Genomic DNA, 131,009 nt, shown 5'->3' on the forward strand with positions numbered 1-131,009 from the left:
TCTCATAATGTTTATTAATTTTGAATGTCCTTTTTTGGCGACAATATGCTACCATCCACATTTTATTGACAAACTCACGTCAATCATCAGACAATAGATACATTCAGCTGTGTGGACGTTGAGCTTGTTTTGCAGATTATCATTATCATTATTATTATTATTATGTTATTATTATTATTATCCCCCCCCCCCCCCGGATGTGTGTGATGTGATGTTCAGTCCCCTGACTGGCTGCTCATCCCCGTGACGCGCCGCCTCCTGGGACGAGACGCAGCCTCCTGCTGGACCCACGCGCAGCCTGCGTTGCGCGCAGCCACTGACGCGCCTTCTGTTCCGTTCGCACGAGGAAAACATCGCGTCTCGCAGCCGTCACATGGGGGCCGAGGAGGAGAAGAAGAGCCCACCGCGCCCAGACACCATCCTCGTCCCTGGCGATGATTTGATTGGCCTCTGATCGCAAACTCGAATCGCACACACACAAACAACAACAACAACCCATTTCGGGGATCTTTTGGCACAGGAGCGCGCGCCGCCGATGATGATCAGCAAAGTGAAAAACGCCATGTCCACCCTGGTGGGGGGGATGATGCCGCACGGACACCACCAGCACCAGCACCAGCACCACCACCAGCAGCAGCATCATCCGGGCGGCGGCCAGAGCTGCGGGGCGGACTCGCTGCCGCCGCGCTTCCCCTACGGCCGGCCGGATTTCTTGGACCTCACCCCGGAGCTCCTGCAGTACTCCACGGAGCACGCGTCGCGCCCGGTGCTCGCGCTCAAGAGGGACAGCAGGCTCCCCTGGAGGACGGGCTACGCAGAGTGAGTGGGCGAGGGGCGAATTCACTGAAACATATTCATATATATATATATATATATATATATATATATATATATATATATATATATATATATATATATATATATATATATATATATATATATATATTCATATTTCATATTCACACCACCAGATGTTATTGTTGAACCCCCCCCCACTCCTCCCTCCCCAGTGAGCTGCAGCCTCAGCAGCTCTCAGTGCACACTGCTGCATCAGCCAAACGATTGGCCTCCCCCCCCCCCCTTGTTGTATAGCCTCTTCCACACTGCTCCTTCCCCCTGTGCTCCTGTAAATTATGTAAATGTATGTTTGTGCTGTGTAATGAAACAGAGAGGCCCCCTGTGATGACACTGCGACGATCCGCGTTCAGAGATCTTCGAATGCGTGGCTCCACCTCGGGTTCAGTTGAAATGCAGCAGTGCAGGATGTGCAAGGCCATGCAAAAGTGAAAGCAGGAAATGTCTGCCGACGAGCACCTCTGTGTTTTCTCCAAGCTGCCTCGACGTCTTCCTCAAATCCTCGAGGTGTCTCTGTTTTTGTCAATCTCGTCTTGTTCTTCGCTTAACAGGTTCTGAGGTTACCCACGCCTGACACAAAGCGCCGGCCATTCACGTTTTGCGAGCAGTCGTGGTGCACGACTCCACTCCTCCTCCTCTACTAGTTGTTGTTTTTTGTTTTTTTACTGCAGGTGCTTTTCACAGTCCAGTACACCTGCAGTGCTCTCACAGGTAGAAACAATGCAGCAGCGTTTCATTCGCACTGTTGGCCAGATTGTGCTGTTCAGGCGATTTCCCGCTGAGGGGAAAACACTTTCAGACATTCCTCTCTCCCGCAGGGGGGGGGGGGGGGGGGTTAAGAGGGAGTGAACAGCTTCAGTCGTACAGCATGAGGGCTATACCAACCCCTGGCTGCCCTCCAGGACCCTGTATGGAGACGGGAAAAAAAACAGGCTGACTCATATCAGGGTGCGATGAGATCCAGTGACGACGAGCATCTCATATACAAATGAATGAGAGAGGTCAAATGAGGATGCCCCCCCCCCCCCCCCCCCCCCCCAACAAAAAAAAGGAGGGAGTTAATTTTGTGGGAATGTCCACCGTCATCAGCGCTGTCCTTGGGATTCTGCAGCGCTTTGGTGCAAGTCACCGAAACTCTTATTGCGGCATTTAGCGGTTGTGTTTGCAAAACAACGCAATCGGCCCATCTGTTCACGCCGTCGGCTGTCTGTGATCTGTCATTTGATATGGAGGCAGACCTCCGGGGCAGGCCCAGCGTGACCTAATCATGAAAAGACTTAAGCAAACGGGTATTCCACTTCCAAGAATCATTTTAATAAACATTTTTGCTGTAATATCTTCTCTTGCTTCTAGGCCAAATTCGCACAATATTGCCGTATTCATACAATCTACGATATCATACATTGTTGCTTGGCGTAATAACTCCATGTGATGTTCTCGATACAGTAATGAACAGATGTCCGGCGGGCTAAAAGAGAAGCGTGCGAAGAGCCCTGCGCGTGCCTGCAGCAAATTAACAGGTAGAGGAAATGGATGCGTCACTTTTTGGCCTAAAATATTTAATGCAGGAAAAACCGGGACACGCGATTATGTTGTTCGTGCCAAACGTTACACTTCAAATGAAGTCACGACATCAGGCGAATATCCCCGACACGTTGTTCATTCAGGGTTTCGTTGCCGTGCGTTTAAATGGCAATAATTCATCCGGATTTTGTTCGTGTGACACGATCCTTCTTCAGGCTCTCATCGTTCACACACTCTAATCAACACCTCTGTGTCCAGATCGTAAACTGATGCTGATGCACGGCTCACACGTTACAGCAGGTCCGTGCTTCTAGGTAACAGTTAAGCGACTGCTTTTTTTTTCTCGTCGAGCAACTTCCTCTCCCTGAGAAGGAATCCAGAATGCGACCGCGCTAATTCGTCACGCCAAGCATGAAGAGTTCACTCTTCAGACTGAAGTGGACTTCACGTGGCGGGGGCCCGCGGTGTTTGTCTATCTGCCACACCTCCCAACTGAGGGAGTCTCATTACTTCTCATATTTAATTTGTCACACTCCCCTCAAACAGTCCACCGTTGTACTGTACGAAATGTGTTCGTACCATGAGCAGAGGAATGAGAGGCACACCTGCACAACAGGCCAGAGCATTGAAAACAGCTTCAGGATTTTGATTTGAAACGCTACACTGACCAGTATTTCTGCCAAAAGCATCACAGACACAGAGCTGTTACATGAATACATAACTCTGAGGGGCATGACTGAGCACCACTGATCGGCTTCCCACTGAGCCACATATTTAATGTAAACTACAGCTACAACTATTTAAAGAATGTGTCTTTTTTTTCCCCCCCTGAGAATCTTATGACACAGCAGAGTTCTTCGAATTTGCACTGACAGACATTGCCATTCAAATTCTTGTGAAATCATGAAAATTCACTGGAACTCCTCAACTTCTGCTTTTGAGCTTCCCCCGCCTGACGTACAGCAACCGGGTTGAAATGGAGTAACGCGGTTTCACAGAACAGGACAAAGTTTGGTCGAAAGTCACAAGTGATGGGGACATGTGACCGAAACGCAGAAATGCGAGCGAGAGTGAAGTCACAGGAAAACTCGAGCTCCTGGTTTTGAATCACATTCTCACAAAACACGCACACACACACACACACACACAAACACACACACAGACGACATTAGGTTCAATTATGGCTCATTGGGCTCATGTGATTGCTTTCCAAACACAGAGTGGCCGCTGATTCTTTACTTTGGGAGAGGTGAAAGAGGACATTACTCACTTTCATATTCAACCTTCAACATATACCAGGGGTTTTTCATTTTGCTCGTATTTGTAACAGGCTTGTTTAGAACAAGCTAGTCATGAAATCATCTTGAAATTAGTCGTTTTATGAGACAATGACTTTAAAGTAGGTATTCTAATACAGATTTTTTTTTTTCAGATAGCCAAAGATACTATAGGCCTCCGATGGCTTACAGAGCACATGCATCCAATAACAGGAAGGATGTGCTCTGCAACTGTTGCCAGCTTTTTTGTGTAAAGCTCGTACCTTCGGCGCAGCAGCCAGCCTTCACAGATGTGCGTGACCCCAACAATTCTTGAATTCTTCCCCCCGTCATTAGTCCTCGTGCAGGGAGCGCCCTGCAGGACACCGTGGTGCCTGTCCACTGCTTTCGGCTGATTAGAAGCCGAAAGGGCTTTTTATAATCCAGATTTGGGCAGCAGATGCAATTCATGCCTCGTATTTCTGATGTTTCAAAGCGGCCGGCTCTCTGCAACGATCGTAATCAGCGGAGCTATTTGGAGAGCGAGGGGTCAAAGGTCTTATTTTGACGAGATCTTTTACCTCGGTTCCCTCTCGTTTCGTTTGTACAGTTTGCCCCGTGCACTGCCAAGCTCCCTTTCATTTTTTTCTCTCTCTCCCCCTCCCTTAACGATCCCAGCAATAATACTGATGAATTACCGATCCCTTATCTGCAGACGTTCACTGAAAGAAATCTTAATGGCGATACTCGGATTTCTCATCATGTGCAATCACTATTACGGTGTGTTTTTCCGCAGCTAATGTGGTATTTATTCATAATCGAAAATGTTATATAATATGTCAGCGTGCGATCCAAACTGCGGCCTGGCCGAGTCCGTCTCATGTGGCAGCTCACAGGACTCTGCCAGTGGATGTTTGAATGTTAACAAATTGCATAATCTTTGCTACGCTGCTTACCTTTTTCTTTTCTTTTTTTTATTACTGGTCCAGGCGGCGGTTATTTTCCATTAACTTCAGAACAGTATGACATATCAATTAGCAGATTCATGACACTGGCGTGTGCGTTGCAGTATCAATCAAAGAGAACGTCAAATCTGCTTTAGATTTGGTTTGATACAAGACTTATCATTGCACGGTAATGCGAGTTAAAGCCGCTCTGTGACCCCATGCAATATGAAAGATGTTCCTTGCAGTGACAAACAAAATCTGCAGTGGCCCATAGCTCTGCGGTGCATTTCAGCATCTTTCAGCTCATTGTTGTGTCGCTCCGCAGTAACAGGCAGCTGTTTGTAGTGAAACGTCTTTATTAAACTCAAGTGTATGAACACACAGTAATTTTGCAGCTACAGAGTCAGACATTTCCCTCGGGAGTTGGTGCAGAGTAAAATGAACAGGGCTAAAGGGAATGGATAATGGACTTTAAAATCGCCAGGTGGCCAGAAACACAACTTCAAATGGAGGCTAATGGTGTTTTATGTCTGCTGGGTGAGGCAAGAAGCAGCAGTTTGCTGCTGATAAAATGTCATTGTTGAGCAGAACTCTTTCCATTGTTCCCAAGAGGCCAAAAAAATTAATTTAGCGCGCTTTAATAAGCGCAATGTTGTGAATAATCAGCACTATATGGCCATACAATGAATGCAATCCATCACTTAAATCCATCAAGGATTATATTGCAACTCCACCAATCTGCAAAATGTCATGGTGTATGGAATGACAATAGATGGCTGCCTCGAAATTTTGGGAAAATGTGTGACAAGAAGATCAAGTAAACAAATTATCGAAGTGGAACATGTGAGAACACTGGTGGGGTCAAACTAAATCGTGAAACCTGCCTACAGATTTCAGGGTGTAACTGGGTGATTGTTTTTTTGATTGTTTTATTTCTATTTTATTACTCCTTGCCTCAATTCAATTCAGTTTTATTTGTATCGCGCCAGATCACAACATACGTCGTCCCAAGGCACCTTACAAAGTAAGGTCGAGACCTCACAATATCACTGTTCTTCATTGGTATTCACGCGGTGGAGTCTGCTGCAGCATGCGCCAGAAAAAAGATGCTGCTGCTTAGTGCATTACTCTGAAACCATTATCCTCCACAGGCATCAGCTCATAATAAAAACACTTAATTCTGCCTGCAAGTTCCCTCCGGGACGCGACAGCATCCTGCCCCACTTTCTACCTCCCTCTTCGTCCCTCTCTCTCTCTCTCTTTCCATCTTTCCGCCTGCTGATATCATGTTTTCATTTGATTAGATTGGACTGCGTGCAAAAACCGTAGATCACCCGACCTCCGGGCTCACCTTTCTTCTCCCCCCCCCCATTCTGTCTCCACCAGGGTGATCAACGCGGGGAAGAGCATGCTGAACGAGGACCAGGCCTCGTGCGAGAAGCTGTTCGTGAAGAAGCCGAGCGGCAAACACAGGAACTCCGCTCTGCATGAGGATAACGGGGTGAGCGAAGGGGCGGGACCTTCGAATATCAACACAGGAGTTGATGAATTAGGGGTGAAATGTCTGGCCGAAGGCTGGCGGCCCTTAATGTATTATCAGCGAAAAAAGGTTTATGAATATTATAGTGTACCATAAGTCCTGAAGGTGAATGTCACTGAAGGGAATGTTAAATTCGAATGTTGCTGAAATGCGATGGGAGCCTCAGCAGCGCATTGATATGAAACATCCTCGCACACATCTGTGAATGCACTGTTATCTGATACCGCACAGTGATGTTGTCATATCCCATTTGTATTGATGGATTCACCATGTAATTCACCTCCAGCCCTTGTGGTACTGTACTTATCTTCTCTGCACTGTCTACACTTCCATTCAAACGTCTCTGGTATATTCATCTCTTGTCTTCACTCTCAGTTGAGTAGTAAAGACGACTTATAATCTCATTTGACAGCTTTAATTTGGCCTTCTGCCTAACTTGTCAGATCGGGCTCAGTATTATAATTTTTTCTATCGCGGTACAACGAAGTTTTATCATAATGCACAAAACACCAATTTCACCAAATAGCAGAGAGATAATGTAAGTGACTACCTGACTGAACAAAGTGGAGCCTTTCACAGCTGATGAGCCAGAAATGTCCCCGTAGGAGATGGTGGGGACCAAAAACAAAGCCAAAAGAGAGTGAATGTCAGACTTATTGTTATTAATTTATCAGGTGGCAATTGCAATTTGCAACAGGCTCAACAAATCAACTTCAAACATGATAATACATCAACGTGTTTTCCCCAAATGCTCAAAAACCTAAAAAAAATCAGTCTGGCCTTTTTTGCAGGTTTAAATTGCCAGATCTGGCTACAAATGAGTTTTCCCCATCTCTCTAAATCAGAATTGTGCATAAACTTTGTCAGTGCTTCATTTTCTTAACACAATAAAACACACAAAAGGGTTTACACTGTGAGTTTACCCAGTATAACTGTTTTTTTTCTTCTTTTCTTTCATTGACTTTGACTGGTTCCGTAAAACACAGGCCAATATCGCAATTCTGTATTTTTTCTAAATATATTTGCTCATCAGGTCAGTATGTCTGTTTTGAGACCTACTGCCTCTTAAAGACCTAGACACACACACACACACACGCGCGCACACACACACACACAGTCTCACACATACCAGCCCTACACTTACTGTAAACTAATTACATCATCCCTTGCTGCACCCCTCCCCCACTTCTAGCATCAGCGGGCTAAGCAGATGTCTCGTGCCTGTTTCGTCTGTTTGTTATTCAGTCGCGCCAACGCGGCTTGTAAACATGCCCGCGAAACACCGAGGTGGTCCTGCCTCTCCCCGTCCCGCAGCATCATAGTAGAGCAGCGAAAGAAATGCTCCTGTTTCTCAAACAATGCAGATTCTTTATTGTTTGATATTTGTTTTAAAAGGACAAAAGGTTTTTACATCTTGCCAGATTTCCCACAATATTATAATCTAGATTCACCGCAGCTGTGATTCAGTAATACCTGAAATGGAGGAAACATATTGCTTAGCATTTAAAATGTCACCAGCTGCCGCCCCACAAACCCTGTAAACCCTCACAAATCTGTGCCGTCTGCTCGGAGATATAATCTCATGGGAGAATTTACCGGAGGATTATTATTGTTGAACTGTTTTAATATTTCATCACAACAGCTCCCTTCATTTGATACACTTATATGCCTTTGCAGGACGGCACAGGAATTCCTCTCCACTTCTGGGGGGTGTTTGATGGACACGCAGGTTCCGGGGCCGCCATCATGGCGTCCAAACTTCTCCACCGCCTCATCAGAGACCGTCTGGGGGAAGTCTGCCACCTGCTGGAGAACCCCACCTGCGCGCCTCCCATCTGCCTGGCCAAGAACGGCAGCCCGTACCAGGCGGATGCGAAGAAGGGAGCGTCGCAGGAACCGGACGACCCCGACGCTGTCAGCGACCCCACAGTGCGCTATCACATGGAGAAGGTCGTCAGCCTGGAGAGTCTGGTGATGGGAGTCATCGAGACGGCCTTCAAACAGATGGTGAGCAGATGATGACTAGCAAAATATAATAAATAACAATTGTTGTTTTGCTCATTGTTGTCTTAAACAACAGTTTGACTGAAGATTTTGACATAATTTTGTCTTAAAAAAAGACCATAAACCTGCTTTTACTGTCCCAGCTGCTCCGTTATGATATGTTCAGGACCAAAGGTCACCAAAAGGGGGGCAAGAGAACAGCTGTTTTAACCTGTGCGGCTAAAGGGATGAGACAGTCGGTCGGTCATTTGGTAGATTGATCCACTATCTTTTTGGTCCAGACTTTTATATGTCAATAACTATTGGATGGACTGCCATAAAGTTTGGTACAGACCGTCATGGTGCATGTTAGTCTGACTTTTTGCCCCCTTCAGCCACCAGAAGGCAAAAACAATTACGTGAATAAAGTGATATGCATCGACATATATGGGACCAAATACTGTTTGCACATTACACCTGTAACTGAAAGTTTTCAAGTCAATGTGAATAAATCATACAACTGTTAATGTTGTTAAGTTTGCTCAGTTGCGATTCGCACCAAAGGAGAAAAAAAAACTATAACAAGTTGGTGAACACAACTTTCTGTCATTGCTTTTTTTTATTATTTATGGAAGTGTTGTAAGCCAACCCTGATTTGTCTGTTTTGAGATACTTCACAGTTTTGGTTCCTTGTTCCTGTCCATTTTCACTACTGTTTCATCTGAAATATGAATATATATATATAGAGAGAGAAAACAATAAGCTGTTTAGTCTGAAGAGGGGCAAAGTGATTTTGTGGCCCTTACTTTGTTTATTTTTTCTCACTTTCTTTCAGGATGAACTGATCGAAAAGGAAAAGACGTCCTACGCCATATCTGGTGGGTGTTGTGCCTTAGCTGCCATTCATTTAATGGGGAAACTCTACGTAGCCAATGCCGGAGACAGCAGGTGAGTGAAAACGGCAAAATAATAATTGACTCAAATCACATTGAAATTGATTAACAGCCACATTAACGTTCATCCATAATTACTAAAGATAGCAAATGTAATTCTGTCTCCTCTGTGCATGAAACTTAACACTCATGGGAAATCTTTTCCCACAAAGTGGCTTCTCTCGTGCCCCCTGGGGTTCCTTTTGCACACTGCAGCATCATGTGACCCAACCCTCTTCCTCATAAAGCTAACTCATATGAACGTTTTGCGTAAAATGTGTAAAAAATAAAATAAGGCAATAATAACGTGGTTCTGTTGTCTCACTGCTGTGTCCCCCTCCCTCCTTCTCTCTGCAGGGCCATAATCATACGGAATAATGAAGTGGTTCCCATGACTAATGAGTTCACGCCGGAGTCAGAGAGGCAGCGGCTTCAGTATCTGGTATTCTTTATCTTTTTATGTAACAAATGTATTTTAACCGACACAGACACAAATCACCAGCATGGTTATCTGTTTCATTTTTGTGAGTATGAGTCGAAACAGTATCGAGTTGAGTTGGGGATGATAAGTAAAACAATGTGAGTCACGAAGTGGGTGGATGGTGTTTGCTGCTATAACAGGGAGATGATTTGTGCCTTCGGTGCACAGCACATATCACTGCAGGACTTCTATAACACGTGTAATCGGAGAGTTTTTCCCGTTTTAAAAAGTACTGGGACGTGACAGACATTCAGCCTTGAGTTAAGCTTTTTACCCATTGTGTGTGCGTGTGTGTGTGTGTGTGTGTGTGTGTGTGCGTGTGTGTGTGTGTGTCACTCCAGGGCTTCCTGAGGCCTGAGCTGCTGGGTAATGAGTTCACTCACATTGAGTTCCCTCGTAGGATCCAGCACAGTGAGCTGGGCAAAAAGATGCTGTACAGAGACCACACCATGACTGGCTGGTAAACCTGGAGATCCTTTTCAAAAAAAACCCACCTAAATATTAAATGTTTTCCACCGACACTTCAGTTGTTTTTCAGGACAGTTTGGTTGTTGAGTATTAAGTAGAAAATACAAGACCTCAATTGATCATCAAAATTGTTGCTGATTTAATTTCCTGTTGATTGACTAATTGAAAATAATGGACTGATGGTGTCGGCATTAGTCCAAACATACATCTGAGAGTTGTTGTTTTGTCCTAGGGCTTATAAGACAATCGTCGAAGATGACCTGAAATTCCCCCTGATATATGGAGAGGGGAAAAAGGTAAGACACGTGAAAACACTAAGTGTATGTAACAGTGTAGTTATGAAGTTGACTAACTAATGTAATGACTAAACAGCAACATAAGTACATAATGTAATATAGTGTTGCGTCATTGCAAAGCACAAATTCTGTATTTTCTTTATTGGTATTAACTTAATAATCCCTCCCAAGTAGATTTTCCTCAAAGTGACGTTCATCGGGAACAAAAGTCTTCAGTGTTGAAGTGTGTGTGTGTGTGTGTGTGTGTGTGTGTGTGTGTGTGTGTGTGTGTGTGTGTGTGTGTGTGTGTGTGTGTGTTGTTGTCCGCAGGCTCGTGTCATGGCGACGATTGGAGTGACCCGCGGGCTGGGCGATCATGAGCTGAAGGTTTACAACTCCAACATTTACATCAAGCCCTTTCTCTCATGCGTCCCTGAGGTGAGTGTGAGGAGGGAGACGCAGCTCTCGACTTTAGTCCCCTCACAGCCTGTAGGACGAATAGCCGACGAGGCACCAGGATTCACAAAATGGAACTCTGTGAACGCTCAAAGCTCCGCCTCCTATTATAGTCTGTGGCCTTGTTAAAGGCTCATAGAGGAAGTAAAAGAAAAAATGCAAAAAAGTTTTGCATTTTCTTACCTGTCTAGGAGTGACTTATTATTTTTCACAATTTGAAGATATTCCACAAAAGCGACGAGGAACCAGCATCCTCAACAAAGCATAGCAACGTGTTGTCAACATGTATTTACAAGTGCATGAAAGGGCGACTTTAGCAAGATGAAAAAACAGTTGCAGCAGCGGTTAGTAGGTGCATGAAGAAACATACTGCCAATAACAGAAGTTGCATTCTCCATCCTTCAAAAATGACGTCCTGCGCTATTCGCTACTCACACAAACCTCGCTTTTAAAAACAGAAGGATAAACAGACAGCTGAGACTTGGCACAAAGAAGAAAAAAAAAATTGGTGTTTCAGTCGCTGATCAAATAGTGCAAAGGTCAATACGGAAGGTCCACGGTTGGCATCCAAAAGGAAAACAAGATTTGGCTTTGCCAAAAAAGAAAAGAAGCCTGATGAATATTGGCAGCACTTTCTTTGGCACGCTTCTTGGGCTTGGCCTAAAAGCAAATAAACACAGATTCAAACCAGCGACACTGACCAGGGTTGTGCTCAGCTCAGTGTAAAATATCATCAGACCTTTATTTCTCGAAACTCTTCTTGAACCATATCAAGCCTGTTGTGGAAGAAGTGGCTCAGCTACAGATAATGGAGGTTCTGTCTCTTACGTAAACATTTGCTAATCTTGCCGCACTAATAAACACACAAATAGAAAAGGCCTTATCCTGACAGCAGGATGAATGAAAGATCAATAATGTGTTTGTCAACCACAGGTGAAAGTTTATAACCTGGATGAGAACAAGCACGGCCCAGACGACGTCTTGGTCATGGGCACAGACGGACTGTGGGACGTGACCACGGACAGGGAAGCGGCAGATGCCGTGTCAGCCTACTTATCCTGCTGTGACCCCTCTGATCCCATGAGGTACGCAATCTGCCAAATAATCCTTTTACATGAGGCTTTTGTTTTATCGCGCCATAGTGCTGTATTCTGCCAGTGTGCTGTGTGAACACGGAACATTACATGAAAACTGCAGTAAAAAAAAAACAAAAAAACATGTACTGTAGCGTCAGAGGTGAACTGTTGTACTCAGTTTGTCCACTAGGTGGTGACAAATATCATCCATAAGCATGTAGTTCGCCCAACAACTATAACAGCTCCACAATTTAATTGACTCAGATACAACTGCTCTGCCATAAAGTCTAATTTGACAATGTGGTGTTCATTATATTGTTGTCATCATCGGTTTAAATACCAGCATCCCGTCATGGATGCTTTAGAGGAAGAGTTGTCAAAGTTGTTCGATAAACACTTTTTTTATAGATGTTTAATCTGCTTACATTATAGTTTATTATAAACAAATGATTACATATTTATATTGTACTTAAAATGTTACCCTTTATTTCTTTCCACCCTCAACAATTGTGGGAAGAAACAAAGAACATTTACCAGTAGTTATATGGTTAGATTCAGTTTTGTCGTACTTAAACTTTATTTATTGTATTTCCATTTTATGATACTTAATACGTCTACTTCACTATATTTCATTTTGAAATATTATAGTTTTTCTTTTAGTACAACTATTTGATAGCTTTATTTACTATATGAAAAAACAGATGATGAGCCTCTAAAATACCAAAAATGTCTGTAACCATTTTTAATAAAGCGGCAACTAATCATGGATCCTTGTAAAGTTTCATATCAATATGATATGATTCTCGTATTTTGCACAACTTGAAATTAGCTATTAAATGAACAATGGACAATGACATACTCGTACTCACTTGATCTGAAGGTCAAGGTCAAGGTCATGAAGCAAATCTGTGTTTTGCATGTGTGTGTGTGTGTGTGTGTGTTGGTTGTCTCTAAATGATAGTGTGTCTCATAGTGGTTGTGATGACTGTTCTGGACAGGTACACACTGGCCGCCCAGGACCTGCTGATGAGGTCCCGAGGAGTGCTGAAGGAGCGTGGCTGGAGGCTACCCAACGAGAAACTGGGCTCAGGCGACGACATCACCGTGTTTGTCATCCCGCTGGCCGGCCAAGAGTCGGAGACATGACGTGGTGATGCCGTGGCGGCCGCTGTGACAGAGCCGACTCTTTGGCCGAGTCCTTCTGCATCGTCCCTGCGAGCTCCCTCAACCCCCGGACCGACGGGGCAGCGGGAGATAAACACACGTTCGCTGAGCTGACCTCTTCTTCTCATTCAACACCTCTCGTATCGTACCGTCGACACGGTGTTGACCTACGAAACAAAACTGAACTGAGCCTTTATCAGATTAGATAAAGGTTCAGTTCTGTGCCGCACCTTCATCCACCACCAGACTGGACCCCGTCTCCGCCGCTTTCACGTCAACGTGACCACACGACCCCGTCTCTTTGGTCTCAGTCATGTAACAGAAGATTTTTTGAAGTCCGTCTCCTCGACCCGCTGTTTGTTACAGTTGCCAGTGAGAATTAAGCCCTCGTTTGATTGTTTTTGTTTCATATGTTCAAGGCTGGACATTGTTCATTTTTCTGGTCACGGCCCTAAATGTGACTCTGTTTAGTTAAATACAATTTTAAAAAGTCACAATCATACTATGTAAAGGAGATTGCCGGAAGGAAACCAAAGAGATGCCGCTACCAGGCATAAGAATGGAAATCTGTAAAAAAAAAAAAAAAATACATCCATAAAAGATAAACAGTTAAAAAAAAAAAAAAGATTTATGTCTGTACATTAAAGTAGCATGGGGGACGTAAAAAACCCCCCAGAGGAATGGACCTTTAACGGCACTGGACCGGAACAGAATGATTTGAGTCCCCGTTGCCGCGTTTCCTCCGTGTCAGCGATGAAGAATGATGAAGATGAAGAATTGCACATGCTCTGTGGTCGCCTGTCGATTTGTACTATCTCTCTACTGAATGTGTTCATAGATGATTCCTTTACTTTTTTATTGTATGTCATCACCATGAGGAGGACAGATGGTTTCACTTGAGTCCAGTGGGGGGGCGGAAAAAGATGAAGAATTGGAATGTTTTCATTTCATTTTGCTTCATGTTTTCCTTGTTTAAGCAGAGAATTTTTCTAATATAAGTAGAAGCAATCAGGTCGTGTAGGAGGCGCTCACGAGGTAGTCCAGAGTAAGTGAGGGGCCCATGGAGCCGTAGCCCCAAAACTTAAAAAATTAATATATTCAATATAAGGGCTAGAAACAATAGATATAGTTTAATTATAGTCTAGATTTGCACCTTTTCAATCGTAGTGAAAATAACTGTCTGTTAGACATTTTTACACAAGAAATTTTATGGCATTAGGCATTTTGGTTTCACCTGAGCCTGTTTGTTTTTTTGTGCAAGCATGTCATAAATCCTTAACCGACCAATCAGCATGCATTTATTATTATTATTATTGCTAGCAGAATGCTAGCGCGATACCGGAGAAACCGCCCCCCTTCCCGTAGGAAAAACAAAAGGACGTTTCATTTGGAATTCTGATGCATGATCAATAATACAATTTGCCCACATTTGAATAAAAATGTGGGCAATTTTGTGGAGAAGTGCAAATGATTATTTTAAGCCGTTAGGCTCCATTCACCCACAATGAATTGAGGACGACCTCGTGACTGCCCTCTAGGGGAACTGTAGCCAATTTTTGATACAGTGGCTTCAACATGAAGTGGACAGGCTCTCTGCTTTAATCCTCTCGGGAGAAAGGAACATAAACGTGTTGATATAGTAATATGTGATTAACGTTACACTCATGCCTTATTAATGACTGAGGGAAACTCAAAAGTTATTTTGTTTTTTTCTTCAGATGCACTAAATTTGATCCTTGCAGAAGAACATTTCATTAACCGTACATTTACTGTATACCTCTTTTGTACCATTTTTTTGGTTATGTCATGTTGTGATTTAGATTATCCATATATATATTTTTAAAGACACCTTTTGTTGTACGCACTATCAGCGTTCTTATTTTAATTTTTTTTATGTTTCTATCCATTGCGAGTTTGTTTTAGAAAGATGGTCCATCCCAGTGTTCGAGCTACCAAACTGTGAGGTAGAGGAATAGTATATGTACCAGTTTAGAAATAAATCAGATTTTTTTTTCCCATTTGCTTTGAAATGTTTTCATTTACACTCACATGTCGCTGACTATATTTACACGATTTGACTAAAAGGAGCGTTTACACCCTGAATGCACTTTTCCACTTTACTGACTCCTGGCTCAAAAATTACTTTTAACCATTATGAGTTAGTATTGAAAAAAAGGTTATCTAAAGACATAATTAATGTAGAAATGTAAAAGTTTTCTCACATAGGAGAGAACAACTTTGTAACGATTCCCAGGCCCTTATATTCGTCATCTTCATAAATCAAAGAAGTTCTGAGATACGTACAGTGATATCGTTATGTAAAGATACAAAAACTGAAAATCTTTCATTTAGAATTGTGCTTATGTAAAAGCAATTATGTCTTACCAGCAAATCTCAAGTATTGAAAGGACTCAGCCTTTTATTATGTTATTGTTTGCTCCAGTAATTATTATTATAATCGACGCATTAACATAGAAGCAGTAATTTAATGTATCTGCTGGGGTGGAGCTAATATTAATTGCTTTATGTTCTGTTTAAGGCCCCTGCTGACCACCGACACAGGCATCTTCACTGTGGGGGAGGTATCAGACATGCCACATGTTAAATTTGTTCTTAAACAAAACTTTATTCTTCTATGTGGTTTACATAATGTATTACAATTATTTTTTTATTGTTTCATTTACATTTACAACTTGTCACAGCAAAGAGGATTATCTATGCAAAAAGAATTTTCATATATTAAAATCACCTGTAGGAGAGTATGAGGCCTCTGGTTTATGGTGATGCATTATATTTCATAACATGCGCCTTTATTTTGAAAGTAGCCCCAATTCTTTGTTTGTAGATTAACCACAATCAAATGTGGTAGAATAGGAGTCAAAAGTAGGTTTAAACATTTCCCTACACAGTGAAGTAGAAGTGACATTTTTTTCATAAATTATTATTCAGTCAATAAATTTAAATATAGGACTATCAATAGCAAAGTTTTTTTTATAAAAATAGTTTCAGGTTGTTATACAAGCTTAGATATCATCTGATCTGAGGTCAGGTCATGTGCATTTTTTTCATTATTGTTTAACAGCATCGTTATTTTGGGGGGCAGTATTGACAAGACATCATAACTCGTAACAACCTGCAGCCTGCAAAAAAGTGAAACAGTCCACAGATGAGATGACTGGCGGAGGCTTTCTGTTTTGTTTCGCAGTTTGTTTTTCACAGGGACACTGGTGAGAGTCACACCCATCGCTCCTGTTGCACGAGTCTTCTTGTACTACAGATGATGTCATCCCTGACCGGGGAGGGGGAGGAGGGACCCGGGTGACTCCGGTGCCCGCAGCAGCGCCATCGAGTTACACAGAGGTAACCACGACGACACCGGAAGTACAGGCACCAGCCTTCAGAATAAGATGAGCGTGAACTAAAAGTGACACTTTTCTGAGATTTGAGTCAAAATCTACACTGGTGTGACTGATTTTGAAAATCACATAATTCACAGTTGATTCCAAAACTAAAACAGTACTGAGTCACCATATATATATATATATATATATATATATATATATATATATATATATATATATATAAAGCTCTGCTGTGTGTTGTTTATTTTACGTCCAAGATGTGTTTGTGTGTAGAGTTTGCTTTTGTCAAATTTATTTATTCCTTAATTTTTTTAATTAGTCCCACAACACTGTTCTACTGCTGTAAATGTGTATCGATCCACTGCTGGAAATAGTTCCGAACAAATACACAATTTATTCCCTTGTTGAGTTTGTTTTTTTCTGTCTAAAAACTATATTTCCCAGCTGTTTTAGTCAAGCATGCAGTGCCTTATTATTCGTTTTTATCATTTTAATTTTGAAGAGATTTGTTGACTTGCAGAAAATGAAGAAAGAAAGAATAACAGCGGCTGTATCCCCTTTTATTCTGAAGGTCCCTAACAGATGTAGTATCCTGTGAGTGTTGCCTTCACGGTCGCTGGTGTCGGTGGGAGGATCTCGCTCCTCCTGCCCCGGTTTCCAGCAGCCTCGCTGTGAAATTAGCGAATACTGCAGCAAGAAGTGAGTGAGGGAGTGTGTGTGTGTTGGTTGGTGTGTTTGTGTGTGTTGAGCACAATCAAGCAAGCCGGGGATTAATATTCATAAAAACCTCTCATCTGGCTGCTCACAGGTAATTATGAACACAGAGGCTGCAGTTTGTCCTATTTCAGACTCATCATAGTTCCATTATACTTGGCTGAGAGAATAAGGTGGTGGCTTGTCCTCGTACTAACAATCGCCTTTTCTCCCCCTTCCCTGTTTATGATTACAGTTTCATCTGTGCAGATTATAATGAAGTACATCCAGTGTGCTTGTGGTTGGCAGGTTGTGTTGTTCTGTGTAAAACTGTTTCAAATTGTGTGGCTATAGTTTCAAAGTCAAAGCAGCAGATCAGAGCCTGTTGGTGTTGAACAGTCTGTCCAACGACCTCAATAAGCAACTCCGCATGGCAAATCTCTTAATGAGCCATTTCTATTCCTGGGAATATATATAGAGACTTCATCTCCTCCTTAACAAGGATCTCTGTTTCTCCTGAAGGGTTGTTTGTACGGCAAACAGTGATTTTTTTAGTTTTATTTTATTTTTACAAACACAACAGAGACGTGGAGGATGAAATGTAGAGATATTTGAGGCAGAAGCTTTGCTTGAAATACAAGTGAAAGAAATATGGGAACTTATAGTTTCGATTCACGACTTTTGATGTGATTTCAAGAGGAAGGCCTCGTTTTCATTTTCTGTGAAAGTTAAGTTGTGAACGTCATGTGTTCATCCTGAATATGTTCAGATTTATTGCAAAATCTAAATATATTTTGCATTCATATGCTAGAAATATATTATTGTTGTCAGCAAAACTAACAAAGCGCTGAAAATGAATGACAGTTTTTATCAATTTTATTAAGGGAAAATATTATCTGGTCACGGCTTTTGCTATTTGCTCATTTTCTCTGTTTTACATGATTATGCGTTCATGAATTATAAGATTATTATGATTATAAGATTATAGGTGCCTTTGGACTGTTGGTCGGACAAAGCAAAACAATAAAGAGAGAAAGAAAGACCATGTTGAAATGGACTGTGGGAATTAGTCATTCCCTATTATTTTCTGACACTTTATAGACTGAAAAAATTCATCAGAACAATCTAGTGGAGAGATTTTCTGTCTTCAAAACTGGGGCAGGTTGATGACTTCAAAAAATTACTATGGGTTTGTCAAAAATGCATAGATTCAAACTTAACGATAGAAAGCCTATAAAAAGCAGCAAATCGAATTAGCGAGATCCACTGTATGTGCAGAATAATTGCTCGGTAAAAAAATGGCCTGAATCATTCTCAATATTCTGTTCTAAGTGGCAGCAATACTGACGATTAATTGATATGTTGATTTTGGAGGGCAAAAATACCCAAAACAGAGAAGAGCAGCAGATTTGATGAGCTGCTGGACCCACTGAATGTTTGGAATCCTTGCTTGGATAATGACCCAAACGATTATCAATATGATTATCAATACTTGGCAGCAGTTCTGATGACTGAATAATTGTTTAAGGGATTTTTGGGGGGGTGCAGGAATTCCACAAATCACCTGTTTCCAGCTTCACTAACTTCTCTTTTATTTAGTCAAGTGAACACCTTCGGGTTTTTCTCCTGCAGGTGAGCTCGTCCTTCTCGAGTTATTTTTCACACAAAAGTTGGCCGCGAGGTGTCGGTTCCCTCAGAGCCACGCTGCGCGGTCTCCGCGAGCTTCTTATCTGGGAGCAGTTGACCTTTCCGGAGTCTTTGTCACTATGGTGAGGTCGCCAGGAAGTCAACGGAGGTTTCCAAATGCTAAGCTAAGCTGACTGGCTGTATCTTCCTACATACCTGAGAACGGTATCAATCTTCTCTCCCGACTCTCGGCGTGAACGCAAACGAGTTTTATTTGACCTTTTCTTTAACATCATAACTCCCATTTTATATGGAAATCTCTATATAAGATAAAAAACTGTTTTTTTTTTTTCTTTTCTGTCCTTTGCGTGGATAAATAGGTCGCTGTCCTCCAGAGGCCTTAAGATGATACCTGGTTTTGTTTCTTGGGCCGGCTCACTGGTGGGACGCTTGGTCCTCTCCATGGGTGTAGCAGTGGAAGCCATGACTCAGTGAGTCCGAGGAGCTGGTGTGTTTGTAACGTACGCCCAAAAGAATGTGACAAGCTGACCTGATCTGCTGCGTGTGTTCCCCCGCCGTTGTGTAAGACAGAGAGAGAGAGAGGGAGAGAGAGAGAGAGCTCAGCACTAAGATTTCAATTTCATGAGTCCCGAGTCCGTACATTGCATTCATTAACGCTGGATGGGAAACGGCCTGGAGCTCCCTTACGAGATCAGATCCCGGGGGTTTAGCCACCAACCGTCTGACTTTGCATGGGATCTGATGTCCGTCGCCTCCCGTCCGTCAGATTCAGTCAGACGAGATGTTTCTACATCCGGATTAAGGCGGTGTGTGTGTGTGTGTGTGTGTGTGTGTGTGTGTGTGTGTGTGTGTGTGTGTGTGTGTGTGTGTGTGTGTGTGTGTGTGTGTGTGTGTGTGTGTGTGTGTGTGTGTGTGTGTGTGTGTGTGTGTGTGTGTGTGTGTGTGTGTGTGTGGGGCAGCAGCCAGGGTCGCTGGCCGTCTGCTCTGCGTCTCAGACGCAGCCTCTGCCAGTTTGTGAACTTTGGCCCATTTCTCAGACTGACTCGCAGAGGTTCCCATGAGCTGAGGTCGACGTCTTGGATTCACTTGGTTTGCCTGACTCTAAAATGCAAAACAAAAAGAAAAGATTCAAGTTAGAAGAGGATAGAAAACAGAGAAAAGCGGCACCATTTGATGAGCGGGACACACTGAGTGTGTGGACATCTCGCTTGGAAAATGACCAAGATGCGTATCAGTGTTTATTAGCATTAGTTTTGTTTTTAGTTCATGTGATTTTTCGGGTTCAAAAAACCTCCAAAGTTCATCTGGTTCCACCTTCACAAATGTGGAAAAAAAAATGCTTTCTATTCAAGTCTGCTGTGACAGTGAACTGAATGTCCCCGGCGGCGAGAGAAGACAAGCGTTGTCATCACCTTGTGCTCAGGGGGGATAATAGCGACGGTCTTGTTTATGTATGCGCATGTGATTTCTGCTCCCCTCTGTGTGTTTACACTGAGGATGGTGTCGGCGGCAGTCTAAGAAACTTTGGCTCATTTCTCCGACAGACGTGCAGAAAGAACAACAACAACAACAACGACATCAACGGAGCCCGTTACTTTGGCTGTCTTGAGTTACAGATTTGGAGGAAAAACACCAATTTCTCATCAGAAACTCGTTCTGGCGGAGGTGCCAAAGAGGCCGGAGGGCCTCCGCGGAATATTAAAGCCATTTTTATTCTCTTTTTAAAAATAGCAGTTGTTTCCGCGGAGCGATTCCAGGCTGTAGGCTTGTAATTTCTGGGCGAATGTTGGACTAAAAGGTGAGAATTCAGCCTTGCTTTTATTGCTTTGCTCGCTGTGCAGACTCATCTGCCACCAGAGTTCGACTGGAACGGTCCCTCGACGACTCCTGCGTGTAGTTGTAGATCATAGAAGAGCCCGGCGCAGTATATCAAGGGAAGAGGTGCAGCCCCGGGAAGCCTGTTGGACGAGCAAAACAATCCTACTTGAACTCATTTCCTGTAAATGTGTCCGCCTGTTCCGCAGCACGACCGACCAGGAAGAAGGCCGACGTCATTAACGTTTGCAAGTCGTTCGCCGTCCATGTGGTTAGAAACTGTGAGGATGGAGAACGCGCCCTCCACCTCACCGCTCGTGGTCACGCTCCCGCTCGGCGCTAACTCCGCTCAGCTGGCTGCTTAGCCCCCGTTGGCCCCCTAAGCCTCGGGAAAAAAACCTCCTTAGAGAAAGAGAGAGGCCTGTGCGTTTCATTGACCCAGGGCATTGCTCAAATAGTTTGCCGGGAGCGGTGGCGCTCGGCTTCCACTGTGCAGTTCGACGGCTCGCCCACGTCGCGGCGTTGGATGGAGTATTTTTGTTGGTTTTCCAGTGTCCGAGAGCGCTTCGCTCCGCGCGCTGTCATGTGCGCTGCCGAGGCCTTCCGCGCTGTCCCCCTTTGGGACCAAAAGTCAAGTGCCCACTGGTCCTCTGCATGAATTGATTTTCAGTCATTGTTTGGTCATCAAATTGCCCAAGATTAGTGTGACAGTTGCCGCTGCAGTTCGCCCCGGATCAAAGGTTTGGCATCTTGAACTTACTTGCTTAGTCGAACCAACAGACGAAAACCCCTCAAAGAGGGTTGAATTTTGTGATGAGATGAAACAGAGGAAAGACAACAACTTCTTATAGTTCACAGTATGTAGATGACATGCAAAGTGTAGCCGGGTTCAAGCGGTTTTAGTTTCCCTTTCTGCTGGAGCACTCGACGGCCCCTGTGCAAATATTTTTGTGCCTCCTAAAGAAAAACAGGAATCTTTTTCCCAAATGTCGTGACTCAAAAAGAGGTCGAAAACCGCTGCGAGGAAGATTTTGAGGAGGGAAAAAAACAGAAACACCTAGATCACCACTGGAAATAATATTTAACTTCTGCCACTGCGTCCGGACGCATATTTGTTCTTTGACTTGTGTGAATAGTCAGCGCAGTAAATGAAGAATGAGCAGTGAACACAACGTTGACGGGGAAACCAGTCTCGTCGGGTCACGTGCGTTTCGTCGGCTTTGCTTCCAGTGTTCCTCTTTTGACGCGTCCCCCCTCCCCGCCTCACACTTACAGCGCGTCCTCCCTCGACCCTCGGCTTATGAAGATGTTCCAACAAATGTCTCTGTGGAGTCGCGGCGTTCCGGCGATTGGAGGAGATGTCGGCGGCCCTGAACTGAGCGGCGCGTGAGCGCCCGCCGACAGAGCGGTGTCGAAGCCCATTTCCCGCTTTTCGTCGCGGGTTTCCGCGAATCCGCTGCGTCCCTCAGTGGCACCTTTCAGCTTTCGTTCGGCGGCGAGCCGGGGGTCAAAGGTCAGCCGGCCGATGCTGGTTGGCTGTGGATGCGTGTTTCGGCTGAGTCAGAGTGAGGTCAGGCTCTGATATGAATGCGGGGGAAGGGTGACTGGTGACGATCGTGACGGACGGGTTCGATCGGGGCCGTGACAAAGTGGTTTGATGCTGGCAACCACCTCAACTTCCCGCTCAGTTGTTGCTGTCGCCTGTGTCATTTAGTGCCTGACTTGAGCATTAGTCATGGACAGCTGGAGACGTATTCGGCTTCACAGTTCCCTCAGCGGCTCGCAGTGTCACTGCCACCGACGACCAACTACGACTGTGTCGTGCAAAGGAGAAGGGGCCGTGTGCGTGCGTGCGTGCGTGCGTGCGTGCGTGCGTGCGTGCGTGCGTACGTGCTCGCATGTGTGTTGCGTCGCCTCCGGCAGATCGGGCCGTGTCCCGGCCCTGCCGAGGCCTGTCCAAACAGAGCGGCAGCCAAAAAGAGCTCCTCCCGAGGCTTCGCAGAGCAGGAAGTGGATTGTTTTGTTTCACAGGGTGAGCCTTCGGAGGCCGCGGTGCTGCTGTCTCCCACTCCCACTTGTTTGGCTCGGAGCCTGCACCGTCCAGTTCAGGCTCATCTCCGGTCCACTCCGGTCGATATTCACTTCAGTGTCAAACCCATTTGACGCAGCAGCCCTGCAACAAACTGTAACAAACTGTAGGTTATACTGAGAGGTGTTTTTTCAACTAAACACTTCTCTCGGCGAATACAGCCTCCAAAATGACATCTCTGTCAAACAGGACAAACCTTATGAAGGGAGCATATATGAGTTTCATCTACATGTACCTAATAATCGATTAGTTGTTTGGTCCATTTGAAGTCATTTAATGGTGAAAAATGCCGATCGTGTTTCCCAAAACCCCAACAGGATGTTTTGTTTTGTCCACACACCAAAGATATTCAGTTTACTGTCATGGAGGAGCAAAGAAACCAGAAAATATTCACATTTAAGAAGCTGAAATCATCGAATATTTCCTTTATTTTTTCATAAAAACTACTTGAACCTATTAATTGATTTGTCTAAATAGTTGGCGATTAATTTAGTGATCGATTACTAATCGATGAATCCATTAGCTGTCGCAGTGTGTCACAGCAATCCTTTATGTGGTCTAATATATTCTGAGTAGATATCAGACGGTTAAGAATTTACACATAGATCATAGGATGTACTTTTCTACTAGTATGTAGAAATAAAAAGTGGGATAGGAGTGAGCACTCAACCAGGACTTTGCTGCAGTGTCCTAAATTCAAATTCAGGTCTCTGGCACCTCTTACCAACACGTCTGCAGCTGTAACACACAACACGGCACCTCAAAGGAGTCGGGCTGTAGTGCAAAAGGAAGAGAATATAATTAAACCTTTTCTTCAAGGAGGGAAGAATAACCCAGATGTTAATGAAACTGTCAAACAAGCAAACACACCCTCAATTTCCAGTATGGACTACTGGTGGTGCCAAGTCTCACTACCCATGGAAATACAGCCGGGTAATAATTTCCTCTCTTGCCTGCGTCTTTGTCTTTCGAACTCTTTCCTGGCTTCTTTATTTGCTCACTTTGCAACTCAACCCATTTATATATATATATATATATATATATATATATATATATATATATATATATATATATATATATATTAAAATTAATTTGTTAAAAATAGTTCAGTTTTAATAAAAGTGTGCACTTTTTTTTTTTTTTTTTTACAAAGTGTGTATACATGTACACGATTATGAGCTTGGAGACATATTTCTGCGTTATTGTTGAGGTGCAGTAGGTTGAGTTTTTATCCGGACGCATTGTTTGCCACGGCGTAAAATGTAGACGCCTTTCGACTGAACGTACCCTGAATATTTTGGGAGTTTTGGACCGTCGAACGGATAAATATTGACATATTAAAAACTTTGGGCGCCACGAAACAGAGTAGCACTCGCCTTCCAGTCTTCGAGCGAAGCTAATTGGATGCAGTAGCTTCAGACGAAAATGAGCAGAGTTATATAATATAATATAAGTATATTTCATAAAACTATTTCAAAAAACATTTTATATGTAAACTCGGCTTTTTAATACAGTAAAAATAGCATAATCAGGTTAATCACTTGTTTAGATGTTGACAGGTATTAATGTCAGACGAACAAAATTCATTTTGCACATATTCCCCCAGCCCTGAATAGAATAAATATACATTTTTATAAGGCTATCTACACTAGATGAAGTTGGGGACACTAAACCACTTTTCTGTTCTGGTACCAAATCACTAATATTAATAACTCATCCGTGAGGATCTTTGTGGTTCGACGCATCCAGGTTTTTAAAAGAAATGGACAATGGGGAAGACAGATCTGATTTGAACTCAGTGTTTTTCTGTAAGGTGATTTCTCCCGTGACAAGTGGGTGCCCCTCGTGGAGACGATTGCCGCGAAGGCTTTTCTGTCAGAAAGTTGGATGAGTCGAGGAGCCAAGTGAGCGCACGCTCCCAGAGGGCAGCCGGCGCATCCGTCAGCAGCTCTGCTATCTCATCCTCACTCCGCCTGCTCGTTTCGGAAGGTTTGAGCTCCCGTTCCTTTAATGCAGATTCATTTTTGGGATTATCACGCTACCAGAGTAAGAACTGAGGAATCGTATATATATGCAGAGAGCAACGGCAGAGTGGCACAGTGGCACCAACCACTTCACTTCTGATTTTTCTCAGCAGTCTTTTCTCACCACGGGTTGCAACGAAACAGGGCGGAGTAGGAGCCCGATAGCACATTCCTTCATGTCCGAGCTCGTCTCAGCACCCCTCCTCTCCTCTCTCCTCTCCCTCACTCCACTATCTTCCTCCCCTTGCAGCTCTGTAGTCTAGACTTGGCACCAGGGACTCAAGGTCCGTGACGACGCGCCGATCAGAGCACACACACACACCCGTCGGTGTGACGCGAGGCGCCAGGGCGGGGCCCTTCTCCGGGGGCCACGCGGCGCGAGCGGAGAAGCGTTGTGGTACGCCACCGCGTTCCTGCATCTTTGTCCCGTGTCCCTGCAAGCTCTGCAAATGATTTCAATGTCTGCCTGGTGGAATACACGCGGATGACAACGTGCGACTATGTCGTCTGGCCTGTTTGTTCAGCGTGTCAAAGATGAAATCTTTCTTTTTTTCCCCTCCCCGTTCGAATGTGTATCTGTGATAAATCCTCGTCAAGACCTTCTCCTCGTCTCCCCGACAGAGATGGCCGCCATTCGGAAGAAGCTGGTGATTGTCGGGGACGGAGCTTGCGGAAAGACGTGCCTCCTCATCGTTTTCAGCAAAGACCAGTTTCCCGAGGTCTACGTCCCGACCGTGTTTGAGAACTACATCGCCGACATCGAGGTCGACGGAAAGCAGGTTTGTGCATCCGACACCAAAGTGAACGGTTCGCGAGTTCATCGAGGGGCAATAGAAAGTCCTCCCGTTCGTTTGACCAGCCAACATGGGGGACTAGAATAGAGAATCGATCTTTATGGTCATCGTGCCAGGACAACGAAACACAGTTTTAGCAGCTCACAAGGTCGACAATATGAATAGCAAAATATGAAATATCAGGATGAATACAAACTGAGGGGGTCCTATATACAAAAGTAATTGGAGGGGGAGTTATTGCACTTCCAGTTCTAAGGGTGGAGGTTTATTGCACTAGAGTCTTGGGATGGCGTATGGACTATACAATATAAAAATGAATCAATCGTGTAAAAAGGGCCATTGTACAACAGTGTTTTAATAACTACTTGTCTCCCTCCACGTTGGTTCTTTCAGAAGACACATTTCCATGTTTATTGTCCATGTGGACAACATAATCATTTATTCATTAATTCATTTTCATAAAAGACTCAGACTAAGGCTGCGTGTCACGGGGGGGGGGGGGATGCAAAGCACCGTTTATCTCCAACGTACCATCAGATTTAATTCAAATGGCCAGTTAACGTGACCGGTGGAAGTAGTGACACCAGTGATCACAAGTGGCGGACGCGTCGTGGACGCATTTCCACTTTTTCTTGACGCTTGAATGCATGATTTCAATATGTTACGTATCATTTTCACACTCTGAATTCAGCACAGGTGTGTGGTTATTGATATAATAGATAGCGAGAGTGATTCCTGACTCGGCTTGAGTTTTGAGGAGCTTCTCCCGAGGGGGGCGGGGGCGTGTGGCGCCTTCGGTGACGGGCCCGGCGAGTTTCCAGCGAGGGGGCTTTCGAGTCTGAACCGCAGACGGCTTGTTATGTCGAAGGGGTTTTTTGTTCCTCCTGAGCTTGACCACCGCTGCAGGATTACCACTTGGCAAAACAGGAAATGACTCTACTTCCCGGCTTCCTGCTCAGACAGAGGACAGGGATGTCTCCCGGCAGTCGGCCTCCTTCCCCGCCGAGCCCCCCTCTACCTCCTTCTACCCGCCGCCCCACAAATGCTTCTCATTTCCTGTCCTGGTCGCACTCGGATGGGGCGGGGGGGGTTAACTGTTGTGCTCTGGACAGGAAATATAAACTTAGGTTCTCAGGATGGACTTTGGTCCGGAAGGGGAGGATTTTGGTTAAGATCAGTCCCCCCCCCCCCCCCCCCCCCCCCCCCCCCCAGAGGATTGGCTGTGCCACAAGGATTAGACCGTTATACAACCCACTCGATTACCTCTGTGATCCCAGGCCGGGGATTTAAGTTTTTACCACCTTGAGGGTAAAAAAAACAACAACATTGTCATTCTCTCAAAACAGCAGTCCCCCCCCCCCCCCCCCCCCCGCCCTCTTTCTCTTCCTCCCCTAATTCTGCCGCTTCACAACGAGTCGAGTGGGAACACGACGGCCGCCGGCTGCTCATCCAGTCTCAGCAGCGTGCGGCCGCCTCCCAGCCTCTGCCTCCGCACACGTTCTATTCTGGGACTGTTGACTGACGCGCGTGCTCCTCTGTGGGCAAACCCGGACCTATTGTCATGCAGTCGTTCCAGTGATTCCAAACTTTTTCTCTTTCTCTCTGCCCTGCTGAACACACGTGAGTCAGCCTCGGCAGGCGGGGTGGGGGGGGGGGGGGGGGTAAAGATTGGCCGCTGGTGCCTGCACAGGGACAGACGGTATCCGGTTTGATGCTCGCTGATCTCCCACTTTCCCTAATTGAATTAATCAGTGGTGTGAAGGGATGAGGCCAGTCCCCGAGTTCATTTCCACCGCGCTGACAACATAACCGACTTACGGAGCCCTGATAAGGTCAGCGCTGCAGTGGTCGGCCCCGAGAAGCTCCCTCGCGCGCCGACTTCTTCTCGCGCGCGAGGGAGGCGACACAAATCGTGAGTTATGATCCAAATTCAAGGCATGTGAGGCAAAGAGTGCCGAGGTGAGGTGTTCAAAAATATTTCATTTAGGCCTTTGGGACATTTGCCAGCCTCGAGGCTCGTACAGTACGTCAGCTTCAAAAATAGTCCCCGAGTCTCGGCGGACAAGAGGAATGCTTGATCACCGAGGATGTTTTGACTGGTGAGACGATTGTTCGTCCGAAAAAGACGAGCAACGAAACATCACCTCTGGGTAGACGTAAAATTATTTTTAGCCCTTAAGACAGGATCCTATGATGCAAGGGTCCACTAAGATGACACAGATGAAGGAACCTCGGAGATAATAAGGAGTAAAAGGAGAATTCCAAAACGAAGAATTACGTTGCTTGTGTATTAATATACATGTATATTATATACTTTTTGTGTTCCTAGGTGGAGTTGGCCCTGTGGGATACCGCAGGCCAAGAGGACTACGACAGGTTGAGGCCTCTCTCCTACCCCGACACGGACGTCATCCTCATGTGCTTCTCCATCGACAGCCCCGACAGTTTAGGTAAGGAAGTGACCTACAGTAAAAAATGTTTTCCTTTGTGGAACCTTTATTTAAACCTCTCAATTGGATAAACCTAAGATGGGACCAGCACAGAAAGCTGTACACGTTTTACAGAATGACAAACTGAAAGGCTTTTGTTATATGAAACTCATAAGTTGATGGCAGGCCATCTCAGCTAGGCACGCTGTTTGTAAAAAAGAAAGCTTTAATGGACTCGATGGGAGGGAGGATTAGTGCAGCTAAAAACATCGTTGCCTCGAGCAGGCTGCAGAGCAATCCATCATGAGAAGAGTCCTGCACGGCGACTCTGAACTGCCTGTCCCAAGTATCTCTCTCTTGAGCATTTCAGTTTACTTCTCGTGTCTCTCCCGGGACAGAAAACATCCCGGAGAAGTGGACGCCCGAGGTGAAGCACTTCTGTCCCAATGTTCCCATCATCCTGGTGGGGAACAAGAAGGACCTGAGGAACGACGAGCACACACGGAGAGAGCTGGCTAAGATGAAGCAGGTACAAAAAGCCTGTACAGTATATACTTATAAGTATAGGCGCCTCTTCACAGACCTGAGAAAATGTGCTGCGTTGAAACATTTCTACGAGGTTCAATTTTGGAGCTTCCATCTGAATTATTAATGCTGAATTCACGACATTTGAATATGACTCAGGTTGTCCTTCAGTGCTATTTGTTCAAGGGCCACGGCAGACCTGCACATTCAAGCTGCTGCTCGTGTCGAAAGTTGCGTAACCGCTGGTCCAACGGTGGCAAGGTTACGCACATGCATCCATCAACCATAACTGACCACACGATCAAATGTTACACTGACTCTGTTAATACAGACGAGTATGTAATTGAAAGGAAAATTCTGAGAAACATGACGACAGCCCACTCGTCTAAAAAGAACGAGCGAATAATAGATCCATAATTTCAAAACTGCCCCCATTCACGTTACAATGTCAGAGATGTGAGCTTGCGTGCAGTGGATTCAGAAAGTTTTCAGACAGCTTCTCTTTATTAATTTTCTACGCATAATGTTGCCGCTTTAAGCTAAAACGTTAAGGCGCATCTATTCCCCTCATCAATCTCCACTACGACGCGCTCGATAATGACGGAGCGAAAAGCCCAACTATAGAAACTTTGGAATAATGAATTTAAAATGAAAAAAACAGAACTACCAGGATACACGTTCAAAACTGTTCATCGGCTCATTTGTGCAAATGTACGTCAAAGGTTTTTTTTCAGTTGTCGACATCGTCATTACTTTGGAAGGAAAAGTGACAAAAGAGGATAATGTTGGGAAAGAGTAACTGGAGGAGGGATCTCAAATACTGTAGATGTATTTGAAGAGTAAACAAAAATAACAGTAGTGAAATGGCAATATAGAAAAGCAGAATGTTAAAAAAACCAATGTGGATCAGCAAGGATGTAAAGCGAGAGAAAGAGAGAAGACTCATCGTTTTCCATAGGACATCATCCCTTTTTTTTTTTTTTTAAAGAGAGGTTTCAGTCTTACTACGATGGCGTTGCAGCTTGTTCGTTGACCGTGTCACGCCACCGCGGCCCGTCTGTCTGTCTCCAGCTCTTTCAGACGCCACCGTCAGCTTTTCCTTTCTGCAGAAACCAGGAACTGTTTGACAAAGAGTTGCACTTCGTCATCAGTTCAAGTGTTTTTAGTTTTTACAGGGTCACACACACACACACACACACACACACACACACACACACACAGTGTTGGCTCAACATGTTAAAGCTGTGATGTTGCTGGGGAGGTTCTTTAAGTCGTCTGCTTGAGTCCCTGAGACTTTTCACAAGTTTGATGATGTTATTATTATATATATATATGGTTTAAATAGGCTAAAAGTAACGGGTACATCAAATTCATCTTATTTAGTGAATATTAAATTATTGTGGTTGGAGAGGGACTGAACATTATGTTTAAGTCTCTAACTTTCAGTTATTTTCATTATCGAGTCATTAAATAATTGTTTTGTGTGTAAAATGTTTGAGTAATATGCCGTTCAGTTTGTCGGATGTCTTCTATTGATGTCCTCCTCCATTCTTCAAACAAATTAAGACTTCAACCTTTCAGTTAGGTCAAAAGAATAATAATTACATAATCCCTCCCACACTTCTTTAAATACCTACTGCTCTCACTGCTAATAATTCTCATACAGTCCCTAACCGTCTGCGATTTCTGCCCTCGCAGGAGCCGGTGAAGATAGAGGAAGGCCGGGACATGGCGAGCAGGATCAGCGCGTTCGGCTACCTAGAGTGCTCCGCCAAGACCAAGGACGGCGTGCGGGAGGTGTTCGAGATGGCCACCAGGGCGGCGCTGCAGGTCCGCAAGCGCAAGAAGCGAGGCGGCTGCGCGCTGCTGTGAGCTGTTCACGCCCGCGCGCCCTGAGACCAACCGACCAATAAGAGAAGAACGAAAAACACACGGAGAAAAAAAAAAGAACTGACCTTTTACCAAATGGCATCTTTGTACTGTATCACGCATTTAACGCTAAGACGCAGGCAGATGACGCAAACACAAACACACCCCAATACAGGAAAATGGACATTGTCTATATTACAACTGTTGTTAGAAATTGATGTTTAAAGTTCCATGTTGATTTGCTTTTTTTCCCCCCGGAATCTCTCATTACACATTACAATGTTTTTCCTACTTGTTCCCCCCCCCCCCCCTGCATTTGTATGTTAACCAGACGGTGATATAGATGCACATATTTGTATGCAATATTATTCTTCACAAGCTCAACAGCCTGTCTTTGTGAGTACGGTCTTGTCCAAACAGTCCATCATGATAAGAGAATGAAAGCTAACAATCTTTCTGACCATAAGAGCTAGTGCCTTTTTTTTTTTTTTTTTTTGCTCAAGTTTGTTTCACCACCGTCGACGTCTCGTGTTTTGTCAGCTCGCTAGCGTTCCGGCCGAGGGCCTCTCCATTGTGCCGTAGCTCATTTTCACACAGTGGTGTCATTGTGCAAACAAATGATCGCTTGTGTCATTTTTGTCAGAATTCCCCTCGACAATTTTTTGCCCCTCCAATCCCCGCTCACGTCGAGGATAGAGAAGGTGTCTGTCTGTGCTGTATGAGAATCACGTCTGATTTTTCACGTGCAACTTTTTTTGTGCAGCGTGGACGTAGATGGAGGGATGAGACTATGACTCAACTATGCACAATAGCTGTCGGGACCAACAGGGGAGACGACACGGGCTGAAACAGGGGATCACACGGAGGCCGAGGGAGTTCCAAGTGAAACCGCTCTCGGTGTGTGTGTGTGTGTGTGTGTGTGTGTGTGTGTGTGTGTGTGTGTGTGTGTGTGTGTGTGTGTGTGTGTGTGTGTGTGTGTGTGTGTGTGTGTGTGTGTGTGTGTGTGTGTGTGTGTGTGTGTGTGTGTGTGTGTGTGTGTGTGTGTGTGTGTGTTCGGTCATGGAAATGTCTTGTTGGAGCCGTCGGCCTGTTGCGTGCGGATGTTTCCAGTCGGGTGACATTCTTCACATGCTTTTGGAGGAGCTTAAGTTTGGTTTGAGGAGTGTGTTTCTCCCCCCCGGTGCCTTCTCTGTCCCGGTGTGCCTTTAGGTTTGTCCTCTCCCAGACCAGACAGAACCGATGCGCAGACTGACAAGGTCGAGAAAGAGTGACCTCTCTGACACCCGTGTGGTTAGTCTTGGACAACAGCAGAAGGGGTCATTAGTTTGAAGAAACATATGCTCTCACATCATAAAGTGTACGATTGTATCTATAGACGAGTCTCGTCTTGATCATCTTGACGGATAAGCGTGATTCCCCACACGGTGTTCGTGATGACAATGAATCTTTACAAAACCAGTGACCTTGCATTTTTCCCCGACATCACCGGGGAAACAAACATCTGTCCGCGGCCTCCAGAGATGCTCTTTGTTGTTCCAGAGCGGGTCATCGCTGCCAAGAAGTTTGTTTTCAGAATTCACCCGTGTGTCACTCGGCGATTTCAAGTTTTCTTCGCTCGCATGCAATAGTTGATTGAAAGGCCCATTGACTGTCCTCAGGCACTGACTCTTCGCTGCATTCCTTTTGTCTCCACCTCTGTTGCTCCGTTTTGTCTTCCGTTCACGTCCCTCGGTTTGCATGTTGCCGTCAGTAAAAAAAAAAAAAAAAACGGGGAGGGGAGGGTGGAGAAATGTGTCTGTGGGCAAAACCATATCTTTGATGTTGCATGAGACGTCCTTAAGATGCCGGGGTGGGCACCAAACCTACTGGCTGGCAAAGTCTGTATCTATTTATGATGTAATACAACTTTATACCCTCTACTGGCCGAGCACATGTGCGTCAACTGAGCGACCCTGTGGAGGAGCTACACCCCACGGCTCAGCTGAGGTGTAACGCAAATTCAAACTGTTTTTTATTTGGAGGAAGAAGAGTATAGGGGGGCATTGATTACACAAGCACCATATCAATGTCGTTACCTCAGATCTTTATAAGGCGGATGCTGTGTTTCAACTCTTATTGCACCATTGTGAACAACAAACAGCACACGCCATAAGGCAAGAATAAACAATCAAGACGCTTACGGCTAAAGATTTTTACCAATGAAGCCGCGAGTTATGCGTTGCCCCAGTTGCGGCGTGACGTTCATGGGTCTCAACAAGCTCGATGCAAAGGAATTCTTTGGTAATATGAGGTCGGCGGAGACGGTCAAATAACTCCTCGCAGCCGGGAGCACAGGACGAGGATGAAAGCGTTGGAGAGGGAGCAGAGGGTCTTGGTGTTGAACATATCACAGAGAGCATGTACTATACTGCTGTTAATATGTATGCGGATTATGTCGCGCCACTATATAAAAAATTGTTCTTCCAATGTCGTTGCATGCATTAGAGAAACATGGGTCTTTTACTGTGTGAGCACACACATACACTGACACACTAACACGAGCAGCACCGTCTTTGGGAACAGCTTCTGCTCAGTGTTGTGTAACTTTTCTTTCTCTCTCTCTGGACGTATTTGAAATGATAAAAGGATCCGGGTATTTAGGTCATTGTCATAATGCTTGGCAAACGGAAAAGTGTTGTGGTGAATGTTTTGATCTGAAGTGAACATTGTTAATAAACTATTTTTGAGACAAGACCGACTCGCCAAATAAAAGAGGCTCGCGTGTTTGGTGGCAACGAATCCTGAGAGATTTAATGGTCTGAGTTTTTGTAACCCCCCCGAAAATGAGCAAAAGACACTGAAGAGACAAAATCGAGAGTGAAAAGTCAAACGCCAAAGATTTGCTGGTTCACTTTGGCATGATCAAAAACAGAACGGTTTATTTCACCAAAATATGCAAATGTACTGTAAGAAAAGTTTCATAAAAAGTATAGATTCCTAAATTATAGATGTTTCCTTTGTGTTTAAAGCAGAAAGAGGAAATATGTAATACTTTTTGTACTTAAGCAGTCTCGGATTTCACTGCAGATAGTTTTGTTATCTGAAGGAGATTTTTTAATGCTCATTTTTCCAGTCTGGGTCCACATGCTGCTGCAGGGCGCTCTCCTCTGCTCCAGGACCTGAGGCGAATGCAGAAAGAAACAAAAGTTTAATTTCTCACCAGCCGATTCTTTATTAAATTTATTAGCCTGAATATATGTTTCTGTTCACATCCCATTATGACATATTACTATTTGAGCTGCGTCCACTTGTGACCCATGCTCACGGAGATTAAAGAGGCACTAACTTTCATCGTCCACGCTGATCTTCAGGGTTGCCAGTCGCAACACGACATCATCTTCGCCTTCCGCGTCATCGATGTCAAATCCCGCGTAGCCCTTCTCCTTCACACAGTAGCTGATGAACCTGCAGACGACAAACCACAAATGAAGTGAAAGATAAAGTCTGTAAAGTGTGCATAAAAAGGAAGTTATAAACTCTAAAGCTCAATGAAAACTAAAATAGAAAATCATCTCCTGATGAGAATAGTGTGAATATTGAACCGCTCCGGAGCAGCGACTTAAAAGATCTCGAAGGGTAAATTGTTTTTGACTGTTTCTCTTTTCCAGGGTCAAGGAATACCGTTTCGAAAATCACAACACCTTTTTGATGTAGGGCTCTAAAATCTGTAAGTCTGTAACTTCCTGTCTTCTAATGCTGTTAAAACATCATCCGTGGACAGCGGTGACTTACTTCTCCCAGGTGGAGTCCTTGTTGAGGATCACAGGGTTTCCCACGATGATCAACAGAGACCTGGCCCTCGTCACGGCCACGTTGAACCTCTGCAGATTAGATACGTGCATTTAGAGAGAGAAGAAACAAGAAATGCATCACTACTTTGATGATTAACACATAAAAAATCCGTCTTCAGCGTCTTTTTTTTTTAAACGGTACGGTGGGAATGTGACGGACCTTCTCATTTGACAGGAATCCAATGTTGAAATCTTTGTCCATCTTCACATAGTTGATGCTGCTGCGGACGGTAGAAATCATGATGATCTTCCTCTCTTGTCCCTGAAACTCCTCCACACACCCCACCTGACATGGCAAAGAAAGCTTGTTTTTCTCAGTTTTGTAAAATGGGTTTTTAAATAAATACACGAATCAACACAATCTGTAATAATTCTTTTAATTCCAATTAAATGATGCAGTGTCCTTGTATTTAAAGCAGCATTTCCTACCTTGAGCTCTTTGATGTCACTCCATCGACTCAGTGCCGAGAGGGACCTCAGGGCTTTTTGGATTTTCTCAACCTATTTAACCAAGTTAGAAATGAAGTCAAGTTGAGCTAAAACTCAAAACAAACCCTCTACGATACACACAAACGCCACACGACGCCTCACTTGTTTCCGGTAGGGGGCGATTATGCCGATGTCCTTTGCAGCGAGCGTGGGGAGACCCTTCTTTCCTTGCGTTTCCACCAGCTTGGTGAGGTAGCCGACCAGAACTTCAATCTCAGACACGTTGAAGAAGGACGGACTGTTGGCCTCCCTCTCGTCTTTCCCCATCACCCCGTGGAAGATCACAGGGAAGCCCTGTAGAGACGTCAGAGTGAGCAGTCGTCCTGAAACAAGTACTTTTCCACTTTATCCCCATGAGTTGTTTAATTAATTTATATATATATATATATATATATATACATATGTGGTTTCTGTCTTCTATTAATTTAGAGGAGTGTCGATGCCTTATGACACTAAAAAATAAAAAGGGACAAAAGTGTGATTTAGTATTTGCACTTTCATAAAGTCTGGGGGACATTCGAGAGACATATTGACAAAAAAAACTGGTCACAACTTGTGCAGAAATATCCTGACTTTCAGAATTTCCATGTCCTGCAATGCAACTAAACAGCCTCTTGAAGTAAACAGATTTTTGAAAATCCAAATAAACTAGTTGGTAATAAAAACTTATATTTATATTTACTCAGAATTATTTGTAGTGTATCAGGATGATAAAGGTTTTGAAATCTTTCATGACTTGATGAGGAATTTAAAAAAGCTAAATGTCTCAGGGCCATACCTTTTTCGGGAGGTGTTCCCAGTTGCAGTAGGTCTCGCGGTCCCCCTGGTCGGCAAACACCTGCAGTTTATTCTCATAGAACAGCTCGTTGGGGATTTTCAGAATGGCAGCGTGAGACCTGAGGTAGGAGTAAAAAAAGAACGAGTTTTATCTATCAAAACTAATTTTTTGTTCTTGACAAGCTACTCTGACCAGCATAACGGAAGCGAAAACTGAAAGACGCACCTGTAGTTCCGCAGCAGTTTGGTGACAAAGCGGGTGTCGTATTGTCCAGAGTCGGCGTTCGTCTGATATAAATCGTTGTGCCTCATCAGCCTCTCCAGCAGAGAGAGCCCTGAAGATCATTCACACATTGAGATAAAATCAGAGAGAAAAAAATAATAAGACTGAATCCACAGCAGTTGAATATATCTTAGAAATGAATCACTAAAACGTCCCATCATGCATATTAGCTCCGCTCATAGAGATAAGAAATACATCAAGACAAAGTAACGTAATCCTCCCTCGTCTCACCGAGTCCATTTTGCAACGCAAGACGAGATCGAACGATGGGTCCCAGCTGCTTGGGATCTCCCGCCAGCACCAACTGACCCTTCTCTGGGTGGAGCAGACCTGTGACACAAAGTGGATGTGTTGTTCATAGAGTTTAGGGCTACAACTGACGATTATTTTCATAATTTGATTAATCTGACGATCATTTTCTCGATTAATCGATTAGTTGTTTGGTCCACAAAATGGTGGAAAATGTCGATCGTGTTTCCCAGAACTCCAAGATGATATTTTGTTTTGTCCACGCACCAAAGATATTTAGTGTACTGACATAGAGGAGCAAAGAAACCAGAAAATATTCACTTTTTAGAAGCTGAAATCAGAGAATTTTAGATTTTTCCTTCATAAAAACTACTTGAAAAAAATGTACCCAGCCGAGGTAATGACCCTCTTTGCGATGAATAAACTCAGAACATACTATTGCTATCTACGAGCCCAAGTTCTGTCCTCCACATTCCTCACATTGCTGCTTTTGCCCCGCGTCCTTTTAATTTTAACTGATGAACGGCACCAGTGGTGGCAGCAACAAAAAGGTTGTGTCTCGTAAGATGTGCAGGTGAAATCAAGTCCTGCACAGCCGCTGTCGACAGACTCGACCACTCCTCCACCTCATTACGACCTTGTTTTGAAGGAGTCTGGTTTGTCATGCCGTGACACATATTTCTGGAGCCACTGTTGGAATGATCAGGAGAATTGCTGTTGTTTTTTTACTGTGGTGTTATACCTGTAAGTTCTGGCATCATTTAAAGTGTGAAAACTTTTCACATCATAGTGTACTGTTAAGGCCTTTATAATTTGTAGACATTAGATTCAGATGCAAAGACAGATTGTTCTTCAGATTTTATTACTATCAGACCTGGAATATCATATTATATTATCTGAGAACTTGTGCTTGACAGCTCAGTTAGTTTGTTTTTATCTTTAACATGTGCCTCTGTTTTTAACTTGTCCAAAAGGGAATAGGATGTAAGACTGTTTCTTCAAGCTTCATCATCAACACTTATTGTAGTGCACTGTTAATTCAGATTTTCTGAGTTTACCTGCAATTGCGATGATGCACTCCGGCTCCACTGCCTGGCCTCCTTCGTCCACAAACACATGGGTAAAATGGCCGACTGGGATTCCTCCAGACACAAGTCTGAAAGCAGAAAACGCAAATCACAGTGAAGAATGATACTAAAGCCCCAAAAGTCTTTTCAACCATGATAAACCGTCTCTCACCTTCCAGCTGTGATCATAGTTGTGACAATGATGGTGTGTTTCATCAGAATTTCTTTCTCTGGAAACACAAATCCATCTTGTGCCAGATCCAAGTTACAATATTTCTGAAAATGTCAAAAGATTCAACATCAATCTGCATTAAAGGTTGACTTCCAGCCATGTAAAATCTACACATTTGCCCCAAAAAGAGATTTAGTAAACAGGCAACACTTCCACAACACCATCTGTGACTGTACACACTCAATTAAACAACACCTGGATCAATAAAACAAACATAATCATTCAGATCAGCCTGGTAAACTCACTGATTATCATCATTGTGACTATGAGAGTGAACTTGAGCTTGAATTACTGTAACACGCAAATATAAGTGCCCCACTGATATTATCGGCCAACAGATATGAGCTTTTAAATGTGCTTTCACGTTTACATTTTAGGTAAAATGTTTTTTCTTAATTCAAGTTCTATTTATTTGCTTGTATTTGTCATTTTTATTTGTTTTTATGATAAAGGTCATGGTTAAACTAAACCATCAAGCCTCAATAACATGTCTTCGTCATAAAGGTTTGATAACGATATCTTACAAATCATTGACAGTTTTAAAAAAATTATATGTATGTACCATGTATTGGTATCGGGAATCTTGTACTCCCTAATATCGACATTGGCCTCCCAAAAATCCATATCGGTCGGGCTCTAATTGTGACTAAGAGGAAATCCAGCTGACATGCGGGTGAACTTGCTTGAGTTATTGTGCCACTCCAGTATCTTTGCTTTCGATTTCAGTTTTCATTCCATGACTCGAAAAAAAAACACTACAGGCCGTGTCGTGCACACATTACATGGATAAAGACTTTGTTTGTGAGACACAGTTACTGAAACAAAGAATATCAAAGGCTCAAATGTGCATGTACACAGTTCACCACTAATGAGACTGGGCTGGTTTGAGGCCAGATAACAGACGCATCCGACGCTCACCAGCAGCTGCTTAGGGACGCTCCTCGGGTCTCGGCTGCTGGCGTACATGCGGTAAACCTGGTGGGGATCCATGTGCACCATCAGTCTCTCGCAGAGCAAGTCACAGGCGCTGTTGGAAGGTGCACAGGCGAGGATGTGCGCTGATGGATCTGCCCTGCTAACCTGGCAATGCAAACAAAGTGAAAATTCATTACTCGTATATATTGACATATGAACAGTAGGAACATTAAAATTTTTGGGACCATATAATCATGCCTATTAAAAAACACATTAGAGCCGATGTTTAAACATCTAATCAGTCGACACATCCAGTTTCATGGAGGCAAATATGAAGCCCACAATATGCGATCGATCTTACAGAATACATTTATTAGATTTAGCCTCCGTTTTATGGATAAATAAATATCTCTTCTGCAGCTGCCTCCTCTTTTTTTTGGCGAACAGCTCCCCCTTCACAGCCCACAAATTATTGACTCATACATTTTTAAATAGGTTTGCCTGAATAAGCAATAAGTAAGAAGAAAAAAAACATGCATAGTTATAGAGGCTTTATCTTTTAAATCTACCTCTTCAGGGTGTGTTTTATTAAGATACAACCATGGCAACCAAAACAAACATCGCGACAAAGGTCGACAGATTTAAGACGGCGATTGGCATGTTGTTAAAATCTGATAGAAGAGTGAAGACAGGGTTCAGCCACTCACATGAGAGTGACTCAGATCTGCTGATTATTTTCTCGTGTGACCATTTAGTAAAATAAAAAATGGGCATCACATATCTTATTTTATCAAAGCCAAAACAAATATTGAATTTACTACTATTTATGAGCAGGCAAGAAAATATTACATCTGTAAATTAAATAGAAAACTTTTAAAATTATCCTAAGGACTTTTTTGGGGAGGTAATTTCAGTTCTTCATACCTGATTCATAGCTTCAACAAGAGTGACCGTCTTTCCGGTTCCAGGAGGCCCAAACACAAGATGAGGAGCTGGTTTCGATGATCCGGCCACAATGCACCGGACCGCAGCTTTTTGCTCTGCGTTGTTCTCCAGCTGCTGGTTAAACATCCTGTCGAGTATAATGACAATGGATTATTTATTCATTTAATTTTTTTACACCTTGCACACTGATTAAAGGTGAGAGATACACTTCCCTTAGGTGGTTAGGATTGTGTATTTGTGCATAACACTACATCCATGTGTTTTTTGATGTTGTATATGGTTGGTTTTTTTATGCATGTTGGAACCAGACCTGAGTTGAGGCATGGGGCGATCAGTCACCGCTGCACCAGATGGGAACAGCACGTCTTTCAGCTCGTGTTTCGTTGCCAAGTCCACCGCCCGATGCTGCAGCTTCAGGGAGAAGCGGTTGATAGTAAACTCCACATCAAACTTCATGTTGCTGATAAATGTCTGCAACAACCTGGAGGGGGAAAGAAATGGAAGAAAATGAGAGGAACATGTGGGTTTAGACGCTTTTTTTCTGGGTTTCAAGTAGACAAGTCTGTCGCCTTACCTCTTTGCGAAGCCCAGCTTCACACTGTCCAGCTCCACTCTGTGAACATATCCGTTGTACACAGTGATCGGCTCGACTGTGTCCTCAGATTTGGACACCCTCAGGCAGTCTCCTCGAAGTACAGACGGCCGATTCTCAGCGACACCAGGAACCTGTTGAAGAAAAACCAACGTTAATATTCTCCATCACTGGGGCTCACAGTTGGTCAGCGAGAGGCCAAATACAACAAATATAATATGTAGCTGTTGTACAAATATCAGCAGGATAAAAAAAATGTCAGTCAAAGGCACCATTAAAACAAGATAAAAGGTCTCATGCAAATGACTCATATGAAGATTTGTTCTTAAAGGGGCATGTGCAAGTGATTTCAGAGAATTTGTGGAATTCACTTATTGTCTCTTTCCCGTTTCTTCACAGCTGGAAAGCAAATTTAGTCGATAATTATCGTGGATAAATCTGAATACATTTGGATTCAATAAGTTCAATTTCAATATCTTTTTATGTACAATCCTGTTTACATTGTGATTATAATCGTTATTATTGAATTTCTTATGTTTATATGGCATGTTTACTTATTTATTATGGTTTTCTTACTGATGCTTCTCATTTCTGCTGCTGTGACATGGCACATTTCCACATTGTGGGACAAATAAAGAATTATCTTATCTAATCTTGAACATGGTACAGAATTTGATCTAATTAAAACCTAAAAATATAACAATCCTCAAGCTAAATTAATTTTCATCATCATCTTCATCCTGGCTTGCCAGTAAACTGAGTCTTTTTTTCTTCCTTTCTTTGTATTTTTACGTCAAATTTCATCACAGCAGTGTCAACGTGTCTCAGATGTCTTTGAGAGGATTCTGTCACTCAAGGTCTCTGTGCAGGCCACTGTCCAGTCTCATCATGTCATCACTTACTGTCTGTAATATTTTCTCATCTTAAAAATCTCAGAGATTGTCATCTGCTTCATCCCCTCGGATACTAGTCACGGGTCGCTTTTTCTTTAGAAAGATGTTTTTAGCCTCTCACAAACCCTTTAGCCAAAACTATTGTTTCTTTATTTCAGTCATAGCTCTGTTATGATGACATTGTCTTTATTATTCAGCTCCTCTCAATTCAACTACTGAACTTTGCTAAACTTGTCATGTTTCTGTTTGCTGATTTCTGCCAGCAGACTTGACGCAACGCAGTGGGAAATTCTTCTGTTTGCTTTTGTGAATGAAACTTTCCCACAAACGAAGCGGAACAGTAAGCCTTATATATTGCAATTTTAGGCTGGTTGAATATGTTTAAAGTTTGAAACATGCGATTTATTTCAAGTTTGAGCAAGTTTGTTGAGTTCAACGTGTGAACAAGCCCAGTGTAATCGAACAGAGATTCTCTTACTCTGAGTGCGAGTAGTTTTTTGTTGCTTTGGTCTGGAGTCATGGTTTGATCGCGGAGGTCATACTTCCTGATGTCCACCTCCATCTGTATCTCCTCCAGGTGAAGCAGGAGGTGGAGTCGGCGGCCGTAGTCCTTCATATTAAGGGTACACTTGAAGAGGCTCCTGGGCATAAGGCACAGACACAGACCGTGTGTTTGACAGGAGGTCAACTAACCGAACAAAGACAAGGTCAAACGTTAATCAGTTAGGTAATTCTCTCACTTCACTGATGGAAGTTTCTCTCTGGCAGTTGGAGAGAGGTACTCAGAGTCCTCCATCCTTTGTTTAGCCAGTTCCTTCAGGTAGCGAGGGTACTTGTAGTCTCCCAATTTAACTATCGTCTTTTGAGTCTGCACAACGCGACTGAAAAGAAGCACAAAACACAAACGCCATCATTAGAAGAACACAATTTCAGCAACTTCTCCGGGTCAGGTTTGTTGATCAATTTCAATTACAAGTGAAGACCTCCCAAATCAAATTTTGAACTAAAGCCTATAGTAGTGGGTTTCCTGCTGCTGAGGATAATTTAATCTGTTGCATTTATCTGCCACACTATGGGAGACGCCTTGTTGGTTTTTTTTCAAAATTACTAGTCATTGAAGTGAATTATAACCAGTTTCTTTATCAACTTACTTCTCAGGAGGCATGCCCTCCACTATCATGGTTTTGACCGACTTGTATGTGACCACCTGGAATGGTTTGTAAGGAGCCACAGGCCCCAGCTCCATGGCCAGAGGGGTCCGGGCAGCGGCCACCATCTCCCTCACAATGCAGAAGGGCTTAGATCCAGGCTGTTCTGGGCAGAACTCAAAGTACATTGTGGCCGGGAAATATCCGTAATGATTCAGCGTGTACCGAACCACGACCTCATAACTTTCTCCTGTAGAAAAGAAGCACGTGCTTTGAGTGTCAATTACTTCTTCAGTATGTACTTTTTTTCTTGTGAATGAAAGTGACAGAGCTGTTGTCTTTACCAGCGCAGAGGAAGAGTGGACAGACTCTGTTCACTCTCCTCTCGTCCACCAGGGTGAAACAGCGGATCCGGTGCAGGGCGGTGTAGTAGGTGAAGTGGATGCTTTCTGAGCCGTTGTTCACAATGTGGAACCTGACGACGAACAGCTCCCGTAGACGATCCACAGTCAGTTGAACGGCTCCATCGCTTGCCACAGGGTCCGAGGTGATTTCGATGCCCCCCTTGTCAGCCGTCAGCGATTTCCTGTGACAGGGGCATGAACAGGCTGTGGTGTTAACAACTGTAGGCCAACGTGGTGGGAAAATATTGGAAAGTCAGAGCATCCCAGTGGTTGACACACACATCGCATACCTTTCCCAGATTAAAAGTCTGTACATGTACTTTATCACTTCAGCCCCCACCACCTTACTTTTCCATTTTATCTCTAGACTGTCTAGTGTTAAAATTAAAGGAGCAGTAAACGATTTTAATCCAATACCCTCCTTTTGTAAAATTCAGCGAATATTTAAAATTAGGACACTACGACTCAGGGGTTTTGGCCTTGTGGTTGCCGTGTCCCTCTCCCATACCCAAGGCTGCGGGGTCAAGCACTGGCCAGTGCAGTAAAATCATCATCAACAACAAGAGAGAGAAACAAGCTAAAAGCTCTAAAGCTCTAAAAATCGCATACTGCCCCCTTTTTTACAAGACGGCCATAGAAATAGTCTTCAGAAAAAACATTGCTAAGTCATTTCTTATGGTGAAAATACCTGCTACTGGGGTAAGAATTACATTTGGATCATGTAAGAGGTTCTGAGATGTAAAGACCTTAGAGAACCCTTCTGGTTACGAAGTCCCGAGTCAGGTTCACAGTTGGAACAGCCACCCAGCAACAATGGAAACTTTAAAAAAATGTAAATTTCACCCGCATCCTGCCACAAGCATCATACGAGCGAGGTCGGGTCACCCTCTGCGGTTCGCGCACCTTGCAGTACAGAAAAAGGAGTGAAGGCATAGGAAGTGCATGAGTGGTAAATGATTAAGTTGAAGATCAGACGGGCAAATCAACTGAACATTTGTCTTAACTGTTCGTCTACAGCGGATGTTCCTGTGGAGCGAGACATCTTTACCCCACTAACACAATGAGCAGGACTCTCGACAATCCCATGCAAACGGCTTTTTAATCAATTATCTTTTTAATGAGTGATCTACCTTCTTTGCTTTAGGGCAAAAACTGTCAACTGATGACATTAACGATTTCTTGAAGAAAACCGACTTTGCAGTGTGAAGATGATTACTGGGAAACTATTATCCCAGACGACCTGGAACTGCCTGATTCTCAGAGAGAATTCTTTTTGCACGCATCCGTCCATTCATCCACTATCCGAGCTGCAACAATGAGTCCAGTCATAGATTAGTTGATGAAGAAAGTTAATGAGCAGCTGCTTTGATAGTTTATTAATCATGATGGAAGACATGAGCAAAAACATTTGATGTTTCCAACTCCTCAAATAGGGAATTATCTGCCGTGTCATTGCCTGATAAGATGGTAAATTGATTTTCTTTGGGTTTTTGGACCGTTGATCATACAAAACATCAGACATTTGAAGACATCAGGCTTGAGGAAACTATGATGATGGGCATTTTGTCAAGTTTTATAGACCAAATCCCAATCTAAAGTATTGAGAAAAATGTGAATAGAATTTTTTTAGGATGCAGCCCCTAATTTTCACCCATTTATCATTTGCATGGCTTCAGGACGACAAGTGCCTGTCCCAGCTGTCACCAGTCCATCACATTCACACTCACATTCACTCCTGCGGTCAGTTTCCGCCTGCACGTCCGAGGCCTGACCCGAGGAAACAGGAACGGGGAGAACATGCCAACTACAGAGGCCTGAATTGAACCTTGCTTGTAACAGAGCAAACAAACTAACGATGAACCCTGCATCTTAAAAAGCCACTGGCTAGCATGATGAAAGAACCCCTCCCACACCTCCGCCATCTGGCCGAAAGTGAAAGTGGAATTCCTCTGAGGTTATGGCTTCTTCCTCGGTGCAGTCAGGCCCGACAGCCAAACATTCATCCGAGCTAGAACCAGGCAGACAAACAGACCTCTGTGTTCACTCTTTATACGTAACTCTTGGTACAGAGTTCCTGTTTTGTTATTGTCACACAATTTTTTTATAATGAATAGTTTAAGCCAGCATGTACTTGCTAAAAACACAACAGTAGAGCTGCAAATAATTGTATCATCATTAATGCTTAATGCCAATAATCTAGCCAATGAACCCATTTTGTCTATTGAATGTCAGAAAATGTTGAACAATGGTTGTTAAAATTTGCCAAAGCCTCATGTGACAGTGTCAAATGTCTAGGTTGGTCCAAAGCACAAATACATCCAATTTACTTTCATTGAGGGCCGTAACTAACAATTATTTTCAAAATCTATTAAACTGTTGACTATTTTATTGATTAATCAATAAGTTGTTTGGTCCATAAAATGTCTTAAATGGTGAATCATGTTTCCCAAAACTCCAACATGATGTTGTGTTTTGTCCAAACACCTAAGATATTTTGTTTACTGTCAGAGGAGCAAAGAAACCACAAAATATTCACATTTAAGTAGCTGAAATTAGAGAAGACTTTTTTTACTACTTGAACCAATTAATCGATTATCAAAATAGTTGGCGATTAATTTAGTAATCGATTACTAATCAATTAACTGTTGCAGCTCTAATTTCATGTTTGACAGAGAAAAGCCTCAATTCCTCATATTTGAGAAACAGCAAATGTTTGACTTGTTTTTCCCCTCAGAAAATTTACTAAAATGATAATTCAATTATCAAAAAAGTTGCAGATTAATTTTTCTTTCAACGGACTCACCAATTAAGTAACCAATGCTGCGCAGCAGTGAAATGTATTTACCTGTTAACCTTTAACTTGTGAAGAATTTCTGTGGCCAACTTCTTCTTGGGGGTGAGCACAGGGGCCACGGGGGTCGAGGCGACGGAGGAGGGCGCCGCAGGGCTCTCGGCTGCGCTCTGAGGGGCCCGGGGCCTCCTCCACTGGTCACAGTACACTCGAACCTACAGTTAAAGGGGGGGGGGGGGGGGGGATATGACAAGATGCTTCCCCTTTCATATTTGTTGTTCTTGGCAGTTGCATGGCACAAAACATGCCCAGTCATATCTCCTCGCAGCATGAACGGGCAGCACTATAGATTAGAGCCCGATGCCGAGATCGGTATTAGGGAGTACAAGATTCAAGATTTAAGTTAGTATCAAACATTTATGTCAAAGAAATGTAAATTGAGGCTTGATATTTTAGTTTAACCATAAACTTTATCATAATAAAAACAATAACAATGACAAATACAACCAAATAAATAGACCTTGAATTAAGAAAAAAAACAACATGTATTTTACCTTATAATGTAAAAACATGAATGCAAATTTAAAAGTTCATATCAGCTGGCCGATTAAAATATCGGTCGGGCTCGTAACGTATCGGCCGACCGGACCCATACGTATCGGTCGGGCTCATCAAAGCATGTCCTACCTGAGGTCTGACATCGATGTGGATTTCCCCCCGTCTCGTGGAGACTCTGTCGAACCTCCGGAGAGCATAGACGACCTTGGAGAAGGTGGGGTCTTTAATTCCTTCTCTGGAAAATAAAATAAAACAAGACAGAGGGGGGGATGGGTGTTACACTCACACGAATACAGACATTGTATTTTCCTCTGCCGCTGCCGCCTTTACCTGCGCCTGAACTCCGAGTTGAAGATGTCTCGAAGTTGCAGTTTGCTCGTGAGGGATTTCCTCTCCCCGAGGAACTCAATGAAGTCCAGTCCGGACTCGAGCGAGTCCCTGAGCGAGGGCATGTTTTGACGCGTCGCTGCTGTACAGCCCACTGACAGGCAGGAAGTTCGCGAGTTGCGCGACGACTCGCGGCGCGTCGGGCGGCTTCCTGGCGTGTCTCTGCCCCGCCGACAAACGCGGACATGTCCTCGGCTTACCTCCCGTGACGCGCATGGTCCGCGGCACAGGGTGCGGGCGCTCGACCGGAGCGGCGCCGCGCGCGTCGACTTCCAACGCGTGTTCCTGGTCGAAAAACGTGAGACGGATCAGTTGTAGATCGACTGCTCGGCAGCTTTTGCGCACACGTGAAGGCGATGAACGCTTTTCAACGTTCCCCCGCCCGAGCAGGGAGCGTCTGTGAAAGTGTTCCACACGCGGAGAGCGAAAACAGCGCAGGGACAAGAAGGAGGATTACCTGGTCAAAGAAATCAGCTACAACACAAAGCCCTCTCTTATTTTATTTAACTCATATTAAGTTTGTATTTCTCATCTGGTCACACGAGAAACACACACAGGCCTCTTCGGCTGGCAGCTACTGCTTTTGTTGACACTCCCTGGACTGTAATTTTGCCATAACGGCAGGTTCACAAGAGCCGCTCCTCCGGCCATTTAAATAAACATTATAACGTTTTATAAAGTGCTGAAATACACACGGCTGCAAACAACGATTCATTATTAAATGGGTAATAGTGACAACTGATAAGATCATACCAAGTAAATAATGTAGGGCGATTAATCTGTCGATTATTTTCTCGACTATCCGATTCGTTGTTTGGTTCATACAATTTCACAAAATGGGGGAAAATGTCATTCGTGTTTCCCAAAACCAAAACATCATCAAAAGATGATGTTTTGATTTGTTCACACAGCAAATATATTTAGTTGACTGTCATAGAGGAGCAAAGAAACCAGAAAAATTCCCAATTAAGAAGCTAAAATGATAGAATTATGATTTTTTTCTCTCTCCTAAAAACTACTTTTTTATCAAAATAGTTGGCGATTAATTAAGTAGACGATTACTTATCGATTAACTGTTGCAGCTGTGAAATAATGTGAGTTAAAACATATCTGTTTAACTTTTTAAAATGTAGTAGTTCAAACTGATCTTCAGATTGTTCTTATCTGTTATTTGGTTTTTGGAGCAGTATTGTTTTTGTACTGCAGGGGGAGCTAACGGTTTGTGTGATGCCTGTCCTGAAAGGCTTATGGGCTATATGATGGAAACCCACACACACACACACACACACACTAAATTATGACAGTGAGAGTGGGTATGATATTGCATTGCTACATTTGTCCAATAATCGTCAATGTCAAGATCGTCAGCCTCATCAACAAGGCCCGGGACACCCCCCTTCCTTCCCAATGGACATTACAGGTTATATTAACGTAATCCATCACACTCACATTTAACCATCTGTGACCCCAATATTTATTGTAAACAGTGTGTATTTTATTTATTTTTATCTTATTTAATTTTATTCTATTCTATTTTGTTCTATATTCTTTTTCTAATTCTGTGTATATATGTTGACTGCTACATGCACCTTAATAACACCTCAAAAAAATTCCTGGTATGTAACCTGTTACCTACCTGGCAATAAAACTGATTATGATTCTGATTCCGATTCTGAAGAAAAGTAATGGTTCGATTCTCAAGTGACCTTAACCTGAAAAAAAGGTGGGGTTGGAGATAACTCATCTTATATTGTAATTATGGATTGTGGGAATCAAACTGAATGAAATACTCGTTGGAAACAGCCCGGGAGTCATTGTATCGATGATCTAATCTTAAAGGGACACGTTGAACCTGTTGTATTCCCTGCGAATATAATCCACAATTGTCGCTATTTCCTATTTCTCGACTGCGCGTTTATTGCCGTTTTATTTTGAAAACCGGATATGGCTGCTCCCGCGGCTCTCTCCTCCTCGCGTGTACCGTACAGGCTGGAGCGCAGGAGCACTCCGACATCCAGGGTCGGGGCTGAGGCTGCTGGCGAGTCCGGGGCCAGAAGAGGCGACTCCGACGACAAAACCCTTTTCTTTTTCTGGATAAGAGACTGAATTCCTCCGCGCCGTCGGGAGACAGGGACGTCGAGAACATGGCTGCTCTCTCAGCCTGGTTCTGGAACGAAAGGTTCTGGCTGCCGCACAACGTCACCTGGGCGGACCTGGCGGACCCGGCGCCCGGGCTGGAGTACCCCAAAGTCGGACACCTGTTCTCCGCCCTGCCGCTCGCCCTGGGGATCTTCGTCGTCAGGATTCTGTTCGAGAGGTTCGTATTTGGCCCCGAGCACGTCGGGATGTTTGTTCTTTTCTTCCTTTTCATTATAGTAAGTGAAGGGAAACTGCCCTTAAGAGGGGAAATGTCTCTAAAGGGACGTTTAGTTTGTCACAGCAGAGGGATGATGGAGAACAGGTCGACTGAGGTCTTGCAATGTTCTCTGATGACCAACAACTCCATTTCATTATAGTCAGTCTCGTTCTAGAAGAAAAGTCACTGTCCAACCAAACTGTTGTTTTCATCCTCTGCTGCTGGAGACAAACTGTTGACGCGAAACTAATATTCATTTAGCAAATAATTGCGAAACCATGCAAACCATACACACACACACACACACACACACACACACACACATATGTATATATATGTGTATATATATATAATTGTATGTATGTATGTGTATGTGTATATTATTGGGTAAGTCCAGGCAACTTTGTGTGTAACCTGTAACCTGTTTACTTAAGTGTCATCATCATCATCATCATCATCATCATCATCTGATGGTTGCATGTGGGTGTGTGCCACCGCCCTGCCAGACTGCTGCCACATCTGCTTCTTCTTCTTCTTCTTACTTTTGAGGATCATGACATTGATCCAGTCTTTAACCAACGATTCTTTTCATCATCGATCAATGTGTCGAATTGTTTTTTCTCGATTAATCGACTCGTTTAGCTCTTACGACGTCATTAAATAGTGAAAAGTGTCAATCGTTTTTTCCAAAACCTTCGAAATGATGCTTTGTTTTGTCCAAAGATATTTAGTTTACTGTCACAGAGGAGCAAACCAGAAAATATTTACATTTAAGTAGCTGAACTAATAGAATTATGATTTTTGTTTCTGTTAAAAACTACTTGAACCGGTTAATCGATTATCAAATAGTTGGCGATAAATTTAGTAGTCGATTACAAAGTCGATTTATGGATTAACTGTTGCAGTTCTAATCCAGTCCCGTGCGAATTTTGAGCTGTGCTTACACACACACACACACACACACACACACACACACACACAGAGGGTTTTTCCATTTTCATTCATTCGTCTACAGAGGTTGGGGGGGGGGGGTCGTGAAAGTTTATCTTATTGCCTATATTGACCTGCACCTTCCTCCTCAAATACAGATAAGGCAGCTCCCAGAGCTCACTACTCTTCTAATATTGATACAAAGAGGAAGCAGTGGAATTCCATGTTGGGCAATTTTCAATTTTCCCACTGCCAGAGGAAGGCGTGGCTGTCCCGCCATTAAAATCCTGCTTCCTCAGAATGATCTCGAAAAAAATGACATTTGTTTAGCTGTGGATGTTAAGTGGAGCGCTTCCTCCTTTCCGTAATGAGAATCTTTACTAAATCCTGAAAAACCCGTTGTCAACCAAGTTTCGCATAATGCACTGAGCACCCGTACAGAAGCACGAGAGGAGAGAGTGCTGCTAAAAACAAAGCCGCCTTATAAATATAGTTGTAAATGTATATATTTCACGTATATATTATTTCCTCTTGCGTACAATAAGCACACCCAGGATCAACCCTTTCATTACATGCATTACTATGTAATATGAATTCTTTCTTTTGTTTGCACACGGTGCTGAAGGTTGTTCAGAGGTCAGTCTGTACAGTATGTTTGGCCTCAGGATATAGAGTGTGAATGTTTTCCTACTGTTGTTATTGTCGTCGTGGTACCTGCTGCTCACTTGTCCCATGTCTGCTGCCCCGTCGTTCCAGGAGAGTCTCGTTGTTTGTGCTGGCATCTGTTGTGGTTGTGAGTATTAAATTAATTCATTAATCAATCAATTTAAAAAAATATATTTTTTCATTGCTGTCTTCTATGGTGTTTTTGTCTTTGAATGTATTGAAGTAGCTTGATGTGTTTAATTCACTGGATGAGCAGGAAACAGACATTTCACATCAGGTCGTTTTAGCTATAATGGCGCTTTCAATAGATATTTTAAAATAATAAAGTAAATCTTGATGCATAGAGATACAGCCAATTTTGAAATTACACAATGTGTTATAACCTTTTATCCATCTAGCTCACCCCTAATGTCATCAAGCCTGTTAGTACATGACGTGTTCATTGTGCAATTGTGTCTATTTCATCTTTGTAGGATTTACAGTGGCTCTGATTTGACACTACACATAAACATTTGTGATCATCGGTGATATATTTCATTAGCAGACAGGTTTTTTTTAACTGACATCTTTGTTTTTCTATCGTCATCCGACTACACACAGCTATAAAGAAGGTTATTGAGGGTCACATAAAAATAAAAAGAGCCCCAGAAATCACCATTAGCCAGTTGGCATTGTGTGTGTGACCTCCGCAAGCAAATGTTTTTTCTAAAGTTGTGTTACAAGAAACAGAAACAGAAACAGAAATCAGGCACTACGCCTCAATACATGACAATGAAAAACACTTGCGTTATTAAACGTTGCTGTAAATCTGAAGGGCTCAGTGTGTGATTGCGTTGGACTTGGTCAAGTGGCTGTAAATAAGGAGCGATCAGATACTAGAGGTGAGGTTGAGGGGAGCAGCCGAGGTGTCTGTCCCAGGCGCCAAAGCCGACTTCCTGTCCCTCTCCTCTCTAACGGGAGAGGCTCTCCTCGAGTTCACACCGAGTCCAGGGGGATGTGTTATCCGAGAGCGTTTACTCTCGTCACCGCCGGACGCCGCGGGCAGCCGACTGGCTCGTTCAATAATTTTTTAGCAGATAAAAGTGTGGCACCACAGCTTGAGTTCCCACTCCTCTTTCTATAGAGCTGTAACAAAGGGTGGGATGTTTGGCACACACACACACACACACACACACTGCACATAATATATCGCAAAAAGAAAAGCACACACTATGCATCTGCAGTAAGCGGGTCACACAAACCCACGTTGATGACTTTTCATGGGGGTGGGTCTTCTCTGAGACGCATCCTGCCACAATCTGGTTCCACAGTCTTCTTCTTTGTTTTTTTCCCCCCTGTTTTTCTATTCCTGTTTTTGTTCTTCAAAATGTTACTTAAAATGGAAATGCTGGAAATTCTCATTTTGCCACCGTTGTCGGACGGCTCTGCATGTACAATATGCTGTTGTTGTCGTGAAGAATACGCCAGTGAATTAAAAATTCGATTACTCACACCGATTCTTCACCTCTCAGCACTTTTATTTCAGCTGCTATTTCAGTATCTTTTAGTATTTTTTATCTCAACTGTCACTTCAACTTTATCTGTTTCAAGGTTTCACCTATTTGAAATGTCCCTTTATGGTCCTTTCTTCGAAGGCACAGAACCCGCTTGCGTATCTAGTCTTTTTGTTAGACAACTATTGTATGTGATAACAAGCCCTCGTGAATATTCCAGGCACTGTGGAGTTTTTTTCTTTTCTTGTGCCTCTCAAAGTCCGACACCTCGCCAGTCTCGGCCACTGCTTTCATTTGCCATTGTCCTCAAAAAGCAGCAGCCAACAGGCGTATCTGCAGGATTCCTCTTTGACCTTCAGGCACTTCCTCTCTCTGACTAATGTGAAGGCTGTCCTCGGCCCAACAAGTCCCCCTCTCCCTTTTTTAGACCAGTTGCTTCTTGTTGGTTCATAGTCACTGCTCTGCTGCTGGCTCTGACTGAGGATGGGAGCTGTTTCATGCGTGCAGGCCGAGGCCCTCTTAAGCCCTGTCATGAGTTGAACAGTGTTAAGACTACAAACGTGGACGTGTACGGGATTTAGAGCAGACTGACTTTGCCTTGTAATCTGTTGTTCTCCCCTGTTTTTTTTTTACTGTTTTCCTCTCGAAGGCATTCTGTCAAAAGCAGGGGAAGAGACGGTAAACCAAAATGCTTCTGTGGCACATTAAACATCCCTCCTATTCGGTGCTCTCTTTATGGCCCACATAGTCCGACATTGTTGTGTTGCTGTTTCGAAACCAACTGTGACTGAACAATTCAAATGAGAGAGCCACGGTTAAATGCAGCTCTGTGCTTGGCCTCAGACCAGGGCCCGGACACTGGGAGGTTTTCCCAGAGTCAAGGTTGTATGTACAGTAGTGGTATATATATATATATATATATATATATATATATATATATATGTATATATGTATACCTCTTGCGTCCATGTACACAGACGACGCTGTGCCTGTCCCGTGTTAACAGGCTCTGTGTAAGTTTGGAGTGGTCCAGTTCTGAGGAGGAACAGGGATGTTTTTGACGTTCGACATAAATAGATCAGCTTTTCCGTATCTCTAATTTTGAAGGCCTGTGCTCACAAGATTCCCTGGACTGCTTCCTCGCGTCTGTGCCACATCAGCTCGCCTTCTATACGACCCCCCGTGATTGAGTAACAGTTCAGCAGAGACGTTGTTAAGAGAGCAAATGCAGGCACTTTCACTCAGGGTGTGAGTGACAGGCCGACGAGCTGCATCATCTTCAGGACTTGTAACTTAACGCGACCAAAGTGCGGAACATTAATTGCTTCTCATGGGCTTCTGCTCGTCAAAAGACCCATGACAGGTGGATCGGTATGTGGATTGCCTCATGTAATGGTTAACATCATCATAATGCCACATATCCAGTCTAACGTCTCTGAAGAATCTGCTTTTATGTTTTTCATTTGCTCAGTAAAACCGCAGCTCTGGGCCAGTTTACTTTCGATGTTGTGAAGTTATTTCAGTACGTGAAGTGAAACTTGTCAGAGGTCATTGAAATTTATTTTTTTTAAATGCTGCAAAACTTTAAACTTCATGTGTATAATATTAAATACCTTCGAGATAAGTTACACAACTCAGCAGTTTTGATCTACATACCTGTCACTGCTTTAAACTAAATACAGATTCAGGTCCGGAAGAATCGAGTGATGAGAAGTAAATCAGGTTCCTGCAGGGAGACGATAAAGAAACAGGGAGGATCAGAAGTGAGAGTGGGTTTTTTTTCTTCTTTCTTTTGTCGGACAAAGGGCTTTTTTTTTATACTTTGCTCATAATGGAACACAATGACTCTGGCAATTTTGTGGTGTGAGTGTCAGATTCCCACCGCCAGGAACCCTCTCCTTGTACACAGCAGAGGACAATAGAGGTTTTATCGTGAAGAGGTTTTTATTCCTATCGTTCAATATGGATTCAAGAATTTTTTTCAAACTATTGACCTGATTATTTCAGGCTGGTAGTCTGAGATGAACGATTTTGAAACGCAGCCATTTTATCAGGCGACATCGCAAGTGTTTCTGCATCAACGAGTCACAAATTAAACTGGTGTTGAACTTAAACACACAGCAGCAAGTCCGCATAAAGATGAAAATCTTTCAGATGCCATGTTGTGGTCCGAAAGCAGTGTGAGCAGATGATACTGTTATATTTCAAATTGTTGGGGGGCATTAATCTCCTCCTGTCCTTTCAGTTCCCTTTCAGTCGTCTCCAATTAAGCACTTGAGGCATGAACATACTGCAGTTTGTGTTCCTGTTTAACACTGAGAGACAGAAAAGTTGTATTATTAAATGTGAGCAGAGCAGATGAGGGAATAGGTGGAATATTGACTTCTGTCACTTAAATTGCATCAGACTTCTGCTGTTTATTCACCAACAGGCCAAACGTTTGCCGCTCACTATTACTGAATACTTCAGATGATGGAGATGGATAAAAGAGAATGGCACAACTTTTGTGGGTGTTCAATTTTTGGTAACATGTCGGCGACAGACACTGACGGGGATGGATAAGTTGTGTGTTTGACCATTAATCGATCGATTTATTGATTTTTTATTTCGCCCTTGTGTTCAGCAGCATGACTTACTGGCTCCAAATCAACAATGCACTAAAACCCTGAGCTGCCTCGCATTAAACCAACTGGAGACCGACCTTGTGGACTCAGACCTAGGTTTGTCCAATGGAACTCTATTGCATTCACTTCAGTACCAGTATTAATCTGAACCGGAGGAAACACAAGTCACTGCAGCGACAAAACCCGCTGCTAGTGAAGTGTGAAGCTTTTTAAAGCTCCACGTGTTTGTTTCTCTTTTTCTCCTTTTTATTTGGACAGGAACGTTTTACTTTGCAACCCTTAAAAGGATAAGGCGTTATAGACGATGAATGGATGGATGATGATGATGATGATGATATAAGGACATTCAAGAGGGGATTTCTCACAAATAGTCATTCATGGCCACAATACATAACAAGCTCCACACAGCTGTACAATAACAGGAAATACAAGAGGCATAATAAAAGCATTATTTGTATATGTTTAGTTTCTGGATAATTAAAGCCAGATGTCATAAATGATACTAAAATCATGTATCAGATTAAACTCAGAGCTTCTGAAGTAATAATACAGAGCAAACAAACGCGAGGTCATAATGTTCCAATAATGAAGGAGACATGCCCGGGAGTCACTTGGGATTTTCAGAAGCAAAGAATTAGATTTGTGCTGCGTGCATGTGTGTGTGTGTGTGTGTGTGTGTGTGTGTGTGTGTGTGTGTGTGTGTGAATGTTGTTGTTGTCATCTGCGCACCTGTGTGCTAATTATAGGAACCACTGAAGCCAGTCAGATAGGGGAAGTCACAGGTGAGGGGTGGTCTGGGAAGCCACACAGTTTTTTCAGACATATCACAGCTGGGTACGAGTGTGAGAGTCAGCAATGGTCCGGTTCACATCCCAGAAAACTGCACGCTCACTCTACCACGGTTGCTGTCAAATAAACTCCCACCGACTGCTAACGCTAACGCCAACTGTCTGCGGACACACCTGCCGTCCTCTTGTGGATGCTAACGCTAAAGCTAACTGTCTGCGGACACACCTGCCGTCCTCCCGTGGATGCTAATGCTAACGCCAACTGTCTGCGGACACACCTGCCGTCCTCTCGTGGATGCTAACTGCTAACGCTAAAGCTAACTGTCTGCGGACATACCTGCCGTCCTCTTGTGGATGCTAACTGCCTCTGCGTGCCACTGGAAGTTTCCGGTTTCTTTGCCTCACATTTGCATATTCGACAGCGTTTGTTTTTTCTGTATTTGTGACGAACCAAGTCTAGCTTGTGGCCAGTTTGGATTTTAAATTTCAGAGAAGTGACACAGAAATCTCCTGCTCCAGGAGAGGAATGTTAAAACACGTCTATAGTGACAACAATTTGCTTGGATACAAGTCCCTATAGTCAATACCAGACATTTTAGAGGACGGGAACGGAAGAAAAACACTTATTTTGCTGTTAAATATGCAAATGTGGACAAAGAAAATGTCCAGTGCAACGCAGAGGCAGCGAATCCACGAGAGGACGGCAGGTGTGTCCGCGAGACAGTTAGCGTTAGCATTAGCAGTTCGTGGAAAGTTTTATGGCTGAATCTCGACGATGTTGCCGCTAGCCCTCTTCACGTGCACACTCTTCCATCGGTCGACCTATAGCGCGAGCAGCTGTGGTGGGCGGGGCCTGTGTTATTTGCATATCATAAATATTCATAGTCTCAGAATTCCTCAAAGAGCGAGAGAGAGTGGATGGTTTCCAGCCCCATCTTTTTAAAAACTTTTTTTGGGGGGGTAAACAATGTTTAACAAAATATTTGGCCTAGCAGATTATTTTTATATACTTTAAAACTTGACCGGACGGGTTTCTTTAAGCTTTCAGTCGGCACAGTCAATTTGTAAGTGACTCTATAAACGTAGTCAGTAATAAAGTGTTAAACTCAGACCTCATCATCTAGCACCAGCGCGAGTTGGAAATTCCTTTCAAGTTCCCTCCTGTGGCATTTGTTGTTGTTGCTAGATTGCCATTACACCCTGTAATTCATTTTTTATTATTACTGGTGAGAAACTCATGGCACATAATATGCGATCAACTTAAAAAAAATGTTCGTACATATAAATATTTGTGAAAGAACCCTGTTTGCGTTTTCCCATTTCTCGATGCACCACATCGTCCTAACGGTTCTGTAAGTTTGACATTTCAGAGCTCGTGTGCATGTTTAAAACAACACGTGTCACATCTCGACCCCCCGTTTACAGATTTATGGCCGGTCCCTGCGCCCGGAGTCTCCACCTTCAGCCAGGTGTTGGAAGAAGAGCTCAGCCCAATGCAGTGCTGGAGAAAGTTTATACATCCATCACGAAGGTTGGATTTCTTCTTTTTTTCCCCAGACAACTTGCCCTTTTTCAATTTATAGATGAAGATGAAGCATCATTTATTTACTGGAGTATAAATAATAGTTGATATTATGCTGCGTCCATGTCGACGTGGCAGGGAAAGTGGAGATGAGAAAGATTTCCATGATAACAAATTTACAAGCTACAATCATTAGACAACTCAAGATTACAGAGAGGTGATGTGAGGTTAAAACAAAAAGGGCTTCGACAAAAAAAAACCCTATGACCATTTTGGTGTGACTACATGAAACATGAAACGTTTTTATTTGGTTTTCCATCACTTCCCTATATTAAACACGTCAACATATATTAAATATATATTTCTGGTTGTAATTTGTACTTGAATGTTGACGTGATTTCTATTTGCAACCTCCATTATGATATGATTGACTTGGCATCAGCTTTCATTCACTCCACCCAAACAACTCCTGGCGGTATTTGGTGCCAAGTGTGTCAGTGATATTTTTTTATTATTGAGGTTTGTCACTAGGGCAAGTTACTATTATTTCATCATCAATTAATCTATACAAAAAAAAACTGGAAAAAAGGGGTTAAAATTCTCCTTCAAATTTCTCCCACCTCCTTGAGTGATGTGTTCAATTGTCTTTTTGGTCATGTATGGCAAATCCTAATATTTTGGAATATCTGGTATTTTTTTTTACCTATTTCATCCCTGTTGGTCTCCTTAATACAAACTCAAGTTGTCTGCTGTTTCTCTTCTGCATCGGCACAGAGTCCGGACTCCCGACATCTGCACGGCCTGTCCAAGCAGCTGGACTGGGAGGTGCGAAAGGTCGAGCGTTGGTTCAGGCACCGCAGGAACCAAGACAAACCCAGCACGCACACCAAGTTCTGTGAGAGCATGTAGGTCAACGCCCTCTGTGTGTGTTCACCTTGAACCATGAGTGTGGTATCCTAGTGTGATAATTTATATATATGTATACATGCTTTCAAAACGCCTTTCTTTGTGAGGACAGGACTGAGTGTCAGACAATCGGAATTAGAACATTTTGGCTTTTCCTTCAAAGTCTGATTTTTGTTTTGTTTTGATTTGGCTTTTCATCTAAAACAGACTTTGGATTAGTTCATTTCAGATTATGGGTTGTGACATCATTTTTGTATGATCAAAATTGATCTTTGATTTTGAAAGTTTATGTTAGTTTCTCGTGTCATCTGGGTCATGATTCCCTCTCTTGTACTTCTAGGTGGAGGTTTACATTTTATTCGGGCATTTTTACCTACGGCTTCTGGTTTCTGTGGCAGGTGGGTTCGGACTCGGATCGATCCTGGAAACTGTGATAAGTCACATTGTATTATAAGTTTTTCATACAATACAGCATAATCGATTGTTTGGTGAACTAAACGCATGTTTGTTTTCAGTCCCCTTGGATGTGGGATACACGGCATTGCTGGTACGGTTACCCCTACCAGGTATGATGTTACTTCTTCTCTCTGTCTGTATAATCTGTAATACAATCCAATAGACCAACGACTGTACAAGCTCAGAAATTACCTCAAGGTTGAACCAACAATATCAAAAACATGAGCATTTATTGTAAAACTGTTGTACTGACTTTGTCTATGAGACATTTCAGGCAAATTAAAATACCATATTAATATAAATGCCTTTTTTTGCATGTGTTAAATCCACATAACCTCTCATACTGGTATTCAGGTGCTCCTAAGGAACCATGTTGCTAAGCTACTATTACTGTTGCTACGCATACCACCGTCATATCATCCTTTAGGGTTTGGAGACATGAGGACATAAATACATGAGATAATAATACTGTTTATTACTCGTTATGTTTCCCTTTAATATCTTTGGTTGTGTCAGACCATGTCTGGTTAGAACTGATTTTTTTTTTTTTTGTCATTTACGGTTGGGTTTTTTTTGTGATTACATACTTTATGTATTTATTTCCTTTTTTTATTGATTTGCTTAATCCAATGTATTTATCTGTCTTTATTTTATATATATCAAAATTGTGACAGCAACAGCTGGTCAGGCAGAGATGAGCTGAAATTCGTCCTGCTCAGTATCGATCTTGATCGCAGTTTTATATATATATATATATATATATATATATATATATATATATATATATATATATATATAAAAAAGGTTAGGGTACTTTGTTCTTCTCCAGACTGTCCTGTGTCAAGTAATGGCAAAATGGTAAAAGATAAAACTAAAGAAACTATTAAAATGTGCTCATATTGTGCATTTATGTTAGAAACAAATTGGCCAATATTTTATAAAATATTGATATCAGTATGTGCCTCAAAGATCCAGCTTTGATTTGGACAATAATCACAATGTAAAGGTAGTTATGCTATACGCTATATATAACATGTTTGATCCATAATTAACCTTCAAAACCATTTGATCAATGCTAAAATCACTGAAGGCTGTGATCGCTAACTTGTATATTTGTAAAGCGCCAAATCACAACGTACATTATCTCAAGGCCCTTTACCTTGAAAGTTGGAGACCTTACACACACACACACACGCACACGCAACACACTACAGAACTTTTTGAGATGGTATGCGAATGTTACGACAGGACTGCGTTTTTCATAAATTTGTCACAAATGTGCCTGATGATCACATTTCCATCATTTCAACAGCTGAAGCTGAAGGTTCACATTCAAACTTGTTTCACAAAGTTGCTCATTGAGGAGGACAGATATTTAAACCCTGACACGCTACTACAACATGAAGGCAGCACATGACGTTCTGCTCTGTGGTCTAAAGTGAATGAGACAAGACACGTTGTCGGGCGCGACACAGTCGAGAGAAAAAAGCCCAGCGCCTGACGTCTTGTCACTATTGAAGTGACCCGGTTTGGACTGGGAGGTTTTGTGCTATGTTTTGATTCTCAACATCCTTTCACTCTCACCACTTCAAGGTGAACACGATTGTTCCCTGTATCTGACTCCCTGAACCCCCTTCTCTCCTCCAGGTCATGACCCCGGGTCTTTACCACTACTATGTGATAGAACTGGCCTTCTACTGGTCGCTCATGTTCTCCCAGTTCACCGACATAAGGAGGAAGGTGAGAGAATCCACACTGGCACCGGCCCTGTTCGGTTAAACCACACTGGACGCGCCACAGCTGCCACTCCCCGACAGATATTTGTTAATGTGCCACTTGTTGTCTCGTTTGGTAGCGGCAGAGAATGTGCGCCTGTGCATGACGCAAGGTTTTTCAAATTCATGCACATGAACGCACAGTGAATTAGGACTAAACTTTACTTTGTTGCGAGCCCTTACTGTTCTGTTAATTTCAGGACGGTCACATGGGCAGAAATGCTGCGGCGGCGGCGGCTCCTCCGTCTGTGAATGCCTTGTATTTCTCTGCACGAGGACACCCACGGTCATGTGACTGCAGGACGGAGCAGGCCCTGACTCTGTTAGAATTACTGAGATTCCACACAATGCCGGATTCTGTCACAGACACTTTGCCTTTAATGTTTTACATGTTTCGCACCACCAATATCTGGAGGGAAGTCGCCGAGCGCTACTTGTTTTTCAATTGACGGCTCGGTTTAGTTTTTATGTAATTATATGGTGGTAAGATGAGGCTGGAGAAACTACTGTTCAGTAGATGTGTGTGTGTGTGTGTGTGTGTGTGTGTGTGTGTGTGTGTGTGTGTGTGTGTGTAAAGCTAAAGCCTGTCCCGTGGGAACACTCACTCTAAACCAGACCAGACCATTAAAAGTGCAGAATGTATGTTGAAATTTACATTTCAATTTAAGACGAAATGTATTGTCGGGGGGGAGGCAATCAATATCTGGCAATCCATCCAACAGGTGAGCGTTCAGTGCTCATGCACAGTGTGCTCATCTCGTCATACCCTTTTTTTAATTTCAGGACTTCCTGATCATGTTCATCCATCACCTGGCTACGGTCGGCCTGATCAGCTTTTCCTACGTCAACAACATGGCGCGAGTAGGGAGCCTGGTGATGTGTGTCCACGACGCCTCTGATTTCCTGCTGGAGGTCAGTTAAACACAGTATTGAAAGCACCACACTGGCGGTTTTGGAAATTGTTAAGCTTTTTTTTTTTTTTTTTTACAGCTGGCCCTTTGTGGATCATAGGTTACAATAATTCCTGAGATTTTTATTTTTATTACCATTTTATCCTTTGAAACATACACTCCACCCAGCCGTAATACTCCATACCTTGTTTACAGTGGGTTTATCTAATGAAGTGGCCACTAACTGTCGTGTACGGTGTGAATAGAAATTAGAGCAGACGTTTTCAATTGAGCTCAACCGATATCGTTATTAGGGAGTACAAGCTTTCCAATACGATACATCGGATAAAAAGCTAAAAATTATATATATATATATTTATATATAATTTTTTACTTTTTATCCATCAATGATTCCTAAAACGACGTTATCAAACCTTTATGACAGGAAATGTAACTGAGGCTTGCTATTTGGATTTAACCATGAACTTTATCATAAATAACTATAAATAAAAAAAACACAAATACAACCAAATATATAGAACTTGAATTAAGAAAATATATTTTACTTAAAATATAAACATAATTGCATATTTTGTTTCTGCACTTCTGCCTTCAGATTTTATATCAGTAAACATAAGCGCTGATACAGACGTCTGTGAAAGGCTCATATCAGTCGGGCTCTAATTTTCAAGCACATTGAACAGTAATGATGACTAATATGCCGAAGACATAATACCAAGAGGAAAGATATGAAATAAAGAGGCGGGGAGGACTATAATTGTTCAGTGGCCTCTTTGCTCCACATCCGTTGGTTTCTGAAACAACAGAGATGAAGGGTGATCGTTATCACTTCCGCTTGGATGAAATCCAAAGAGATTATGAGAACGACTCCACACATTTCGATACCTCTGTGGAAGTAAAGTGTTTCACATTGCAGAACTTATCATAATAACTCATATCTGTTTTTTTCAACAGGCAGCCAAGCTGGCGAACTACGCCAAGTACCAGCGTCTGTGTGACTTCCTCTTCATTGTGTTCAGCGTGGCTTTCTTCATCACACGACTTGTTGTTTATCCAATATGGTGAGTACTCTTGTCTGTGACACCTGAAACCTCAGCATGAATAATGTAACCGCTCTGCAGCGCCTGCTGTCTGATATTCACCTCGGATATTCTCATGGTGGCTTCTCCTGGCAACGAAATATCTGCGTTTTTTATGAGGAAGTGATTAATCAGGGATCGTGTTTCAGCAGGAAGGTGATGGTGAAATCTCTAACGTCGTATTTACATTATTCTTATTCTGAGAATATGCAATTTCAATTTGTAATACTTACTGACATATATCTATCAATATAAATGTCTTAAATACCATTCTTTATCTTTAAAATATCATTCATATCATTCTGAAAACTGAATTTATATTAAAAAATTTCTCACTAGTCACACATCAGTGCTTTGATTTCCTGAGTTACTGTAATATCAGGCCATATCCTGTAAATTTGACTAGTAACAGTGGTGTGAAACACACACAGCCTGTACTCTCCACTCCTTGAAAACCACCATGCTCTGATGTTTTTAAAACAACCATGAAGTGATGCAATTACCACCAGCTTGTAAATCTGATGAGGATGCATTTCCAGGACGACTAACGGATTCATCATCGCTGTACTTCTGGTCCCGAGACCTGAGACACAGACCCGCGGGGAAGTTTAGGCTCGAGAGGGAAACCGCGTGGACGTCGACTGTTCCTTGACAGAGACCTGGATGTTGAAGCTCAGACAATAGGGAGCATATCATCGCCAGAAGTAACCCGAGCAGCTATATTCAGTGTCTTGGCGTGGACGGATGATAGAGCTAGTGTTGCCGCTGCGGCTACCTGGACTGAAATCCATACCTATGGGGGGGGGGCGTGACCTCATCCATGTCACTCGCCTCTCTGTTTGCCACTGACTGCTACAATGGGCCTCATTAGCGGAGTGGTTAATAGTATGCTTAAGATAGAAATCCTGTTGCTCCCTCTGGGATAAGGAGACTACAAGTAGAAAACATCTGGACCACTTTCGGAAAGTGGTCTCAGATTTTGGACCCCACCGTATACGAGCCTTCCACACGCGTGTACAACATCTCTTTTGTCTCCTTTGTTTTGCCCCCAGGGTCCTGAACTCCACTATGTTCGAGAGCTGGGCCATAGTCGGGCCGTTCCCGTCCTGGTGGCTCTTCAACTTCTTGCTGCTCGTCCTTCAGTTGCTGCACGTCATCTGGTCCTACCTCATATCCCGTATAGCTCTCAAAGCCGTGCTGCGCGGCAAGGTGGGTCACCAACACCGTTAGCCCAAAAAAAACAATGAGACGGAAAATGAACCACCAGCCAAATTGTGGTCATTTCTAAATTTAAAAAAATGAAGGACAGACATTCAAGCAATAGCTTCCTTGAAGATTTGCAGTAAATTCGATGTATTAAAGTTTTGGACACCTGGTCAAATATAGAAACTTTTAAAGGTCAGTCACGGAGAGACAAGTGAATGAAGAAATATGATTTGCTACAGAATTAACAGATGATATGTGATGACAAAGTCTCGATAGTGTCTTTGGTGCTTAGACTACATGGGGAGATATTAACATCGCAGCTATTTTTAGGCGGTGAATTTTGCCGTCACTAAACTCTTTTCTCAGAGTGTCCATGACTCTGTCTCATCTCTCTGCAGACGCAGTTTGTTTCCTCTCCCTCTGGAATGCGAGAGGGAGATCCTGTCTTTCTGTCTATCTTTGTCCAATGAGCCCTCCGCCACTGCGCTCCCGCTTCTCCCCGTCTGCTCTGTCCGCTTGACAACTTTACCTTCTCTTATTTTTGGGCTGTAAGTTTCTGTTTAACCTCTTTCTGTTTTCTGATTCCTTTTTGTACACATCTTCATTCCTGCTCTCCCGATTCCATTTCCATTAGGATTTTGCGTAGTTGTCGTGGGTTCAGTTGGACAGCTGTTGCAGCATATCGGACACTCAAGATCAATCCCCACTCAAATAGTGAGCAAGTAGCAACAGTGGAAAGAACTCAATAAATTAAAAGTTAATTCATGTAAGAAAATATATAAAATACCTCCACTTGTGACCCCTTGATATGAAGTAACTCCTCAACATAGGTTTGTCTACAGACCGTCAGCAGTTCAGTCACAGTGATTTTCCACGATTTCCTTTATTATTAAAATAATTTTTAGAGGCTTTAAAAGGTCAAACTAGACATAAACACTGATGAATATTGTCCCGTCTATTTTCAAGAAGCATGTTAAATGAATAAATAAATATCCTGTTGTACCTTTGAACATTTTTAAAGTGGCTCCAGACAAAGTATTAGATTCATTTTAAACTTGATGAAAAAGAACATGAGCTCTTGCCCTAATGACAGTTATGGACACTATATTCAACTTGGCTCATTTTAGATCGAAGTTCAATTGTCAACATTAGTTAGCTGATAAAAAAAAGGTATGAAAATCTGCATTTTGACACAGGGGTTGTACAAATTATCCTTGGCCAAACTGTAGGTATACCCGTAAAACAAAGAAACAGTTGAACGGAAAGCAATTTTAAGGACAGACATATAGTTTTCTGAATCTGTTTAAAATTTATTCTCATATCCTTATTTGTAGTTTTTGTGATTAAGTCCCCCAATTCATAATGGCGCTAAATACATCCTTCTAATTGTGCTCGTAATGTAAGAGATGGAGGTTGAAATACACAAAAAGCTATTTTAATGTACATGTCAGTATTAAATGAAGAAGACAGAGAACTATATGGTCTTGTCCTTCTCTTCTTGTCAAAAACAACAGTATTATATGGCATTATATATATATATATATATATATATATATATATATATTTCTAAACCTGTGTAGTTTTTTACTTAATTCTCCGAATAAAATCAGTGTTTCCCGTCTACTAGGTGTGTAACGACGTCCGCAGCGACATTGAGAGCAGCTCAGAAGAAGAGGCCTCCTCGCCCGCAGCAGGACACAAGACTTCAGCTCATTCTCCCAAGGGACAAAACGGCACCAACGGCCACTGTGCTGCTGCCGCCAAGGCCCAGGCGCAGAACCACTGCAGCTGGTGACAAGGAGCCTGGCGCCCCCTGCAGTTTATTCCCCTTGACTACATCCCTACGTGCTTTGTCTTTGTGTCCGTCCACTTGTCGTGTCTGCAGTCCACCATCACACATTTACACTGACAGCGAGTGAGTGGGCACAGTGAGCTGATGATGGATGTATAGACACCTGATGTGAAATGAGGTGAAATGACACGGAGATCAGTGGAAGCAAAGTGATTCTTCAAATGGTGGGATTTTGTTTTCTGCTGAGTTTGGTTGCCGGTCGGTTTCAACGTTCTCGCCCAGTTTTATCGGTTGGATGAACTTTGATTATTTTTGTTTTCAAAGGGTAAGCTTCCACTGGAACACATCTGGTTTTAACTTTCAGGCATATTGCATTTCTTTTTTCTAAATTAGACAAGTCACAGCAGCTGTTATATCTGAGTATCTAATTTGTGTGACCAGAGGTGCATGACACTTTTGCAGTTTTTTTTTGTGTATTTATCCTTTAGCCACATAGCTTGGCTACTTTGTTACTTGCGTTCTGTTTGAGTTTTTGGTTTTTTTACTTCTTCTGAGTCCAAATGTTTATGAAAACATTCAACTTCACTGCCTATAGAGGAAACCAGGTATGAGGACTGTACTAAATGTCTGTGACCCTGTTCTAACTCAGAGCCTTGTATAAATGTTTTTCCAAATGTACTCTGTTGAAAGACGTCTTTCTTATTGCCCGTGTGGTTGAAGGCATTTAATATTATATAATACAAACAATTACAGCCATCTTCACTCATGACAAGGGTTTGATACAGGCCAGTGTTGCAAATAATAGGCTTTTGATTCATTTTCTTTGTGTTTACATGAACAAAACATCTTCCTTGTGAGGACACGACACCCTCACAAATAGACCAACACATCCCGATCCGAATCAAAATCTTGGTGACTTAGGGATGGACAAAAAAAGGGGGAGGAATGGGGGAAATGTCCACATCTGTGCAAAAGAAAAGGGAGATCAGTCTCATCAGTCTTTGATGGTTCCAGGATCCTGGTTTTCCGCTGCCACTTTCAGCTGGTTTTGCCGCTGCACGTAGCGGTATCCTCGCATGACACACAGGTATCCGCCGTACACCGTCAGCAGCATCATCGAGGCGGAGAAGGTCCGATAGCCGATGTCGGCCAGACGCTTTCCAGTCACCATGACGGGGATCCTGACGGGACCAGGAGCATAATGTCAGAGCAGCAAAACACCTAACCCACGTTATTTACAATTGACCAATATACTTGCGACACCAGTTTTTATTGCGGTATCCGTCTCTTTTGATGTTATTGAAAATACATTGCTGGATGAGCCAAAATACATTTTGTCTGGTCACTTTATCCATTAATAACAGTCAATAGATTTTCCACCATTTTGTAAACCGTGTAATATTTCATTTATGAGAACCATGATAGAGCATTTTGTCCACATAACCCACCAGTAGTGCCCCACTTACATAATCTATTACATACTTTTTCTTACATTTTATACCAAATGTTGTACTTTTACTATATTATAGGGGAATGATCTTTAAAACAAAACATTTATCTACCAGTAGTTTTTCATGAAAGTCAGCTCCACTTCAACCAACTACAGCATCCCAGAGCCACTTACCCGTTTGATCATCAGTTATCATAATATCTAACAATATCATTGACACTGTATAAAACCCGGAAATGGTCCAGTCCGCATTCATTTAATGTATAATATTTTACTCAAATATACTGATTTGGCAAGTGAGTGAGAAATGTAAATCTGATTGATTTATGAGCAGCATTGACACACAAGTCAGAACTAGTGAACTAAACAATAAACGAGTGAATGAAAACATACTGAGTGTTCAGATCAGATGTGTGGTGGTAAAAACAAACAGACACATAAACGAACAATTTCTTTTGCACATTTAAATACAGATGAGGGTCTCGTCTTGTCTCTGGTGTCCAGGGCAAACACAAACACTTGCTTACCTTTTTCTAATTTCAACGGACGATAATAAAACGCGAGTCTGTCGCAGTCGCCGTCAATGTCACAGCAGCAACATGTGAAATTAGCATTCGAGCTAACTAACCTTCGCTTTCGTAAGGTACGGGAACTCGGAGGGGACTTCTCACAAACCCGTGCGTAAAGTTGCAGAGCGCCACCTGCTGACCCGGAGAAGACTAGCTTCATATATTTACAATTATTATTATTTATTTTTTGGTAAAATTAAAGAATCCTTTATGAATCCCACCATGGAAAAAAATTGCCGTGCTATAGCAGCAAAAGGAAAATACAAAAAGAAACATGAGTAAACTTAAAAGTATAAATGTAAATATGAACATATAAGATAAGATAAGATAAGATATACCTTTATTCGTCCCACAATGGGGAAATTTGGACATTACGGCAGCAAAGTGGACAGAAGAATATAGAAAGAAATTTATAAGGGTTAGTATGTACAAAATATAACAAAATAATAACATTAAATAAAAAAGGTATATAAATACTATATACAGAGCAGAGGATATACATAAACACAAGGAAACGCGCACACAAATATATACATATATATACAGTATGAACAGGATTATACAGGATTATACACAATTGTTCAAATAGGAAATTATACATGGTGGTGATATATGATGCAGGTTATTTGTGCTGCTAATAAAGCAGTTGGAAATTTAAGTTCGCCGATCTAGTTATTGGTAGTTCTTGATTGCAGTGTAAAATTAAAAGTACTGTCAACTCTGTATAAATTACTTTGATACGGAGGAAAACATAAAATTGTGGCGATTCTCGATGAAGTTCTGCAGAGTGCGCAAGCAGTATATATGTGCCTTACCTCTCTCTCACTACCTGCGGTCTGCTTTGTGGTTTAAAAATCCTTTTGATCATAGATAGAAACGTATATTCTATTCATACCATAGTGAAATGAAATATCCTGGATCATAACATCTCCTTTAGTCACAAGTGGCCGAAATAACACATAATGGTTCAATTCGACTGCTGATTATTGTTTCCACCCGGAAGCATTTGAGAGACGCGCAGTACAATGGCAACATGTTCGCCGGGCGGTGATTCTGTTGATGAAACTAATGATCCAGGAGCAGCTCCGTATGGCAACTTCATCAACTATTACACCTTCAACCCTCCGGAGAACCGCCTGAGCCTGATTCCAGCCACACTCCTCCAGGATCTAGGTTACGGCCGCGGACACGGGACCACACTGATGCTGGACGTGGGCTGTAATTCAGGGGTACGAGAGTCTCTGGATTTACAGTTCCGGTCTCTGAACTATGAGAACTACTATCCCAAGCTGGCAAATTACGGTGTAACAGCAGCACGTTTCACACAGCGCACTTTAAAAATATATACAATATCTATACAATTAAATGTAAAATATACGAATTGCAAAAAATATAGAGAATAAGAATAATAATTTAAAGAAGTTACTTGAAAATATTAACAGTAGAAATAGTGCAGTAGTACAATCAGTTACCAGTAGTTCTCCATGTACATTTGATGCCGTTTCATACAGACTTACCTGTGATGCATTTGGTACTCCGCCATAACACGTCATGTCATTTTATATTCCATAATGACATGTGGAATAAGCGACTTGTGAGCATCATTTAAATGTGAATGGTAAAACTTTAAGTGGCAGAGGCCGAGATATCCTGACTTTTACTCCTAACCTTGGGTCCTACATTTCCCACAATGCAACAGACAAGTCTTTCATTAAAGCCTGATGACATCGGTCTGTTTTTTTCCACACTTCCCTCAAAGCTGCAGAAGTCATACAACTTTTTTGTTTTTGTGTAATAGTAATGAGTACAAACAACTTCGTGTCAAATTGGTGGATTGTCCCTTTAAAATAAACATGGCTGTCCTCTTTGTTTCACTCTGTATGACAGGACCTGAGTGTAGCCTTTTATAAGCATGTGGTGGAGGAGCCCGTGTGTGAAGTGGACGTTCATCTCCTGGGCTTCGACCTGGACGAGGCTCTGATCGAGCGGGCTCAGCAGGCCAACCCTCTGCCCGGCAGCATCTCCTTCATCCCTCTGGACATCACTACGGACACCGAGCAGCTGCAGGATTACCTCACCGGACGTGGCTGCTCTCACTTCCACCTGAGTCTGTGCCTGGCCGTCACCATGTGGGTCCACTTAAACCAAGGAGACTCGGGCCTGCTGAAGCTCCTCTCTCGCCTGGCCTCCATCAGCCAGCACCTCCTGCTGGAGGCCCAGCCCTGGAAGTGCTACCGCTCGGCTGCCCGGCGGCTGAGGAAGCTGGGCCGCTCCGACTTTGACAACTTCAAGACGCTGAAGATTCGGGGGGACATGGCAGAACACGCCAGGGAGCATCTGGAGGGACACTGCGGCATGGAGCTCATCCAGAGTTACGGCAGCACCGTATGGGACCGAAAACTGCTGCTGTTCAGGAGGAGATGAGGACGGGAGGGAGAGTCAGGTTTTCATCTGCTGCACAGGAGCTGCAGGGAGATGATCAGGGAAGACAAAGCCACAGAGACAAATGTGGGGAATGGGAGAAAACAGGGTCTCATTATTCAAACATTACTTAGCATCAGTTTATCATAAAAACAACTTCACCGGTTCCAGCTTCAGAAATATGAAGATCTGTATTTATCTTTGTCTTAACAGAGTATTCATGTAATCTCTTGGATTTGACATACGAAATAAACTGAAGACGTCACATTAGGCTGTAGGAACTGGTGATACATTTTTTTGTCTGACCCACCAGCCCAAAACCCAAAGATTTTTTACTTCAGAAATAAAAAATAAAAATGCCATTAATCAGGTTGTCATTCATTAACACAAGCACTTAAATGTAATGTATCTGCCTCAACCCTGATGTATTTTATTAAAAGCTACTCTTCACTTAATGAATGTGCTATCACCCAAAACAAACTTGAGCACCACATTGTAATTTTCATCATTTTAATTACAGAATACTAAAAATAACATTACATAAAATGTCTTTTTAAAAGAAACCATTGAATATTACAAAGGTTGTAAATTTTGTAAAGTTAGGATATAAAATCTTTGAACAGTGGTGCATAATTGAAAAAGAAAAATAATTCTCATAAAATGTATATATTAACTGTTCTACTACATAAAAATGAGATGGACACAAATTGCAGACAGATGAGATGAGCAGACACCGCCATTACCGCAGTGATCTCTCCTTTCGAAGGAAGAAAGACTTGAGATGCACAGCACACCACAATCATCTTAAGTTCTCAAGTTATGTCTATGTTCAAAAAATTTTTAAAAAAATAAGGGGGGGGGGGAGGGCTGGGTGGTTGTTATCATTTACAGCTGAGGAAAACAAACGAGCTCAAGAAACTAAAAAAAGTGACTTGGTGACTGCTCCCAATATTCACACATCGCGATGGGTTAAAAACCCAGACTACACTGGCCTTGGTTCCATAAACACACACCGTTCTCCACAGGTTTAAGCTGTACAAAGAGTAGCATCATTTTGAGAGAAAACTCATACTGAAATCATTCCGCCAAGATGGGGAAACAAGGATCAGTTGTCCTTTCAGTCTGCTAATACAACCGCCGTTCCTAAAACCCTTCTGTACAACTGGTCAGTGAGATTCACCGAAAGCTACAATGGTCACATAATTCAGATCAGGAGGTCAACCTTAAAGAAATGGAATAGACTATACACAATAATGGGGGGGGGGGGGGGGGGGGGGGGTCGTGGAAGTGGGCATGCATGCATAATCCAACAGTGTGCTTGCTTTCTCCCTCTTCTCTGAGTTTGACGTCGCCCTGTGGCGCATCGTCGTGAGCCCTTGTTAAAAAGATGTTTTTAAGTCGTCGGCACAGAATCACTCAGGGAGAATTCACCAATCGAGGACATTCAGCGTCTGTTAGAGCCGTGGACGCCTCTCTACATGTACAGCACACTGGCCGGTCACGTCCACACAGAGGTATTTCATTCGTCTCCTGCCGTTCGAGAGACGCGCTGTGTCACATTTTTGGTAAACAGACACAGATTTTTCAGAGGGGGGGGGGGGGGGGGTCAACAGTTCATTAAGATATTTAAAAAATAAAATGTCCAAGATATGGTTTTAATCAAGAGTAACGCTGAGTGGCAGAATCACTGTTCCTTCTATGCAGTAGTAGTGGTTTCAGTGTGCATGAAGACCAGGTGAACAAATGCAGAAGGGGGGGGGGGGGGGGGTGGAAGGGAAGTAGACAATAACCCAGAGGACATCTCACAAGATGGAGGACGTCTCAGACACGAGGCGTTTGAGAGGAAATGAGGCGAGACACACCAGCAGAGCTACTTGGTTCGGCTGGTCTGTTGCTCAGACAGCTGTAGTTTCTTTTCTTTTCTTTTTTTCACCAGGGATCCAGGAGCTGCTGCTTATCATGTAAGCTAATAATGCTGTTTAGGTTCAGATGAGTTCCCCCTGAGTTAGTGCACACGTCAAGAGTCAGACGGGCCTCGCCCGCTTGTTCGTTAAGAAATCCACAAGAAGGAGCAATAAGGAAAATGATAAAATCAATTCAGCAATCCCGTATCAAGCTTACAGTTAGCTTTGGAGAGAAAGAGCCCGTTGTAGTTTTACAAATCTGTGACTGGGGAAGGGTTGAGTCAATGTTGTTAAGAGTGGAAGGGTGAGAAAAAGTTCAGGCGGAAATACGGCAGCTCCCACAAAGTGACGCAGCCGACTTCAGAGTCCTGCTCATTTCCTGAAAACTCTGAGAAGTATGCGTATTGTTTTGTGTTGTGAATGTCACGTGTGCTGTGTAGTGCCCAACCAGAGACTGCGCTGCGTTTGCTTGAGCATGATCATACTTTATGCTTTAATCTGAACAGCTGACATGATTCTCAAGTGGTCGTTGGTGCAGGTCTGCCCAGCAGGCGTGTGGTCGGGAGGGATGGGGGGTATCTGGTCGGTTGCTGGTGTTTGCAGGTTTGCACTGACTGTGCGTCAGTCAGACAGACAGACAAGTAGGTAGACAGGCAGGTGGGCTGTAACAGGAGTTGGGGGGGCGGATGCTAGATCAAAGGAGCAGTGTCCATCAGGCCTTTGTTTGGGTCCAGGCTGGCAAAGAAGCGGACGTCCCGGTCCTTGTCGGACTGCAGGGCCATCACGGTCTCCTCCAGCTCGTCAGAGTAGGCACAGCCCGGCTCCTTGAAATAAGCTGCAAAACAAGAACAAGACTCCTTTAGTAACAGTAAAAACTTACCAGCAAAAAGCTGTAGCGTAGGTGTGAGAGAAACAGGATCAGAGCAAAGTGCTAAAGCAAGAATATGTAACATTTGACAGATGAGGTAACACACCTCTTAATATGTGTAATAAAACACATTCAGTTCACTATAGTGTTACTGTGCCACAACAGCAGCTTATCATCGCTAATTGAAGCTCTTTGTGTGTTTTGGGGTAGTTCATTGATTTTGTGACTGTTCTCCACTTCTAACTCAAGCTTTTCAGACATCAACTTCTGAAAATGCCAGGAAAATTGGGTCCATTGGGGGCATTTTCCAGAGTCAGACACGTTCACAACAACAGGAACATTTCCAGATCATTCACGCGAGGGGTGGCGCCTGGAAATTTTAGAACGGCAACAGGAAAAGTTCCAGAAAATGTCTGGAGCAACGTTTGCGTTCTCACATACAGTCTCTCCGGAAAAGTTAAGGAAAATGTCTGGATGTCAGTGCATTTCTGAGAGCCGCTATACTATACACCACTTTCAGCATTTAGCATTATCATTAGCAGCTTCCTGTGACCACACAGCCTGCTGTTCTGATCCATATTTCTTCCTTAAAAAGGCATAGGTCAATATTTTGCAAATATGGAAACACCATTTCACTTTTTTTGCCCAGAGTTTAATGAGAAGTACCACTGCCATATCAGTGTTGAGGTATGGACCTAGAGCCAGGAGGTGAGCATCTTAGCTTAGCATAAAGACACGAAGCACAGGGAAACGGCTACCAGCACCTCTACAGCTCATTAATCGAGGTATAACCTAAATTTACATTTTAGATTTACTCATTTGACACAACTATCTTATATATCTTGATTATCTTAAAGTAACTGAACTAAGCTTCAGTGCAGTACGAGACCTTGAAGCAAGTGAACCTAGGATGTACTGTAAAGCAGACAGGTTGTGAGTTTTACAGAGAATCAGTGCATTTCTGAAGATGTAACTATCCCTTTAAAAAAAGGTGACAAAAGTCACTGGGTTCCTTTGCTTTGTACCTTTCTCCATGACACTCTGTCGTAGTGCCTTGGCCACCAGTACGCGGACGTTCGCCACTGGGTCTGATGAGAGGCTGAGGAGGCTGGGCAGGAGGTGCTGACTGAACTGCTCCATGGGCATACAGTCCTCCTCCACTATGGCCTGAAATATAAGGAAACAAAGAAGACAGTCACTCAAACAGGTTGGTGTGACGGCGCTTTGTTCACAGGTGCTACAAACTACGACAGATCGAGAATATCTCATCAGACAGAACGGTTGAGAAACAGGCTCCTGAACAAAAGAGTTTCCCCACAAGGCTATCGGCATATTACATAGCTGGAGTTACCCAACCTGACGACAGATAAGAATGTGACTAACGTCGTAACTGCATGAAGAGAAAGACAGTGTTCTGTCTGCACGAAGTGAGCATGAAGTATTACTCAACATGGAAATGTTCCAAGAAACAAAAATGTGATTCAAACTAGCAAATAATAATTTGTGATTTCATTTCTATTTGCCTAAAGAAATCTTAGAAAACCATCAGACTATAATCAGACAAGCACTCAAACAGCTACATACAGAACTGAAAAAACAGATACAGAGACGATACAGCAGCTGCTGCCCCACCATTTGGTGCAAAGCAATGTGAGATATGAACACAACAGACCTGGCAGATGAAGGCAAACGCCTGCCTCCCGACCCACTTGGGACAGTGGCAGAACCTGACGGTGAGCTCGTTGATGAAGTTCAGGCCCAGATCGTCAGCACCACATGCATACAGCTTCTGGAGGATCTCTACAACCTGAAAATATGGTAGGTGCCGTTAACAATGTACGTTTCTTAGACCTACACTATAAAAAAGAAAAAAAATGTGCATCAAGTCCAGGGTCTCACAGAGTATGAGAAAGCAATATGAGATACCGGCTGCAGAAGCTATAATGAAAACTTTACACTTTCATCTGCATATAAAAGAATAGTTCAACATTTTACAAAATATCCTTTCGACCTTAATGGTGAGATTTATTTGAGAAGATTGATTCATTTCAAATGAAAATATGAAACTTATGTCAGCAGCCTGCTAGCTCAGCTTAGCATAAAGACTGGAAACAAGGGGAATGACTATCTCTTTCCAAAAGGAACAAAACACTGCATTTCATTTATATAAATCCATACAGAAATTAACACATTAAACCAAAACTTTGTGGGTTTATGGTTAGTTTTGTTATAGATTATTTCTTGGAGGGAAGCAGTGGTCTCCTAATACAACACGAGTCAGAATGTGATAATGACCAAGTGTTTCTCATCAAGGAGAGAAAAAGGAGGGATAACTAAAATGTCCAACTATTCGTTAAACAAATGAGAACTTAGCACAAGTGACTGTAACTACTATCCAGTGTCTCTGAAGCCAAGCTAAAATGATCAGGCACAGCCATCTGTCAGGGCATTACTTTGTCTCATAACAACGCATACTGAACATCATCCATCTGTGTGACTCATTTCCCCTTTGTCTCAGATTTTTCCATTGTTTTTGCTGAGCCGACCATCTACAACAAGCTGCTAATGGTTTTTTTCCTTCACCAGATGTTCCCTACATCGGTAGAGGAAGAAAAAATATAAAACGTACCAGTTTGTAGGAGATCCACCTGACCTCTGAGACTTTGTCAGAGCAGAGTGTGAGTGCTATCTGTCTGAGGTAGTCATACACGTCATAGTGGCTGTACAACTCTATGATCAAGATCAGCTGCCTGGAAGGAGACGGGAAAACACAAGGGTTATACAAACCTTCTTTAAAATTGTAGAACATTATAGTAAATTACATTTCAAATGCGTAAATAAACTGTTTCATTTATACGGACAGTAACGCAACGACAGAATCATATCAAACCAACACACAATGTTACAGGAGACGAATTCAGCGCTGACATTCTGTCAATGAGCAGGACGCTCAAAATATACATTTCAAAATTCCTTCCCGACTGGGAGAGGAAAAATGGAGACGTACTCTGCCAGCTCGTATCTGAATCTCCAGTTGCGACTGTTGTCCGTCACCATGAACTCCTGCAGCTGGTACAGATATTCTCTTCTCTTTTCTGCGTGCAGCAGCTGCAACAAGGAGACGCACATGTAGCAGCTTAGTTATCTGCTGCCTTACGTCAATTGTACAGCAACTGATCAAAACTGGTTCAGTCCCTTTAGTCATCATATTCATAACAAGTGTGCTGCAAAGGCCTTATATGGCAAAACAAAGTCTTCTGGCTTAAGAAAACGTAATAATATTACTCTCAGAAAGTATTTTCACATTTGGACCAGCAGTAGAATCTTACCTTGAGGAAGTCGTACAGATGTTTGAGCACGCCGATGCGGACCTCGTCCAGGTCTTTGAGGAAACCGTTGAAGATGGGAACCAGATCAGCCGCCGTCAGCTGGTCTCCGAGGATAACCGCCAGCTCATGGATGGAGAAAGCCAGCGTGCGTCGCACCTTCCACTGAGAGAGGGAGAAACACTAAATTATTATGGCAAATTCTTTTAAATTGCTTTTTTTTTTTAAATAAGCAAAACAAAATCTTATAGGAGCCAATGTTTGTGCTCTGCTGAGTGTTTATTCTAGTTGTATTTATAATTATTGATAAAGTAATAAAATAAATGACTTGAGAAACTGGTCATTCATCTGAACCCCTCAGTCACTGGTAGCAGTCCACTTCGATGTTGTTTGAGCCAACAGTGACATTCGTTTCTGTGATCAGGTGATGAGGAACCGAGTGGCTGAGCGTCATGATTCTGTCACTGCTGCTGTGACGCAATAACTCACTTTGCTAGATTCCATTTCTTCATCACATCCCAGTCCAGTAATGAACTTACACAACCAACTACCAACCATGACTTATTGTTTTCACCTTGTGAGTCACACACAAGCAGATGTGATCCCATCGCAAGATGGATTCTAGTTTTATGGTCTCTAGGGTTTGTGGAATAACATCTGAATATCTAATATTAATCCATGAACATGTACAACTCAACACAGAATTCTTCAGTAAAGCACAAAGCTACTGCTGTTTCTTTTTAATAGTTGGATTTTGATCATTTCAACAGATGAACAGATCAATAAATTACCATTGGGCGGACAACAAGATGATCCAATACTGAAACGCTACATGATTTCATCTTATTATTGTGAAACAGGCTATGACTATACACCTATAATCCTCTAACAGCAAACCCCCTAAATTACTTATCCTTACGTTTAAATATATAGTAAATCATTCTGTAATAATATGGCTTACATTTTTGATGCAGTGGAAACTGTAAGCCCCCATCACACATTTCTCTGCTTACCTGCACGTCAGTAGCGAGGGTTTCATACGTGTCCTTGAGGCAGTGCCAGTTCTGTCGTCCCAAAGTGAGCGCGACCCCGGGCAGGCTGAAGGCACAGTGTTTGGCTATTTCTGTATCCACCGTCTGGGCCCGGGCCGGGTCCGTCATGGAGAGATACTGATCCAACAGCTGCTGGGGGATGACATTCTGCGGAGATAAAAAAGAGTTTGATGACCAAAGAGGAACAGGGAAAAGGTATTTAAATAATACATGTCAGGGCTAATCAATAACAACAGTAAGGAGCAGATCAATATTTACATGACGTGAGAGAGAAATGCTTACTGACCTGGATTTTAGGCTTCTCCTCTGACAATGGACTGTGAGCAAAGTCATCCTTTCCCTCCTCCTCAACTCTCTCGATTAGTTCAGACTCCTGAGGAAAACACACACACCAAACAAGCAAGGTACCGATTAAAGACGTGTACTTTTTGTCATTCTTTCATTTGTTCTCCATAAATACGCAAGACATGAATGAGTACTGGATTTCGAATTGTGTGTCGTGGGATCAGAGGGGATACAAATCTCTTAGCTGGAGAAAAACAGATCAACAAACAAAAAAACAAGAGCTCAGCACTATCCTGCTTGTAGAAACGATCTCTAGAGCTGCTACAAGTCAGAATAAGTATCCTGTGTCAGCAGCATGATCACGTATGATACATGTCTCATTCTGTGGTGGAAATTTCAATGGGAAAAAAAATAAATCCTTCGCTGTAGTTACAAACAGCAGAACTCAGATTAAACCCCTTCCAACAAGTATGATCCCAGCTACTCAGTACATCTGTTCAGAAATATTATAATATAATCTGAATAGTCTCGTACTAGAACAGGTGAGTTACGAGGAGAGTCTTCCTGGTCCTCCTGGGGCTCAGTCTGCGTCTCTTCGTCTCCTTGCTCCTGGACGGGGCTCGAATCGGAATCGGGAAGCGTCTCCATCGTTTGCTCCTCTTCTGTGGGGCTCTCCTCGCTCTCTGACTGAACTTCCACAGATGTGCTCTCCTCAGATGGGCTCTCCTCAGACGGGCCCTCCTCAGACGTGCTCTCCTCAGACGTGCTCTCCTCAGACGTGCTCTCAGGCATCACCTCTAACTGGGGTTCGGTTGGGCTGTCGTCTGTTGGGCTGTCGTCAGCTGGACTGTCGAGCTGGGCGGCCTTCAGAGCTGCCGACAAGACCTGGACTTGAGCTGGAGGTAAATTACAGATGCAAAGTTCAATCCATGTGCCAACGCCGTGCTAAAATAAATACAGTGATAACGTAGTTCTCAGATAGTCCGGCTCTGTACACTCACCTTGCACATCAGGGTCATCCATGTGCGGTTGCAAACAGTCCAAAACCTTCTGGATCTGGTCACTGGTGGATTTGCCATGACTGGACATGGAATTAGGACAATTATCTTCAGGTTCCTCCTCCTCCTCCTCCTCCTCTCTTTCTCTCTTCCTCGCTTCCTCTGATGTTGGACAACTTAGCATCTCCAGTTCCCCGCTGATGTCTGGTAACGGAGACCTCCAGTAGTTGAAAGAATTAAAGTTCTCGTCTGTCTGTTCCTTCTCTTTTGTGTTCTTGGTGTTGTTTGTCGTCATAGGCCTGCCGTTGCTGTTTGAGACGGTGCGGGTGTAACCACCCTGCAACCCCCCGGGAACAGAAGCGTGGTTGTCATCAAAGTTGTGCATGTCCTCGCCGTCAGCTGTTGACACATGCTCTGGAGACGGTGTCGCGCGGCCGTCCTGGTTGGGAGGTGTGTGAGCGATGGTTCTTTCCGTGTGGCAGCCGGTGATGTCGGAGCAGTTCAGGGAGTTTAGGGAGCAGTTGCTGAAATAAGTAACAGAATATGAAGACCTAAGTTAATCCTTATATCTTACACATAATCATATGTACCTTATCTTGTCATAAGCCTCTTTGTAAATGTTGAGCATTAGCTGCATGCCCAAAGCCAAGAGTAAATTTCAAACTCTACAAAGTACCTCTATGGGGGTAACATGGGTTTTTCCCGGTACAATGCATATTTGTCAGCTTCAATGCCTTTTTATTTCCTTGTTACTGCAGATAAACCTTTAAGCCAAAAGACAAAACTGGTCTGCCCTTATTAAGCTCAGCGATTACGAGCATGATTCATCGTGACAATTATGCAATGATGCAGCTGTGCCGACACAAACTGAAACGTGTTTAGTGCCACTGCGTTTTGTTATAATAACTGTCTGAACCAACAAGTGTCCACTAAATAAAATTTCAACACTGTGACCCAAAATAGACAAAAAACAGAACATGCACTCCGTTTTTATGTGAACAGACACAAAGAAACATCTTGTGTCTGTTGTTGCAGCAGTGATGAGGGTCGGGTGGCCTTACCCATCCAATGTACACCTGGGGAGCTCTAGTAAGGCACCGTCCTCTCTGAAGTGAAGGCCTGTGCTGGAGGGGTTGGCAAAGGTGGAGATGAAACGTCCCAGTGACTGAAAGGCAGCCTGGCGCACCTGGAAGTGGAGCAGGAAGGAATCTCTGAGTTTCATTGTTACTACAAAATAGTTTTTTTAGGCCAATCAATCAAATTAGTTAAAATAAAGTTAAATATTAAAATATTATGCAGATGTGGACAATTGAACAATGTGCAGTTCTGTGTGATCAAACATATCCAGACTAAACTGTCCAAATGCTAGAAAATGTTGGCCTGTATGTCATGGAATCACTCACACAAACACATATATATATTGAATAGAGGAAGTATAAATTGAGCTTTAGTCTGCATAGCCTTTAACAACCTGTTACACTTCTGAACCTCACATTCCAACTTTTAGTGATTATGATAATTTGAGTGTTTTTAAGTATGCAAAATTGCCAGTTAAGAGCGGTTTCATATTTCCCATGCTTATCTTAACACTTCATTTTACACATTCATATAAACAACGTTCAAACTTCAAAACCAGAAACGAAAGGGCGCACATAGTGCTGAGGTAAGGAAACTTTCTAGATTCAGCAAAAACTGCTTCATCATAGTACAGAGGAAGTTGCACATAAATGCGCTAGTCATTTTTTTTTGCAAGCTTATGAATTTGGATTTTTTTCCTGCGTTTTTGTGTGCATGTCTTACCCAGCGGGACTGGTCACTGATGAGACTGATGAAAAGGGGGGACAGCTTTGCACGTCGCACCTCCGGAGAGGTGGAATTGGAGACCATCATGAAGCACTCGGCACAGGCTTTCCTGATCCCCCAAAGACTGTCTGAGCACAGATCGAAAAACTTGGCCATCTGCGTTACAAGAAGAAACGAGTGCGTAAATTTAACAATGAGTGATTTTAACTGTGAAGGGCTTGACAGCAAGTAAACATAGGTAACTAGATGCCCTAAATACAATGTGTTCTACATTTTGTATTGACTCAGGAGAAGTTTGAAGAACACTGGTAATCAATGCTTAACTTTAATGTTACACAGGGAAGTAAATGTAAATAAGTGATGAAAATGGAGTCTCAAGTCTCTCACCAGTAGTTTTTCTGTGGCCTCTTGACCCACAATGGAACAAAACTCTCCGAAATTCGCTGCACAGACCTGTGAAATATAAATAGTGCAAACATTTTAAGAACAATGATACAAAACTAAAGCGCCAAATAAATATCCCATAATAACAGGACATTTTTTTGTAATGTCCTGGGGTTCTCTGGATCTTTTTTACTTGCATTATTATGCGTCCGAGTTCAGAAAATCGATTCGTGCATCTGGACTTTGATCAGAAAAGCCAAACTACACAATATTGATTTGCAATTATAGATCACACTGCCTGTAGTTTCAAACTTTAAAAAAATCTTAAATTTTTAATATGATCTCTACATACACAACTTTACTTAACTTTTAATAATAATTTTGTATTTTCTCTACAAAACCACAATAGACCATATGTGATGGCTTCAATCGATGTAAAGTTGTATAGAAAATCCTGTTTGACAACAGATGGCTCACTGAATGAAACAAGGATTTTGTTTTAGTTTGTTTTGTTGTGATTATTGAAACTCTGGTTAACACATTTATACTACATCAATTTTAGATCCTGGGCGTAAGAAGCGAAACAACACATTTATTTGTAGCACTTTGAGATTGCTTTTAGAAATGAAAAGTGCTCTATAAATGAAATTTATTATTATTATTATTATTATTATTATTATTATTATGAAGAGGTAAAGCACTATTCACCACATTTGACCAGCTTTGCAGCTCTTTAAAAAAATTAAACTCTTTCCCAACTGGCACCAGTTACACCAGAGAATTAACATTCCTCAGTAAACAACAGCGTAGTGTGGGCTAAAGAGTTATTGAATTTATCCTCATGGAACACCCGAAACTAAATTAAGCTCTAGCTCACACAAGTTGTGACTATGTGTTGAAAACAGAATATCGTGTAGGTTCATGATCATTAAGTAATTTCAGGGCGTTACAACCATCGTGACCTTCTGGTTGGAGGAGATAATCATGGTTTGGAGGTTGTTACCTTGCGGACTTGGAAGAGTCTGGCATCACTGCACAGGTCACAGAAACGTGGGAGTAGTAGATGCTCCACTGTGTCTTTGCTTAACATGGTGACGACTTTACACATGATCTGTAAGAGGAGACATATGGGGAGCACTTAGTGCAATCACAGCTTCCATTACATAACTAGTCTGCACTGCAGACTGAAAACTAGCTCAACATTTGAAAGCTAAACAATCTGCCACTGCGGGAGCAACAGGGAGCATTTGGGAGGAGAGGAATTGTGTGAGTAATATAGTAGGTGAAGCTGTGTGTTTAATGAGGCTAAACCTCATTTAAATTGAGTGAAGAGAATTGGAGAATAGCAAACACCTAAAAACAACATAAATAAGAGAGCCTTTAAATAATAACCACATTTAATGTGGGCGTTAAAATTAGCTGTTGTTCATACTTTCAAAGTTTAATAACATGTGAACATTTTCTATTTATACAATTAAAAAACAATCTCAGCTGCCATCAGTCATGCTCCACTAACTGGACGATACACACAGGCAAGGACTGATTCCCATAAAGCAATAAAATAAAAAAAATATATAAAAAACACTGTGCCACCCTGGATGCATCAAACTTAAAAACATTAATAACCAGGTCTTCATAGTCTCTGTCTTTAGGTTGGGTCTACCGTGTGGTTCAGTTAAAGTTCACTCAAGCTAATTGCCATGATAATGAAAAACAGACAATTCTAACACAAGTGGATATACTTACAGCAACAGCCTCTATTTTGTAGTCATCGTCACTGCTGGGTTCTGTGAGGTCCAGCAGAACTGGACATACTTTGGTCTCCATGTCAGCTTTAGAGATGAGGCCCTGCTCCAACAGAACGAGCAGTGCCGCCTGGCTTGTCTTCCGCACCTGGAAAGATGGAAGGAAGTTTACAATCAATTAAAAAAATTAAATAAATCTGTTATCTTAAACTTAACTTCTCTAATTTAATTTGAGAAAAAAAAAAATATTTCAGAATGACAAGTGAGACAGTTGGTCATTTTGACACCTACCTGGTTATTTGGATCAGTGAGATACCGGACTACGATTGGTACCAAGTATCTCGAAAAGGCGGCTGGGAAATTGGGCCGACTCTCGTGTAAAAACATGGCAATGTTGGGGACCTGCTCCATCAGTTCAGCTCGCACTGTGGGCTCTGAGAATACACATCACATTATACAATTAAGGAACAAAGATATTAGGCGTGCATTACAGGGCAAAAAAAATCTTATGTACATTCAACCATGTAGAAATTAAATCATGAAAGAATTTAATCATGCATATAAAAAAAAAAGTAAGGTTGTGCCAGATTTATAGGATGAAAAAAGAAAATGCATCTACCTCCATCTTCTGACATTCTGGCAACTGTCTCCATGACACTGATAAAGTCATTTTCATTGTCACTGAACTCCCGTAGCACATCAAGCAGACCACGAGCCACAATCTGCCTAGAAAGCAACAGGAGCTTCAAGTTAGTAAGACTGCCTGCCAATACCTACAAAGTGCAAAGAGCGTAACGCACAGCACTGACAGGGCTGTCAGGTGCATTATACACATGTGCTTCAAAATGACAGGAGGGCTTGAACTCTGCAAAGCTGAGCATGAAAAGCATGAAGACAGGAGCTGAACACGTTTGCGTAGGGACAACAGCAGTATTAAATGTTTGTAGAAGGAACTGTGAGAATAAAATCCACACATTAATAAACAAAATATTAAACATGCACACGATAAAAATATCCATTAAACCCGTCTGCTTTAGTCAACATAATGAAATGTTTTCCACACAATGATTTATTTGTGGCAGCCGGCATTAATATCAATGTTGACTGGCACATACATTTTCTTTATGAAACTGATTGTGTGGAAAAACACTGTGATGCCATGTTGAGATGGACACAATCCATCCGAGGCTTTACTTCAAGTCTTTTGACATTCCTGCAGTACTGAGTTAGCACAGGTATGTGATTAGTAAATACGCAGGAACGCAGACGTCCAGACGACTATGCAAAACATATGCCCAGGTATTACTTTAAGATTGCACAATGTGTCAGTATCACATCTCAATTTATGAAGTATAATCCATGACTGAATACAATTAATTCAATAGTTATGAAGAAAAGAAAGTCAAATAACAACATATTGTTACTGATCCTTGAAACTGTAGCTGATTAAAGGCATAATGTTTGCTACCATTTGTGTTTTCTACGCTTCATTCTGCATTTGTATCAATCACTCACTATCAGCTACAAGCACGTTCAAGTGAATGAGGCAGTGTTGTCTGTTTGTGGGTGTTGCCCGAGCACAGGGCTCCACTTACCTGTTAAAAACATTCTCACTGAAGGCATACTTCTCTAGCCTCCCGAGAGGGGTGAGGTTGTCCTGTCCTGCATCGAGAAAAGCTGTGATGCGGATGCCGTCACACTCTGAACCATAGTCATCAAATCCAACTGTGGGAGGGTGAGAAGAGTAATTTTACAGTCACACAAATTGTCAGAAACTAAACTCTAATGCCTACAAAAACAAAACTAACAAGGAGGACACTGACAGATGAACCACAGTAATTACAGTGTCATGCTGATGCTACTGAATCAGGCTACATGTCAGGAATGAAGACCCTCCAATGGGTGAATAAACCACACGGGCTCAAGTCTAACTGATTATTCATTTGATCGTCCAACCATAAATACACACTGGCTTTGCAGTCGGATCCGAACCCTGTTTCATCACCCTGGCTAAGGCAGACATCAGGGATTGCTCGTCAGTATAACTGCTAATAATAGCATGGTGTGAAACCTTGAAATACTGTTGACAGCTTTAAATTTCACACGGGTGAACGGGGTTGCCCAAACAGATGACAATTGCATATATACCTCCCTGCTGAAGGGAAGGAAAACAAAGTTCTACATACAGTATATGCGAGGCATTAATCATTTTAATCCAGGTATTGTTTGATGTGGGTTATCTAAGTGAATTAAAATAACTGGGATACTCACAGTCATCCAAATCATCATGGCCATCTTCAAAGTATAAAGATAGACCTGAAAGGATAAAGCAATTAGAGGGGTGGGGGTCCATGGTGGCAAACATATCATCAACATACCCTCACTGTGTCTCTGCACCACTCTGTCCTACAAAGTCAGAGCAATTTTGAGTTGGCAGTTTTACAAGCTGCCAATGACAAAGAAAGGAAAAAGTCTCCTTCAAAAACATTGACAATAAATCAATATGGTCACACTGATTAATCACTTGGCAAAAGTGAAACTCGGCGCATTCACACAACATTATTAGATTGGTGATGTGCAGTCGGTAAATCAAAGTATTATTTTTTACTGAAACCCCCATGAAGGAAACATTTTCAAAAACACATTTACTGTCTAAGATGAAGTTTTTTTTTATTACTCCAGTCAATAAGGTGGAATATTCAAGAACACATCCTTAAAACACAGCGAGATAGATGCTGTATCTCACAGAATGGATCAGATTAAATGACTATGGTCCCTAGACATGTTCCTGTACATGGTGTTCAGTTTATTAGGAATACCTATCAGAAATGAATGCAGTCTAATACAAAAATCCTGCAATAAATGTCACTTTCTTGAGGGGAAAGGAAGTCAAACAGTCCATTGACTCAATATTTCCATTAATCCAAAGACTATTAAGACTATAAATACTCATTTTGATTGATCTTTATTTAAATTTGTCATCCCCACAAACTCAGAATGATAGTTTTATTTTACAAACCACTTCATATGTATTCTTCTTATGGTAGTTTTTGCGACACAATAAAATGATATTCCTATTCCTTTCTGCCAATTAGGGCTACGACTCCCCAATTACTTTCGTTAACAACTACTTAAATAATTGATTGCTTTGTTAAAAATGGCCAGAAAATCATGAAGATAAAAGGGATCGCTATCATATTTTAACAATGCACAACGCTTGAAAATATACGTATTCATTGGTTATTAAAATTGCTGCAAATAAAATTCCTAAAAAATAATCTTATCCTATTGGATGAAAATGATATTTCCAGTTTTGCTTCTCATTATGATCCAGTCCACTGAATGAGACAAATGAGAGAGTCTTTTTTTTTAAGGCGTGATTTTTAAACGCCTTGCCACCATAATGAGATATAACATAACGTGCCGAAACAACAATGAAGACTTCTTGTCTTAATTCGAGTAAAGTGCAGCCCAACCCTACATCTTATCCAACAGCGGGGCAGGGTGCTCGAAAGAAAAGCCAAGAAACAGGTCCCCAGGAACAGAAACGTGGTGGGTCGGCCAATGTCTGTGTTTACAGCCGGGCGAGCAAGGGAATGTGCTCCTGATATAAAAACAAGTCCCATCTCGAAAAGGACACAACAAACGTGGTGTTTCGACGGCGGACTGTGTGACGTCGCGAGTGGTGCAACGCGACCAGCGACATGCGGGTCGACGAAGTGCAAAACATCTTCGCCTTTGTCGTGGTACAGGGGAGGATTTGGTCAGATTATGGCTGGAAATGACTTTAGCAAATTGGCTAACGTTAGCTAGGTCACCTCGCTAGCCTTCGCTATGACAACAGTTCGGTAATAAACACGACAGGAGGCGCGCACCGGAGTTTGCGTGCGAACGACACGGGTGGTTCAAACGGGGGCAGGCGTGTGCTGCGGCGTTCGACGTTTGCGCGTCGCTTCCAAGTCGCCAATGTCGATAGCGCGGAGTAGCTTCGGTTAGCTAGCTGGCTAGCGATGCTAAGTGTGCTAACACGGCTCGTCCAACCCTTTCGCTCGACTTGAGGCGGAACACTTCGCCTGGGAGCAGCACAAAGGTGGCGGAGCCGGAGTCGCCCCGTTTTTTTTTAAAACCGTTTGGACTCGGACTAATGCGAACCGCGCTCGTTCTGGGCGCCAGCGTGAAAGTAGAGAAGAAAAAACACAATTCTAAAAAGTGCCATTACCTGCCATCTTGTGTCTTGGCTCGGCTCTGCGGGGCCGCCGTCCCGGTGTGGGGCTGTCACCGCCGCACAGCTGTCACTCAAACAGGCCAGCAAACTACTTCCTGAGAGCACTTCCTGGTGCTGGTGTGTGTGCACCGCCGTGTTATACTTAAAAAAAAAAACAAAACAAAAAAACACCTTAAAACGACTCAGCCGATAAAGCGCCCCTGAGCTGGGACACAAACTCGACGTAAACCGGAATGAGTGAGAGCCCGTGGGCTTTGCGTGTGTCTGCGCACGCCCGCGCACGTGTACATACACACATACACACACACACACACACACACACACACATACGCGTGCGCGCGCACAAAGAGCCGCGCTGTCACGTGACCGCACAATTCAAGATGGAGACGGGGCGACTGGGAAGCTCCACTGTTAGCTAGTTAGCTAGTTAGCTTGTGAAGTTGAAACCACAGAATGGCGAAGACGACCTAACTTTGAGACGTGCGCGCGTGTGTGTGTGTGTGTGTGCGCGCGTGGCAGCCTTCGACCACGATGAAGTAGAAACTGTGTTTTTTTTTTGCCAACACACGCCACCTGAAGAATATTGAAGATAAAGCGGGAGGAGGAAGTACTGTCAATGATCAGCATCATAACAAACCCATTTTGACAGAGAAGGGGATCGATATGGCGCTGCGGGAGCTGAAAGTGTGTCTCCTGGGGGTAAGCCGGCATCGATCTGAACCTGAACAATGTTTGTCTCTTGTTTCTCATTCGTACCTGTAGCATGACACCGAGTGTCACCGCTCCTTCACAAGGCTGGTTTGTTTACATGCTGGGTGATACAGTATATGTGTGCTTGTCACATACCCATGATCAAGAGAGTGACAATACACACGTTATATTCTGAAGTGACTTTCAAAATCTAATCCATCCACAACAGCATTGAGCCATCACATTTCTAGAAGCATACATCCGTGATGTACAGTAACAGCCTCATATCCCCTCCTCCTCCTCCTCCTCCTCTTCATCACCTAACACAAAGATGCAAATAGAGCTCAAAGAATTCATCTGTAGTCAGTTAATGGAAAGATACCCGATTCATTGTTGAGCTGTTTATGAAGCAACGATGACATACACGTTCCTATTGCAGTTTTACAAATGTGAGAATTTGCTGATGTATGTTATTGTAAATTAAACTTATTTAGGTTTTGGACTAATTGACAGACAAAAATACTTGTAACTTTTGGACTTGTTGAATATAAAAAAGAGACAGATTGATGGAGATATAGCAGCCATTTTTTCCCCTTCAATTGCATTTGCATTGCTTCAGCTATTATTTACAAATCTGTCACAGGACAACAATCATGCATGTCCTGATTTTCTTTAACAACAGCATATGGCATCATTTTCTCTACCATCCGATATATAACGTATTCCTGAAGTAGCATCCTCAAAGTCCTCATGTTCTTCAGATGCTTATAAAAAATAATCTGGATTTAACTACATGTGTCCTGTTTAATCTTTAACAAGTTTCCGGACTTCAGTGTGAGCTGGATGAAAAAGCAGCAGCCACAAAAAAAGCAATAATGTCTAATGTGCTTTTATTGCTGTCATTATTCTTCTAGTAACCGTTTAGGATCGTGTTTAGAAAGCACCAACTTTATTATGTCTCTGCAGGATACTGGCGTCGGGAAGTCGAGTATTGTTTGGAGATTCGTGGAGGACAGCTTTGACCCAAACATTAACCCAACAATTGGGTAAGGTCCTGCTTTCTCCCACACGAGAAGTTATATTCATTCTCTGTCTCATTTGTTATCTTCATGGTTGTTGTGATATGTTATCATATAAAACAGAGAATTATTGGGGACTGGTAAACTTGTGAATGCAAGCTGCCCTCGAAGGTAATTTGGTCAACTGTAGACAAAGTGAAGCCTCTGGACTAACCTAGAGAGGGGGGTTACATGAAGATCCATTTCCTGAGAAAGTGATGAAGATTGAAAATGTCCCATCCCACAATATTAAGGAACATTAAAAAAAGATAATCCTTCATTAAAATCTAATGAGTTCCTCCCTGACCATGCCCCATGCCTCTGCCAAGATTGATCCAAATAGTTTTTTTCAGCAGGATTTGTGGCACGATTGTGTTGTTCTCCTGACAAATAAACAATTAAACCAAATATGTTTTAATTGCATTTATAAGATATCTTCAATTTACTGATGATCCAAGAGAAGATCTGTGTTTTGAATGAGTCAGAATAAAACCTGTAAGCTTTAGCTGAAGTTCTTTTATTTGTCTGTATTTTGTAAAACACTGTAATAAAATTAATAATTTTGTAATATGACTCAGTGTGTCATGAAGCCACTTCTCTTCACCAGGGCCTCATTCATGACCAAGACGGTGCAATACCAAAATGAACTACACAAGTTCCTGATCTGGGACACGGCAGGACAGGAGCGGGTGAGTTATCTGCACTGAAGTTTTTTTTAATGGGCTGGTGGATAATAAACCTTAGGAGGATTTACATTTGTTTTGGCACAACAGCAAACAGTTTTCATATTGCAGTAAATCAGTTTGACTTGGCATGGTCATAAGTCTACTCTCTGGTTATAAAGGAAGTGAAAAAGCCAACAACATGTGCAGGAACCACTCCTTAAAGCAGCCTGGGGGAATATGAATAGTGCAGTTATTCATTACTTCTGATAGGGGGCAACATTTACCTGTCTATAGGTACAGTTCTGCCCCTCTAGCGATTGAGTCCACACACAATCTAGTTTACTTAAACTAAACTAGTTTAAACTATATTGTTCTGGGCCATTTCGATTTTCCTTCTTTAAATCAGTCCATCATTTAGTGTGTAAATTTAGTAGAGAAAAAGTCTGTAATGATTTGTCCCTTTTGTCGCATTTAATCTACGTCCTGCCTCTCCTGTCCATCTTATGTCGTCTCTCTAATTGCACTCATTTTAGACATTAATGAAGAAGTGTGTTAATGTTGCACATTAGTGTAGTTTTTCAGCAGATATCATGCCCAGGTGCCCATTCTCATGTAATCCGGGCTCCTGTGTGTCTACATATGTCATATTTGTAAAGCTTCATCACCCACTCAAAATGTAGGACTAAAAACCACACTTACATATAATATGTGATACAGGGAACCGGATACATCTCGGGTGCAGTTTTAGTGTTGAAGCCTGTGAAATTGACACCAAGCCCCAGACAGTTTTAGTGTAAGGAACTACTTTCCCTTTTGACTCACAAACATTCCACATTTCTCTGCCCTTTTTTGTGCATTCCCTTCCCTTTTCTCGAATCCAATCCCCTGCTCTTGTAATGTTTAATGCCCGCTGCTGCCCTCTCCAGATAGGCGAGATAGGGTGTTGCTTGGGTTTATCTCCCACCCTGGTAGATTTTGGTTCTTCACAGCCTTGAAGGCCTGTTCAAGATAAGATGAGAGGGAGAAACTCAAGCTGCCTTGGTCCACTGGTGTGTGCTGCCACTGACTCACTGTCACACCATGTCAGATTAGAATGCCCCTCCTTTTTCCTCTGTGTTTTCTCCTGTGCAATAATTGTTTTCTTATTTTCCTGTTGTGTTCATTACTTTTTTTTTTCTCTGCCCTTTTTATTCCCACAAATCCGCTTTGTCACTGTGGCCTCTCGGTCACCAAGTGGTTCACGTGTGTGGGTGAAAAAAAGTTGCGACATTCCTTTGGTTGGTTTTGCATATGTCTGTGTATGTGCGTTTTCCTTCAAAGCTGCTGTGGTATTTCAAAGCATTTCATGGTTTGTTTTCTTACCTCTGTGGAGCTTTGGCCTATCAAAATCTGTTGAGTTGAGTAAGGGGAGCACAGAGCCAGGCAATTCACATGTGAAGCAAAGCCGGGGGCAGTAAGGAAAAACTCTGCGATTTCTACACTCCACAATCCATATCTCAATACCACATGAGACCTCAGGAGTACATCTGAGCCCAGCTGTCAACAGCCATTCCAGGCCTCCCCCTCCTCGGTGCTCCTTCTCACCGAAAACAATCAAAGGGAACCTCACATCCTACTGAAACAGGAGGGTTCCTTTCATTATGCACCCGGCTCGTTGTGTCCGCAATTAATCCGCACTCGCATGGTATCACTGGGGCTGTTTTCTTGGCTGCTGTGTGGCCAGAAGCCTGATCCTCTGTGTGATTGCTCTTTGGGGTTAAGGCACAGATAGACCACACAGGACTGGCGGTGGTGCAGCCCCAACACTGGCCAATGAAAGAGACAGCACTCGCTTCAGAGCCGCTGCCAAATATCCCAAGTTGGATACCTGTTTGTGGACTTAAGGCCAGTAACAACTGTAATTATGTGGAATGTGTGCTTTCCTGAGGTAACAGTGACACTCCAAGATGGATAGTTTATTCCACCGTATTGTAATGGAAAACAGAATTGGCGGGAAGGCATGGTCATTCCAAGTGAAGGTCTTTTTGAGACACTGGTTGCTTCGTTTAAAAATAAATATCATTAGGTAATGCATGTTACATGGTTTCATTAGTCTGTTAAAAGCCCCGATTCAGCCTATATTACCAGAGAGCATCAGAATATTCTCACAGGTTAGGAGTTGTAGATAGGAAAACAATCCTCTTGTAACTTTCACATCTTGAAATACATTCAGTTGCTAAAACTAATACAGTCTAATACAAAAGTCCAACAGTAAAGTCTCCCTACATGAAGATCATACTGTTCATGAATTTCTTGAAATACTGTTAGAGGGGTGTTCATCCAACTTTATGGTCACTTTGGAAGCTGCTGTTTGTGGTACTGTTGAATGGCTAAATTACAGAATCACCTATGTGTACAACAATATGTACAATTCAACAGCATATATTAAAGTTTTCTGTTTAGGGTGAAAACCTAACTACAATTAGAAAACAGCCTCAAAATCATTTTTTCTTTTTTTTTTCAAGGGCTTGTAGTTGCTATTTGTGTCAGAAGTTGTTAAAATAAGATAACATAATAAATCTCCACACATCACTATTGTGTTAGAAGTTAATCAGTGGTGGAAGAAGTATTTAGATCCTTTACTTAAATAAATGTAGTCATACCACAGTTTATTAATACTCCATTACAAGTGGAGGAGAAGGAAAAACATTGTTAAGTAAAAGACCATTAGTTGTAAGTGTATGAGGACATTAATGTATCAAAAATCAACATTATCATGTGTTTCCGTATACGTAGCATTTTACTGTTGTAGCTGGTTGCAGAGCCAATTTTTACAATTTTACCAACCGATGGGCTCATTTATATTTTATTTATAAAGAGATCAAATGTTTGTTTTTTCTGTAAACTCTATATCATTAAAGTAACAAGTAACTGTTATCTGTTGCATAAGTGTAGTGAAGTTAAAATATAAAGTTGCAGAAAATGTAAATAAGACTTCTGTTTCAAATATGATAATTGAGCAAATGTACCTTAGTTACTTTTCCATCACTGGAGCTAAACGATTAGAAGATGTGTTTTTTTCTGACTGGTGCTTTGTTGAAGTTGTCTTAAAGGCACAATGGCCTGGGTGTTTGGGTAGATCTGATACAATAAACTGATGCTATAGTTGGGTTTAACCTTTTCGTTCCCTTAGCCTGAGGTAAAAACCCCAATATGTTTTAAAATGTTATGACAGCAGGCTAATTGGAAGTTGGAAGCCTGCTTTCACGGTGCCCTGGAAAGCATTTTGCCAGAAAAATACCAAAACCTGGCACAGAAAGAACCCCCCCTGCCTCCCAGGCAGTTAGGGGTTTAGACATTTTGCACATGCTGTTTTGATTATGCAGGGCTTTGTGACGTGTTGGGCTGAGATCAAATGTATAGCCTTCCATAAATATCAAAAACCTAACAGCTTTTGACACATTCTGCTCATCTTTCTCCTGATGGCTCCCACATGTGTGAGGTCCTGGTGGAAAGACAAGCCAAGCAGTTTTAAATAAAACAGCTCGGCTTATAGGCTCAGAACACCAGGCCTCTGGTTTTGTAAAATGGTGCTTGGAGTCTTTTTTTTCTGCTTGTTTTTATACTTTGTTTTGAATATTTTTACGTCAGTTTTATTGAGTCTAATGAACCCTGCGGTTGGTGTTATCACCAGGTTAAGTGCTTACGTAATCGATTAGTCCATGAAAAGCCTGGACACATAATTTGGATTGAAGGGTCGTGAAAATATATAATAGGGCAATCATACATAAATTACATTTTTAGATCTTATCCAAAAATGAAAAATTGGAAGTAAATCAATGTAAACCGTTTACAAAAATGAGCCATTTCAAAGCTGCTTCGTCCATGATTTGCGATGTCAGTTGATCACACAGTTTAGGCAGAGATGAATTACACAGAGAGGGTTTAGACACACTTCCCTGTCCAACAGTAGACGTCCATTTTCCTAGTATGAAGAATTGTTATGGAGTGTTATCACTGTTTTAACACTGACTTTCTCTGCCCTCCCATAGTTCCGTGCTCTGGCTCCAATGTACTACAGAGGTTCTGCAGCAGCCATCATTGTTTATGACATCACAAAAGAGGTATTGTTTACTTGTTCTCCTCAACCACAAATCCACTATGCACTGATTGTATAGTTTCATTGCTTTTACTCTTACGTATTTCCGGATGTTTGACATTTTTGGGAAATGTATTACCTTGAAAGTTGAATTAGATTGATACTATTCTTATGTACGTACGCTAAATAGGAAGCTACTGCTATTGGTAGTAAAAACAGCAAGTTGTACTTTCAGGGGAGACTACTTGCCAAAAAATTTCATGGATGAATCATTAAAATCTTCCATGCTAGTGCAAGATAGTATATCATATGATTTTCATACCTTTGGAAAGAACCAGGGGAGCTATTTGCCCCTGATTCCAGTCTTTATGCTAACCTAAGGTAACTGGCGGTTGGCTGCAGCCTAGTATGTAACCTAGAGACATGAGAGTGGTATCAATCCTTCCATCTTACTCACGGCAGAAGAGCAACTGAGCTTGTTTCCCAGAATGTCAAACGATCCCCTTAACCTTTCACCAGAGGTAATACAGTACTACAACACGTTGCCTACTTGTATCACCAGGACTCCTTCCAAACACTGAAGAACTGGGTGAAGGAGCTGCGGCAGCATGGTCCTCCAAACATAGTCGTTGCCATCGCTGGCAACAAATGTGACCTGTCAGATGCCAGGTGAACCTGAGTTAGAGATAATATTGGCTCACACTGATAAATGTTCTGTCTGATTCATCTGTTGTTAAAATACAAGGTGATCAAACTCTACCTGAATCATTATGGCTGCAGAGGGGTCATTTACAGTGGACTAAATAAGCATTCATATTTCAGGGTTTAAGGAGAAGTTAAGAAATGTGTTGCTGTTACTTGACATTTTCCACAAAGATTAAAACCCAACAAATTGAAATTGGGAATATTACAACATGTGATTTTTTTAATAGTAATTTTTGACTTTGCTCTTGTATTTACAGGGAAGTGCCAGAGAAAGATGCCAAGGACTATGCTGACTCCATCCATGCCATCTTTGTAGAAACCAGCGCCAAGAATGCCATTAACATCAATGAGGTGTTTATAGAGATAAGTGAGTGTGTTTCTCAAGAATTTCGAGCCATCGAACTACAGATCCTCAGATTCCTATTGAGCTGTGTTAACAGATGATGCATTGCACCGCATTAACACAACTGTCTTCTCACAATTGTTCCTGGTAGACTATTTTTTTTGAAAATAAAATTGCCAATTAGAGTCACAACTTCTACTTGGTTTATTCGCTTATCCATTATTGACACACTAAATCCACACTTTACGTGTGTTTCCACAGAAGGAACCTTTTGAGGAACTCGGTTCCACTAACTGAGTTTCCACCAGAGGAACCAGGGTTTAAATTAAGTTCCTGGGTGATATTTTTGAATATGAATCGGAAGGCTTTTAAACATTCAGGATGTAGGTTGCAGTGCTGAATATCACTGTTTGGTCAAGTAAGCAATTTTTTCTTTGATTATGTTGTCACTTTACATGTCACTATTGGGCTGTATTGTGCCACAAAAGATGACGTGAAGGGCAACCATCACGTTTTTATACATCAGTGGACTCATTTTAAATCATCTTTGCTCAAAAGCAGCTTTACACCTTTACACAGCTACAGTATTACTGTCAGTTACTGACATGCAGTGCTACCAATTGTGGCATTCAGTTCAATAGGTGTGAAAAAAGAAATGTCATTAAACAGTGCAAAAGTGTGTGAATGGAGAACTTGAAATTGAGAAGGGAAGCTGAATGTTGGGAACCTATATGAATATGCGTTTGTCTCACAGGTAGGCGCATCCCCGTTGCAGACGCTGCAGGAGGAACTTCAGGAAAAGCTTTCAAACTGGGACGTCAGCCCTCAGAGTCTCGCAGGACGTGCTGCTGATGATGCCGGTGACTGTCCCCACATGACCTTATGACCTGACCTTTGCTTGCTCTCTGTGTCCCCGACCTTCTTCAGCTTATGGCTCCACATGTCCTCAGACACCCCTGCCGCCAGGTGCAGCAGTGTCAGTGCATTTTTACAGCACTTAGGGACGGCAAATCACCATGTAGCGTCTGTAAGTTGCTGGCAGGAGAAATACTTCTTGTTTACAGAGCACAGACAAAAATGGCTGTATGAATACCTTCATGTGACAGTGAAAGACCCCACCCCACTTGCCCCATACATGCAATTTTTCTGGCTTCTATAATGGACACCGGTCTCTCTGTGGTTGTGTTGTAGTCCCATGTTGATCAGAGGAACTTATAGCTACAGATTCATGAGATTCATTCATTGTAAATTTGTACAAATCTATTATCTTTCAACAACAAAAAAATAATTGACAATGGTTAAATCTCAACAAATTATTTTGATAATGCTTAAGTTATTGAGTTTAGTTTTTTGGAGGGAGACCTTTCCCCCAACGGTCTCAACTTCGTGGAGGATCCATCTTTATAATTCATGTTTATAATCAATAATTTATCTTATTTGACAGAAGAGATTATCAGTGTTTGTACCAATCTCTCATCTTAATTTGCTTGAAGGATAAACTTAAGAAGGATGGTGCATGCTTGATTTAAATTTTATATTTGGTTGTTGTTTTTTTTCATACAAACCACAATCACACTGTCAGATATGCAGAAATGAAAGGTGTGTGGAAGCCTTCTTCCTTTACAATGAAGGAATAGTTCAACATTTTACCAAGACCATTCATTCGTGTTCATGCCAAGCGTGGGATAAGAATATTGACGCGTCACTTATGTCTGTATGGTGAATATGAGCCCGGAGCCAGCAGCTGGTTAGCATAGCACAACTTTAAGACTAAGCCTAGCTTGCGGCCTTCCTCCCTTTCTAGTCTTTATGCTAAGCTAAGCTAACCAGCTGCTGGTAATTACCTTTACATTAAATGCTTGGATGTCATCTAACTCTCCACAAAGAGAAGAAGCATTATTATCCATACTTGTCCTTTAACTCTAAACTTTGGTTGTCCTCTCTCTTTGGCATGATATTTTGTTCATCACTTGCCCCCCTGGATGATGAGACTGGCTTGCAACCGTTGTAAAATTTCATCTCTGTGATGAGAAGAACCATAGACTGTATATCGTGAACCTAACAGTCGACATATCCCAATGACAGTGCTTTAATCAGGGCAGAAATTGCTGACTCCGTTGGTTGTGTTGAAGTTGATTATATGAGAACAGTTCCAGCTGCTCACATGTGTTCCACATTTCCTCTGGTAATTGCTGAAGATCCATGAGCAGACTTGTGTATAGGATGAACCCCATCGTACACAGCGGTATCCGGCCAGTTGCTTCCAAATATTCCTCAAACCTCATTTTCCTCAGATCGCATTTTAATGGTTCACTCGTGAGCCCGTCTATCTTTAGTCTTTGCTGCTACTTAACAGCAATTTTACAAGAGAGGCCAGTTTTTGTGAGGTATTGCCAAATTCTTTAATTGTGCAATAAATATCGCCCAACTCCCCCGCCCCCCCAGTCCCCAGGCTCACACTTCCAAAGTTGTTTTACTACCTGGCCTATGATGAAAACTATGAGATCTGGAAACTAGACCTGGTTCAGAGGAAACTCAGATTTTAGAGCTTAAATCTCCCTTCAGCAGAAGTTTATAGTTGGAGAATCAGATATAACACCGCGTTGACATGCTGACCCCTTAATGAACCTTTGTTTCCATTCTGCTCTGAATTACTGTGTGCTTGGTTCCATCATCTCCTTTCTGACTTTCCTTTCTCTCACTTTACCAACTCTCACTGTCGGGCAAGATTTAAATTATATTACAGTATGTTACATCATTCCCAGATTCCAATCATCAGCTTTTAATTAAAAATGAATTCTTTATTAATCTTTATGCTATGTTACAAAGTAAATCTCATTTACCTCTAATATTGGCTTAAATTAACTTAAGTAGCTGTTGACCCATGAGCCCAAACTGACTTATTAATTCTGTGTAATTTCATGCTTGCCACGATCTCATGAGCCCTTTAGCCCCAAAAACCTCTTTTCGATTTGCCAAAAAATACAGATGTGGTCTAATTAGACGGCATTTGCACATTTCTAAATAGGAATTTTGTGCGTTTCTGTCAGTGCGAGGAACTTGATTTGCCTTTAAGCATCTTAAATGTAGCTGTTACTGATGAGTTCTGTGCTGAGCAGTGCTGCTTGTTTTTCAGAATTTTTCCTGTGGAGTGCAATAGTTGTTATTATGACAAAGGTAAAATGTGACCTAATCCAAGGAACCAGTTACAGAGTGATGTGTTCACACAGCAAACCAAACACTTGTGCTAACTGTCTCCCAACAGGATTGTGACACGTTTATATTGAAATCATTTTATGCTTATTTGGTGACAGTTTTGCTCATACACACTGAGCAGAACCAAATCCCTTGAGCGACAAAACCAAAACTTTTAATTCAGTCGGCTGTCTTTAACAATTCACCCAGCATTGCACCGTAATGTTATCTCTAGCTAGTATTTACTAAAGCTTCAGCAATCACATTACAAAGGGAATCACTCTGGTACTTTGAAAGTTGCACTTTTGACTGACCGACTGTATTAATTGGCCCTTATTACTAACCAACACTCTGCCTGCAGTCTGTTTATATCTCTGTGAATTCACTTTGTGTAAAATTCTTGCAAGGTTGTCAGACTTTCTTAATATCCCTTAATGTTATTTTAGGATTTGATTGTTTGCTCACAGTTCTTATTGCAATGAAGATGCTGGTGCCAAATAATGTCAAAAACGTTTTACTTCATCATGCATAATTAACCATTTTTTTAATGTTGATGTCATATACTGATTGAAAGTACTAACCACATAGATACATAAATGCTTATGAAAATATTTGAAGTTTAATAATTATGGCATGTTTTTCCCTTATTTGGAAACAGGAGGCGTCAATAGTGTTTGCCAATTTTGCATTGAAAAATACCATTAGTCTTGGGCTGGCCCTGGGAATGTGATTAATCTGTATTCTGTATATTTTTCAGTGTAGATAAATACCATCAATTTTCACACAAATCAATGACTCTATTCTATTGCAGGCCAGTTTTGTGACCACAATAGACTTATTCACCATTTGCAGTACCCCCATCAGAACTGTTGTTTCATATTGATTGTAACAAAATACCTGAAAACATTTGTTAGCGGTGTATTTCCAAATGTGTAAAAAGGGAATTGTCAATTGTTTACTAATAAAAGATTGACAAAAATACCCTTTCTCCTCCTCTGGTCCTGAATGTAGCATGTTTTTGGTTTTTTTAATGCTCAAGAAAGACGTGTGCATTAACTTGTTCCTTGGGGATACAATGTTGTTAGTGATTGGTGGCGTTGTGTATTTGGCAGCCAACTGCCTGGCTATATATATAAATTAGACACTTGAGATGTGTGTTTGACTGGCAAAGGGCTTTTCACTGCAAAGGGCAGAACACTTTTTTTGATGACCCCTGAGGACTCTTTTAAACCCCAGCACACAGTAAGCTTGTGCAGTAGTTTGAGACACTAAAAGTAAAGTGAGGATGCTTTCAAGCAAGGTCATTAATAGTTTTTATTTATAAATTAACTTAATAGAAAGTGCAGTTTTAAAGCAGTAGTAATTCTCCTTAAGTACACTTGCGCACAATTTGCAGGCTCTCTTAGTGTCTTCATGACTCCGCACTGAAAAATGAAAATTTCAAACTAACATTTAAGGTGAACAAACTTGATTATTTTGTGTGTTATCAATTTAATTCTTTTAAATTAATCATTTAATTTTTCAGAGCATAATGTTGAGATCAGGTGTGCGCCATCTGTTGCAGGACTCCTAATTGTTCTTTGCCATAAATCTCTGGATTTTGCCGTATAGTATAATCAAATTGTTCACAGAGTATATTTGTTCTCATTCGTAAGCAAACTCACTCTCTCTAAAAAGAATGTAAAACTGTGACAAATATAACTGTAACCTGTTATACACTATTGAGGTACTGTTCAGCTCCATTATCTGCTGTGCTTTATTATTGGTCAGTTTACTCTACTATTTTGTCCCAGTCAGGATCCTGTAGAATGATGACGCTACTTTTCCAGTGATCTGATTGGTCAGATCCTTTGCGACAGGTTGAATTGCTTTGATCTCTTATCTTTCGAACTTCACCTGCTCCGGAGGCAGGTTAGCCGTTCGGCATAAGTTACCATGGTGATTTACCCCGGTAAGAACAGAAGCAGCTTTGTCGGACGGGAAACCCAGAGTTAAATCTGTAGTTACCTCGATAACCGCAAATCCTGCTTCCGTACACCCTGGTGTCACCCCTCACCACCCTGCCTCCTCTCTCTCTCCCTCTCTCCTCCCCCTCTCTCCCTCTGCAGAGGCAGTGACGTCGCCGCGCTGTCTCTCGCTCCCTTCCTGCTGCATCACAACAGCCGCTAGCTGCTCGAGTAGCACCAGTGACAGGGGGTGGGAACGGGACATCCACCGCCGATTCATTGACAGAATAACACCGCGGACCTCGCAGCGCCCGACAACGTCCCTGACACGGGGCTGACCGACGGGAAGTGGTTGCAGTGCGATAAACCCCGCTCCAGCTGCTGGGACATGGCCAGGCCGGAACAGGTTCTGCTCTTGGAGCCGCCGCACGAACTGAAATTCAGAGGTAGGAGAGAGGGGAGGGCCCCGGCTTTGGGAGAGGGGGGGAGAAGAAGGGGGGGGGGGGGGGGGGGCGCGCCGCGCCTCCTCTGCCAGTGGGGTTGTAGACGCACGGGCGGAGGGGGGCAGGCCAATGTTCTGGTAACCAAACCGGGTAGAGGCTGCAGTACGTGGTTTTATAATATCACCCTCCTATGAAGACGACTGAGACCGAGAGGACGGCAGGTCAACTGACAGCTAGCCTAGCCTAGCTAGCTAGCTAGGGGGATTAGCTTCCGCCGGCTAAGCTAGCCGGGCCCTGCCTGCCATGCAATCTGGCTGGAGCCTCTTTCAAGTGTGCAAGACACGGAACTTAACGTGGGAAAATATCAACCATAATAATAATAATAAAAAAGTTATTGACACAATTGCCATAACTCTAGATTCACGATCTTTTTCATTGCACGCGAGCAGCAACATCCTCAGCAGGTCTTGCTCGCTGTCATTAGCTCGCTGTCATTAGCGCTCTCTCTCTCTCTCTCTCTCTCTCTCTCTCTCTCTCTCTCTCTCTCTCTCTCTCTCTCTCTCTCTCTCTCTCTCTCTGCTCTTGTCGGACAGACAGCCTGTCATTTAATAACGTGACAGCGGAAGAAGCTCTGCAACCTCTGCTGCCTCGCGTGTTTTCGCTGCAGGTCATCAACATGCCAACTTCCTCATCGTCTGGTCCCCAATGGTCGGAGATAGATGTTTGAGTGTAGCTCGCCATTTGGCTGCAAGATGCCACGCTAGGCCCCAAGGAATGTTACATAAACTCATTATGGTACAATTTGGTCACAGATGACACTCATCCTGACACAGTTTGAAATACTGTACCGTGCACTTTGGAGTGAGAAGTGTCTAAATCGTGTCGATTGTTTAGAAGCAAGCGTCAAATCACATTAAAAACGTTGAAGATTATCTTTTATTAGTCCCACCACTTCAGGGAAATATACCATGTACTCATCAGGAATGAGGTTTGGAGACATCGCAAGGCTGCAACCAGGCGATTGGTTCTTTTTTCTTTTACATCACATTAAATGTGAATGCCTTGTGAACAGGCAGAGCTTCAGACCTTAAATCAGTGTTATTGATCAGCCACACAGCATCGTGAAAGAGACGTATTGTTCATTTCCTTATAATTTGAACATTTTAAGCATAATAACACGTCGCATTTCCTTCCAAAGCCATCACCCTGCAGGTGTCACAGATTTCACAAAGTGAAACTATAAATGCATGTTAAACACAGAGCCTCATTACACAGCCTTAAACACACAGTAACTAACAGTGTCCTACCTGTTTTACCTTAAAGCTGCTGTTTGTTCCTTCCCACTGACTCCATAAAATCCAGAACCGTGACCAGATCACTTGAACTAACCGCTAATTCTGCTCTTAGGTTTCCTTATTATTTCTCACTCATTTTTGGGAGTTCGTGCAGTTTAAGGCACAAAAAAAGGCTTTTCATCTCCTCATAAGCTCTCAGTCATTTTCTGTTGTTTTCTACCCCATGCCTGCATGATGCACATCTTACTGATGAGAACACTCAGAGATGATGTGTTTGGATTTTGGACTGTCAAGACGAAACAAGACATTAAAAGACATCAGCTTGTGCTTGGACAAATTGAATGGACCTTACTCACAATTTTCTGTCATTTTATTGACTACCTGCCTCATAGATTAATTGAGGAAATATTGTTCAGATTGATAAGTTTAGTAAGTATTACTTGGAACCCGATTACACTTATTATAACAGTAACAGCAGCTAAACCTGCCCGTGTATTGACAATACCAAGGAAGTATCGTGAGTTGTGAAAGACACATGATCACAGTATCAAGAGTCCAGTATGAGTTGCATAAGCAAAAATATACATCAAGGTAACCTATGTGGACATAACGGACAGAGCAGACCTGACCCATGTTGTAAAACTGACTCCTCTACAGAGACACACCTGAGCACATTACTTCACAATTTGCACCATGGCCACTCTACCACAGGCGAAATAATGATCTACTTTGAAGCTTGTTTGTTGTCCATTTCATTTGATTTATACATGTCACCTTTGGTGACCATTTCAACGATGATAAAATTAGAATATGTCTGGTGTTATATTTCAGTTATTAAAACAAAGTCCCATCAAATACCGTCTCTCAGTTCTTCCCAACTTTCAAATCCTGTCAGAGAAATTTCCAATTCAGCTCAAAACTCTTATTTCAACTGGTATGCACCATAAACGTCACTCAAATTAATAATATTATTTCTCAGAAACTTCAGTGGATATTGATATCTGTTTATGAACTGTTAAGATGGATACATTTAAAGCTAAATACAAGCAGATTTTGAGGGAATTATGTGGAAAGTTTCCACATTAGCTGGACAATATGTTTTGTTTGGGGTTTTTGTATGTATGTTTCATTGACATCCATTAAGTGCCAAATATGTGTTGTGTATTATACAGACAGAGGAAGCAATGTGTTCTACTCAATATACTTGACAATACCACAAATCACATGCCTATTCTCAGGTCACAAGTAATATGTAGGCACGCTGTGTGAAACTTCAGGAAAATAGGGAGTCTGTCAGCAGAAACTTGTAAGTCCATGGCTTAGACCATCTGTGGGCAAAATACTGTCAGATGTTAGGCTTTGGACTTTTTTTTTTCCATCTTGGTCTAGAGTAATATTAACAGATCTGTACAAAAATCTCCCAGCTCCCCACTTTTTATATGCGCTTTAAAAAATTTAAAAACTTGGAAGACGACAGCTTCAAATAGCAGATCTGCTTGATAACTTTTTTACTGCCATTTGTGGTTTTCGTCCACTTGGACGGTATCCCAAGAAACTTTCAGGAAGTAGTGGATCAGGTGTACAGTAGTCAGTGGCGTGAGTCTCTTTCATTAAAACCCTTTAGATGTCAAGCCAGGCTTGCGGGGGTCTGAATTTCCTCTCTGTTTTTGCTCAACGGGTAAGGGAAGTGTCAGTTGCTCTGGATGTTTGTCGAGCTGAAACTTTATCTTCAATCTGGTGTATGTGCTAATTCTGAAATAGCCCCATGTTTTCATGCAGTGCGGGTGTGCTTCTCTCTGCAGCCTCACCATAGTAGCTACTGTCGTGGCCTAATTTGTTTTTTCATTATAAAACTTGGCCTTACTAAGCGGCAGTGAAGTTTGTAATGTCACACAAGACCTCAAGTTAGAATATTATTTGGATAAATGGGAGTTGGTCAACAAATTATGGGTTGACTGTCAACACTGTTAAGGAGTCATGAGTTGTGCTTTACCAAAAAAAAATGTTTTCACTTCTTCTGCTGCTTTAAAGTATCAGCAGACCAACAAGGTTTCAAAACCCATGCTCATGTGTCTAACCATGTGTACAGTAATTACAGATGTTGATACGAAGCAGCAAAGTAACAAAAATATTGGCTGCAAATAAATCTGTCCGACACATATAATTTATAAATATTTCTTTTTACTGATATTGAAAAGTTCTACTATGAAACTTCTTGAAGTCTGACTGATGTCAGATGCGTAGTACTGGCACTCTTATTTAATAAAGTCGTACAGTAATCCATTTGTTATTGCCCCTAGGAGGGGATATGTTGGAATTAAACTATGCATATTTGGCCAGTGAGTGTACTGTACACACCCTCCTCCCCTGCAATATGTGTGTAATGTGCCGATAATGTCAAAGAAAACTCGTTAAAAACTGGGCTTTTTCCAGGGCCGGTACATTCGCCAGATTCGGTTTTGGTACTTTTCTTACTGCACTCATACTAGAGCTGTCACATTTGACACATTAATGTCTTTACCAGTAGAGAGAAAACCCGGCATCAAAGTGGAAATTTGGTAACTTCATTCATCATTTTAGGAGGAATCGGAGTGTGCGATGCAGCTTTCTGCTGTGGCGCCGGGTATCACATATGAGTGCAATCACTGGATTTCAAATCTGTCTGGTGCCTCTGGATCTCTGAATCGCTGCCCACATCTCATATCTTTTTTCAGCAATTAAAATTTCTTGACAGCTGAAATATGTGGATGAAATTAGGTTTCTCAAAATTGGGTCATAATTTCCACTACGTTTGAATGGAAACCCTCCTGCTATAAAGTCAGAGCAAAATATCTCCTGAACAGAAAATGGCTAAAACAAGCAGAATATCATACTGAATAATGAAGTGATAAGAGATGTTTCTGATGTCTGATTATTTGGCTAATCTAAATCCATACTATGTGACAGGTTCCTTTTCATCCCAGAGACTAGAAAAGCCTAAAAGCTACACTGAATGTCCATTATTTGGGCTGACGTGTGTTGTTTTGGCTCTAATTAATCACCAATCATTGTAGTATGCTAGAACCATCTGCTCTCAAGTCACTAGCTGTTATCAGCTACCATTAGTCCCGCTCCAATCCTGAATCTGCTGTGGTCCTGTAACAAACATTTTACAAATTATAAGTTTGATAATGTGAGCAATAATCATTAAACACAGCTCAGGCTAAAGGGAATTCATTCACCGTTTGGGGCTCGGGCCCTGATTATTAGATGCTAATGACTTTCTGAAGAAGTTAAGGCCAGAACAATGTGTCAAAACATGGATTTAAATTAATAATTGAATGAATGAAATGATTACCTTTTGAAAAATTACCTAAAATTATATTCTTAATTTACCTCATAAAAAACACTGATAATCTGGTTCTGCGTTGTGGATGGTTAAGTTGCGTAACCTTGACTCACCTCTTTGGATGGCTTTTGGCACAGTGTTGTTTTTCTTGTACAGGTTTTCTGCATTATTGACAAACCTGTGCATATTAATGCGCCTGGCCTTGTGAGAGCTTCAGTGAGATGTGGCCTGCATCAATAATGATAGCTATAATTAGTTGAAGTCAAACATCAGCTACTCCACTCGTGGTAGTGCAGTAGTTGAAGCCTGTGATTATAAAATTTGTCTGTGCAGTTTACTCTTTAAAGGTTTTGTAATATTGACAATCACACTATTTTTTAATCAAGAGGACACATTAGACATCATCACACATCTACGTCAATGTAGTAAGTGATTTTAAAAGAAAAAGAAGAAACAGATTGACTTAATTTGCATCCTTGATATGCACATTACAATATTATTTGAAACAGTCCAGTTTCCACCAGGGTGTGTTGCTGAGACATACTATTTCAGTTTTTAATGTGAAAATCTGACTGGAAATATTTATCTTGAGGGCAGCTTCAGGTCAGGTGTATTAAGAACCTGCTGTGTAGCTGAATTGGCAGTAAAACCCTGTTTATCCAAATGTCAGGTCAAATAAAGGAAATATGCGGCAGAAGATCCAAATTGTGGACAGTAGATTGAATTCATTATAATAAAATTCACATCCCGAAAGGTTGTTGGACCACATTTAAATGTGCGAGCGTACATGTTTTTAATAGTCTTTGCTGGTATTTCATTGAGCTAATTCTTCTGAACATTCCCATTGTTTAAACAACTCTGTTATAGTTTTGTGTGCATAGTTTAACAGTGTGTTGCCACTTTCTGAGACTTTTGTAGTTTAAGTTATGTCTGGCATTGTTCTTTGAGTATCTTACTAGCTTTTACATCTATTGAAAATTGCACTCTCTAGAGGCCAGTGTCAAAGAGCACATACAGATGTTTTGTTGTCTTGTCAAAGAGTACATACATGTGTTTTCCTGAACTACCCCAAAGCCACCTGATCAAAAAACAAACATAAGTGTCTTCTTTCTTCACAGGTCCATTCTCAGACGTGGTCACCACAAATCTCAAGCTCGCCAACCCTACAGACAGGAATGTTTGCTTCAAAGTGAAGACGACGGCGCCGCGCCGGTACTGTGTGCGGCCAAACAGCGGAATTATCGATGCAGGCACCTCAATCAATGTCTCAGGTAATAAATGAGTCAGTGACAGTACTGTAGGGCAAGGTCACTTCATTTAGTTGCTTATTTACCCGTGGGCAACTTTCACACATAGCTGCTACTGTGTCTGAAACACTTAGTGAGTCACCAGAAAATGAATTTGACAGGGTTGATCATTTTTTTTCAAGTCTTTTATCACATTAATTACTCCCCAAAAAATGGTTGTCGCAGCTTATCTGGTACGAGTGTCTTGCTCCTTCTGGGGGTTTTGATTGCGGCTCAGACACATTAAGCACTTTTGAAGTGTTATTTCTATACGATTGCTACACTACAGTATTGATACTGAAAGTAATCATTAATTGTAGACCTAGTCAGTACTGCAGGAACCTGAGTATTTGTGGCTTGTGTATTTTTTTGTAATTAAAATAAAAACAAGCATGTGGGGCTCAGTGGAAGGAAGGAAGGAAGGAAAACTATTATCTTTCTTGTATCCTAAATGGGTTTGGTCTTTTTACATAAACACTCCACTTCTCTTCCATTACGAAATATTCCCCATGTGCTCTCGCCCCGGTCCCTCGTGGCAGGCCTCTTTCCCAGTCAAACACTTGGAGGGAGACAGGTACAGTCTAGTGTTTCCACACTGGGCCTCCTCTGCTATTTACTGCCACAGACTCCTTTTACAACTGCTGCTATCTGGTGTCAACAACTTCAAAATGTGTCACTCGGGCCCGCTGTCAGCAGTGGGTGACAAACCAGCACAGTCCGCTCTGTCAGTTGTCATCATTTTTCACCCTTATTAGGCTGAGAAAGGTCACAGGTTCGAGTCCCAAAAGAAGTCTTGCATTTCTGAGAACGAAGTCAAATGTGTTCCGCAAACATGTAGGTGTCTCGATTGGGGTCCATAAGTCTTTGAGCTGCGACAGTGGGCCTGGTCTGTAACCTCTTTCTGTCCAATCTGTCTCGAGCCCACTAAGTATTATTCACTGCACTTTACAAGATAGCAAGGGTTTGTGCGCCTTCAACTTGCATGCTCTGTGTGCTTTTAAAATCAAAATTATAATACTTTGAAGGATAAAGCCAAGTTGAAGTTTTTAAGACCTTGCATGGAAAAACTGAAACGATTAATTTTTTTTACCTTTTTTGGTTGCTTCTCCTCAGGAGTGTGGGTGTGTGCAGCACTGACTGACGTCTAACCGACTCGATCTTTGTTGCACATTTCATTATTTATGTTGCCACAAAACCAATGTCAGTTAGGGAGTTTTTTTCCACTTGTTTAATTTCAGCATGCAAAATGCAGCACACGAACAAAGTACCAATAGAAATAAACACATATTTCACATGACTTGATGTGGCTGTGTCCAAATGGTGACGATACTTTGCTCTCTTAAAACACTTAAAATCTGTCAGCAGATTAAATAAAAGTCTCCACTACCTGTTGCACTTTTAAACTGCTGCCACAGCCAAACAACTTTTGTTTGTTTTCAAGAAAACTTCCTTTTCTTTCTGTTCTTAAAAACTACATTACAGCTAATTAATAAACATCTCATAACATGACAAACTGTTAAAGATGAGTGAAATTGAGCCCTCTTGGTTGTCTTACAAACATTAAGTAAGTCTTACCAATAGCAAAAATATTCTGAGCACAAATGGTCCTTCCCAAAATCATCCTTATTGGGGTTTTAAGGCAAAAGTACTGGATTTATTACTTGCAACGGTTCAGTTTATCTCGTGTTTCTGACTTGTAATTGTTAACAAAGCAGCACAAAAGCTACACAGACATGCACTCTCATCGAGGCGAGGGTGAACTCGTCTGCCACAGGATACCTACAAACCTCAAATGTGTCATGTGCTGGCTTAGCTGTGGATAGACACCGTGCTTTTGAAGCTCAACCCAGATGTAACTGTATATGCTGAATGCAGCCACGGCCACAGGAATGTTGCTGAGTTTGATCGGTGTTATGTAGCAGCATCCAGTGGAAAAATATGTGGCGTGAATGTTTGAAAAATCCTTGTGTCCACAAATATTGAGCTTCTTCTGGGAATTTGTCAAAAGTTTTTCTGACATACTCGCAATGTATTATCATTCCAAGGGGAGCCAGAAAGCAAAAGAACAACAAGTCCTTTGTTGCATTTATCGGAATAAGCTTCTTTAGCTTTATTGGTCTTTGCAAATGAACTAACACAAAATACACTACAAATACCATAATCAAAAGCAGGTTGTTCATTTGAATTTTAAAACATTTGATCGTTCAGCAGGTCTATTGCCGAGAACCTGAGGAAGTGCAGTGTCGACTGAGAAGCTTTTTGATGAATGGTTGTTGAGAAAATCGAAAGTGCAGACATGAAGTAATCTACATAAACCAGGGGTGGGGAACCTTTTTCCTATTAAGGGCCATTTCTATCCTTATAACATCCTTTACAGGCCATACTTGATTATCAAACACATATATCAAACTAACCTCACTAATGCAATGGCTGGAACTGTTTCTCTCGGGTGAGGAATCTGATGTCAGATGGTAGTGATGATGATGCTACTTGCAGCTGGTTTTTCAGGTTTGGATGAGTCATTGTTAATCAGATCCATCTTTTCAAGAACTCCTCACAGCAGTAGGTTGTCCCGAACATAAATGCAAGCATCTGTGCATGTCTTCTGAGGAGACAAGCCTCACGGCATAGACACAGTTTAAAGATCGCGAGCAGAGAGAGGTTGTTGTACATCGTTGGCTCTTTGATACAAACTGACACTTTAGAACGATTTTACTTTGTCTGGTGCTAGCAGCTCCGTGGTGCCAACAGGGCTCACCTTTAAAAATTCTCCTTCTAAATGAGGTTTTCAGGTTCTTAGCTTGTTGCACGCTCACCATAAAACTTGCTAACATCAATCTTTGTCAGGATGCGGTGTTGCTATCGCTGCTCGTTGGGTCGCCAGACTCTGTGGAAGATTGTTAACCTCTTCCAAGCGCGTTTTTCCTTACAACTCATTCAGTTTAGCTGCATGTTTTCAGCTGTATTTTAATTTGTTTATTTTTGGCCTTTTTCATCACGTGCCCCTGTAAAGTAGGTAGACAGTTTTGTCTTATACTTACAACAAAACATCAGCTAATAGAGAAAACAGCAGTTTAATTTTTTGCTGATTAAACGATGATGTAGAATCATTTGTGGTGACACTGTTGTGAGCATCTTGTCTTGCATGACAAAGATAATTGGTGGCAGGAAAGGAAAATGTTCTTACCTCCCTCCCTCACCCGTTTTCTTGTTCCATTCATCATCTACAAGCAGGCAGGCGATTAGCATCTTGCTTGACCGTGTTGACTACAATAAGCCTCTGTGAGTTTTATAAATGATTACCCAGCATGAAGTAAGAATACTAAACCGTAGCATTAGCAGAAGTTACTTTTTGTAAAGGTGTGTTCAAAGGCTGTAAATCAAAGATGATTTCAATCATTTTTTTCCCTCTTGTTTTTTTAATCTCAAGACCTTTCATGTTGGTCAAAGAACTTAAACACTTCCTGCCTCCCTTCTCTATTATTGTCCCCTTGGACCGAAGGTAGATGGCCGCACAAATTGAGTCTGACTGAAACAGGACGTTCTCAATCTGTTCGAGCAGTCTGTTTTTGGTTTGCGATATTGAACTGCCTTGATTGCTGTAATGGTGCACTACATCTCTTGAGGTTTTCCACTCTAGGGAGAATTGGCATGTGCCATATATGAAAACCATCCTAATAGCTACACCAGCTTTGAAATTAGGAGGAGGTCATTTGTTTCTAGTGAAAGCCAAAGAATCATGCAGGCAAACAGACGGAGTTGGTACTGATGTTAAAATATGCCTTTGAATTACACCCTCATTTAAAAAGAGGACAAAAAGATCAGACATCAACCAACATTTTCATCTGTTCTACACTTCCAGCCACCTTAACTAGAACACTGGCATAAGAAAGTGATTGTAAATCATTGTTGCAGCTCTAGAATACCTTCTCAGTCATTGGAATTACATCAAATAACACTCCACAGACTGAGGGGACTGATGTGGTGATGGGTTGAAGTAGAATTCCAACTCCACACCTGCTTTTTGTTAGAGTGATATGTAATGTTAAGAAAGAAAAAGGCAGCATTGGAAGCTGTTAGCGAGATTACCCCCTTGGGAATTTGTAGATCTGTCAGTGTTTCGCCGTCATGGTAACACGAACATAGAAATAAATCATCTGGACCACTTTTTCCGAGCAGCGGGGGCAAGCCCAGATTCTAGAAGAAGTGGAGCCCCTAGTTTACTGTTTGACAAATACATGGGTATTTGATACTCACTAATTCCCCTTTAATCCAAGGAATGAACACAAGAGTTGAGAAAGGGAAAGAGATGGAAAGTTGCTGACTAATAATAATAATAGCTGGCATTCCATAAGTGTTCGAATTTGGGAAAGAATTTTTTTATTTCTGGGCTTTACCCAGAAGTCATGTTGTTTTCCTGACTGTCTGCGGCAGCTTGGATGATAAAACAACACTTTTACACTTTTTCCGAAGGCTCCTGAAACTGAGGTTCAAAATAGGGTGAAATGAAACTGGGAGAATCATTCCAAAACAAACTGGTTATGCGAATTCTTTGTTGGGTCTTCATGATCACGTATTGTGCTGGTGCGTAACCTTTGGCTCTTAACTAAACACAAATAAGTTGGCAAAGTGTCGCAGTGGTTAACGCCGTCGCCTCAGAGTAAAAAGGTTACTGTGGCTTCCTCCCACAGTCCAAAAGACACGGTTAGGTACATTTGTGACTAAATACCTCTAGGTGTGAAAGTGAGCATGAGCGGTTGTTGTCAGGCCTGTGATAGACTGGCGACTTTTTCCAGACCAAAAATTTGCAGATTGATAAATAATTTAAACTTTGCAAATGGGAATATAGTCTAAATAATCAAATAGCTGTAAGATCCTTGAATCTTAATTACTAATGATTCAATTTTAATACCACTGAATTTGTATTTTTATTTCTAGACTTTAAATCTTTACCTTTAATCTGCCAGAATTACTGTAGTTTAAATTCCCCTCTCAGTATATCATTTCAAGTGTTGCCATTTCAAAAACTTATTTGGGTTGTTTTTTTCTGTCGCAAAAAATACAAATTACTCAAATATACTCAAGATCCTAAAATGGCTAGTTGAATTTTGAGAAAGAGGAAACAAGACAACGTTCTTGCCCCTAGTGGTTCCAGGTGGTATTGTTTGGTCACTGTCATAAAGACGCTACTGTAGCAAGACGCGGGTAAGACTGTATATAAAAATGGACCAGGTCTGGAAAGTGAAGCCAGAAGCCTGTATTCTATCGAATGACCAGCAGAGTTCAACTCCACTAGTTGCAATTTATGGTCTCATTTAGAGTAAAGGCAAACTGCATGTCGTTTTGAAGCCTCTCAAGTCTCTGAGCTCTCTCCACAGAGTGAATGTCCGTCTGAGGTTAGCTCTCGTTTTATCTCTTTTTCCGTCACACTCCTTCCTCACCTGCTTTTGTTCCTCTGTCAACAGGATTCTTTTTCTCTGTTGTGGTTGAGTTGTTTTTGTCAATTTGGCTTTTTCCCCTCGAAGGCCATTTCCATCACTGGGGATTGATACCGGGAGAACGCTATTCTCTTCTTTGTTTTGGTGTGGTGACGCAAGTCCTTTGTGCCGTAAATTGAGTCATCATTTTTCCATGAAAAACCTGTCCCGCTGGCCAAGAGGACAACATGGTGAAAGCAAGAATTATATGGGACCCATATAAGCACGGATGGTGTCGGGGTTTTTTTGGGGGGGGGGGGGGGGGGGGGGGGTTAATTGCCGTTACACTGTGCAATCAGTTTGCACGGTGTAATGATACTTTTAAGCCAAAAGGTTGTTTATTCCTGCTTTAATTAGTGGTCAAATCTCACAATAAGATTCACATTCTCTGTGTCCATACATCCGTGGATTGAGGGATTTATTCCTCAAACATTTTCAGCAAAATAAGCAAAGATAAGAGAACGGTCTGGAACAAACATCGCATTAATAATCCCACAGTTTCACTTCCTATGCTGACACTGCTTATCTTTTTTTTTTTATTGCAGTAATGCTGCAGCCTTTTGACTATGACCCCAATGAGAAGAGCAAACACAAGTTCATGGTCCAGTCCCTGCTAGCACCTCCTGACATGACCGACATGGAGGGAGTGGTGAGTGTGTCTCATCATCTTTTCTGACCATCATTCACAGCATCTGCATGTCTTGAAAAGTCTTAAAAAGCAAGAAAGTATCAAAGAGTCATTTACAAAGGTCCTAAACATTTCATCTTGCCTGCCACAGACGGTATTATTAGCTCTAACCTTTTTATATATGTGGTTGCGGCTGTCGGGAGACAATATTAATGTATAAGCTACAATTGAGACCAGTGTGACAGTGGATTGTGCATATGATCATTTGTGATTATTATGTATTATTAATTATTATTACTACTGCTATCTACAATAGCTTGGAGGTTCACAGACTCATATTGGTTTCAGCCAAAACTTAACTACATTTCAACCTGATTTTAATTTGTAATTGATTAATCTCCCCTTCAGTTTTTTGACCCATGTCAAGATCCAGGTCACATTAATTAATCAGTTATTAAAATTCCTGTTTTTTGACCGTTACGACCCTGAAAAAGTATTAAAATTCATTCTGTCTGGGTATTAAAAAGTCTTACTTTGAATTTAGTGCACACTGCAGAAACTGTAATCAGTGTTTATTTATCTGTGCCAATGTTTGCAGATACTTTAAAACAAACAGTCTCTCATACAGACAGACGCTGTTATCAGTTTGAATTAGTTGTAAGCAAAGAGTTGGCTGATCTGATCTGATGGGCATCTCCCAGTCTGGATCAGAGCCTAGTGTGTTGCAGTACTAACACACAGCAATGAAAAAGCAGCATTGACAGTGTGAATTCTCAAAGTCATTTTTAAGCTCATTGGCCAATACACACATTAAATCATCACAAACAACCTAACAATTGAGAATTTGATATGATATTGTGACAGACATACACACACACAACAACACAAACACAGATACACACATACACAGACTACCTGAGCAATGGTTACAAAACCGACCCGATACTGAGCGAGAGCCTGGACTCCAGTGGGGACATTGTGCAAACCTGTGACAGTAACAGAGTTTAGACTTGATAGCAGATTTTTTGATGTTGGGTTTTTTACGAGGAGCACAACAGGGAGAGACTGCAGACTATTGTTGTGTCACACATGATTTGGAGCTAGGGGAACGATGGACAGAGCAGATCCTCCCGGATAACAGCCCAGCTGTTGATAGAAAATGTTAAAAATGCAAATTGACCGGGATCATAGTCACATTCACAGCCACAGCCTGAACGAGTAGTAATTCTTAGTATTCAAACATTATTTTTGCAGTTGTGTTGTTTGTTAACTTCCTAATTCCAAGGGAGCTTATCTTCCATTGGAAATTTCCATGTGGTGTGTGATTCAAACAGGCAGCCTTTGGATTACAAGCCTGTAAGGGATTTCTCTAAACATCAGCCTTATGCCACCCACTTTGAATAAAAGGAAGCTTGGCAGTGAAACACTGCTTCTTTATTGTGTTATTTTAACTGGTCTCCACAGTGCACAGTTTGCTCAGATGCCGTATCAATCAGATGGGCTTTAGAGGGGAATATACAGGTCTTGAAAAGTCCCCTCCGAAAAACATAGAATTCACGTGATTCCAAAAATCTGAGAAGGTATTAAAAAGTCGTCAGTTTTACTTAGAGACGACTTGAATATTTTCTCCTACATGCGGCAGACATTAATATTAGTTATAGCAGGGTTTTTTAAGTTTTTCAAGGGATCGTTGTGACAGTGGATTGTGCTGTAAAAAGTCAGCACCATCAGACCTGTAACAAACACTCACTACTGCCTGCTCATAATGGACAATTGTGTGGTATTCATTGAGTGGCATGTGTGATAATATAAAGTGTGATAAAGTGATATAAATGTCAATAAATTGATGCAGTTAAATAAATAATTGTCCTTACTTGTTTTCCGTCATTATTTGACCTGTTAAAACAATATTCAATAGCTTTCTACACATATTAAAGTCTCTAGTCACAGTAAGTGACCACTACAGAAACCCTGTTTAAACATGTTACATTAAAAGTCTTTTTTTATACTAATGTTGCTGCTACTCTAGTTTGGTTTTGGATTTTTCAATCTTCCCTTTTTTCCCCCTTCAATAAATGAATCCAGTGGAAGGAGGCTAAGCCAGATGAGCTGATGGACTCCAAGCTGAGGTGTGTTTTTGAGCTGCCATCGGAGAACGAAAAATCGGTGAGTGCATGCTCCTGCTCCTCTCTTTCTCACCGTGCTGGTTTTTATTTTAACTACATATTTGATATCAAAGAGACTTCAGGGAAACACATCCCATTGCTTTGTTCCAGTATTTTTCCTTTAAATCACACTAATTGGCCTTAGCAGGATGCCACAATGAATTGTATCTTTAACTGTCCGTGTCGTTCTTTATTTATTCCGCTGCATGTTTTCACCATGAGGCTTTTTATTGCTTCTTTTTTAACTGTACACTTGTTAATATTTGTTCCAAGGAGGTGTCACATTATTTATGGGGTTTATTGTTGTTTTGTAGCTCTGCACCTTTTTATTGCCCTGCTGTATCAGCTTTCTCTTTCTTTGTCTCCCTCCCGTCTGTTTCAGTTTCATCTGTCCCATCTCAACCTTCAAATCTCCTCTCCATTTTGCTCTTTCTGGCTTTTAATCTTTCCATCTTGCCTATACTGTCTCTGAATGTTTAGCATTACTCTCTCCCTCTTCATCTCTTTTTACATCTTATCCCCATTTCCTCTACCTCCATCTTTCTCTCCTGGCCTCCCCCACACTCTCGGGCAGCAGCAACCCTTCAGAGGGCCACGATGTTCATTCTTGCATGCCGTTTATTATTGTTGCGACTCCTGTCAGACCCCCACACACAACTGTAGAGACATTAGTTCGTCGTGATATGAGCCGAGTCTGCCGGCTTCATGGACACCGCGGGGGAAAGGGACGTGTGGTAGTTGTTTTCAATTCATTATGAGCTGTGTGATACATACACATGGCTGCCAGTCAGTTCCACAGAGTCCATTAGATGGAGATAATGCTGATAGAAACCAGCTTTATCCACTTATGAAAGGCACCTCTGGGTGAACTCCTCTATAAACATGGAGATAGGCCGGAATAAGCATAAAAACTTCAGCACATTTGTTATTCATGCAGCGCAGACTTTATTCCAAAAGCTTATGTTTCAGCAAAAAACCCCGCCCATTTCAGAACTTTAAGGATAATTACGGAATATATGGACACAATAAGGAGATGACTATTAACCCAATGTGGTTACACAAATATTTAAGGAATATGCAAATTTGTTCAGTAGAAAAACACTCTCTCTGCTTACCAGTTGACTGAAGAAAATTCAAAAAATACAATCACATTGAACTTGTCACGAATGTTGGGAATATATTTCTAGCACCAAGGAGTAATATATGAAACATCAAAGTAAAGACCACCCTTAAGCTGGATTTTTTGAATATAATAGTATAAAGACAAATAACAGGGTTACTGTAGCAACACATGACCAAAAAAGGGCCTGCTGTTAAAGGTGCAATATGCTTATATCCAACAGAAATCATAGGTATTATATAACGCCAACTAGTCACATTGCATAAATACCTAAATAATTAAACTATGGGAATACTTTACACAGATCATATAACATAAACAACATAAATGTTGTTATGATGTTAAAAAATAAATGACTTAAGCAGCTGTGGTTCAGGAGGTGGAGACGGTCGTCCACGAACGTGAAGGTTGGCAGTTCGATCCCCTTGCTTCCCCCAGTCTGCATGCCGATGTGTCCTTGGGCAATTGCCTCTGACATCTCTTTCAACAGTGTATGAATGTGACAGGAAAAAAAGGCGGTAAATAGCAGCGCTGTTTGAATGTGTGTGAATGTGACTTGTGCTGTAAAGCACTTTTAGTGCACTTATACGTACTATAGTACTAATACTAATACACTAATACTTGGAAATAATTCATAGGAATGAGGCTAAAGTAAAATCATCATCTACTCTTTATATAGTGTGTGCAAAGGTATATATCATCCAGTGTTTATATGCAGGAGGTTTCTCTCTGCTTAACTCTGATACATCCTCCATCAAGAGAGATTTTGATGTGTTGTGTAACTCTGAAACATAAAGTAGCTGCTTATCTGTGGTTTATTTTAACATCCTTCTTATGCCAAATGGCTGCCTTGTGTTCAGCGGTACATAATTTCAATTTAAAGACACATGGGCAAAAGAGCATTACTATTGCATGTAGTAGTATTGCAAATTATTATGCTATAATTTTTTTATATATATTTTATTATTTTGCACATTGTTGGTTTTTGTGTTCGTTTGTTGCCGGCAGTTTTAAAGATGTCTTGTGAAGTTGAACAAACGTCCCTACAGTTTTGAGTCGGTTAGCTGCACAATGGACTGACGGGATGGGAGGGATCCAATGTGGTTCTGTTGTTCTGTTCCTGCAGGCCTGTGTTTTTTCATGTACATAAAAGTCTGCAAGTCCCCAAATGTAAAGTGCAGCCGTGTGCCAGCCAAGCCATTGCTCAGAATTACCATAGAAACACGTCGGCAACAACAGTCTCCATGTTCTGTTCAAAAACTTGTCACCCTTTGACCCACTTACAGCACGACATGGAGTCCAACAAGATGATTTCGTCCAGCTTGCTGAAGTCAGAGTCCTCCGCGCTGCCCGTGAAGTCCCTGAGCTCCACCCTGGATGACGGGGAGGTAAAGAAGATCATGGAGGAGTGTAAGAGGCTGCAGATGGAGGCTCAGAGGCTACGGGAAGAAAACAAACAGATTAGGGTGAGTGAAATGATTTCGAGGACCTGGGCCAGTTCATTTTTCTATTATTTTCAATTTCAGTGCTTCACTAAAGGCACAGGGACCCCTTTAGTCATCAGAAACTATAGCAACAGCCTATTATAATTTACCCAGAAACTCAAGCTGACACAGACCTGTTAAAATACACCGTCCCACAAATTGGACCTTTTTTCCTAGGTAGTTCTACTCTAGGTGTGTTTTTGGTCTATACCTTCCTCAGTCTTCACACAACCAAATTACACATTGTTTGAAAGCTCGAGGTCTCCTGATTTTACCGCTGGAAGATCCACACATCAGTGCAACACGTGCTAGTGCACAGTTGGTTCAGACTCACAGGTCCAAAGTGTTTTCCACACAGAAGGTTCTACTGCAGTGCCATGTAATCCCTTTTGTATACCAGAGGAAAAAGGCGATGCGAAGATGCTATGTATTATTAATTTGCATTAGTGTAAAAAAAAAAGCGAAAGCAAAATTGTTCCATCAACTAGGGCTGCAACTAAACTACCACTTTAATAATCGGTTCATCTGCTGATTATTTCTAATTTCTTTGATAAATTGATTCGTCGACGAAATAGTGAAACATATCCATTACGTTAATGTGATCGAAATTCATCATTTAATTCAACCATCAGTCCAAAATAAAAAAAGGGAGTGAATCTTCACATTAGAAAAGTTGGAACCAATCTTGGCATTTTGCTTGAAAAATGACAAAAACTAAAATCCAAATGATTTCCAATTAATTTTCAGATGTCATTCCAGCTCTAGATTCAACTAATCAATTGACTGACAAATCGTCAGTCTCTAATATCGAAATGTACATTGAAGATTGGCGCATATGGTTCAGTTCAAAAGGTCAATGAGACGGGAATTGTTCCGAAGAGAAAAAACCCTTCTTCATCTCACTCATCACAATTAGCAGATGACATCAGTGAACGTCCAGAGTCTCATTTGTGTTTCTTGAATTCTCCTTTGTACAGATTGATGTTCATGATACATTAAAAGCAAACAAAGTGGACAATTGAATCACACAAATGTGTTTCTTCCAAGTGGCCCTGCAGTGTCCTCCGCCCTGTGCTTTGAACAGAGACAGCATCTCCAGACCGAGGTCTGCGTCAAGTGAAACTGCTCGTATCTGTAATCAGCAGCAGACCTCAGGCTTTTGACGCTCGTAAAAAGCAATTGTGCAAAACAACGCGTGTGCCATAAATCACAAGGATCAATGAAGGAAGGTTTAAAATTGGGTTTTGTCAAGGTTTGGTTGGGAATGAGTCACATGTACACATGACGCCACAGGCAGCCGAGAGAGAGTCGTCGTCCTCTCCTCAGACACCGTCACCACCACCTCCCTTTAAAGTTCCTGCCAGAGGCAGAACGACTGTTGGCCGCCCCTGTGCCTTAGATTAAACTAACAGAGCCCCCCCCCCCCCCCCCCCCCCCCCCCCCCGCTGCGTGGAAATGAAGTGTGTTAAAGCCTGGCCCCTTCTGCGGTCCTCGGGGGATTTGGTCAGATGAAGATTTAAGTAGATCCTGTTTCTTTGAACTGATAAATAAATACGGCCCAATCTTGTTGACTGATTGAAAAACTGACCATCTATTCCCCACGTTGTCTTCTTTATTCTCCATTACATCCCCCCCTTTTTTATATATATATTTCACCACCAACAACCCTTTTCTTCTTCCCACACGCTTCCCCTTTCTTTCATCATTCCTTAATCGTTTCCTCTCCCCGTTTCAGGAGGACGATGGTCTGCGGATGAGGAAGAGTAACATGATGTCGTCTCAGCACCCCTCCATGGGCATGAAGAAAGAGGAAGGGTTGAGCGCCCGCACTGTGGCCCTCGTTATTCTTTTCTTTGTGGTGGGCGTCATCGTGGGCAAGTTGGTCTTGTAGAGCGCGGAGCAGTTTGCTCGGCCGCAGCATGCTTTCAGGGGGATGAAAACAAAACAAGGGATCTGGGATTTTGGATCAGAACATTTTCTGGGTGGGGGGTGGACAGTCAAAACTTTTGATTCAGTCTAATTTATGTAAAACAAAGAATTTCAAAGTTAATGTATGAGAAAAAAATTTAAAAAATCATCTTATGAACAAATCTACTGTTACAGGTCTTGCCTCTACGTAATCATCAGACTCATTCTGGCCCTCTTCCCAAAGTTTCATGTATACAGATGACGGGTTCTGTGGGTGGGGTGTGATGGAAACATGATTCAGTGCTCTGGATTCAGACGAATGGATTTTTTTTAACACCGACGAGGTAGTGTTGGTGCAATTGAGTCAGTTTGCAAATGTGTGATTGTCATTTTTGTGTATTGTTTGTTTTTTTCCTAAATGATGGAGGCAAGAGCTTACGTGTGTGTATATATATATATATATATGTATATATATATATGTATATATATGTATGTATGTATACCTAACCCCCCCACCACAACAACCCCAGTACAGTATATCCAGGTTTTCCTTCCAGCTAAACCCCCTTTAAGAAAGGGATTTACCAGACAGAATGGATCCACACAGTCGGGGTTTCACACAGGGCTATCAAACTGACTCCTCCAATCAGAGGCTTGTAAAATCAGCTCGTCTTTGATTGCAGAACCTCGATCGGTGTATGAAACACTACTAATTTCTCTCTTCCATGTTACTTTTATTTTCTTTCTTACCTTATTCCCGTCACCTGGTGTTCACCACGTCCCCGGTTGTCAGAAGGGGGAGGTTCAATTGCATGAATTCACACAGAGTTTTGTTTCTGGACTTTTGAATCTTAATTTAATTGCTTTTATAATTGTGATAATAATAATGTCATTGGGCTGTAGGTTTGCACAACTCCATTTTCAGATTTTCTTTGTCTCTCTCTTTTCTGTTCTATGATTTAATTATTTTGTTTGTTTGTTTTGTTTGTTTTGTCTTAGGGTTGAAGCATTTAAGAATATTGCGCCTGCCAGAAATGAGATTTGTATGGATTTAATCATTTCTGTAGATGTTCTCCAGATGAAACCCTTGCCTTGTGACCTGTTTGGGCAAGTTATTCTCAGGCCAAGAAGGAGGTATATATATACAGTACATTAACACGCACACACACATATATATATATATATATATACTTAAATACATGCACACACAAATACACAAAAAGCATGTATACATATGGTGAGAAACCACAAATGAACATTAGGTGCATGTAGAGGTGAAAGGTTTTGTTTTCCTGACAACATCCACACCACCATGGTTCTGCCACTGTGTCCTAACAAAAGGACCATGGTCTTTTCCAGCTTTTTTTTTCTTCTCATATTTTCCTACTGAGCCATACATTTGTTGACATTCTGTTTTCTTTTGGGCAAATGTATGTCACGGATGGAGTGAGTGTTCAAAGCCGACTACGGCTTCTCCACTGCTGCTCTTTTAGCCGTTTTTCTGTTTTCACTCCACTTGCAAGGCCTTCTTTTGGTGTTTGTTCAGCATTTAACCATGACTCATTAATGTTATATCTTCACTGGATTTGAAGTTTGTGTTCGTTTTTTTAAATGCACCAAGTTTGGGAGCGTTACTCCTCCTTTGATCTTCCTGCAGCTTACGACAATTTTTTTCTCCCCAAGCTAGAGGGGGTACAAAAAAAAAATAACAGCTATAGCCTCGAAGGGATCACACAATGACATTGTACTGTTTCAGAGCCAATTGTTATTTTTTTGTGTTAAAAATAAATATCTCCAAATTTTGAGGGAAAAGGCAGTTGAGAGTGTCACTGCATTGTTTGAAGAAGAAAAAAGACCCATGTCTTACGTCCAATCCCGGTGTGTCCACGTCAGATGAGCGAGCAGGGGTGAAATCCCCTTGGCTAAACTAAATGTAAAAGATTACAAAGCGCCACCGTCTTTCCATGTTAAGCAGAGTGGAAGATGATACAATTAGCCGGCGGGTAAAGAGATTAAAATGAACATGAGTATGTGTTTCTACTGTATCTCTTTAAACGTTGTTGCGTTGAGTATGACTTGCTGCTTAGAGGGAGGGCAGAGCAGACCTGAGCTACAGTCCCGTCCTGGGTTATCGGGCCTGGGTCGCACAGTACTTACAGAACATTCTTCTTGTCCAGTGAATCCTGGTCGGAGTATTGGAACATTTTAATGCAAGGAGAAAAAAAAACTTCCAATTACCAGACTATACTGTTAAGAGGTTCATACTTTTATCACTGCTGCAGTAAAACCTCACCAGTGTTGGTTCTCCAAGAAGGATTTAAACAAAAAGAAAAATAATCAAATGTAAATACTAACGGATCCAGGCCCCGTTGTGAAACACACTAAACGGACTCGTCCTGGAGTCTCTGACCATCACCATGAACAATGTAAGCAGTCGGGGAAACTGTTTTGTATGTACATAAATAAATAAATAAATGAATAAATAACTCTATCCGAGAAGAAGATTAATATTCCTAGTCAAGTAGTCTCTCTGGTGTATAAATACAACCCAACCTGGTTGGACTATGTAGCATCTTAACAAATTAAATGAATGAAACCCATATCTAACTCTGTGGACTCATTTCCCTTCATGCACACAGGTCCAACGGTGTTTTCCCGTTGCTGCAGTGGCGCTGCCGAGAAAATTGTGGAAAGAAGTGAAAGAAAGAAATGATTGAATAGAAATTGCTACTTCCACGTGTGTTATCAGAATTCACTGCTTCTGGACAGGTGAATTGTCAATCGTCATATCTAACCCGCCCCCACTTTAGATGAGCGGTTTTGACCACGTTGACATGAATCTGATTCTTGCGTAAAATATGCCGGGACCTTTAAGGTCATTCAACATCACCCGCTGTTGTTCTTGAGAATCATTAGACTCCGTACGATCATCTGGATGATAAAACATTTCTGTCTAATGTTCAATAAGAAAATCATTTTTCGCCCATTTCCCCGAGTCGCAGCCGTGTTTTGCTTTGCTTCGTTTGGATGAGCAGAAAGACACAACTTTGCAAAGTGTAAAAAAAAATCTTTTATTGTGGAGCGCTCGGACTATTTTTTCCTCCCGGTGGTGGAGAAGAGTTTTTAAAGTATTCTGGAAATTGCGTTTGATTTTTTTCAAATTGCAGCAAGTTGACTCAGTCTTTAAGAAAAAAACGTTTGTACCAATGAATCTTGCTTGTGATGCAAATGAAAAACACACGAGGCACAAACTGGCCACATATTCTGCACCGTTCTCGGCTTCCCAGTCGCTTTGGGTTCGAGGAGTTTCTCGATCAAAATTTCGTTTGGTTTTCTTCTTTTTATTAACCCTGCTATACTCGCTCGCAAGTCTGGCACGTACGCGTAGTAAGCGTACCTCATGAGTTTTCATTTATTTTCTGTCACACTCGGCTCGTGATATACGTTTGTAAGGCCTGCACAGGGCCCATCACAAAGAGAACGACACCGACTAGGATGCCAACTTGCCGTACGACCGCGACTCTCCTCACAGCCAGACCCGCGGCCGCTGACATCCGAGGCCAAGCTGGCTTCTCAGTTCTTACCACTTTGCTTGACTTGGCAGCACAGCAATCTGCAGTGGGATAAGAGTGTTCAAATATATAGCTGCAAGGAAATTAATTACCCCTCGGATCTCTCCATCTGCAGTTGCGGTGTGTCGAATAAAATAAAGGAACCCGGGTGATTCATCCAGTGTTATTGTATCGGTAACAACCAGACAGTGTTCCTGTCTGCACCTTGCGGTTGGACGCAGAAGAGTGGAATTTGTGTCAGGAACCCCCCCCTCCCCCCTCCCGGCGTGCACCTGGGCCTGGTAGCTCCTCAGCTGTTTGGCTTGGCCGCGGCTCAACACAGCTGCAAAGTCAATGGCGGAAACCAACCAATGTGATCTTGCCTTCTTTATTCTTCTTCTTTTTCACGGTCAGTTGGGAAGTAATCCATTTCCCAGGTAAATCACGGAGGAACGTTCTCGTAAAAAAAATACTGAGGAGATGGAAATGACAAGATGTCCCGAGGGGTTTTCGCCGCTCACCTGGACGTAAAAGGGGGCAGAAAAGAAGCGTTGCCGGGGCCGCGATGTTGTCGGGCAACCGGGAGGAGACTCTCCAGGAAGTCGCCGCACATCACCCACTGGAAGATGAAATCACAGCACAACAACTAGAGCTGTCGAGGGTGATCTCTGCATTTTCATCCAACGACAAGATGAGCAGGTAAGCGTATTCCCCACAATGTCAAATTATTATCATCAATAGTAACAATGATAATAATTGCAAAATCAATCATTTTTACCCCATTCATTTTCTTTTTCATATTTCATCTATATTTAAGAAATACAAACTTTAAAAAAAATAAAATAAAATGCCAATGACAGAAATATAAATATACACACACTGTACATGGGCTACTTATTAGGTATTTGAGAGAAGTAGTGCTCCATTGAAAAGTAATTTAAAACACCAGTCAGGGATATATATATATATATATATATATATATATATATATATATATATATATATATATATATATATATATGAGAATCCACTGTAAACCAAGTTTTACATCAGGGGTCTTTGAAGCAGTAAACAGAAGTAATGTGTTGTTTTTACAAAATATATATATATATATATATATATATATATATATATATATATATATATATATATATATATGTATATATATATATTTATGAGTGTATAGAGAGAGAAAAACTGGTATTGTATGAAATGTAAGTGAGGGAAAATGTAATCTCAGATCACGACACAAATTTACATTTTCCTAAAGATCCGCAAAGATCCAAACCCTAAATGTGTATCAGAAAACCGGTCAGAACAGATCTAACTGGAGTTAATGATAAACAATCCGTCTCCTGCCTCATCAGCAGGTTTTTACACGCACGGGCATGTTTAAATGTGCCCCTGATTTATTTTCCTCCTCCAAGTTCCACAAATGAAACAGAATATTCTTCACGGTAGTTGTCTGGCACACGGACGGGCCAGTTTTCATGCAAATCCTCGACTTACAAGGGGTCCCTGTAAGAGTTTAGTGGCCATAACGCTTTTTGAAAAAAAGGCCCCCGCCGCTCGCCAGAGAGGTTGGAGGCAGGACAACTGGCAGTGAGTGATGCAGTCTGGAGGAGACGGCCTGTGGCAGATCTCTCCAGCAATAACCTATTCAATCATTGTGTGTGATCTTAACCTTACAGCAGAAACATGACCCGGCTTAACAAGCCACCAGAACTGACAGATCGCACTCGGGGGGAACGCTTCTGTCAAAATGGATCCCAAAGGCAACAAGTATGTGAAAAAGGTCGCCGCGTGCTAAATGTGGCAAGTAACTGTTCATCTGTTGTGGTTTTATGTGTGAAGAGCAGATCAGTTGTTATTGGGGTGTTTTCTTTGTGTGTGTGTAGTGCGTGTGTGTGTGTGTGTGTGTGTGTGTGTGTGTGTGTGTGTGTGTGTGTGTGTGTGTGTGTGTGTGTGTGCGTGTGTAGTGCGTGTGTGTGTGTGTGTGTGTGTGTGTGTGTGTGTGTGTGTGTGTGTGTGTGTGTGTGTGTGTGTGTGTGTGTGTGTAGTGCGTGTGTGTGTGTAGTGCCTTTACTCAAGTACTTGAGAACAGTTGTAGTTACATACCAGTGCCTTTTCAGATTGATATTTAACATATAAAACACATGATACGCTGTACAAACAATATATCAATATAAATCAAAACAATCTTTTTAGCTTGTGACCATTCAGATTTGTCCCTTTAAAGGGGCCCGACCCTGAGGTTGGAAAACAGTGGACACTTTCTTCAGCCAATGTACAACTTTAAAAAAAAAAAAAAAGGCTACTGACTCATCGATGCATCAGTATAATATAAATATAAACATATATATTAAGTACAAATTTAATCTAATGCTGTATATTACACAATTTTATGTAGAGTTTTATTTAGTGTAAATTCTGTTGCTTAAACTTCGGCACTTTTACTTCGGTAAGATTCTCAATGCAGGAATTTGCTGTTTTAAGTAACTGCAACTGAGATTTAAAAAAAAAAAACACCTTCTAAAGTGCAGATTGAAAAACACCCTCTGTGTTCTGTGTATCCAACAGAACGCTTGGGAAACGATGCCCACTGTCAGGCGCTGTGTAAAGGGTGACAAAACAAATGTCAAATGAAGTTACCGCCGCCAAAGAAGAACACTTCTCTGGTATTTGACCTTATCAAGAGGTCAAACATGCTTCTTGAAGCATTTGTAGCGATTGCTGGTGTTCTCGCCAGCGCGCGGATATTTTCATAAAAACAAAGGTCGTTTGGACAGAATTTTTTGTTTGTTTGTTTAAATGCAGGAGGAAATAAGAGATGAACTAAACACAGTGTTGACGTTACGCGTGGGCCACTCCTACACACGTGCTATTCGGTGGGTTGCGTTCTGCAATCTCACCACTTGATGCCGCTAAATCCTAAACACGCTGCAACGTCAACAAAGTGGAAAAAACAAAAATGACTGGCCGGTGTGCGGCGTTGCATCCGTTCAGCGCTTGGTTAGGTATGTGAGCATGAGGTCACGACAGATAGGAGAGCCCCCCCCCTTTTTTTTCTGTTTGGCGCGAGATCAAGCGGGAGCGGCGCAGTCGCTGCCCTGCATCGCAGCTCTGTGGGCGAAACACGGCGCCTTTTTCTTTTGCCCTTTTTTTTTTTTCTTCATTTGTCCCGAAGCCAAAAAGGTCTCATTTTTTTTTTCCAATTGAAACTTATTTGTTCCAACTGAGGGTTGGGCGGCGCAGGGCAGATGCTATCTTTTATGAGGCAGCTGCAGCTCATATTCTTTTAGAAAATAATGGGATGTTCTTAACAGAGCCTGAAATTTGAATGAGCGAGAGAGGGGCTGGTGGTGACCCGTACTACTGCACTGATGTCATCTCAGTGGTGTGTGCGTGTGCGCGCGTGTGTGCGCGTGCGTGTGTGTGCATTAACTGCATAGGCAAGATTTTTATGGGAAGGCAGGAGATGGGAGAGAGAGAGAGAAAAAAACACACCTCTTCTGTATTTCCTATTGAGTCGCCATCCAAAAGCAGCACTGAGTCTTTCTCCTACCAGAACATTTATCAGACTAAACCACCAAACAGTATGCGGTTTGGAAAATTGGTTTAGCTGAAAGGAAACTCCTTAGGACTTGTTTTGTTTTTCTTCTTCTTTCCTGCAGTCCATAGGAACATTCTTCCAAAAGCCGTGTTACAAGGTTGGGTCCTCCGTAGTCCATCGCTCGGCGATGCCTTCAGAGAGTCAAACGGCAAACTCGGGCAGATTTATTTTCATAAATGTCAGCTCAAACCTCACATGTGCGGCAGAGATCCATGTGAACAACGTGAACTGCACAAGAGGACAGCTCTCGTTTGCTTTTCCCCCCGTGGCCCGTAAGAGTTTCCTCATCACATTTGTTGCTGGATTGACATAATTTTGGACATGATTTGTAGTCTGGAGGATTTCAACTGCTTGTTCAGTGAAGGAACTCTGGCCTGTTTGCTCGTGTAGGACCACGTGTCCCTTAATTCTTGTGTTACTTGGTTTGCTACCAAGATATTAAGTAATTCAAAGTTTCATACAATGAAACATTTTTATTTGTCCTCGACGGACGAGTTTGGGAAACGCGCTCACTCCCTTTTCTTGCCGCGACTTAGATGAGAAGATCAATATTACTCTGGTGTCAGTCGGACAAATATTGTGCTACAACTAGTAGATGGTTCTTATTGTATGAAGACGTTTAACTTACTGAGCTTTGGAGCTGCTGGTAGATGGAATATATATATTTCTTTAAACCTCCAGACTACTGTTTTCCCACTATACATTTTCTATGCTGTCAATGGTGGCAAGTACCTAAGGACACATGTACTTATACTTTAACCCGATTACTTTAATTTTATGTGACTTTATACTTTTACTTGACTCTAGAGGGAAATATCGTATTTTTTACTATATACTCTACTCTATTTTACTAATAAACACCTATACCTGTATATGCAGTAAATTAAACCACCCAACAGTACATAGAATAATGCATAACATTAAGGCGTTATATATATAATATTAGGCTGATGCTACTTTAATATAATTGATATTTTAATTCGGGACTTTTATTTGTAATATTTTTTACATTGCAGGAGCTTTTACTTAAGAAAAGGATCTGAAATCGTCTTCCACCACCATTTAATAACTATGATTACCAGTTACTTTTCAGATTCATATTTGACGTAAACAAACGCTAAACTGTACATACTTTATTTTACATCAAACCAGCGGCTCCCAACCTTTTTTTCCTGTTGTGACCACCCAGTTTTTCTTGGGTCGCTTTGGAGCCCAGAACTATAATAACTGTAAATTAAGTCATTCGAACCAACTGCCATTATTTCAGGTAATGACTCAAATTAACCTGCATCCAGAACACCGTCATGCTTTTAACTTCACTGACAAAAATCGGGCCTGTGCTTTATCTTTCTGCTGTTGTTCGACGGATGCGTCCACTGAGCCACTGGGCCTGATGACTAACAGGTTGGCCCTGCACTCCTTTCTGCCTTGACAGTGTCCCTGTTTTATGGCGCACAACAGAAACCACAAACAGACTGTGAAAAACTGCGCTGCCCCCGAACCCCTCCTCTCCGTTCCAATCGCCCAACAGTCATCTCCAGCGCACAGCAAGCTGGACGAGAGGCTGCTGCTGGATTCACTGGTTTCAACTAAGATTTATCCCGGGTTCGGAGTCGGTTCACTGACCGATTGCGCACGTTCTTGCGCAGATAAATGCCATTCATCCGCCCTTTCGTTCTTCTTTCAATCAGTGTCTGTTCTTTTTGTGTGTGTGTTGGCTCGTGGGGGTTACAGACCTATATACTCCATCCAAGCCTGGAGGATGACCTCATGGGCCCAGCAGCTGCCATCACCATTCTCGCAGGAGTTAATAGGAACAGTATGTAGCCTCTGGAACAGACTACCTCCTCCTTTTCTTTTCTTTTTTTCTTTCTCTCTTTGTCCCCACTAGTTCAACACTAAAGGGGCCAACATCATTTGCCTTCCTCCATTGTTTATTGTTTTTATAATTTTTTACGTTCTCTCGGAAACCACACACACACACACACACACATATTTCTTCTGCCTCATTTTTAAAGATGGATCACAGAATTAAAAGCCCACAAGGAAGAATGATATAATATTATACTCCTGGAAAGTTACTTTCAATGCAACTAGAATCCATATTTTTTTTATTAACTATGCATCACCTGGGTTTGACAACCCTGCATATCATTAGGGCTCCGCAGCTTACGCCAGCCCAACGGAACATTTTCTTTTTTTTTGTTCTCTCTCATAAGCTAAGTGAGCTATGATCGCACTTGTTCTGACTTAATTTTCTGATGCAGCATGCGGGCAGGTTTTTTTCCCCAAAAATAAAGCCATAAAAAAAGTATTTAGTGTGAAATGAATAAAAGATGTGACGCCGAACTTGCATGCTATGCTACAGGCTCATCCATTGGATTTTACAGAGGCAAAGTAAGTTCACTTTCTTTCTATGTTTAGCCCACGTTCCACATTAATATCACAGTGAGTGCAGACTAACCAGACCAGAGCCTCTCTAAAACTGTGCCATCGCACACTGGTGTGTCATGTGAACTGGCCAGATGTGCCTTTGGATTCTAGTAAGTCTTACCTATGATGATTTGCATACCTGTAATCATATGTACATCCGTAACTTTCGACAAAAACGACTGCTAACCGCTGAGCTCTTCTTGTGCTCTTCAGTGGCACTGCCGCATCCTGACTCATCTGTTGCTAAGAGCAACAGCAGATATCTCTTCCTCCACCTTCAGTTTCTCTTGGTCTGAAAACCTGCTGTTATTATGGCTGTGTGTGTGTGTGTGTGTTTGTGTGTGTGTGTGTGTGTGTGTGTGCGTGTGCGTGTGTGTGCGTGTGTGTGTGTGTGTGTTTGTGTGTGTGTGTGTGTGTGTGTGTGTGTTTACTGCAAACCGGTTTACTCATAATTAAGAGATGATCCATTGCCTGGCGTCGGTGATGTGGGAAAGAAAAAAAGCTGCATTTTGCTCAAAAAACGTCCTTGTATTTTCAATGAGAAAAACGGATTTTTGTTTTCATTCTTCATTTGTTCAAAACATGTCAAATTAGCATGTGATTCAACTTTTTTTGTGATGAGTTGAACTGAAATGCCTGCAGTCATCTTGTAGAAGCAGGTGTAAGGATTTTTTTTTTTTAATTTTTTTTTACAAATGGAGGATATCTCTGCTCCACTTGCTTCAGTCATAACACCAAAAAAAATCTGGAGCTATATATATATATATATATATATATATATATATATATATATATATATAAATATTCCTCTGTTGCCTCCTAACTGCTGCTCCTCTTGGCTCCTTCAGTGTCGGAGCGACTGCGAAATCTATTCTGTTGGCCGGCGGCTGTGCATTCTCTTGATACACTGTGCATCCAATCTGATATCCTTCTGTGTGGTTTCAAAAAATTGGACCTGCACAGGAATATCTTGTGTAATGTGTGAGGCTTATGACAGTTATTTGGCAGTTGAAAAATGGCAGCACACTCACTTACTATCTGGGCTTTGAATCAGACCATAGTTCGGACACCAGAGAGAAGACACAATCCAGCTGATCCTACAGTCACCATTTTTCTGTTTGCTTCTTTAAAAGATAAAAGAGCAGCTTTGGGACACGCCGGAGATACATTCTCATATTTACTTCTCTCAGTTGGTCCTCAATTCCTCCACCTTGGTGCAGACTGAGTTAACTCAACAATGACTCAATGGCCATGAAATGCTGCACAGACATTCTACCAGATGACGACTTCAACTGACATGGGTGAGCTCCTGACTCTTCTTTTGGCGTGATCACATGGTTAATGTTTGTGGTTTTGACTGGCATATCGGATGGAGCGCCATGAAAGCCGGTAGAGACTCCCACCAAGTCCCTCTTTTAGGAACAATAGGCCCTTTTCTAAGATGACATTTTGACATGTGGACATTATTGTCAACAAGTCGGAATAGTAATACGTTTTTCTTATTCTTCCCAGTCTGCCGACACTGTCAATCTGCATTACACCTGTTTAACATCAGCATTTTTAAATGGAAATAGACAACTTCATGGCCTAAACTTATCATTATGATGTTAGAAACTGATTGCACAGTATAATGGTGATAGAAAAATAACCCCATGAGCAGCAGCCTTGCTCTCAACATGTTATTCTCTTTCCCACTGGGATGCGGTTTTTGTGAAGAAATGATGACTCCATTTACAGCACAAAGGAATTGCCTCACCCATTGTGTAACCGAAACAAGGAAAAAGAAAAACGTTCTTCCAGAATCCAGCCCCCCAGTGATGGAAATGGAAGATGGTGGAACAGCAGAATTGACTAAAATAACACAACATCCCCTGAAGATCCCATTTCCCGAGTTGTGCAGTCGTTATGCTAATCTCGCTCATTCTCTTCGTGGACAGCAACGAACCATTGCAACTATCAACCAAACCAAAAATTGATATGCAATATGTAAATTTGCACCTATAATCAAAAGTTTCTTAGCATCAACCAACCATCAGGGGTGAAGTCATTTTCATATTTGACATTCGTCATCAGTGAGCATTTTGCTTTTATATGCATATTTCAAGGTTTTCTTTTTCAACAGCTCGCTCATTTATTGGTTTATTGACATCAAACCCCCTCTCATGTGTCTGGGACATCCTCTCTCAACTTTCCCAGCTGTTATTTTTTGAAAAGGCCTTAGCAAATCCCTTAGCATCCTTATCAGTGAGCATTTTTCTTTAATATGCATATTTCAAGGTTTGTATTTTCAATAGCTCAGTCATTTATGAATTTATTGACATCAAACCACCTCTCGTGTCTGGGACACCCTCTCTCAACTTTCACAGCTGTTATTTGTGAAAAAGGCCTCAGCAAATCCCTTAGCATCCTTATCATTGAGCATTTTGCTTTAAGAGTCTTGATTTAAAGACGAGCTCAACACACATTACGAAAAGTAATTTTTAATACACATCGAAAATAATCACTTCTTAAATGGTAAAACTAGCTAAAATATTAGACCGACATCTTTCTTTTAAATCAAAAAGTACAGTATAGTTGGTTAAAATAAATATTCTTACAATTTGACTGTTGATAGAAAAAACAGACTAATGCACTCTCCATGAAAGAGGACAAAGATAAAGCAACATTTCACACCACAGTGGGATTAGACTGATGGAGATGGTATCTGTTAGAGTGCGGAGAGTTTCTACTCCTACTTCTTATCCTACCAGTATGTTTATAAAAAGTAATATACAAAGTGCATTAGTCATACTGAATCATGGTGAGAAGTCCACTGGAATGTCCATGGCTGTCATGTGATGTGGAAAATAACCGATCCGTGTTTCAGCACTGTGATCTTACTTTGTTGTAATAGTATGACAGGAAAACACGATTTACACGGAAAAGATGAATTGATCTGTGATGTGAGGATATCGATCTGTTCATCATACAAAAGGATCATGGTTTGAAAGAATATAAGTGCACTTTTACATCCCGAAATGATGGCACTTCTATATGTAGGTGGTTTATATACAAATTAGTTGTAGGTAGAAATGCAGCTGAAGTTAAGAGTCATTAAAATGAACTTACAGGCAGCATCTGAAAGCCAGATATGAAATAACTGTGCTCGCTTGAATGTCTCGTGATTTCTCTTTGACCACACACGTGGTCATCATCACGTGGAGGAGGAGTGAAGGGAAGATTCCAGGAGACAACGTCCATTAATGGATTTGTGAACAACGTCTCTAATAAATGCCGAACAAGCTGCACAGCACGGATCCAAAGAGCAGTAACAGCAGCTGTGCCAGTCTTTCCGTCCCATTGGTTGATAGCTGGACTTGCTTCAGGTTAAAACCTGAACCATGGCGATGCGAGGGCTGTGTCTCCCCTCCACTGCAAGGCACCATGGGAGCTTGAAAGGAAGTGGGTCTCCTCTGCGGTCGGTCGGCACTGGACCCATCAGTGGGCCTCTCTCCGACGAACAGCAGGGGCTGTTTCCTGTGGTCGAGCTCCGACTTGAAGAGCTCGAACTCCTTATGTGGCAGCTTGATGCCCAGTACAGTGCACCCGTCTGTGGGGGTCAAGTCGTGCTCGACCCCGACCTCCCAGCCACCAGCCCGGCCACACTTTCCTGGCCTCGTCCCGTTCAGCATCTTGGCTGTGGCCTCCTCCATGGCCGTGGCTCTCACCCGGGTGACCTTGAAGACAAACTCCGTGGCTCCGGGTACCTTGGCGGAGGGGTTCCCCTGAGCGTAGTGGCCCGAGGCTCTCAGGGTGAACGTGGGATGCGAGCAGGCGGGGTCCGTGTAGTGCCGGTAGGTGCCCTCCCACGCGTTTTGGTCAGGATCGAAGGCGAAGTCTCGCGTGAGGAAGAGGACAGTGGGACGGGTTTCACAGTGCTGGCTGACCCAGCGGCCGGCCAGAGACAGGGGGGCTGCGGGGCTGCGAGGCAACACCGGGGGGCCCAGCTCTGAGGAGCGGTACACCAGAGCGCACACAGCGCAGGGGTGGATGTGATGCTGCAAAAATGGGAGAACGAGGTGAGATGGTGTGTTTAGGGCTACAGCCAATGAATGTTTTCATTATTATATGAGTTGGTGTATAATCATTCACATTAATATTACATACGTTCTCTGCTTACATTCGTAAATACAAACTGAAGACAAGAGTACATTGTCATGCCTCACCATGGCGTTCTGCAGTGGCTGCTGGTACCCTGTCGGCCTGTACTGAGTTCTCTGGGTCCAGTCAGTGTGGATGTCCCCCAGAAACAGCTCCTGGA

The 131,009-nt window shown here is 42.1% G+C and overlaps 10 protein-coding genes across 18 annotated transcripts in view; 6 read left to right on the plus strand and 4 right to left on the minus strand.

Moving 5' to 3' along the window:
- The first annotated feature begins 281 nt into the window (after positions 1 to 281).
- ppm1j (protein phosphatase, Mg2+/Mn2+ dependent, 1J) lies at positions 282 to 14,975 on the plus strand. 2 transcript variants are annotated; one of them, XM_035631751.2, is made up of 11 exons: positions 679 to 819; positions 1,169 to 1,362; positions 5,969 to 6,083; positions 7,800 to 8,129; positions 8,941 to 9,053; positions 9,395 to 9,479; positions 9,860 to 9,978; positions 10,219 to 10,282; positions 10,592 to 10,699; positions 11,651 to 11,802; positions 12,792 to 14,975. In XM_035631751.2, the coding sequence occupies exons 3-11, from the start codon at positions 5,991 to 5,993 to the stop codon at positions 12,937 to 12,939; spliced, it is 1,212 nt and encodes a 403-aa protein (XP_035487644.1). In that variant the 5' UTR covers positions 679 to 819; positions 1,169 to 1,362; positions 5,969 to 5,990; the 3' UTR covers positions 12,940 to 14,975. The 2 variants fall into 2 exon arrangements, with proteins under 2 accessions (XP_035487643.1, XP_035487644.1); XM_035631750.2 differs by lacking the exon at positions 1,169 to 1,362 and having other exon boundaries at positions 282 to 819.
- Positions 14,976 to 16,971: 1,996 nt separating this feature from the next.
- On the plus strand, positions 16,972 to 32,935 carry rhoca (ras homolog family member Ca). The gene is made up of 5 exons (XM_035631628.2): positions 16,972 to 17,127; positions 25,209 to 25,366; positions 27,711 to 27,831; positions 28,209 to 28,339; positions 30,034 to 32,935. Exons 2-5 carry the CDS (start codon positions 25,211 to 25,213, stop codon positions 30,205 to 30,207), a joined length of 582 nt encoding a protein of 193 aa, XP_035487521.2. The 5' UTR covers positions 16,972 to 17,127; positions 25,209 to 25,210; the 3' UTR covers positions 30,208 to 32,935.
- A 155-nt stretch (positions 32,936 to 33,090) lies between these two features.
- mov10a (Mov10 RISC complex RNA helicase a) lies at positions 33,091 to 46,111 on the minus strand. 2 transcript variants are annotated; one of them, XM_035631625.2, is made up of 22 exons: positions 45,708 to 46,110; positions 45,507 to 45,612; positions 44,874 to 45,034; positions 41,969 to 42,210; positions 41,628 to 41,874; positions 41,217 to 41,357; positions 40,955 to 41,117; positions 39,566 to 39,717; positions 39,302 to 39,472; positions 38,971 to 39,118; positions 38,050 to 38,211; positions 37,072 to 37,175; positions 36,891 to 36,988; positions 35,815 to 35,913; positions 35,527 to 35,635; positions 35,302 to 35,419; positions 34,626 to 34,817; positions 34,464 to 34,535; positions 34,195 to 34,320; positions 33,976 to 34,064; positions 33,530 to 33,648; positions 33,091 to 33,362 (listed from the first exon to the last, which is right to left on the minus strand). In XM_035631625.2, the coding sequence occupies exons 1-22, from the start codon at positions 45,827 to 45,829 to the stop codon at positions 33,298 to 33,300; spliced, it is 3,006 nt and encodes a 1,001-aa protein (XP_035487518.1). In that variant the 5' UTR covers positions 45,830 to 46,110; the 3' UTR covers positions 33,091 to 33,297. The 2 variants fall into 2 exon arrangements, with proteins under 2 accessions (XP_035487518.1, XP_035487520.1); XM_035631627.2 differs by lacking the exon at positions 33,091 to 33,362 and having other exon boundaries at positions 33,525 to 33,648; positions 45,708 to 46,111.
- A 1,604-nt stretch (positions 46,112 to 47,715) lies between these two features.
- Positions 47,716 to 64,946, plus strand: cers5 (ceramide synthase 5). 5 transcript variants are annotated; one of them, XM_035631631.2, is made up of 11 exons: positions 47,716 to 48,081; positions 56,047 to 56,152; positions 56,918 to 57,048; positions 57,390 to 57,447; positions 57,565 to 57,615; positions 59,153 to 59,245; positions 60,064 to 60,192; positions 61,146 to 61,252; positions 62,323 to 62,479; positions 64,104 to 64,281; positions 64,470 to 64,946. In XM_035631631.2, the coding sequence occupies exons 1-10, from the start codon at positions 47,909 to 47,911 to the stop codon at positions 64,269 to 64,271; spliced, it is 1,173 nt and encodes a 390-aa protein (XP_035487524.2). In that variant the 5' UTR covers positions 47,716 to 47,908; the 3' UTR covers positions 64,272 to 64,281; positions 64,470 to 64,946. The 5 variants fall into 5 exon arrangements, with proteins under 5 accessions (XP_035487524.2, XP_047188923.1, XP_035487525.2 ...); XM_035631632.2 differs by adding an exon at positions 53,836 to 53,929 and having other exon boundaries at positions 47,942 to 48,081; positions 64,104 to 64,946; XM_035631633.2 differs by adding an exon at positions 53,833 to 53,929 and having other exon boundaries at positions 47,956 to 48,081; positions 64,104 to 64,946.
- A 31-nt stretch (positions 64,947 to 64,977) lies between these two features.
- LOC118309466 (cytochrome c oxidase assembly protein COX14 homolog) lies at positions 64,978 to 66,401 on the minus strand. Its single transcript, XM_035631637.2, has 2 exons — positions 66,246 to 66,401; positions 64,978 to 65,449 (listed from the first exon to the last, which is right to left on the minus strand). The coding sequence occupies exon 2, from the start codon at positions 65,437 to 65,439 to the stop codon at positions 65,263 to 65,265; it is 177 nt and encodes a 58-aa protein (XP_035487530.1). The 5' UTR covers positions 65,440 to 65,449; positions 66,246 to 66,401; the 3' UTR covers positions 64,978 to 65,262.
- Positions 66,402 to 67,297: 896 nt separating this feature from the next.
- LOC118309463 (pre-miRNA 5'-monophosphate methyltransferase) lies at positions 67,298 to 69,074 on the plus strand. Its single transcript, XM_035631635.2, has 2 exons — positions 67,298 to 67,516; positions 68,175 to 69,074. The coding sequence occupies exons 1-2, from the start codon at positions 67,313 to 67,315 to the stop codon at positions 68,709 to 68,711; spliced, it is 741 nt and encodes a 246-aa protein (XP_035487528.1). The 5' UTR covers positions 67,298 to 67,312; the 3' UTR covers positions 68,712 to 69,074.
- ppp4r1l (protein phosphatase 4, regulatory subunit 1-like) lies at positions 68,881 to 85,437 on the minus strand. Of its 3 annotated transcripts, XM_047332966.1 has the most exons (21): positions 85,293 to 85,437; positions 83,345 to 83,389; positions 82,669 to 82,798; positions 81,693 to 81,799; positions 81,365 to 81,507; positions 81,075 to 81,221; positions 80,332 to 80,439; positions 79,332 to 79,397; positions 78,942 to 79,100; positions 78,203 to 78,327; positions 77,145 to 77,665; positions 76,900 to 77,039; positions 76,678 to 76,854; positions 76,145 to 76,231; positions 75,820 to 76,005; positions 74,810 to 74,971; positions 74,488 to 74,588; positions 74,110 to 74,230; positions 73,153 to 73,287; positions 72,506 to 72,647; positions 68,881 to 71,447 (listed from the first exon to the last, which is right to left on the minus strand). In XM_047332966.1, exons 1-21 carry the CDS (start codon positions 85,297 to 85,299, stop codon positions 71,302 to 71,304), a joined length of 2,955 nt encoding a protein of 984 aa, XP_047188922.1. In that variant the 5' UTR covers positions 85,300 to 85,437; the 3' UTR covers positions 68,881 to 71,301. The 3 variants fall into 3 exon arrangements, with proteins under 3 accessions (XP_047188922.1, XP_035487523.2, XP_035487522.2); XM_035631630.2 differs by having other exon boundaries at positions 76,678 to 77,039; positions 85,293 to 85,436; XM_035631629.2 differs by lacking the exon at positions 85,293 to 85,437 and having other exon boundaries at positions 76,678 to 77,039; positions 83,345 to 83,453.
- A 149-nt stretch (positions 85,438 to 85,586) lies between these two features.
- rab22a (RAB22A, member RAS oncogene family) lies at positions 85,587 to 97,013 on the plus strand. Its single transcript, XM_035631636.2, has 7 exons — positions 85,587 to 85,997; positions 86,955 to 87,034; positions 87,654 to 87,735; positions 91,743 to 91,814; positions 92,352 to 92,458; positions 92,752 to 92,861; positions 93,592 to 97,013. The coding sequence occupies exons 1-7, from the start codon at positions 85,962 to 85,964 to the stop codon at positions 93,687 to 93,689; spliced, it is 585 nt and encodes a 194-aa protein (XP_035487529.1). The 5' UTR covers positions 85,587 to 85,961; the 3' UTR covers positions 93,690 to 97,013.
- Positions 97,014 to 97,855: 842 nt separating this feature from the next.
- Positions 97,856 to 119,712, plus strand: vapb (VAMP (vesicle-associated membrane protein)-associated protein B and C). Its single transcript, XM_035631691.2, has 7 exons — positions 97,856 to 97,983; positions 98,141 to 98,424; positions 104,163 to 104,315; positions 110,353 to 110,456; positions 112,521 to 112,601; positions 115,007 to 115,186; positions 116,940 to 119,712. Exons 2-7 carry the CDS (start codon positions 98,367 to 98,369, stop codon positions 117,093 to 117,095), a joined length of 732 nt encoding a protein of 243 aa, XP_035487584.1. The 5' UTR covers positions 97,856 to 97,983; positions 98,141 to 98,366; the 3' UTR covers positions 117,096 to 119,712.
- Positions 119,713 to 129,173: 9,461 nt separating this feature from the next.
- The window catches only part of apcdd1l (adenomatosis polyposis coli down-regulated 1-like), a 13,752-nt gene continuing 11,916 nt past the window's right edge, over positions 129,174 to 131,009 (minus strand). The window contains exons 3-4 of the mRNA XM_035632661.2: positions 130,915 to 131,009; positions 129,174 to 130,746 (exon numbers count right to left, since the gene is read on the minus strand). The exon at positions 130,915 to 131,009 is cut by the window's right edge and continues 425 nt beyond it. Coding sequence (XP_035488554.2) covers positions 129,973 to 130,746; positions 130,915 to 131,009 — 869 coding nt within the window. The 3' untranslated portion in view covers positions 129,174 to 129,972. The remainder of the gene's footprint in view (positions 130,747 to 130,914) is intronic.

Source organism: Scophthalmus maximus, chromosome 6 (assembly GCF_022379125.1).
Source record: "Scophthalmus maximus strain ysfricsl-2021 chromosome 6, ASM2237912v1, whole genome shotgun sequence".
Lineage (NCBI taxonomy): Eukaryota > Metazoa > Chordata > Actinopteri > Pleuronectiformes > Scophthalmidae > Scophthalmus > Scophthalmus maximus.

Excerpts from the sequence above, each read along its gene's own strand:
- ppm1j (XM_035631750.2), top strand. The coding sequence starts at position 536 with ATGATGATCAGCAAAGTGAAAAACGCCATGTCCACCCTGGTGGGGGGG. Across the intron at positions 820-5,968 it reads TGGAGGACGGGCTACGCAGA|GGTGATCAACGCGGGGAAGA; the intron begins GTGAGTGGGCGA and ends TGTCTCCACCAG. Across the intron at positions 11,803-12,791 it reads GACCCCTCTGATCCCATGAG|GTACACACTGGCCGCCCAGG; the intron begins GTACGCAATCTG and ends TGTTCTGGACAG.
- rhoca (XM_035631628.2), top strand. The coding sequence starts at position 25,211 with ATGGCCGCCATTCGGAAGAAGCTGGTGATTGTCGGGGACGGAGCTTGC. Across the intron at positions 27,832-28,208 it reads CGACAGCCCCGACAGTTTAG|AAAACATCCCGGAGAAGTGG; the intron begins GTAAGGAAGTGA and ends CTCCCGGGACAG. Across the intron at positions 28,340-30,033 it reads AGCTGGCTAAGATGAAGCAG|GAGCCGGTGAAGATAGAGGA; the intron begins GTACAAAAAGCC and ends CTGCCCTCGCAG.
- mov10a (XM_035631625.2), bottom strand. The coding sequence starts at position 45,829 with ATGCCCTCGCTCAGGGACTCGCTCGAGTCCGGACTGGACTTCATTGAG. Across the intron at positions 37,176-38,049 it reads GCGTCCCTAAGCAGCTGCTG|AAATATTGTAACTTGGATCT; the intron begins GTGAGCGTCGGA and ends TGACATTTTCAG. Across the intron at positions 35,420-35,526 it reads AAACTGCTGCGGAACTACAG|GTCTCACGCTGCCATTCTGA; the intron begins GTGCGTCTTTCA and ends CTCCTACCTCAG.
- cers5 (XM_035631631.2), top strand. The coding sequence starts at position 47,909 with ATGGCTGCTCTCTCAGCCTGGTTCTGGAACGAAAGGTTCTGGCTGCCG. Across the intron at positions 48,082-56,046 it reads GTCAGGATTCTGTTCGAGAG|ATTTATGGCCGGTCCCTGCG; the intron begins GTTCGTATTTGG and ends CCCCGTTTACAG. Across the intron at positions 57,049-57,389 it reads ACCAAGTTCTGTGAGAGCAT|GTGGAGGTTTACATTTTATT; the intron begins GTAGGTCAACGC and ends TTGTACTTCTAG.
- LOC118309466 (XM_035631637.2), bottom strand. The coding sequence starts at position 65,439 with ATGGTGACTGGAAAGCGTCTGGCCGACATCGGCTATCGGACCTTCTCC.
- LOC118309463 (XM_035631635.2), top strand. The coding sequence starts at position 67,313 with ATGGCAACATGTTCGCCGGGCGGTGATTCTGTTGATGAAACTAATGAT. Across the intron at positions 67,517-68,174 it reads ACGTGGGCTGTAATTCAGGG|GACCTGAGTGTAGCCTTTTA; the intron begins GTACGAGAGTCT and ends TCTGTATGACAG.
- ppp4r1l (XM_035631629.2), bottom strand. The coding sequence starts at position 83,438 with ATGTTTGCCACCATGGACCCCCACCCCTCTAATTGCTTTATCCTTTCA. Across the intron at positions 79,398-80,331 it reads GACTCTTCCAAGTCCGCAAG|GTCTGTGCAGCGAATTTCGG; the intron begins GTAACAACCTCC and ends TATATTTCACAG. Across the intron at positions 74,231-74,487 it reads TTCAGATACGAGCTGGCAGA|GCAGCTGATCTTGATCATAG; the intron begins GTACGTCTCCAT and ends GTCTCCTTCCAG.
- rab22a (XM_035631636.2), top strand. The coding sequence starts at position 85,962 with ATGGCGCTGCGGGAGCTGAAAGTGTGTCTCCTGGGG. Across the intron at positions 87,736-91,742 it reads ACACGGCAGGACAGGAGCGG|TTCCGTGCTCTGGCTCCAAT; the intron begins GTGAGTTATCTG and ends GCCCTCCCATAG. Across the intron at positions 91,815-92,351 it reads TTTATGACATCACAAAAGAG|GACTCCTTCCAAACACTGAA; the intron begins GTATTGTTTACT and ends TTGTATCACCAG.
- vapb (XM_035631691.2), top strand. The coding sequence starts at position 98,367 with ATGGCCAGGCCGGAACAGGTTCTGCTCTTGGAGCCGCCGCACGAACTG. Across the intron at positions 112,602-115,006 it reads CATCGGAGAACGAAAAATCG|CACGACATGGAGTCCAACAA; the intron begins GTGAGTGCATGC and ends ACCCACTTACAG. Across the intron at positions 115,187-116,939 it reads AAGAAAACAAACAGATTAGG|GAGGACGATGGTCTGCGGAT; the intron begins GTGAGTGAAATG and ends TCCCCGTTTCAG.